The sequence below is a fragment of the Mauremys mutica genome, chromosome 23 (genome assembly GCF_020497125.1).
Source record: "Mauremys mutica isolate MM-2020 ecotype Southern chromosome 23, ASM2049712v1, whole genome shotgun sequence".
Taxonomy (NCBI): domain Eukaryota; kingdom Metazoa; phylum Chordata; order Testudines; family Geoemydidae; genus Mauremys; species Mauremys mutica.
Window position 1 is genome coordinate 10,800,340 of NC_059094.1, and position 124,979 is coordinate 10,925,318.

The following is a 124,979-nucleotide window of genomic DNA, read 5'->3' on the forward strand; positions in this document are numbered from 1 at the left end:
GGTTGGGGTTTAAGACACAGCCAGTTCGATGGCGTTCATCCTTTCGTTCTTATTCTGCATGTGCATTGGGGTGCTTATAGCAAGAGATTCTCTAGGGAGATTCCTCGCCCGTTCTGCGTTCGGGACCCTAGAACCCAGAGAGGCTGGAAAAGGCTTTCATGGCTCTTTTTTTTCCTCCTGGCCTGAGCAGTGCCACGTAGAGACAAGGTGCAGGCTTACCTAATGTAAACCAGGCTGGGTCTCAATCCCCAAATCTTGTGCAGAAGGACCGAATAAAGCTTTGGGTGAAAACGTGTTCTAAACATCGTAGGTGCTTTATTTTCCAAAGAATAAGAGAAGAGAAATACCAACTTATCCGCAAATCACCATGGGGCTCAGGCTGGTTGGGTCAGTTCTCAAGCTCTAAACACCTTCCACGGGGGCCAGACCCTTGAGATATCAGCTGCTCCCTCTGCAATTCATATGGCCAGACTTTGCATGGAGGCCTCCTGAAAATCTGACCCCAACGGTGGAGGCCGAGCCCTGCTGAAAACTGGCTAATGGAGATGGTAAAATACCAGCTTGGGGTTCTCAAAAGGGCCTTCGCTGCAATAGCTTGGCCTTCAGCCAGAGTACAGCTCGACTCAGAGGGAATTACTTTTCTGCATGGGCCGTCTTTAAGAAAGTAACACTGCATTTCTGTAGCAACCCCCCACCCTAGGATCTCAGAGCCCTTTATGTATTATATTGAGCTGTGAGATGGGCCAATATTCTCACCTGCATTTTACAGCAGGGGGGAAACTGAGGCAGAGAGGGGGGCAGCAGATCAGTGGGAAAAGAGGCCAGAAGTCCTGACTCCCAGCTCATCTTTCTTAGAGCAGGACAAGCAGGGGGTTAGGTAGGTAGAGCGCTCATTGGTCCCTCCAAGGAAATGAAGGAGCTGTGTAGGGGGGTGTGCTCTCCTGCTTTAGCCCCTGGGGGATCCCGCCTGCAGGACTAGCGCCTGGACAGGAGACTGAATTGCAGGCTGCAGTACCACAGCAGCACGCGAGATCCCAGCTAATGGCAAGTTCCCCATTTACTAGCCGCACAGAAGGGCTGTTCAGTCAGTAGGTCCCTGGGGAAGGTTCCCTGTAGCATCAGTAGAGCCCCGAGAGAGAGGCTGCCTACTGGGGCCGTATTTTCATGTCCACGTATTTGTAAGAGTAGTGGTGCCCCTTCCCGGTGGACCAGTTGATCCCGTTGGCATAGGAGCTGTGTTCACCTTTGAGGTACAGCCCGTTGAGGTTGGAGGAGTGGCACTGCCCATACCACCAGCCGCCTTTGTAGAGGACGGCACAGCTGCCCCCAAAGGTGTCGTGGTCTTTGTCCCACGTGGAGAACCCCAGCCGGTTGTGGCCTGAGAGAGAATCTCCTGCAAAGGGAAGAAGGGAAATTCACACAGGGCTTGGCCTGCGGCATCTTCATTCCATGCCAAACTCCCGGCCTTCGTGTGAGGGCAAAGGCTTTCCCCAGCTGGAGTCGTAACAAAGAGCCTTGCCTCTAGGTCACCGGTTCAAATCCCGCCCGTCTCTTTGCATATTATTATTCATTCATAGGCAGTATCACGTATGGGGCCCCGATTTCCACCTTGCACAGTCATTCACACTTGTGCAAAGACTCACACCGGTCTGATCCGGCAGTGGTTTGGTGTAAACACTGACCCGAGGTGCAGGGACAACGGAGAATAAGGCCCGAGTCCTGTAGTCCTCCCCCTGGTGTGAAATGAGTTTGGTGGGTCACAGGAGACAGGCGGTGCCCATACCCCACTGGAGCCCCCAGCCCCACTCACACCCTGGCTGGAACTAGCACCGGCCCAATAACATTTACTAGATGAATTTTGCTACGTTTTCCAGATAGTCACCTAGAAATTCCCCTTCCTCCCCCAGTTCTAGTTGGAAACTCTCAGCAGAGAAGCCAAGGCCTGAGCGGCCTGTGGACACTGGGCTGCCTTCCCACCCCTAGGGCTGGTCCCTCCAGGTCTGGGCTGAGGCACTGTGGACATGCAGTGGGGAGGGGGGCTGCTCCTGCAGACCCCGTCCCAGCTAGACCTGGTGTGTGGACACGCAGGGGCTCCGGTGGGGGCAGGCTGGGGCTCTTCACTGGTGCTAACAGAGTCACAATGGAGGGCTGAGGAATCCTAGCCCTGCCTCCCCACCTCGCACAGCTGGTATTTTATCCTTGGGAATCACAGTGGTGGCTTTCCTATGTGATAACCCCCCAGCAGCCTATCCCCACTTGAGGCGTCTCCCCCAGCCAGGTGGGGAAGGTGCTGGGCCCACCAGGTATCCCTGTGATTGAGAAATCCAGTCGGTAGCTTCCAAACTCTTAGGGGGTGTCTGCACGGCAGCTGGGTGCTGAGATTCCCGGCACAGGTAGAGGCACGCTGGCTTTGCTCGAGGTCGCACACTAGAAGTAGCCGTGTGGCCACGGCAGCCCAGCCAGTGGCTCAGGCCACATGCCGAGTATGTACCCCGGTGGGGCGGCATCCGGAGGCCAGCTCCAGCAGCTGCGGCCACACGGCGGTTTTTAGCGCGCGAGCTTGAGCGGAGTTGGCGTCTGTACATCCTCCCGAGCCGGGATTCGCAGCTGCAGTGTGGGCGTTACCCGCCGTGGCCCTGAGAAACCGACGCTGCGCCCTCGACTTCGTCCAGTTTCGCCAACGGTCATGGAGGCGAGGGGAAGGGAGGGCACGGACAGGATCCAGCGACAGTGGTTCCCCCACCCAGCTTTGCTAATGGGAGCCTGACCTGCAGGGACCCTCCTCCTCTTCCTCCAGGGCTGGGCTCCCCCAGCCAGCCCTGCAAATGCACCTCAGGCCTGTAGCAGCCCCTTCTGCCCGACAGCTGTTACTGCTCCTCTCCCACGGTCTGGTGGGGCGGCTGCGATTGCTTTTTCTGTGACTTGCTCGGTTACCCTTGTCCCTAATGCTCTGACATTGTGTCTTGGGACGACTGCAGGCTCGAGGACAGATCCTCAGCAGGCCTTACTCCAGTCTTACGCCAGGGAAAGGCTTCCCCTTGGTGACTAGCTAGCCTCATGCAACTCAGCCTTCCCCGTCTGAAGAGCTGGGCTCCGCCACCAGAGAGGCCACTGGTCTGAGGGCCTCAACCCTGCATTAGAGGTTAAAGTCGCTAGCGCGAGCTGAGATGCTGTGGCACAGCTGCCAGGCTCTGCTCAGGTAATAGCAAAGGGGGTGCCGCCAGCTGGCCCCCGCTCACCTTGCAGCGGCAGGCAGGCCCAAGTGGAAATCGCTCAGTAACTCACCCATGGTGCCATCCAAGTAGGAGCCCAAGGCGAGCGTGTAGTTTTCCCTTTCGCTCAGCATCTTGAAGCTGCTGTACTTGGCAAACGTGCTGGACTCATTGAAGTCCCTGGCCTCAATCCGCAGCTGGTAGGTCCCTGATGTCAAAAGGAGAGCAAGGCATCAAAGTCCCAGCATTGCTGGAGAGAGCGGCCATGGCCCCAGTCCAAGGCAGGAGCTAGAATCACCATGGGAAGATGCAGTCCCCCTGCAGGTTAGGGGCAGCCTGGGGACACAAGGATGGGAAACCCCGGAGGAGGTGGAGGTGGGAGTACAGGAGGGGCTAGGGGCCGTGATGCCATGGTGGGGAACCAAGCCCAGGAAGCACCCGTGTCTGAAAAGGCTCCGGATTTTCATGATCACACCAGCTCTGAGCCAGCTCCTTTTGGAGCTCACTAGCTACCACCGAGCTCTGTTTGGGGTTAACCCTTTCTAGGAACCCTCCCCAGCATGCTTTGCGGCCAGCTGGCCCTTTAAACTCAGGGGCAGACAAGCCGTTCCAGCCTGGACTTCTCTCCTTTCCAGAGGGGGATTTGGTAGCGGCCTGTCCCAGGAGGAGGGGGTGCTCAGAAGGGTACGTGCTGTGTTTGCACTTACAGCCAAGCTGAACTGGCTGCATGGGCAGCAGCGAGCAAGTTGCTGCGTTGGTTTCAAAGCTGATCAGGAAAAGTCAGTGTTAACTCCCCGGGCCAGATCCCTGCTATGCTGGTGTAGATCTGGGGTTGCTCTGCTAAAGTCAGTGATTTTACGCCTCAGTCTGGCCTTCCCCTGCTGCTCCCTTCTCAGCTGGGTGGCGAGAAGTCTCCTTACCGGTGCTGGTGAGAAGGTGGATGTTGTGGTTGCCCAGCCAGAACTCCGATGCTTGGTTCCCAAACCCTCTCTTGTAGGCCTCCCAGCCCCGATAGAAATCCACCGAGCCGTCCTGGCGCCGCTGGAACACCTGGAAGGCAAGGGGCAGGTGACGCCCAAACTCAGCAAGCCCTGGGGAGCTGGGCAGGACCCAATCCTGCTGCTGAAGCTGCAGGGGAGTCTCCCAGTGAGTCCAATGTCCACCCTTCAGAGGATCTCAGCGAACAGCCATCTCCCCACTGAAGGGTCTTACGTGGTGCCTACCGCCAAGGGGCACCAGCTGGGACTGGCCCCTAGACTTCCCTCACTACAGACACGGGGCTCCATGGCTTGAGGCAAAGGACTAGCACCCAGCGGCTCTTATAGCATCGTTAACAACCAGCGTTTCAAAGCACTGAGTAGCTGGGAGGGGGGCAGGGAGCTCACCCTTGCTCTGGGGGAAAGGAGACTAATGAGCTCTCCTGGGCTTGTTCAGCCCTTAATGAGGCGCATCTGTAAGGTTTGCTCTGCCTGGAGGAGGCGGGTGGGAGCTTAGAAAGGGAAAACAGGGCCCTGGAAGGGGTGGTGACCAGGGCGAAGGCTGCTATGCCCCCGAGAGTGCTGACCATGCAGACAGATCAGCCAAGCGGGAGGCAGGCTCTGGCCTCGCTGCCCCTGTAGTTGCATGAACCAGCTGTCAAACGAGGTGCCCCAAGCTGGAGTGAGACCTTAACTGAAGACAGCTGATAAGGCCCAAAGGGGCTGGCTGCAGAAAGACTGCTGGAAAGACAGGCCATCTCTCTGCTCTCTGATCCCCTTCCCTGGCAAGGGAAAGAGGGAGACAAGGCTCCCCCCCCCCACCTTGTTTGTTCTGTCTGGAGAGCCCGTTGTGCACTGCAAACAGCGGGAGGATGTTATAAAGAACATGGCCTGGGCTCTGGTGGGAACTCTGGGGAGTCTCAGCCCCCCCACCAGCCAAGGCGCTGAGCAATTTGGCAAGACTGGCTACCTGGTGCCTACATGAGAGACGAGCTCTTCTGAAAATCTGGCCTGAACTCCCCTAACCGGGACCTGCAGCAGAGTCTTCAACCTGGTATGTGGACTGGCCACAGACCCACTCTGTGCAATGGGGGGGTGGGGTGGTAACACCAAGTAGGTGGAGGCATGTGTGGGGAGGTGTATTTCCTCCTGCATCCCCTGCTCCCTGCCCTGCTTGAGGGCTAGAAGGACTCACCAGCCAGCCCCCGCCATCCGTTTCCATGTCACAGAAGACGGTCAGCGTTCTCCCCGGTTCGGGCCGGATGGTGTACCAGCCGCTCAGCCCCTCACCCTGCTCCAGCAGCTCCTTGCAGTTCCTGGCACCTGCCCCTCGGGAGAAACACCAGCTGGGTGAGTTCGTTATGGCCAAGGCAGTTAGCAATGTCCGATCCAACACAGGGGTTGGGATGGGGGTGGGGGTCTCAGAGCACCAGCCACTCTGTCTTGGATGACCTGGGGAGCTGGGCAGGACCCAATCCTGCCGCTGGAGCTGTGGGGGGATCTCCCAGTGAGTCCTTCAGATCATCTCAGTGAACAGCAAACAGCTGCCCTTCCACTGAGGGGTCTTATGTGGTGCCTGTGGGAAGAATGACTGACATTGGCTTTCACAGCCATCTGCTGGCTGACTGATAAACACACCCCGGTCAGGGACTTTCAGTGCTGGGCAACTGATTTTTCTGTTCACTGACTGAAAATGGAAACATGTCAGAAACTTTTTGGCAAATCGAAAAGTCCAAGAAATGTTCGGTTTGGGTTGAACAGAAGGTTTGTTTGGATTTGATGCTGCGTTGTTGAGGCCGTGTTGGTCCCGTGTTTAGAGTTGGACCATTTTGAAACGTTTGGCTGTTCTGAGTAAAACGAAAGGAAATCTGGAAACAGAAACGGCCGTGTGAACCGAAAAATCCGAGCGTTCCTTTAGAAAGAGTCAAAATGACATGGGGGGGGGCTGGTTTTTGGTTTTGACTGAAACAATTTGGCAAAAGCAACAACAATTCTGGGAACACTTGGTGTCCCCGAAGCTGCATTTTTCATAGAAAAGGCAGTCGCCCGGCTGTAACTCAGAGCTAATCCCTGGCCGTGAGGGGCTGGGATATACAGTAGCTGGGACGGTTCTCTCCAGCTGGACTAAATAAACACCTGAGGGTGAAATCAGAACTGCAGGTGGTGAGGGTGGGGTGAGGAATGATAGCTGCTGCCTGGCTGTTTCATGCTGGAGCTGATGGTAGATGCATTTGAGGGGCCTTAACTGGGGTTTAATGGTGCTCTGGGTCTCTGATGCTAGAGAAAAGAAGGAAAATGGTCTTAGCTGGGGCAGCTGTGTTTGGTGGGGCCTTGGGACGTTGTTTGGGGGAGGCCGGACTCTCACTTGGTTGGTGGCTTCACTTCATGCTATTAAATTGCAGCTAATGGAGTTACTCCCTTAGCTGGGGTGGTAGCAGCCTGTGCTTTTGGTGTGGGAGGTCTCGGGTTCGATCCCTGTGGATGGCCTGTGGCATCTGTGTGTTCGCAGCCGTGTTGGTGCGCGAGGGTAGGGTTTGAGGCTGAGGGAAGGCGTGTACCTTGCTGCTGAGAGCTGGCAGAACTGCTGGCTTCTCCTGAGGGAAGAGAGAGACAGCCATTGGTGAGATGGGTGCACCCGGCAGCTGGCCAGTGAGGGGAGGGCAGAGGTTGCTGCATGCTCTGGAGAAGGGTGGCTCTCAAATGTCACCTTGGAGGGGTGAAAGGGCCTTGCAGGGGGTGCTAACAGCCGTGGGGACCTCGGGTGAGGCCAGGCTTTCACCCCCAGCTGTTAGTCCTTCTCCCCATGTAGGGTAGTGACAACGTCTCTTCTCCAGAGCAGAGGCGGGGAAGGTGACTAGCCCTGGGAATGCAGCACTTAGACCTGTTTGCAGGCAAGAGTCTAGATGTGTCAAGAGAGTCAGCAGGGTGCAGCCAGGAGACAGAGCGGTGAGGCCTCCCGAGGGGCCCGATCCTGCATCCCGTCCTCCCCTCACAGAGTCCCATTGAAGTTACCTTTGTCTCCTTTGGGTCCAGCCTTCCCCATTGCCCCAGGGGAGCCCTTCTCGCCTGGAGAAAGAGAGCAGAGGCATGGACCTGGTTCCCTTTATTGTGCCTTTAGCGCTACCTATAACAGCCTACAAGAGCCAGGCGATGCGGCCGGGGAGCTGGGGGTGAGGAGCAGACTGGATGGGGATTTCTAAGGGGACACGGAGCCTTTTCCTTCTAGGTCCTGGGTTCAAATCCAGCCCTGGCAGGTACCATTTATTGGCTCGGGTGAAATGAATGAGCAGCTCAGTCCAATTCCCGGTGGACGGAGGTATCCGTGCTAGAAAAAATACCAGCTAGTCTCTGTGTTCGTGGTTCACTCGCTCACGGAAGGGATATTGTGTCAGCGCTTTAGTGGCAGAGACGACCAGCCAAGATCTGCTGGGCACAGGCTCCTCGCCAGCTCTGACATTTCTGCTGCACATTATCCTACCACTGCCTCTCTGGTCCAGGCACAGTGTAGGCTCTTGGGGGCAGGGACAGCCCCCAGCCCCCTCCTGCTCTGACCTATTCTAATACACATGATCCATGTTAATAGTAACACAAGCCTGAGAGCGCAGACCGCCCTGCAGAACTCAAACCTGGATTCGGCAAACCTGTCTGAAACTTTCCTGCCCACGCCGAAATATAACCCCAATCTAAAAGCTGCTTTCCTTGGCCAGGCCTGCTGGGCTCCTCAGTCCAGCCGCTCAGCCTCCCCGGTGTGTGTCCCTGAGGAGCTCTCTGTTCTGGCGCAGAGCGCTAGGGCTGTGAGCTTCCTCAAAGCAGTGTCCTGCTGACTTCCCATGAGGTGGTGATCTGCTCTCCATTCTCCTCCTTGGCACCCTGCTCCCCAGCCTCTCTGAGCTCGTGCCCTGCCTGTCTGGTGAGTTAGTGCCAAGCATTCACACGGAGTCTGCCCGTCCCTTTGTCTGTCTGTCTGGCCTGCTTTATATTGAGGCTGTGATTGCCGAGTTCTGACAGCGTCCTCTCACCTGGAGGCCCTTGAGGGCCTGGATCTCCTTTAGCGCCAGGCAGGCCGTTTGTCCCCGGCATGCCTGGCATTCCCGGGATCCCTGGCTGGCCCTGGAAAAAGATCTTCTTGTCCGCTCCGCACTGGGAAAATTCCTTCAGCTCTGAAAGAGGCAGAGAAGCAGGCTGGAGTGAGGAGAGCAGGCACGCAGTGTGGTGGTGTCCTGAAGGTAGCGATAACAGCACAGCATGGGGCCAGGAAGGGACCAGGGGAAAGGCTTTGGGGGGTGGGGGGGATGCTGAAACTGCAGGATCACATTGAGCCACTGGATGTAACCTGGGCTGGTACCCAGCAGACCTGGGCGCGTAGGCGAGTATCTTACAGGGAACTCCCCTCTTGTCTCTCTCCATAATGGAAGCGCTGTAGCCCGCTGCCCGTCCGTATCTGGTACCGCAGCCCTGCGACCTCCCATGCACGAGGAGGACGTGACACTGGGATTTGGCAGGAAGCATGAAGAGCCAAACTGAACTGTCAGGGCTGGGGAGTCTGCCCAGGTCTCTGCCCTCATTGGCTCAGGGACGTAGTTGGCCATGGCGACTGGAAGGAAGCAGCTTGGTCAGGAGGCCAAGGGTGAGATTCGCCCCCCTCCCCCACCCAGTAAGACTAGAATTAAACATCCCCCGACCGGAGGGTCAAAAAGCACTTGGCAAATGTGGATAAATTAAACCTGAACCCCCAGCGTGCAGATTGGGGAAACTGAGGCACACGGCGGCTAAGTGCCTGGCACCAGATGACACAGCAAACCGGCGGTGCAGCCAGGAATCAATCCTAGTTCTTCTGACTCCCACCCTGTGCTTTCACCCCTAGATATCACCCGGCTCATCTGATATGGACAGTGATATTGAGAAGCGGGGGTGGGGTTGGGTGACAGTCTGCCCATGTTAAATGTTAGGAAGTTTAAAGTAATAATTAAAGCCTGTACTGGGGGAGGGGAGAGAGCTGGAGCTGGCTGGAAAGTGGGGATGGGCTCATCACAGCACCTCTGGCTATTTTCTGAGCCCCCAAAGACGTTCTAGGCACCTCTCCAACCAAGTAATGAGACGTTCCCTGCCCCAGTGGGTTCCCAAGCAATATTTAACAGTATAGAACAGGCCAAGGTCCTAACCAGACTAAGAGGGAGTGAGTGTGTGTGTGGTGGCGGGGGAGGGGGGAGTGAGAAGCAGGACAAACATGGCTGGGTTGCTGTCACCTGGTGACATGATCAATGTATCTGTGCTCCTTGAATCCGTGGGGCGGTGGGGATGGGCAAGTGTTGAGGAGAAGGGAGACAGGCCGAGGAGGATGAGGCTGGTGTCTGACTTCAGGGAGAGACGTATCATTAGCCACATTTGGCAGATGGGGAAACTGAGGCACGGAATGATTCAGTGACTTGTCCAGGGCCACACAGAGAGTTGGAGGCTAGAGCTGGAATGGTCCTGATGCCCTGCTTCATCCTCTGCCTGTCAGACCACAGTGACCACAACTGATACTTTCTTAGGGTGACCAGATGTCCCGATTTTATAGGGACAGTCCCGATTTTGGGGCCTTTTTCTTATATAGGCTCCTATTACCCCCCACCCCATCCCGATTTTTCACACTTGCTGTCTGGTCACCCTGTACTTTCTAGACAGGACACTTAACCTCTGGGTTCACTCCTCGGTTCCTTGCTATCAAGTGCAAAACGTCCCCCACACATCGCTCCAAGGAATTACTTCCTGGGCAGCGTCTCTGCGCTCCCCAGGCAGAGCCCATCCCCCCAGGTAGGGTGACCAGATGTCCTGATTTTATAGGGACAGGCCCAATTTTGGGGTCTTTTTTATTATATAGGCTCCTGTTACCCCCCCACCCCCATCCCGATTTTTCACATTTGCTGTCTGGTCACCCTATCTCCGGGTTTCCTAGCTTCTCGGCACCAGCAATAGGGAACCCAGCCCACGGGGTTACCTGAGAGCCTGACATGGAGGTGAGCCCTGCTAAACCCAGCCATGCATGAACCTCTGCTCCAGCTAAGGTTGGGATTGCTTCAGTCAGCTCCCCCGCCCGCCCCCACCACTGGGGCTGTGGGTGTCTCTCCCCACCTTCCCCCACCCATGGGGCTGCAGGTGTCTCCTCCTGCTTCCCCCACCCATGGGGCTCCCCACCTCCTTACCATTATTCTGATCCAAACCCCTCTCGGGTCTGGTCCTTTCTATGGACTCCAAGGGGCTTTGCCTCCCCTTTCAGGGCAGGGGAGCTCCTCAGAGATGCGGCTGCCCCGACAATGTCCCGCTGCGGCTCCTCCTCAGAGCCTGCTCCCTGCCGGAGCCCATGAGCGTTGGACTGAGTGTGGTCCCCAGTTTGTAGAACAAAACCCCACAAAGGGATCCCCAAGGGTGCTGAGTACCCCCTGCCCCCACTGACGTCAATGGGAGCCGCGGGCTCTCAGCTCTGCCCTGGATTCAGCACCCCAGCTACTCACGTGCACAGCAGCCGGACTCTGTCTCCTGGGCAAAGCCTGCCCTGGGGCCCGGGGCAGCCGTCAGGAATGCCAGGGCGAGGAGAAGGCCCATGCAAGACTTCATCTTGTCCCCACGCCGTTACCCCTCGGGATGCCTCTGTGATCCGGGACTGCTCGGCCCTTATATACGCAGCTGCCTTTCCTGGCTAGGAGACCGTAGGACAGCCAACCCCCTGTGTTGCGTAAGGCCTGTTCTGCCCAGGGGCCAGCCTTTCTCAATGAGCCTGTGGCGCAAGAGTTGGGCTCAGCGGTTCCTGATAGCTACGGATAAGGCTTACTTCCTGGAGCCAAACGCATGCCCACGGGCGGGCGGTATGTGATATCTCGCTATCAGTGAGCCTCTGTTTGCGCTTTCGGCCCAGCTAAATCCCCTCTGCTGTTTCAGGCAGCTGGAGGGTTCTTCTGAACTTCCTGTCCTGAGCTATTAATGTGGCGCTGATCATGCTGTTGAGCGGCTGCTGCACTCCACCCCAGAGGTGGCTGCATTCTGGTGGTTGGTAAGTTCGTTCCTGTTTGAAAGGCAGCCTGGCTCGCAGGAATGAGGTCAGGACTGGGTGCCCCAGAGCACCTGAATGCTAATCTTGGCTCTGCCACTGACTCACTCAGAGGCCTTGGGCATCCCTCTTTCCCCATCTGCGAAATGGGCAACACCTGCTTTCCTGCCTCCCTCCCTCTCAAGGCTGCTGTGAAAAGGACGGTTCACCGGGGGGTGTTAGTATTACATTTCTAACATGTTAGGACAGCATCTGTCTAACATCTGGAACTTGTAAAGAACCTTTCACTACAGCCTTGGCCTTGGCAAACCACATAGACAGGCGTCCCTTCACGCAGCCCATGCAGCCACTTCTGGGGTGGAACGTGGTGGCTGTTTAACAGTGCAGAACAATCTACAGTGCAGTTTAGGACAGGAAGTAAAGGAAATCTCATGTCCAACTGACATGCCAAGGAATATTTTAGGGGAGCAAACTGGAAATGGGTCAGAACACCAGGCTTAACGCCCCTACCCCTGCAGAAAGTGCCATGGGACATGGAATTACCACGTAGATCCAGGACCCCAGGTGACTGGCTCAGCACCAAGGCAAAGGGAAGAGCAGCAACCACAACACCACTAACCCCACCCCGCTTGCAGCACCTGGGTTTCCTTGAAGTCTGGTCAAGCACTGACACAGCCTGGAGTGTGCTAGGAGCTGTACTCTCAGCCGAGCTCCCAGCCTGACAGGATGTGGCTTCGGGTTCACACCTCTCCAGTGATGGCGGCGGGAGCGTAAGGAGCCCTTCAGCTTCGGGGATCATTCCCCTCCCTGCGGAGTTCTGCTGCGCTGGGGGCTTCGGGGGGTTATTGATGCTGCACCAGGACTGAGCTTCCAGAACAGAGGGAGGCGGGAGGAGGAGCTGCCGGGGAGGAAATGGCACCAGCCAGTTGGTGGGGAATCAGGGGGGGCGGGGGGGTTGCCTTAGCTCACAGTGTGGAGGGGTCTTTAGCTGCCCTCTGGCACAACCGAGGCAGCCCCATCTGGGGCCGGAGGGGAGCAGGCTTTCATCTTGCTCTTGGTCCCAGCAGCGTAAATCATGAGCCCGCTCCATTAAAGTCCCTGGAGTGACACCGGTGCAAAGCCCATGCAAGGGGGATCAGAATCAGGCCCACGTCAGCAGCCTCCTTCCAAGGTTCCGGTGCCGTCCCCTTCCTCGAGGTGTCAGTGCCGGCAGGAGAAGCTTGTCTAGGAGCCATGGGTAGTGCTGCCCTTCTCCCCAGGGCTCACCTGCTGCAGAGGCGAACGGTCAACTGTGCCCGTTCGCTTTCGTTCCAGGAAAAGCGACAGTGACTCGAGGGCGCCTGCTCACAAGCAGCCTCTCCGAAGAAAATGAAAGAGCATCTCAGAGCGGCTTCTGGCCCGGGAAAAGCATCACCGCCTCCGACGTGGATCAAAATCCCCCTGCTGCCCCTTCACGCCCTGCCGGAGGGTCTGAAACAAAACCAGAGTAGGCAGCTGGCTCCCACTGCAGCTACTTCTCCTCCAAGCCAGCACAGTATCTATTGCTCCAGCCAGAGAGCCCCACTGGGAACATTAACCAAGCTTGAGAAATCTCATCTGCTGTAAGCTCCAATTTACAGATGGGTAAACTGAGGCCTGGGGTGCTGATGTGGTTTATGCAGAGTCCTGGCATGCGTCAGTGGCAGAGGTGGGAGTAGATGCCCAAGCTTCTGCCCCATTACCACTGTACAACAGCTGTCACTGGTGCTAAGCTGTGACCTGCCCACGGATGCGCTGGGAAAACCCTGTGCACTCCCCACTTCCTCCTTCTAGGTGCCTCCTGCTGTTTTTGTTCTCATTTTACTCCATTGATATGATTGCAACACCCCTGTACAGCCAGGCTGGGGCGGATCCCTGACTGTCTGTTCCCACTGAACAAACACTGAATTTCTCTGTTTTTCCAAGAGCAGTGGCAACTGGCCCACAGCCTGGCTGCCTTTTGTTTTGCTCACCTGTGCATGCACCAGCCTTGACATCCGTCAGGGCATTTTGGGGACTGGGGGGGACTCTGGGGCGGACTCCTCGGTGCAGCTCACTGGTTTTCTCGCTCCCGTCGCAGAACGTGACAGCCTGTGCTCTCGCTGTTCCTTTGTTACTGGAAATAGGTCAGCAATGCTGCCAGGCAAAGTAGGGCCGGGGCAAAGTTCAGGTGCTGGGCGCAAACAGAAATCTGTAAAAGCAGCAGAGTCCTGTGGCACCTTAGAGACTAACAGACGTATTGGAGCATGAGCTTTCGTGGGTGAATACCCACTTCGTCGGAAATCTGTGTGTCCTGAGCCAGGTCAGGCCGGTGGAGACTGGAAGGGGAATTGGTTTAGGGGAGCTGTATGCAAAGTTCTGGTCAGCCCCAGCTGAGGTATAAGCCAGCCACTGGTGGGCTGAGGTTTGGCTGAGGTTCATCACACCAGTGGAGTAGTTTTGGTAGAACCGGAATGTTCTTGTGATGTTTATTCGGTTGCTCCTTGAGTGGATAACTGGTGGGCTGTCCTCCAGGTGAACCCAGGCTGTACCTGCTCTGCCACTGTGTACCTGGGAGTGTTGCTCTTTGCCTGGCTAATGTTGCAGACACCTGATCCCGCCCCCAGCCCTCTCCTTCAGCCCCAGCCCAGGAAGTCCTCTTAACTCTGGGAAGTTTCCTTGAACCCGAAATCACAGGCCGTGTCTGATCAGGCCCCCACTGGCCATTTCACCCCTGGATGCAGGTGTCCCTCCAGACAGTGTCCAAGGGGTTCCCTGGAGGGAAGGACACCCCTGAGTGAGGCAGTGCCTATACCCAGGGGGTGATGGCAGGCCCACCCCACCCAAGGCAGAACAGGTTGTTAGCACAATTAACCTGATAGGCGGCAACAGGGTCTAGGAGCAAGCAGGCATAGGGTCCGGCCCCGGCACAATGGGCTGGCCCAGGGTCCCCCACCAGGCTGTCTGGAGTGGCGTGAGGACAGCTGAGCCAGGGGGACTTTGGTACCCTGGAAGGGGAGGACGATAGTGGCCCGGCCAGAGGGCTGAACCACAAAGAGGGGGCACCCTGAGTTCTGGGGGTGGGGGGCACGCTGCGAAGAAGGGGGTGGCAGACTGGAGTGGAGCTAATCCCCCGATGCGGCCACAAGGAGGTGAGTGACCCCTGTGGCACAGGGACAGAACCTCAGTGGGGATAAACTGGCACAGCTCCGCTGCTGGCCCTGGAGCAATCCTGACTCACGCCAGCCCGGGGCATGCAGCTGTTCGGACTCTCCACTGACCTAGAGCGACCCCTCCCCACTGAGTGAGTCTGGCTGGTAGCAGGAGCCGGGCTGGATGAGCCATGGGCGAGGGCAGCAGTGGGTCGAGGAGCCCTGCGCTGCCAGGCCTTTCCCCTCACCCCTCCCATGGAGAGGCCCCCGCAGGGTTGTAGGAACGCTGGGTTTGAGAGGTGCCACGTGCCCTGCCTTGCGACTGCCCCCAGCAGGAGGGGTGCCCTGCTCCGCTCCCTGGGGCAGCGTCGGGCAGCAGCGAGGGCAAGGCCCGGCCAAACCCTGCTTCCCCCAGCTCCCCCACCCGCCCCCCAAACACACAGACACGGCAAACTTCTCCCCTAGAGTTTATTGTCCTGGCGCTCTCCCTGCATCCAGCAGCCTTCTGCTGCGCAGTGTAGCAGAGACGCCAGCTGTGCTGGCATCTATCCCCGTCGCCCAGCAGCGGCCATGCTTAGCTCTCCCTCTGCCCCCAGCGTCTGTGGCTCGCCCTCCCGCCACTCACCGCTTGACACGCTATAAGCACGGCGACGGCGGCAGGTGTCCGTGATGCGTAGAGACACATCAGCACGGCCCCCGCCTTGCGGAGCGACTGTTCCGAGGTGGTGTGAGGTGCAGGGGGCCCCTCAGCTTGGAGACCACCCAGCCTCTCACAGGGCCTTGAGGGAACCAGCTGAAGCTATGTGGGTATTAAAGCAACACGCCAGGAGCGACCTGCCCCAGCCAGAGAGTTGCTGTCAGGCCTCCAATGGGTTCAGGTAGCTGGAGTTCAGCCAGAGGCAGCTGAGTGGGTCTCTCTCCCCAGGGCTGGCTGGTCTCTCGGGCAAGGCTGGGGGAACAGGCCCTGCACGCAGCGTCCGCGCTCAGGCCAGGACCGGGTACGTTGCTGCCGTCGTCACCCCGCAGTTGTTGTCCCGCATGGACATGAGGATGTAGCCGGCGTTACCCCAGTAGGTGGACCAGGAGTTTTTGATGAGCCAGTAGCTCTCCCCTTGCAGGACTCCGTAGCCCACGGCCAGCACCGCGTGGTCCAGCTCTGTGCTCTTGTTTCCTAGGAGAAAGGAGAGGAGATTTAGCCTCCCTCTGTTGGGAGGTGAGAGACAGGGCTGTGGGGTCCCGCCCGCAGGAGGCCAGCAGGCCATGCCCTGTGCAGAGGAACCACCCTACATGTCTTCCTATATTCATCGTGTAACTGCCTTTTAGGAGTTAGTGTAGAGGGGAATGAATAAGAGGGGGGGCTATAAAAAGGGGTGTGAGATAATGAGTGGCAGGGAAGGTCAGTGTCACCCAGGAACAAGGGGCTGCCCAATGAATTAAGAAAGGAAACATTTTAAAACATGCTTTTTAATGCAATGCCTAATTAGCCTGCGGAACTCATTGCCACAGGATATCCCGGAGGCCAGGAGTTTAGCAAGAGTTCGCAGATTGGACGTAGAGAAGGAACAGCCGCAGTTAGGTGAGGCAGGATAAAAGAGAAGAGTTATGAATCCTCCTGCTCTAGGGCAGTAGGCAGTCATGCTCTGTATGGGGGTAGGGTAAAAGCTCCCCCCATGGGTAGGCTGTTCCATGAGGAGTTTCTTGCTCCTCCCTCTGAAGCAGCTGGGGGAGGTGGGGGTGGGACTGTAGCCTTTATTTTTATTGGAAGTTAGTTTTAGTGATGTTATGTTGCACCCTCGAGGACCTGGCCCTGGCGGCTCCAGCCTCAAGTTCAGCAGAGTTACCTCTGTTAGATCTGGAGCTCACAGGAACACATGGAGGCCAAGGGAAATAACACAATCACAATCACAAGGCTGTGTGATGTTATGATTAATTAACAGGATCCTAGATGAGCTGCACCACGGGTCTGATCAAGGTGTGGCAGGAATCAATGCAGCTGTTTCTGCCCGCAGGGAACCTGGCTTTGTCCAATTCGAGACCAGCAAAGTCCTCCCCCAGCAGAGCCCCCGGCGCTCCCCCAGACTCACCGCAGGCAGGTTCATAGTAGACGCCGTTGGCATAGAAGGCAAAGGACTTGGGGGAGGCGTCGATGTTCACAGCCACCGGGCCGTGCTTGTAGAGCGCCGCTTTCAGGGCGGTGACGTTCCCGGGGTCTACGTTGATGTAGCCAGCGACCTTGGCTATGAGCTCAGACTGGTTGTAGTGGCAGTACCCATTCTGGAGGGGAAAGACCGGGGCGAGAACTGGGTGACAAGGCTACTGCAGCCAAATCCAGAGCCCTGCCCTTCAGCCAGACGCCTGCATGGCACCATCTGGCTACCATGGCAGAGCAGACAAGGCAGGCGCTGGCCCACCCAGTCTGTTAACGATCCCCCTGGCTAAGGAGGAAGTTCCACTGGTCCTGCTGGAGAAACACTAAACCCAAATCTCCTCCATCCTGTGTCAGGGGTTTGGGTCTACAGGCCCCCTCCAGCCACCGCCGGGGTTAGGCTGAGTCAGTGACCGCACACAGCCATCATCTCCTCGAGTTCAATGGAGCGGCTCACGCGGGAGAAGTCCCGCTCCTGCACGAGGGGCTGCAGGGGGGGAGCGCCTGCCTCGCTGCTCTCCTGTCTGGTACCGACGCAGCCCCCGGCGCTGTGACATCTCAGCCAGCCTGGGACGCAGGGCAGGGCTGAGTCCATTTTACGGCCGCAGAGCTGAGGCAGGGAAGGAGGGCGGCGGTTCTGCTTTCCGGAGGTGCTCAGAACCCCCATCTGCACTGGATGGCAGGGGGCTCTGCAGCTGCTTAGCACCAGGGCCGGATTTACACCTTACGCACCCCTAGGCACAGCATCTTCAGCGCCCCCACTGCCTACAGCTCCCCTGTGTGTTGCCCCCAGTTGCCCCTAGGCACGGGCCTACTGCGCCTATGGGAAATCCGGCCCTGTTCAGTCTGGCCTGGGGCAAGCTGCCTAGGGTCACAGAGGGAGCCTGATTTAACCACAAGGCCGTCTTGCCTCTGGCAGTGTCTGAAGTGGCCCGTGCATGCCCCAGATAGGGTACGAAGCACCCTCAACCCCCATGGAGACAGCAGGCACGAGGGTGCCCAGCGCCCCGAAGGCCTTCCCAGAATCTCCCCCCGAACGGCTCCGGGCTTTCCTCCGACGCCGGCCCAGCGCTCACCTGGCCCATGTACGGCCCGTAGGACTCGGTGCTGGCGATGCCGCCGTGCTTCTTGATCCACTCGTACGCCTGCCACTCCTCGCCGCCGTCGCAGGCGTGGTTCCCGAAGCCCCACGAGCAGTCGATCAGGACTTGCTGGGACAGCGGGGTCAGCACTCCGGTCTGGGGGGCAGCCAGGAGAAAGTCAGGGTCCCGGATGAGAGATGCAGAGTCCCAGTAATGCACAAAGCCCAGAGGAGAGGGGGGTTGGGGCTCCTCCACCCCCAGCTCACAGAGGGGTTAGTTGTCTCCCTCCTCCAGCCAAAAGCACCAAAGGTTCCCTGTGGGCACTGCCTCCACCCAGGGCCTGCGCACGGGGGGGTGTCGCTGGAGTGTGCCCGTCTGCCCACTGTCCCATTCAAGGATGATTCCCACCCCCCCAATTGCTTCCTCTCCCCAGTAAGGGGTGGCCTCCGCTTCCCAGGCATGTTGTGTCTAGCAGGACCAGACACACCATGCTCCACATCTCGTAGCTGCTCTTGGTCAGGCGCCAGAGGTCACCCATGGCACGGAGCAAGGCCATGTTCCCCTTCAGGGCTCCGACCTTAACTGCCAGGCCCGTGCGGCTCGGCCGGGGGGGCGGATTCTCCACCCCAGCAGCCCAGAGGCTCCAGACTAGTGGCAGGAGCCTGAGAAGTGGGTGTGGGCTCCGATGCCCCAGCCTGCCTCGGAGACGCTGCACTGCTCCCTCCCTGGACACGCAAGGCAGCTGGGCTCTCACCTTGAGGAACAGGGCGCCCTCCATCGCCCCGGTGGTAGCAAAGCTCCAGCAGGAGCCGCACACGGCCTGGTCCTTCACTGGGGTCACAGCGCCTGGGGAGGGAGGGGTTACAGGGCAGGAGGGTTTGCGGTGAGGTCATTTGGGGTTTTTAACGTCTCCCACATTCTTCCATGGGAAAGTGGCCATTTTACAGAAAAGTTCCTTTTCGCGGAGAGTAACGGAGCGCACTTTGGCCCTTTGTGGGGCTTGAACCTGGGACCCTCAGAGCTTAAAACAGCCACCACTGCTGCCTGAGCGAAAAGACCTGCTCCATTAGGTGGAGGCCGCGTGAGACTCAAACCCCTTCTACGGCCCAGTCACTAGAGAGAGACAGAGGCCCATGCCCCTAGTCTGGGTTTCGCTAGCTCTGGTCAGGAGGAGGTAGGAAACCCTACGGCCCGGCTGCTAGAGAAGGACAGAGGCCCATGCCCTTAGTCTGGGTTTCGCTAGCTCTGGTCAGGAGGAGGCAGGGAACCCTACGGCCCAGTCGCTAGAGAGGGACATAGGCCCATGCCCCTAGTCTGGGTTTCGCTAGCTCTGGTCAGGAGGAGGCAGGGAACCCTACGGCCCAGTCGCTAGAGAGGGACATAGGCCCATGCCCTTAGTCTGGGTTTCACTAGCTCTGGTCAGGAGGAGGCAGGGAACCCTACGGCCCAGTCGCTAGAGAGAGACAGAGGCCCATGCCCGTAGTCTGGGTTTCGCTAGCTCTGGTCAGGAGGAGGCAGGAAACCCTATGGCCCGGCCGCTAGAGAGGGACAGAGGCCCATGCCCCTAGTCTGGGTTTCGCTAGCTCTGGTCAGGAGGAGGCAGGGAACCCTACGGCCCAGTCGCTAGAGAGGGACAGAGGCCCATGCCCTTAGTTTGGGTTATGCTAGCTCTGGTCAGGAGGAGGCAGGGAACCCTACGGCCCAGTCGCTAGAGAGGGACATAGGCCCATGCCCCTAGTCTGGGTTTCGCTAGCTCTGGTCAGGAGGAGGCAGGGAACCCTATGGCCCAGTCACTAGAGAGAGACAGAGGCCCATGCCCTTAGTCTGGGTTTCGCTAGCTCTGGTCAGGAGGAGGCAGGGAACCCTATGGCCCGGCCGCTAGAGAGGGACAGAGGCCTGTGCCCTTAGTTTGGGTTATGCTAGCTCTGGTCAGGAGGAGGCAGGGAACTCTCAGTGCATCAGAGCTAGTTTTCTCTGGGACCTGTTTCCCTTCTTAGCCTGTCCTATGCAGCGGCTCCAGACGAGCCCCTGGGCAGCGCTTGGCCTCCCTGCTGCACCATTGGCAGGTTACAATGAGAGGCAGAGCCTGGCCTGTCTCGCTCACCGTACAGCCTCCAGTCCAGGCTCTCCGGAAGGACGAGGCTCTTGTATCCCTCGGACGGGAACGGCTGCCCGTTGTTGGGGGCCCCGCTCTTTAGCCGCCCCCGCAGCACGGCCATCTCCTCCGGGGTGCGGTCGGCCAGGTGGTTCAGCACCAGTTTGTAGGGCAGGTTGGCCCGATTCTTGGAGTGGACGTACCTGGGAGGGGACGGATGATGTGAAGAGAGCGGGAGCCGGGCAGCAGCACTGGCTTGTGGCCACCCTCCCTGCAGCCAGTAACCCCCAAAAACCAAACAATCATCACCAGCATGGGAGGCTCCTAGCCATGCCAGGGCGCATGGGAGAAGCAATCCCAGAAGAAGCCACCTCCTCCTCCCACCTGCTGAGGGTAGCTGATTGGAGACCCCTAGTCTGGAGCCCGGAGAAGCTCAGCCCTGTAACGAGAGGGAAGGGCCTGGGACAGTATCTGGGTCAGGCTCCATGGGCCGTGATGCAGACCCTCTAAGATGCTCTTGGGGGTGGGGCGGGGGAAATGTCATGCAAGAGACTCAGCCTGCATCACTTCTAGCGGTCTGGGGAATTCCCTCAGCTTGGGGCTGCTCCACGTGGGGTGGGAGAGGCCAGCGGTTTGCAGCCCAACTTTCCAGTCCCAACCCCTGGATTTTTTTGGGGTGCCCAGCTGGAGACACTTGGGGCCGGATTTTCAGCATGGGCCGAGAGTCCCGAACTCTCGAGCTGTACACCCAAAGAACAGCAACCAAAAATCACAGTCACACTGTGTCCTGGGTTCGTTCCAGGCATACGACATGAGGGCATGTCAAGAGAGTACCCCAGCGCAGCCCCACACAGGCCGGGCAGGAGTCTCTTCCATGGTTATTAGAAGACATTTCTATCAAGCAACCAGTTTTTTGCTTCATTGAGAAACATTCTTTGAGATGTTTAAACAAACCCTCTTGTTCCTCCTTTCCATTCCCAGATAGCCCCGTACCTCATGTTGTGGATGAAGGTGCGTTTCCTGTGTTCCATCTCCTTCTCGGTGCTGTATGTTTTCCCGAACTTCTCCTTGTAGTGGTGGAACAGCCGGTGATGGACTCTGTCTGTTTCTCTAATTCTCCCGACAAATTCCTGCATTGGGTTGGCCAGGATCTGGTGCTCCGGCCCTGCGCCAGGCCAGTGCTCGCATTTTAGACCTAGAAAGGACAGAGGCAGAAGCAACTGTCATGGACAAGTTTGTGGCAGGCACAGATTATCCCTGGAGCAGACTGGCAGGGCAAAGGTTATCAAGAGCAGGATTGACTGTATCTGATCATAGAATCATAGAATATCAGGGTTGGAAAGGACCTCAGGAGGTCATCTAGTCCAACCCCCTGCTCAAAGCAGGACCAACACCAACTAAATCATCTCAGCCAGGGCTTTGTCAAGCCGGGCCTTAAAAACCTCTAAGGATGGAGATTCCATCACCTCCCTAGGTGACCCATCCCAGTGCTTCACCACCCTCCTAGTGAAAAAGTTTTTCCTATTATCCAACCTAGACCTCCCCCACTGCAACTTGAGACCATTGCTCCTTGTTCTGTCATCTGCTACCACTGAGAACAGTCTAGATCCATCCTCTTTGGAACCCCCTTTCAGGTAGTTGAAAGCAGCTATCAAATCCCCCCTCATTCTTCTCTTCTGCAGACTAAACAATCCCAGTTCCCTCAGCCTCTCCTCGTAAGTCATGTGCCCCAGCCCCCTAATCATTTTCGTTGCCCTCCGCTGGACTCTCTCTCTCTGTCAATCATAAATCAAGCTGCATCTTCACAAATTCACTTCTTGCTGCAGTATAAAGTTGTGGTTGGCCTATAGGTAGAGAGGCGGCCAGATTGTGCTGGTACATGGCTGTTAATCTGGAGTAATTCCCTTCGAGTTGGGGGAGGGGAGGGTTACATCAGTGTTCACCAACCCCTTTGCCTGGTGTTTGCCTGCGGTGTGGCCAGGTATTGCTGAAGCGCATGCATGGTATGGAGGGGATGGGCGGTGTCTCACCTGGATCTACGGTCCCATGCCGCAGTGATGGGTGCGGTGGCGGAAGCCCAGGGCAGCAGTGCACTTACCGTGTGGGAGGCTGAAGACCTCGGCCGGGTAGCTGCGGGTGAAGTTGCTGTAGTCGATCTCGTACTTGTCGTAGTGGGAGCCCAGCAGGCTGTTGAAGCCCCGCATCTCGTAGTGGACGGGCACGGGGCCGTCGGCGGAGCTGGCCACCCACAGGGTGTAGACGTTCTTCTTCCGGCCCCAGTAGGACACGCTCTGCAGCACGGTGCAGAGCTGCCCTTTGTAGGACTCCTCCCGCACGGGCTGGGGAGGCAGCGGGCGTTAGGGGCAATGTTTCTGGATGAGGCGGGCCAGCTAACTGCCGGAGCAAGAGAGATCCTCCGCGGTGCACACGCCAGGCGCTGCCCACGGCGTCCTGGCCAGCAGCTGTGCACGCTCTGAGCCGCAGGACGGAGGCTCCCTGTGCCGCAGTCAGGGCCAAGCTCGCACCTCGGGGCTGGAAGTCTAGACGCGGGCCAGTCCTCCCCTCTTGGGGGGATATTCTCCCCGGGGGCGCACAAAGGGGGAAGTCCCCATCCCCCTTCAGCTGATTACCCCTGGCCCGTGCTCAGGGTGTACGGGGGGATGGGGGCAGGCTTCCCCGGACCCCTTTCCACTTGTGCACCCGTGGGAGGGACAGTTTGACCCACAGCCAGCCCTGGCGCAAGCTCCGCCGGCTTGAGTGGCGATGCACCGTGCTCAGGGCAGGGCTGGATTTGGCCCTGTGCTTGTCACATCGCTGGCAGGGGAAGGGGTGTGCTGGCGCTATTACCCATCATGCACTAGTCTGCCGCCGAGCCCCATGACGCGTGTGCCAATGGCCCTGTGCTATGGAGCAGGGTGAGGTAGCTAAAGGGTCTCCTGGTGTGTGTGTGTGTGGGGGGGAAGAGCCCATTCGCCGAGCAGGATGCCTGGCATCCGGGGCCCTTCTTTGGCAGGTCCCGTGAGACACGGGCTCACCTCGAAGCCGTCCAGGCGGGGGAAGACGCTCTGGGGGCTGATGAGATCCCCGGCCGTGCCGTTGACCCGGAAGCACTTCCGAACATTCGCCTGGGTTTCTGTGGTTTCTGGGGTCACCTTGAAACTGGCGCCGAATGGCTGCAGAGCGCCAAGCTGGTACGTGATCACTTGGCCTGCAGGGACGCACCCAGGGCAAGCAGTTACCACCGAGGGCTACAAGAGCGCTGCGGGCGCTCCCGCCCTCCCTGAGGGCAAGGGGACGCGTAACAGAGGCAAGCGTCACTCTGTGCTGAGCGACGGGCGTTGGGGAGACGCGGGCCGTGCCGGGGGCTAGGGGTAGCCTCCTATGCCCCGGCACTCACTGCAGTGGGGCTCCCCCGAGCTGCTAAGTAGGAGTAAATGGGGTGCTCACGGGGGCTCCCCTCCTGCTCAGCACTCGTTCGCCAGTGGCGCTGCCCTGGTGTGCTGCTGGCAGGCGTGGAGAGGAGAAGCCGGCTTGCTGGACAGGGGAGGGGGGCCAGCTTAGTTGCAGCAGCTGTGACCTGAAGCCATGAACCGCCTTTGAGCAAAGAATCACGGAATAAACTAGAGCTGTGGGCCTAATCCCGAGCGCCCTGGCTTGGATTTCCCGCTCTGACACCCCCCGGCTTCACTGGGGGGCTGCCTGTGTCAGGACCTCAGCTCTGGTACCATGCTGGGGCCAGATCCAAAGCTCCTCGCTCGCTGCACCCCGGAGCAAGCACTAGAAGCTCAGTTTATCGGCACCACAGAACTTAAACTGCTCGCGTCTTAGCCGGCGGGTCCCTGGCCCAGGTGCTGCCTCTCCAGGCGGGCTGAGACAGAGACCCGTCCGCAGCACTAGCTGCACTCAGAGGAGAGAGCCCGGCCGTGCAGCCAGACATGGGGAATCCATTCACTGTGCGTAAGGGGGAAAGGACGCTGCCTCCCTGGACCGCTGCCCCAACGGCATCCAGGTGACCTACCGTGGTAATACTGGATGCGGCTCTGGCCTCCGCTCAGGTTGTACCAGGCTTCGAAGGGCTCCTTGATTTCAGCATAGGGCAGGCTGATAACCCCTGCAGGACACAAGGTGACAGGAGCCAGGTTAGCCTGTCCCATAGAGACCGAGGGACCAGGTCGTATCTCTAGTTAATCGCTTTAGCGATGGTGTGCCAGCCTCGCCCATGCAGTCAGACAGCGCTCCCCAGCTGCAGGGCCAATGCAGGGACAGCTAAGAGCAACCCACCTGCTGATTTTAAACACAGGAGCCTAATCCTGAGCCCCGGCTCACCCTGTACCCAGGCAAACTCTCCCTGAAGGTATAAAAGCCAAGTAAGGGGTTGGCCCAATGTTCTCTAACCTGGTTTCGTGGTTCAGCATTTGCACAGCAAATCATTAAGGGCTGCGAATTCACGACAGAGGTTGCAGGGGATGGGGCAGCACAGAGGTAAATTTCAGTCCCCAGAGACATCCCTTCTCGTGAGAGCTTGTCGGGAGGGGGCCCAGGGCCCTGGCCCAGCTAGGAGGAGGTTGTAAGTTCGTCTCAATAGGGGTCCTGTCCAAACCACCCCCGAGGCGAAAAAGCTCATTTTGCCAGGGTCCAAAAGGGGCTAGAGGTGGGGACGGGGGAATCTAAGGTTGTTTCAAGATGTCGTTGAACAAGATTATATGCACCTCCTTCCTAGTGCACTGAGAAATGGGAGTGGAAGGCTCCTCCCTCGGCCCCCAAAGAGCTGTGCTGCAGTGCATAATGTCAGCAGTCCTGGAAACCAAGCTGATGAGAACAGTGGGGAGGGAACACACCAGCCCTCTCCTGCCTTTGCGGCACGTGAGCCTGCAGCTCTGAGTGTGCAGGGTGATATCTCTCTCGGCTTCTACAGAATTACTTTCCTCCCTTCTCTTTGGAATTGTACACGGGAGTGTGGCATTCAAACACCGACCGTGGCCGGACCCCTGTAAATAGAGGAGGTGCAACCGTCTTTCAAAATATACAGCTGGAACGAACCTGGACAACAGTATTCTAACAGGGCCTTGAAGCTGCACTCCTTTGCATTGTGTGACTGGGGGAGGGGGCGGTCTGATTTGAATCCGAGACCCAGCTTTGGTGGCTGGAACACATCCCGGACCTGGAGGGGACTGATTTCTCAAGCCAGATATGTCTGACCTCTCAAGAGAAGAGCTAACCCCCTCCCCACCCAACCCTTGCACCCAGACGCCAGGCTAAGCTTGACTGGGAGCCGAGCCCCACTTCTGCCCTGCCAAAGTACTTTGGGCCACATTTTCAAAGGTATTTAGGTGCCCACAGCTGCAGATAAGCACCTAACCAGCTCCCATTGCTTTCCAGGGGGAGTTAGGTACCCAACCTAAGGCAGCCCCTATCTGCATTAAATACCTGTGCAGATCTGTCCCTGGGTGATTCTACAGCACCTTCCAGCCAGGATCTCCAAGCACTTTGCAAATGCTGATTAAGCCTCAGAACTCCCATCCTTAAGACACCACCTCCCTGGGACAGCCCCCAGCCCCCATTACATGCTCCCGGAGCATTACCTGTAACGTGATAGACATCTCCGAATTTGGGGACTGGCTGCAGGTTGCCCTCGGCTCCTGGAAGAGAAGGGTCATCTTATTCCCCTTCCTGGCAGCCACGTCATTCCCCACCTAGACCAGCCCAGGGAAGCTGAAAGGACGTGAAGCCTGCACAGCTTTACGGGGGCCATGCACCGTGTCTATCCCAGCCTGGTGCAAGGGGCAGTCCAGCTGGCAGGGAGTTAGACAGCTGAGTGGCTCATCACCTGGGGTGACCCATTAACAAGCTCTTGACTCTCTGACAATCCCAAACTGGGGATGTGACCTCCTGAAACGATTCCCAGATGCCTGGGGTTCACACGCAGGCTGGAACAAGGTTTATAGTGGGGGTGCTGAAGGCAGAAGCCAGGGATTTGGGGGGGTGCTAGAGTTGTGTAGGGGCGCTCCCTCCCCCAGACTCCCTCCCCCCAAAGCAGCGCAGGGGCTAGACCCCAGAATTAACGACTCTACACATCATGCCATGCCTGCTGGTCCCACTCCCCCAGACCAAGGCCGAGGGCCCAATGGGACCGGTCCCGGTGATCACACGCACCCGCCAGTCCCAGAGAGTCCAGCGAGTGTCTGGGGTGGAGGCTACCTTGGTGGATAGCGGCTGCTTCATGTCAGCACTCACTGTCCCAGCAAGCAATTGTACCTACCGTGGACGGGAATATCCCTGCCCAGGCCAGAACGAGGGAGGCCCCAGAGGCTCCCTGGATTTTCAGTTTCTACCCCCTGCTCCCTTCCGCTCCCCCCCTTTCTGCCGGGGAAAACTCCCACCACACCCCGAGTGCCACTGGCCCCAGGGCAGGCCATGGCAGAACTTGGTGGGCCTGGCTATAAAGGGGGATTCTGTACAGAGGCTGCTGGAGGCAGACAGTCCCCACGGGACTCACAGCCGCTAGCTGCCAGCCTGACAGTCGGACGCAGCCCCCACGCTGCCTCCCTCAGCCGGGGCCTGGCCTCTGGAGTCACGGAAAAGACTGCAAGCACCGTGAACAATGCAATATTCACCACCTCCCCGCTTTCTTGGACCAAGCGCCCCAGGGTTAGGCTAGATAGCCCAGTACCACACTCACGGTGCCTTTTCAGTAGCCTCCAATGTACAGGGTGGGGCGGGATTAGCAGGGAAATAAACTCACCTGAGCAACAGCTCCACCGCAGGAGAATCAGCATCCACCCGAAGATCGCCATGGGTGCAGCACACGCAGCCAGGGATCCCTCGCTCCCGCTTTGCGAGCCAAACCTCCCAGAAGCCCCCTAAAAAAGAGGCTGGATGTAAATCACCGGGACTCTGTCAACCAATGGGAAAAGTCGGCCCTGCCCCGTGGGTGGGTTAGAGAAATGCTCCTGAATTCAAGAATCGAGAAGGGGCAGGGCCTGGTCCTTTCTTTGCACCCAGCCTATTGGCTGCTGCAGGTCCAGGGTTGGAAGCAGCGGCTCAGCACGTGCCCATGGATAGACAATCACTGTAGGACAGATCAAGGCCGAAAGAAGCCGTCCCTGGGCTGGGGACTGGTGTGTGTGGGGATTGACGACTCGAAGACCTTGGAAACACCCATTCGCGGGGACGAACAGCTCTAGAAGTTGGCCGTGCTTGAGTCTCTGCAAGCGGCGCCGCACATGCTGGATCTCACCGTGCAGATCTCACTTGCCCGGTGTTTCAGTACTACAGGGATGGGCGTCTGTCACGGAGTCACGGGGCGATGCTCCGGAACGACGCCCTACGAAGCCAGGCAGGACTCTGGGGGAGCCTCCTCTCTGGGAGCAGACTGTCTCCAGGGCAAGAAGCTTACGCAGCTTCCACCTTCCTGGGTCTGACCTTGGAGCATTCAGCATCCTCTGCCCCTCCATGCGCTTCCCACAGCGAGTCCGCCCAGGCAGGGTCCTGGGGAAGCCAGTGGGCCCTGCACCCCAACTCTGCAGTTGTGACTCTCAGCCAGCCAGTGAAAAAGAAGGTTTATTAGATGCCAGGAACACAGTCCAAAACAGAGCTTGTAGGTACAGAGATCAGGACCCCTTAGTCGGGTCCATCTTGGGGCCAGGGAGGCCAGAGCCCCATCTGGCCCCCACTCCATTTCCCCAGCCAGCTCCAAACTGAAACTCTCCAGCCCCTCCTCTGGTCTTTGTCTCTTTCCCGGGCCAGGAGGTCACCTAAGCTCTTTGTGCTCCAACACCTTCAGTTGGCACCTTTGTAGGAGAGCGGCCCAGGCCATCAGTTGCCAGGAGACAGGGCGTCAGTCATTCTCTGTGCGGACAGCGTCACACGGGCCCTCTAGGACTCCGTGACAATCACACACCCTTATCCCACCACCTAGATACTTAGGAACTGCATAGGGGAAACTGAGGCACCCACACAGTATTCAGAGAAAACATTAAGAACTTTCCCACTTGGTCACAGTGTCGGAGACAAATAGATTGTGCTGTCACCCCAGGCTATTGCTCCTTCAAGACCCCCAACTCATTTATCTCTTCCACACAATTTGTTTCCATCGGCTGTTGGAACCAGCAGTCGAGGAGAACGCGATTTGTCCTTCTGCAGCCTGGCTGTACCCATCTCTCTAGGCATTAAGAGCAGACATTTTGGGGATATCAGTTGGGGTGAGGGGGCTAACTTGAGACACTGTAGGTTTTCTGAGGTGCTGGGCATCTGAAGTCAACTTGGGGACACCCAAAATTGGTGGCCCCCTTTGGCAATTTGTCTCCGTGCTGTATGTGGGGTCCAACATAGGATGCTAAGAATCTCTGTAGAAGCATCCAGGCTGATCCCCACGCCCCATGAACCCTGATCTTGGAGAGATGCTGAACGCTTTGTGTCTGACTCATCCCTGAGCTTTCAGTCAGTGGCAACAGCTGGTCTAATTCTAATAAAGAATGCAGAAAAAGGAAAATGCTTAGTAACTAATTCTCAGGTAGCCTTCGCTCCCTCCACTTGCTACAGCTGGTTTCCATGCCAAGGCCACTGGCAAGCACTTTCTCTGCCAGCTGAATCAGTATGTTCCTCGGAACCCCAAACAAAGAAGATAAGAACTCTGCTCTTTCCGCCAGATCCTCCCGGCTCATGCTTATGCTCATAATTAATTCAGGCCAAATTCTGCTCTGTTTCCCAGGTGTAAAGCTGGTGTGATTCCGCTGAGGTCCATGGAGTTACTTGGGCTTTACAGCAGTGCGGGTGAAAGCGGAAATTTGAGCTGTTGATTTTAAGAGCACCCTCAGGAATTAATAGTGATATATTTGTATTGTGGGAGCATCTGGCCATCAGCCAAGGACCCGGCCCCATTGTGCTAGGCCCTGTAAAGACAGTTCATTTCCCAAAGAACTTAGGATCTAAGTTCAAGGCAAGAGACAACTAGCCGAGAGGGGGAATAGACACCCAGATTCTCCAGTAACTGATTTGATGCCATGAAGCCTCTCACACCAGCCACAGGACGGACACGGGATCTGAGTCCAGGTCACCTTGTCTCTGGCAGCCAGGAAGCTGCAGGGACTCTTTGCATTAGCACATGCAGGTTATTTCCCCTGAAGGTGTTTGTCAGGGCTGCTCAAGAGGACAGGCGCCGATGGAGTCAGGCTCTTCCGTTCGTTAATTGGAAGGGCTAAAATATCTGCTGAGCCTCATAGCAATAAACCCTCAGAGCATTTCCGGCGAAGTCCTACGCTAGCGGCGTATCACCAGGAACCGCTCTGTGCAAAGTCAAGGGCACGAGGAAGAGCAGGAGCTGCCCCCGGCAGTGGTGCTTGGGGATCGCAAGGCAAGAGACTGACGCAGGGGAGAACGGGGCCGAAGGTGAAGCCGGCCTCGCTGAAAGGCAGCCCCTATCTGTGCAACTGTCACGGGTTGTTGCTATTGCAGCAGCCAGCGGGGGATTCTGTAGTCACAACACCATTGCCAGAGTCCAGTGTCGGACGGTCAAGAGGAACAATGGGAATATAGGCCAGAGGTTGGAGTCTTCTTCCACATGGTGTGTTAATGAGCCTCAGCAAAATTCATTCTGGATTGTTTTTTCCACTCACAGCTCCTAGAAATCAGAGAAAGAAAAGACATTTTAGGTCCCCAGGAAACCCTCTGGCCCAGGCCTCTTCCTAAAAGTTTAATTTCTAGCACGTTATTCTGTCTAGTTTGAAAAGTTTTGCTGCCCAAAGATTTCCCAGAAGTTCCCATCGGACTGAGGGGGCAGTGAGGGGAGCTGAACTGAGGGAGGGAGAGGGTAGTTGAACTCGGGGAGGGGGAAATAGGGGCTGAAATGGGAGGGGAGGGGCTGGGCAGATTTGGGGGCGGGGAATGGGCTGAACAGATGGGGAACTGGGGGATAGATTGAGGTGGAGGTTGGGGACAGGATTAATTGCTGGGCAGGGAGTGGGCAGATTTGGGGCTGAGAGCTCCTGCAGTGGAGGCTGAAATTCCCTTCCCTGGTAAGTTTAGCAACACTAATTGTCCTCAGGGAAAACTGGAACCACCAACCCCCCCACAATATCATCTTTAAAAATCTCATGCTCGTTTGGGCCAATGTCATGATTTTTGATCCCGGGAGCTTAGCACTAGCGAAGCAGGTGGGTTCCCAGAGCTCCACCCCCAGCTGTCCCTGCCAGCCTGGGCTGAAAGCCCCTCCAGCCTGGGTGAGAGGCTCTTCGCTGCGGATGGAAGGGGGGATGAGGCAACCCCGGGAGCAGAGTCCGGGCTAACTCTCGAGCCTAAGTCCAGTTTTCAAAAGTCACCCAGGAGCCCGGAGTCCCACTGAGGGTCAATCAGAGGTAGGCTCCTAAGTCACCCTGGAACATGACACTCTGGCTCCTCATTCCCCTGGGTGCAATTCTCTGGGCACTGGATCCGCCCCTCCCTGGTGGCTCCAGGCAGCAATTTGCTCAGCGGTCCAGCCCGTGGGGCGATTCCACCAGACAGGGCCGGGTGGCATATGACCCAGAATGATTTGTTTCCCTTACAGGCGTCTACTGTCAGGACAGGGCAGAGACATTCCCAGCCGGCCCCTTTTCTGGATGGAGCAGCTCCTTTCCAGCATGGTGGGTTCAGTGCAGGACACTTGAATCACCTTAGAGAAGGTGCAACACACACACACTCTCTCTCCAGAAGGGGGCAGTGCCCCCCCATTTTTGCCCTGTTGTCTAAGAGAGAAATGGGGTCCGGTGGTTAGAGCAGGGGAGCACTCGTGGGTCAGAACCTCTAGGTGTTTTTGTCAGGTTCCTGGCTACTGGCAGGCTCTCGAACCCGTTGCCTCTGCTGAAGAAGTGCTGGGAGCAAAGCATCTGACCCTTCCGAGTCATACTGTAAAGAAGCAGGCAAGAGGGTAATCAGATTGATGGGACTCTAAGCGTCTAAGCCCTGCTCCAATGTTTCCCCCAGCCCCACACGTGGCGTCTGAGTCCCTCTGGGCATTCCCAGGTCTTCTGCAGGGTCTCTAAGTAACATTAGCTGCTCCCCTTAGTTTCCCATGAGACCTCATTCCCCGGGGCCAGGCAAACACACAGCCTGGGAGGCACTCAGCATCCTGGGGCCTGCTCCAGCCTTGGCAGCCAGGCTTCGGGTTCCTGAGATTGCTGCTCCTCTGGGGTCCCGGCAGGGTTAAATGACTCCAGATTCCTCCCGTCTTCACAGCTCATCCACATGGGGATCCTCTCATAGGACAGGAACCAGGACCTCTCTTCACCTGCTCCGTGGGGCCCAGGTGCCCACATCCTGCCTCCTAGTATGACTGAAATGGCACATGGAACCCAGAGCAAACCTCGCACCAGGCTGGGGACACCAAACTGTGAATATCCCCGTCCCGGCAGGACCATGGCGTGGCGCTGAGATGCCGGCTGGATAGATACAGGGATGGATGCGGCTCTGGCCAATCCCAGCCCTCGGTGAGGTGAGCTTGGTGAGCTCTGTGTCTACACACAGCTCGTCTGGTAGTTGGAACAGGGGGGCTGCAGCTAGCATTTGTGGGTTTTCTTTCTGGCTCTGGGATGGGCATAAGGTGTAAAAGTTAGAGCAGGGGGGTCTGGGAGTCAGGACTCCTGGGTTGAAATTTGCTTGAAAAATTGTCAGTTGGCTCTAGGAAATATTATTATCCCAGAGGATGGGCAGTTTTAGCACCATCCAGCTGGGATCTCAAAGCATCTGAGCTTCTAAACCTCCCCAGGGGAGAGGAGGGTTCCTGTCCCCCAGCGCGGATGGAGAAAAGAGGCAGAACAAGAGAGAATGGGGGAGTCGTAACTCCCAGCTTCCCCCCGCTCCACCCCACTCCCCTCTCTGAGCTGTGATAGAACCCAGGAGTCCTGACTCCCAGCACCCCCACTCTAACCCATTAGACTTCCCCCCTCCTGGAAATGGGCATGAAACTCAGGAATCCTGACTCCCAGTCATTCTAACCATTGAACCTTATTGCCATCTAAACAGCAAGTACGTTGCTGTTAAAAGCCCGGAAGTTTCTATCATGGTTCCCTTTCCTCTCCTGAGCCACCAGCCACTCACAGTGCTGAGGCTATTGCCACAGATATAGACGAATATGATTACTTGTTATCTGCCTGAACGGCACTGTCCCGCTGGTTAGTGTCAGCGGTGGGATCAGACCACATTCCCAACTGCTAACCCAGACCCAGGGCCCAGGTAAGAACCACTCGTCTTTATTTGGGGGCAAAAACCATGTCTGGGGACAATGATTCTTTGATTCTCTAAATCACCAGAAGTAGGTGAAATGGTGCTAAGTTATTGTTCGTGCAGCTCCGACTGAGATCAGGGCCCCATTGTGCCAGTCCCTGCCCCATCTGAGACCAGGGCCCTGTTTTGCCAGGCTCTGACCAGACACACAGTGAGAGACGGTCCCTACCCTAAAGAGCTTAAAATCGAAGTAGACATAAGGGGAAACTGAGGCACAGAGCGGGGACACAATGTGCCCACTCTCTAGGGCAGATCCAGGAGCCGTGAATCCCAGTGCAGTGTTTTAGCCACGGGCCCACGCTGTCTCATAGTAACTTGTGCTAGCAGTGATAAGACACTGCGGGATTCCCAAACACAGCGTGAGACAGCCTCTGCCCAAAAGAATCCCAGTGTAAATGATGGGTATGGGGACTGAAAACTGCAGGGGAATAGCTTTCTGAGCAGGTAACCAGCTGGCGCGCCCCACCCCTGAGCTGGCTGCTGTTCTCTACTGATTGAAATGATCAACCAATAGGAAGTTGTCAAGTGATAGGAGGTCCTATAGGATAGATTCAGAACATGTTTGATTAAATGACTGTGTAGAGAGGGAGCATGGTGTTTTAATTAGAGCAGAGGGATCTGGGAGTCAGGACTCCTGGGTTCTTTTCCTTGTTCTAGGAGAGGGGTGGGGGTCAGGAGACAGGACCCTTGGGATCTACCCTTGTCTGTAGGAGCAGGGAATCAGGACTCCTGGGTTCTATTCATGGATTTGGGAGGGGAAATTTATTTTCAGACATACCGTGGCCATCAGAGCCTTGCTGGCTAGTTCCCCATTGCCCTGAAATGATGTGCTCAGAATGGTGTGATTACACCAGATATTGGCTCACTGGCTGTAATCTGGGTGTGGACGGAAATAGAGACAGAGAAGAGACCCAGATAAACAATCTGGTTATGGGTGCAAAAGGAGCTGAAGACGGTTCCTTGTTCCTTATCCGTGGTACCAGCTCTTTTTTCGTGGTACCAGCTCCTTATTCGTGGCTCCCAGTTCCTTAGTCACAGGCCCAAACGATTTACAAATGCAGCCGCGTAAGAGAACATTTCTGGACATTTCATCAAACCATATGATTGAATGAGATAAAAATGTAAATGACTCATTACTGCATTATTTACGAATGCCATACTCAAGTGAAGCGCTGGGTTTCTGTGGCTTGTCTGTGACAGAATAAAGCGCGAGTCACCCCAAATGAGACATTCCCGCGGCCATCAGGCTCTTCCGGGCCTTAGGGGGCAGAGAGTGGGATGGGGGCTCAGGGGGGGCGCGATTTCCACTCACAGTCTGTGTTTGTCCCAATGTGGCACTAGGGGGAGGGGAGTGGGGACAGGAGCTCGGGATGGGGTCCTCCCCTTGCAGGCAGAGTGGCCCCAATGCCCCAGCATGGCGCTAGGGGGCGCTGTGCTGAAGCGAGCAGGGCAGGGGGCTCAGTAGGGGGTGCTCTCCCCTTATGGGTGGTACTTGGCTGGTTCGATGAGGACACTGCCCCCTTGTGGCTGTCATACCCCGGTGGCTCTTTCCCAAGGAGTCAGGATGTCCCTAGAGTCCCAGTTACATCCCAATGTGGTTAATTCCCTTCCGCCTCCCTAAATCCGCTGGCAATGTCAGCTCCACATAGGATCCTTCCTCTGGTTCTGCCCTGAAACTGCCATCCATGTTGCTATAAGCTGTCAAGCAACCGGCATGCCCCGCCCCAGAGGTGGCTGCATTTCATCCGTGAGGGCATAACCATGCACAAGTGGCCTGCAAAGCATGCTGGGATGGAAATGCAACCGCTCCTTGCTCTGTCAGGCAAGTCCGCTGAGCTGTGTTCCCTTCCTGGCTTAGAAAATGCTTTACAAAGGGTCCTAGGCGTAGAATACCTGGCCCTGATTCCGGCTAGAGAAGATGCAGCAGATCCTGTGGCCAGATGCCGATGGAAATGCAGGGACCAGATGCGCTTCCCCAGAGAGATGATTCATGGGATTAATTCCTGGCCCTTTTTCCCACTCCCAGACCCGATGGAAACTCTCTTCTGGAAGAAAATGGCCTCTCTTCTGTTGCCTGCCTTTTGCCTTTTGAGCGGTGAGTATTCGCACACACGTGCACGCACACACCTGCCATCCCCAGAGCACCTCAGAGCCGGTCTTCACTGCAAAACGAAAGGCGTGTTCTTAACGGGGCTGCGCTAAGTCGGGTTAAAATAGCAGCCGCTCGGGTTAGCAGCTCCAGTGAAAGCCGCTAGGTCAACCTGGACTTGAACTCGAGTTAAAACCCGAGCGGCTGTGTCCGCACTGCTCTTTTAGCCCCAGTTAAGATCACCCCTCTTGTTATTGCAGAGTTATTCTGGACTAGCCTCGCCCGCACGGAGCGTCCGCACTGCAGAGCGCTACCCGTGCCAGATCTGTGTTGCTGCACCCACAATGGTGTGATGCTAGCCCAGGAGCTGAGATGGGTTTATGGAGGTGTCACGGAATCCCCGGGCAATGCTCTGGACCTGCTCCCCACAAAGCCAGTCAGGACTTTGGGGAGCCTCCTCTCCCTTGGAGCAGACTGTCTGCAGGGCAAGAAGCTCACATGGCTTCCACCTTCCTGGGTCTGACCTCGGAGCATTCAGCATCCTCTGCCCCTCAGTGCGCTTCCCACAGCGAGTCCGCCCAGGTGGGGTCCTGGGGGAGCCACAGGGTCCTGCACCCCCACTTCACTGTCAGACATGACTCTTAGCCAGCCAGTAAAACAGAGGTTTATTAGATGACAGGAACATGGTCTAAAACAGAGCTTGTAGGTACAGAGAACAGGACCCCTCAGCCAGGTCCATCCTGGGGGGCAGCGAGCCAGACACCCACGTCTGCACTTCACTCCTCGTCCCCAGCCAGCTCCAGACTGAAACCCCCTCCAGCCCCTCCTCCTCTGGGCTTTGTTCCTTTCCCGGGCCAGGAGGTCACCTGATTCCTTTGTTCTCCGACACCTTTAGCTATCTCCTTGCTGGGGGAAGGGCCCCGGCCATTAGTTGCCAGGAGACAGAGTGTCGGCCATTTATGTGCACTGGCCCTTTGCTCTGCAACACTCTCACCCCCTAGAGACTTAAGACATGCATAGGGGAAACTGAGGCACCCACATAGTATTCAGAGGAAACATTAAGAACATTCCCACTTCGTCACAGGGGGGTATCCCTAAGCCCCTCGTTTTCTGGGTATATTTGGTTTGAAATCGCCTGGGAGTGTTTATTCCTAAATTTAAATAATGGGTGAAAACTGGTGAAAAATTGAAAAGGGCAGTCAGGAGGTGGGGGGCGGGGATGCTCGGTACTGACGGGGGTGGGAGCTGGGGTGGGAGTTACTCATGATGTAGCAGTTGGACAGCTGCCAGCCTGTCTCGCTCCCCCATGTGCAGAGGAAGGGGATGGGGGGGCTGCGTTGAAGGGTCCTGACAGGGGAAGCAGACAGGGCTCTGTGGTGAGGGGCTGCGCTGAAGGCGCCAGCAGGGGATGCGTCCTCTCCTGACTCTGTCGGCCCTTCAGCGTGGCCCCAGCTACTTCCTCAGCAAAAAATTCCCTGGTCCCCAAAAAGCCAAAATTTGGGCGAAAATCAGTAGAACCCGAATTGTGGCTTTTTTCAAAACCATGGGAGTTTTAGGAAAATCCGCAAATGCTGATAACAAAGGGCTCTGAGTGTAACCCAACCCATCTTGGGTTGGCACAACTCCTCTTCCTCATTCCTGGTAGGGCCCATGCGTTTAAGCACATGCCTGACATTAAGCACCCGAGTAACCTCAGTGGGATTTCCGTAGGATTATGTGATTAAAAACCTGCTCTTCCTTAAGAGCCTCGCTGCACTCTAGGTAGCTGATTGCAATGCGCTCTAGTCTGGAAAGGTTCCCTGTCTCCTAGCCTCTTTGGCTGGGTTTGGGGAGGGAAATGTCTGATGCCGAGAAATCAGCTGAGCGTTGTTTTACAGGAGCCGGGTGTACAGCCGGATGGGCAGTCCCTGATTTTGGCAACGTCTACCACGTCTCAGGTGAGCGGGCCGGGTACTCTGTGGTTGGGGTCTGTATCGCAGCCTGCTCTCCCTCCGGCAGACGGCTGTGGTGTGTGCACCTCATGGTGACGCCTCGACAGCGCTGCCCTGGCCTCTGGTAGGAAACACTCAGGATAATCCCGAGCCCTAATCTGGCATCTCTGATCCAGGGACTGTAAGGTGCTGCACTTGCTGAATTAAACTGCTCAGCTGCTCTGGTAAGTAGGGAGCCAGGCTTGTCCCCACTTAGCAGATGGGGAAATTAAGCCCCAGAGGTGATGGTTTGTATAGCACCAGAAATGTTCGGGCCCCACGGCTTGGAGCCCAACAGGCCTTAATGTTACCCAGAGAGATTGAAAACACCCCTTATAAACACAGCTAGTGTCCTCCAGCAATCTCCCCTCCCCCCAGATCCGTCAGCACTCCCTGGCCAAAGGGAATGTTTTCGACCATCACTGTCGTACTTAACAGAGACCAGCGGGTCACCTCTTAGCACTGAAACTCTTCTTCAGCCATAGTGGGAGGACGGGTCTTGTGCTTAATGCCCTGGGCCGGGACTCGGGAGTCATGGGTTCAATCGTGGCTCTTCCTGTGTGACCTTGGGCAAGTCGCTGTGTCGCTCTGTGCCTCAGTTTCCCAATCTGTGAAACAGGGATGATGGTACTTTCCAGGGGGGTTGTGAGGATGAATCCATTGCTGTTTTTAGTTGAGATTCTACGGGACAGGGGCCATGTCAATATCTAGATAGAATCAGATCCTTTCCCACCATTCTCAGACAAAGACAGACAGCATATGGGAAGGGAAAGGACGCAGGAGAACCTCATCCCTAGTCAGCAAGTTAACAAACCAACCCTCTGCCGGCTCTGAGTCCCCAACTCCTCCACCGCAGGGCAGGGACTGTCTTAATGAGTCTGTCACCCCCACGTGACCATCAGCCTAAGCGATAGCTACAGGTAGGGTGACCAGATGTCCCGATATTTGGGGCTTTGTCTTATATAGGCGCCTATTACCCCACACCCCCGTCCTGATTTTTCACACTTGCTGTCTGGTCACCCTAGCTACAGGTGATGGCAGGACTGGCCTGTCTAGCTAGCTCCTCACACCCATCATCAGACCTCAAAGTGCTTTACAAAGGAGAATCAGGATCATTATCCCCATCTGACAGATGGGGAAACTGAGGCACAGAGGGGGCATGATTTGCCCAAGGTCACCCATCAGGCCAGTGGCACAGCCGGGAATAGAAGCCAGGTCTCCTGAGTCCCACTCCCGTGCTTAAGCCATTAGGCCATGCTGCCTCCCCGTTAGAGGGAGGCAATTACTGGGAAGTTCATTTAAAACACTTCCCGGGAATGGGAACGTACCCGGCGCTGTTCAGTACGCCCGGTCTAGGCTCCTGGGTGAGACTGGCACTCCAGGGGGTATTGCCCAGTGTGATAAACTCAGGACAAACAGCTGCAAGGGAGGGGTAGGAATCAGTCCCAGAGGGTTAAAAGGCCCCTCCTCCCTATCAACTGGGAGGTAACTACAGGTCGATCAGGTTCATCTGAGAAAGGGTTACCCAGGTAGCACTTAGAATCAGCTGAGGGGGAGCTACCTGAGGTTAATTAGGATCAGCTGATTCCAACTTAGGGCTGCCTGAGACCTTTTTAAACCCCTCCCTGGGAGGAAGGAGGGGGGGGGGGAGCAGAGAGAGAGAGAAGGAGCCCTGCTGCCAGGAGTGTTGGAGCAGTAAGACAGCGAGCCTCACCAGGAGGAGAGGCAGTGCTCTCTCCCACAAGGGAGTAAAAAGACTCTAAACAGGACTGGTGGAGATGCGGGGAGCAGACTTCCCCGGTGTCCCGAGGGGGACCATATTACCCAAGCCTGTCTCACCAGGGCTAAAAGCAGCAGAGGCTGGGGAGACTGAGAAGGTGCCTTGCCACACCAGGCGCGAGGCCACACGCCCGGTGTCGTGTTAAGAGCAAAAGTACAATCAGTGCAGAGAATGGGAAGGAACAGGGGGGAGAGATTCGGAAAAGCAGCCCCGTAAGCCGCTGGAGCCTCTAGGAGACCAGAGGCTGGTTGTGTGGTTTGCACAGTCCGAGGCACAGCTGGGCCCTGCTTGCTGGCTCCTTGTTCCAAAAGAGCCAGAAAAGGGGCTTTATCTCGACCTTAGCCCAGACCGCGGCAAACCGGCTAGACAAACGTAGCTGCAGCGACGGCCTCCCCTCCTGCATTCGTTCCCCTTTCACCGTCCCGGCCTATCCCCCGGGACTGAGTGCGCAGCTCCCGCTAAGCACGGCTGAGGGGCCGGGGAGCTGGCCAGGGCGTCTCTAGGAGCACGCTGCGCTGCAGCAGAAGGTGTCGTTCCCAGCTCAGGCAGATGTACACCTGCTAGCTGTGGGCGAGGTAGCACCCTAAAAATAGCCGTGTAGCCATAGCGACGTGGACGGTGGCTCGGGCGAGCTGCCTCGCGTACCTAGGATCCTGCTGACCACACACCCGATCGAAGCTGGCGTGTGTACACGTCCTCTAAGCCAGCTGGGGGATGAATTAGCCCCCCGTGCAAGTTAGAGCAGCCCTGTGGCTGCTGTGACTTTCATCAGCTAGAGCTGTCTCCCATCCACCAGAAATCAGCGAGTGCGGCATGCTCTACCCCCATTCTCGCCCTGCGCCCAACCAGCCCTGTGCCTGAATGGGGGGCGGGTCAGCCAGGAGGGGCTGCCAGGCCAGGGTTCCCCCTCACCCAGGGAATCCTCAGCTCCTCCTTGGGGGGCAGCTTTCGGGTCCCTTTGCACCACTCTGGCTCTGGATCACTCATTAAATTAACATTGTAGCTGGCCTGAGTAAAACTTCCCCCTTGTCCGTTCTCTGTGATGCAGGCAAAAATTGGCCAGAGTCCGAACAGGGTCACTGACACAACCCGGCCTCTGGAGAGCTCAAGGAGGGAATCTCCACCAAGGATCTTCCTGGCCAGAGGCTCTGGGATGGGAGGGAGCGGCAGTGCCGCGGAGAGTGAAGTGGCTTCGCCTAATTTCCTCTCCGTTAGGCCAGGCTGCTCGGTGGCTGCTTTCGCTGTGGTGTTACAAAGCATTTTCCGAGGGGGACGCACGGAGCTGTCTGGGTCTCGAGCCGTAGCTCAGGGCACAGGGAGCAGCTGGGCGCACAAATCTGCGTCTCTGGGAGCTCTCGCTGACGCAGGCCGGACTCCTCTGGGTGTGAAATGGCGCAGAATGGGAATTCTGACCTGGGTTAACTTCCATTACGGGGAGCTGGCCCCGGTACCCTGGGTGTGCCCAGAGCCCGGCACCGCATATGGCTTGAATCGGGCACGTCTGAGCCCATCCTGTATCTGTACGATGAGTCCACACTAGAGACTGGGCCTCGTCCAGACTCGGGCTAACCCAGCTCCTGTTCTGGCGGCCTGCAGGGGTTATCGACATGCCGTTCGCTGAAATCCAGGAGCCCTTTGAAGCCTGGTACAACCTGACAGGAGGGAAGAGCCGGATCCAGTACTACCACGGTAGGCGTGCTGGGCACCTGGTGTCTCTCTGCTCCTCACCAGGTGGCAGGGCCAGGTCCCACCATTGGGGCCAAATTCATAGGTGACGTATTGAATGCTGCAAATGAGCCCCAGGAACCCCCCCGCCCCCAGCCTGAGGTGCCCCTGCATCCCAATCCACGAACAAGGGGAGCAACTTGCTGGACTTGGGGCCTGATCCGGAGCCCAGCGGGAGCCCGTCCGTTTACTTCGCTGCGCTTTGGGTCGGAGGAGCCTCGGAGCAGTGGGGGAAGGAATGGGCTAGCGGAGAGGGGCCCTGCTTGGTGTTCCCTTGGCTCCTCTGTCTCCTGGCCCCCTCGGGGGGTGAGCAGGAGTCCCCCCCCATGCAGAGGGCCGAGTGCAAGGGGGGGGTGCATGCTCCACCTCTGCAAATGGGCGTGAGCTGGAGCGGGTGCAAGGCACGCTAGGTGCTACAGGGCTGTAAGTTGCTCCATGTGGGTCAGTCGCAGGGGCACCAGACCGGGGGGGGGGGAGCACGGGGCCATGCCCCTCCCCCTTTTTACTGGCCATAAGGGGGAGGTGGGGGGGGAAGAGGTGGTACAGGAATGGGGCCTCAGAAGGAGAATGGGCGGTGCGGGGGTGGGGCCTTGGAGGGTGGTGGGGGGTCAGGGCCATGGTTCAGACGCCTATGCCCCCCCCACACTTTTAGAGCACTTCTGCTGCTCCCAGTCAGTCATCGCCCCTCCTAACTCTCCCGTCTTGCTGCAGAGCAGGGGTAGCCGGGGGGAGGCGCTAGGTCCGCTCCCTGGCAGGGAAACACCCAGCTCTCCATGGCCTGGTGCTCAGCCCTCGCTAGGCCATCGCGTTCCCTCGGCTGTTTGGCCTGACGTGGCCGGGTGCCGGCTACGGACTGGCTGCAGGGAGTTCAGTGTCACACCAGCTCCGAGGGCTGCTCTCCCACCTCCCTGGGATCTGCCCCAGGTGGGTCTGAAAAGCTACGGACAGTGACGCTTCTCCGCTTGAGAGTTAGACCTTCGGTCCCGTTCCCCCTTCTCAGCCTGCCCAGGGAGCGGCTGAGACCCCGGCGGTTTCTCCCCTTCCCTCGCCTGAGGCTGGGCCCACGAAATGTCTTGCCCTTCCCGCATCTCTTCCCTGCCTCCTAGGGCAAGTGGTCACCTTCCAGTACGGGGCAGAGCGGCCGTTTGGTGCCCTCTACAAGATCACCCCAGAGACCACGGAGCTGGAGCTGAATGTCCGGAAGTGCTTCCGGATCAGCGGCCGCCCTGGGAAGCGCGTCTATCCACAGAGCATCTTCCCCAGGCTGGACGCCTTCAAGGTGAGGCCTGGCGAAAGGCAGGAGGAAACGCCAGGAGGTCAGGTCTTTGGTTCACAGCGAACGGATGCCTTTGGCCTGGGTGGCTTGCTGGTTTAGCTGGGCACTCCCTACCCTGCCAAGGCATCTTGTAGGAAATGGAGTCTCCCCACAGCCCGCTAGACCCGGGTAAGTCTGAACGAGGAGCCCAGCCACCCCCCATATGCGCTCCTCTCCTGTGTCCATTTCCTGGGGCAGGGGACAAGCCTGGATCTGGTCACTCCAGCGCTCCCAGTATCCTTTGCCGTGGTCCTGCCTGGAGGGAGAGGCGTGGAGGGGCTGACGCCTGGCATTCCCCTAGCGCACCTGGGTGGAAAGCAGCTTCTCAGTTGCTGCTGCCGCTCCTTTAGGGAATGCATGGCCCCGAACCGCGGGCAGGGGGGAGAGACTGAACCGCAGTCCCCCAAGCGCCGCAGCGGCTGGTGAAATAAAATTCCACCCACGCTAGCCACTCTCTGGAGGGTCGGTTCCGCCTGGCCTGGAAGCCGAGGGCACAGCGGGCAGTGCATTTGCAACGTCCCTCCCACAAATGGGCAGGGCTGGCAGCTCCCTGTTGGCGCCAGGGCTAGAACTGCTGCAGGTCGGGAGGTGCATTGGCAGAGCCGTGCACCGTGCCCGGTTGCAGCCAGAGTTCAGTACGTCAGGCGCCCAGCACTGAAGCCTTTCAAAAAGCATAAAGCTGGAGTTTTGGGGAATAAATACGGGGACATTTAAGAAATGCGTTTTCTGAAAGAAAATAAACAGGCTACAGCTTGGGGAGCTGGGAGCCTTTTCCAGTGACTGGGGGCAGTTATCATAACATTGTCCAAGGATTGTGGCTTTATACACAGCTATATACAAACAAGTATCTGGACATTTACTGCAAGAGGTGCTGCTGTTTGGAAGCACACCGTTTTTTCACTTGCGGCTCCGGGAAACTGAGGCAGGTCCTGAAATCGTCCTGCACATTCAGTTTTCATTTCTGAAATAGGAACAAATGTGAGCTTTGGTTTGCGCTGCCTTCAGAGCTGGGCGGCTGGAGAGCTGCAGCTGCGGTACCCACCCTCCCCCACCAGCTCTCCCTCTCCCCAGCAGTGTCCTCTAGCTGGGAACTTGAAACGTGGGAACCCTAGCAAAGGATCTAAAGGCGATCGCAGTATTTTGTGTGATCTCGCGACCCCCCCCTACAATAGCCTTGTGACCCTCTTTGGGGTCAGGACCCCCAGTTTGAGAAACGCGACTCTAATGTCACCTCCCCTTGGTGCCTCCCCAGCCCGTGCGGGAGGAGTCCTACAAAGGGCAGCTCTGCACCGTGTGGCAGAACGTGTCCTACTGGGGCCAGAAGAAGAACGTTTACACCCTGTGGGTGGCCAGCTCCGCCGACGGCCCCGTGCCCGTCCACTACGAGATGCGGGGCTTCAACAGCCTGCTGGGCTCCCACTACGACAAGTACGAGATCGACTACAGCAACTTCACCCACAGCTACCCGGCCGGGGTCTTGGACCTCCCAAGCGGTGAGTGGCAGTTCCCCCTCCGTGCTGGGGAAATGCTTAGCTGTCCCTGGAGCTCCTGAGCCTGAGCAGGGAGGTACGTGACCCGAGTCCGGTGGGGACCCAGTGCTGGGATCTCCGAGCCAGGAGGCTGCCAGACGAAGCCACAAAACATGGGCAGGAGCTGAGGTGGGAACGAGAGCCCACTCGCGTCACTCCTGCAGGCCAAGGGAAACCATCGCAGTGCAGTGAGTCCGTCAGGAGTGGCCAAGTATCCACGCGATCCTGCTGGCTGCTGCTAAATCTCCGCGTGTTTGCATTGATCCGAGACGTGGAAACATACGGCTGGTTAATCCTTTCACGGCATGTGCCCCAGCAGATCCAGCCCCCCAGAGGAGCCATTCAGCCCAACACTTCCCCATGCAGCTATGCCCTGCCAGCTGGGTGGGAGCAGGGAGGGCCCCTGGTCCGGGGCTGTGTCCATTTACCCCAGAGATCAGATGAGTCCCACTAGAACGATGGTGTCACTCTGGATTTGTGCCGGTCTGGCCCTGGGTGTTGGGGCAAGAGCGGATGGAGGTTTCCTGTTAAGCAGGAATGTGGCCCAGGCAGTGCTCAGATAAAGGCAGGGGGATCCGGATTCACACCCACGAGCAGTAATCTTCACACTGGCATGTCCAGGAGCCCTGGTACAGAGGGGGCCCGGTGCCTTGTTGACCCCCTGCAGATGCGTTGGCTGAACCGGTCCTCACGGCCCAAAGCTGGCACGCTGCGGCGCTTCTCTGGTGGCGCTCGTTCTGGGCAGGGAACGAAGGGTTTGTTTCAGGCTGACGTGCGGCGCTCCATGCATTCTTGGCCCGGAGCTGCACCTGTAAAGCAGCCGCTGGCTCAAATATGCCGCTACTCTCATTCCCAGCTCTGACAGGCACGTGTTTCGCCCAGCTGCCAATGTCCTAGCCCTGCCACGAAGGCTCTGGTGGGCAGGCCCGTGCTGTGCCAGTCCCAGGGGATACAGCCTGGCTAGCAAAAACTACAGCAGGAAACGGGGCAGGGCTCCCTCACCCATGTGCTTGGGAGCCTTCATTCCCTTCCAAAGTGTGCTAGCAGGGTAGGGTCCTCGCCTTCATCAGACACCAGTGCATGGCGTTGGGGGAGCCGTGTTTCTTGGGGATGGATCCTGGGGTGTGGCATGAAGCTATGGGGCCTGGTGAAGACGCAGCTGGGTTGTGGGATCTGAGATATTGCAAGCAGGGGGTGGTACAGAGACTGGGGATTGCTAGTGGGTGTCTGTGAGCAATGGCTTTCTGGCATGTGCCGTAACCTTCGGCTCTGTCCTAGGCATGGAGTGCGAGTTTCCTCCGGGAGACGGAGTGGAGCATCGTATCCTCGCCAACCCCATGTGGGATTTCGTGGGCAGGCAGGCGGATCGAGGCCGTCAGCTGTTCCATCACTACCGGCGGGAGTACAGGAAGGAGTACGGCAGCGAGAAGGAGCTGGAGCGCAGGGCACAAACCTTCATTCACAACATGAGGTGCGGGAGTTCGGATGTCGGGGCGAGGCGGTCGGGCTCCTGGACTGCTGGGCTGGTTTTCAGGGAGGGGGCGGGGAATGGTGGGGGTGGGGAATGCGTCATCCCGGATTAGCCTCGTTCCTCTGACCCGGCCTGGATGTGCCAAAGAGTCAGGCCAGCCCTGAGCGACACGGGATGAATTTGATCCTGGCCCCTTCCCATAATGTCAGTGTTGGGCCGATGCCAGCGCGTGAAACCTCGTCTTGCTCCCGGCCCTTGATGGGTTAGAAGACGACTCTCCGGGACTCCACCCCTCTGCCCTGCGTCGCTTCTTCTGAGAACTCACAGAGAACTGAGAAGGCCAGAGACAGCTGGGCCCCCCGTGCTCCCCCTCCTAACTAGAATGGAGGCTCCCCCCGTTCACCCTTCTGGCAGTGTAAATGGGGCGGAAATGCGAATCAGGCCCTGAGTCTCCAGCCATCAACCAGCTGTTGGCTTCGTAGGGAGCGGGGAGGAGATGCATGTCCTGGGAGATGACTGCTCTGTGCTCCGGCTGTCACTCGACCTAACACCAAACTGCGGTTATTTGAGTGCATGTGTGTGAGGGGCTGCTGCAGGGCTTGCCCGGCTCGACCAGGGCTGCCCACCAGCCAGAGTTGCCCGGCTCCCTCTCTTCACATCATCCGTCCCCTCCCAGGTACGTCCACTCCAAGAATCGGGCCAACCTGCCCTACAAGCTGGCGCTGAACCACCTGGCCGACCGCACCCCGGAGGAGATGGCCGTGCTGCGGGGGCGGCTGCAGGACCAAACTCCCCACAACGGGCAGCCGTTCCCACTGGCACCGTACGCTGGCATCATCCTGCCCGAGAACCTGGACTGGAGGCTGAACGGTGAGGAAGGCCACCTGCCTCAGCATTGTGCACACATCCCCGGGGCTGCTTCACTCCCCGGCTGGCTGCAAAGTCCTTGTTCTCCCGCAGTCCCCAGGCAATGCTGAAATGCAGCCCGTAGGCCTGCCAGAGCCTGGGGCGGTTCCCTGCTTCATACCCACCTTTCAGCTGCCATCCTGTTAGCTGGGGCCTGAATGGGAGAGGGGGACTGTCCCCTTTAAAGGGCTAGGGGTCAGTCGGGCCCTGTTCTGGGGCGTGTCCCTCTAGGGTTTGTGGGACCCCTTGGGTGGATGAAGCCCTAGGGAAAGGCCGAGGCAGGTGCTGGAGGAGAGGAAGATGGTCCCAGGGGATAGTCTGTCTCCTTACGGGCCCAGGACCCGGAGCCTTGGAGGGAAGGAGGGACATGGGCAGGGCTTCCCTCTCACAGCCGGATGAGCCTGGGGAAGGAAGGCAGGATATCTGCTGCCTCCTCTGTCTCCCAGCGGGAGAGACACCAGCTTGGGGAAGCAGGGCTGCCTGCCTGCTTGCTGACCTCTCCCCGCCCAGGGAGGCGGAGGGCTAAGCCAGTGGCTCTCAAACTTTGGTACTGGTGACCCCTCCCACACAGCAAGCCTCCGAGTGCCACCCCCCCTTGGAAATGAAAAACACTTTTTATATATTTAACCCCATTATAAATGCTGGCTGCAAAGCAGGGTTCGGGGGTGGGGAGGCTGACAGCTCGTGACCCTCCACTAAATAACCTCACGACCCCCTGAGAGGTCACGACCCCCAGGTTGAGAACCCCCAGGCTAAGCGAAGAGGGGCCCAGCTAGGAGACGCTGCTGTAGGCTGCAACTGGCTTGAACCAGCCCAGCCCCAGAGAGGAGGACGGGGGAGAAGAGGGGTGGGGGCTTGTAGGGCTCCTGAGGGCAGTAAATCAGAGCCCACGAAGGGGGGAGCCAGTGCTCAGCGCTCGGCTCCGGGAGCCAGTTGATGCAGAGAGGAGCTGAGGGCAGGGTGCCCGCAGGGCCATCCCAGCTGGGGGCTGCTCTGGAGATGGCGACCCTGGTGCAGGGCTCCTCCTGGAACAAGTTGTTCTCCTGTAACTTGGCTGAGAAATAGGAGGGCGAATTCCCAGGTCAGCGCGGTGGGGAGCAGAGACAGGCTGGGGGGCCCTTTCAGTCCATTCCCATGACGGCGTCAGGCTAACCAGCGCTGGCTGGGCCGGGGAGAGACGGCCTGAATTTGGAGAGGAAGCCCCTGGGGCGGGTTGCTTTAATTCACACCCTCCTGCTAGCTGCCTTTCCTGCTGTGCCCCCCTCCCTGCCAGCCGCTTGGCATGTAGGTTACCAGCATAGGCTGTTGGATGCCACAGCACGTGGGTCAGTGTCTGACTGGCAGGGTGTACATGGGTGTGGGGGGGGGGCGGGTAGGGGTATGGCTCCCCACCAGCTGGGGTGTAGACATAACCCCGTGCTGGCAAAGCATAGCTAGCAGTGTCGCGGCAGAAGGCACTAGCCACCCCGGTCGGATCCCGTCTGAGACCCTAGGTACGTTCTTGGGTGGCTGGCACCTCCTGCCGCTTGTCCTCCCGCGCCGGCGCTGCTGGTTTAGCAGGTTAGCTGGATCCAAGCTAGCGAGGGTGTGTCTCCTGGAGGTGGAAATGACCCCCCCCCAGCCCCAGCGTTGATGTATCCCGAGCCGTCACTCCCTCACCGAGGGGGCCGGAAGGTGTAATCGACGCCAGCTGAGACTCCTCTCTGACTTTGGCCTCCCACTAGAATAACCCCCGACTCCAGCAGGACGAGTGATAGCTTGGTACCAGGAGCGTGCTGGAAACTGGACTCCTCCTTCATGCTCTTGACCCACCGAGTCGCGTGTGTGGGCCTCTGCTCTCCCGCGAGATGGCCCAAAAGTTTGCCGTTTTCCCTTCATGCTGCCTTTCTTCAGGGTATCGAGGCACCTGGGGGGCTGGGGGAGAAGGACGAGGGAAAAGGGGGGTGAAGAACGGCCATCTCGTGGTAAAGAGGCCACCTGGCTGGTAACTCCAGGTGTTCAGGGGCCAGGGAGATCAGAGAGCTGAAACGTGGAAGATCTGAGTTCTCTACTGCACGGGGCTCATTTCTTATTCTCTCCCCCAGGCGCAGTGACCCCAGTGAAGGACCAGGCCCTGTGCGGCTCCTGCTGGAGCTTTGCGGCTGCGGGAGGATTAGAAGGTGCCCTGTTCCTCAAGGTAACAGCCCGGCTGCCTCGTCGCACCGGCAGCTTGTACGAGCAGGGATCACACCACAGGGTGGAGCAGCCGAGACATCCCCCATTGTGGGTCTTTCAACTCTCAGATGTATTGTGGTAACCCCGAGATGCCGCAGCTGAGATCACGGCCCCGTTGTGCTGGGAGCTGTACGCACACATAGTCAGAGACAGCTTACGCTCTGCAGAGACAAGGCAGAGGGTAGGAGAAGGTTAGTATCGCTGTCCCCCTGGAACAGGTGGGGAAGTGGAGTACAGAGAGATGAAGTGACTTCCAGGGCCACGCAACGAGCCAGGCATCAAACCCAGACCCCCCGTGAGCCCAGCCAGTGCCTTCACCACAAGACGCGGCCTCCCTCCCCTTTGCCGAAAGCCTCCAGAGCAGATTAGTCTCAGTTACTGACTGGAGAGTCCCTGCTCTCAGCCCCACGGCTGTAACTCTGCCTGGCGTCCTGCCCCAGGTGCTCCCCAGCTCGTGCAGTTCTGGCTGGCCGGATGCTGCTCACCTGAGACACGGCTCCCGCGGTCCATGTGACCCAGCCCAGGGATGGAGGGAGAGCGTGGAAGGGGGGATGTAGTATCTCCCTGGACGTGGTCTGGGTGATGTGAGTGATGTGTCAGCCTTTACGTAAAGGGGACGGTGAAGTTAACGTTTGAGTTCTCTGTGCCCGACCCTGCCCTCCTCTCCTCCCCAGACCGGAGAGCTGACCCCCCTGTCTCAGCAAGCCCTGATCGACTGCTCCTGGGGCTTCGGGAACCACGGCTGCGACGGCGGCCTCCCTTGGCGGGCCTTTAAATGGGTCGGGAAGCACGGCGGCATCCCGAGCGCCGAGGCCTACGGGCCGTACAGGGGCCAGGTGAGTTGGGCTGCTCTTCTAGGCACCTGCTAGGGAAGCCGCGGAGAGAACGTGTTCGACCTGCTTGGGCCGCGTGGGGGTGCGACGCAGAGAGCCCCGGGGAAGTGCCGCCGGCAGCCGAACTGCGGACTCCCTTGGCGAAGGGCTGGGGCTGCTGATGTGAGAGCTTGGTGCAGGGCCCAGCAAAGATGGAAGTGGCCTGGGATGGGATCCTGGGAGCAGCGTGTCTATTGTGCAGCTGGTGAGTCTTAGGCATGGTCCTGGCTCCTCCCCGGACATCAGATAATGGATATTGTGAGCTTCCATTCGCCAGCCTCTAGTGCTCTGATGCGGCCAGACGGGGCGAAATCCATCCCTCCATGCACCGTGCAGGGCCCTGGCATGAGATGAGTCTCCAGCATACCCTAGAGATGTTAGCGGGGTCAGGCAGAGGTTCACACCTTTGGGCGGATACCAGAGCCCAGGCTAGGCACTGGGATAGCAGACAATGAGGCCAGTCAACATCTAGCTAGAACGGACTCCTGGTGGCTGAATTTCCTGCTGCTCCTTGTGGATCCTGCACCACTGAAGCCAACGGGAGATTTATCATTGATTTCAGTGAGGTCAGGATGTGGTCCAGAACTGGCGGTCTGAATTCTGAAGGTATCTGTGGAGTGGATGGGCCACCCAGTGCTGGGGCTGCAGGAGGAGAGGGGGGCTGCAGGGCCAGTCTTGCTAACGTTCCAGGTACCCCAGTCCGTCGTGATGCAACCTACTAACTATGTTCTCCTACCTCTGATCCTTGACATTATAACCAATTTTATTCAATGCGCGGGGGCTTCAATTTTACATGGAAGGTGCTCCGATACCACAGCGATGGGCAGTGGTATAAAACCCTTTGAGGAACGGATAGACAGGCAATTGCTTCTGAAGATCCTGAAATCTCCCCTCGCTGCAGAATTCTCGTCCCGGTTAGAGAAATCTCAGATCCAAGCAAACCTACCTGCTCCACTCAGCTCTGAGTCCCACGAGTGTTTCTTCTCCATGGTTCCCATTTAGTGCTGTAACCCTCGGCACAGCCCCTCTGCAACGCCTGGCCCCCGAGGGGTTTCCGTTAAATGATGAGAGGGGACTTGTAAGGCTCCGGAAGGCTAGAACCCAGCTCTGCAGAGTGCCAGGGAACTGGTGCGGCTCTCAGCAGCATTGCAGTGAATAAACCCTGGGAGAACAAGCACACAGGAAGTGCCGTGCGCGCAGACCCGATGGCAGCACCCACCGTCAGTTCTGATTGGTCCACGTGCCCTATTTAAGCATGGAGGGCGTTCCAGGAAGCTGCCCGTGCGGCTTGGCAGCACGTGGCTTATTGCCACCACAGGCCCTGCTCTGGTCCCTGATTTCGATGTAACGCCAACGGACCCTGGTCATCGGCGGGTGGGATCGAACCTGGGGCCTCTGGAGCTTAGTGCATGAGCTAAAAGCCAAGAGGCTGTTAGCTAAGGCTGTCGAGCAGATTCATTTTCTCTCTCTCTCTGAGTGGTCTCGGTGCCACTACATGGGACAGAACACCCCACCCGGGAGGCGTGTGGTTACATGGGCCTTGGCTCTGCTCTTTGGCTCCAATTCCTGGCTTGGCTCCTGATCCTTATCTCCGCCTGCAATCCCCGCCTACACTCCTGCCTCTGGCTCTGACCTTCGCCTTGACTCCTGCTTTCTGCCTCTGGCTCTGACCCCTGGCTTGAGCCCTGACTCCCACCAAGCCTTCCTCCTGGTCCTACCGGCTAGGCCAGACCACCCATGTCCCAGCTATGCCAGAGCCCTTGTGGAGTGTCCCACTAATGGGCTGGCCCAGCTGCCAGAACTGCTGCTGGTTCTCCCTGGGCTGAGCAGGCAGGAGAGGGCTGAGGTTGCTGGCTGGCTGGGTCTGAGCTGGTGGCGTGTCACGGATCAGCTGGCATCCTCTGGCTCTCATCCAGGCTTGGCCGCAGTGAGGGGGTGGCTGGAGGTTGCTCTGTGAGCATTCTGGCTGGACGGAGACACTCCAACCCTACCGCTGTTAAACTCCCATGTCCCGCCTGCCTCCTAGAACGGATACTGCCACTACAACTCGTCTGAGCTCCTCGCCAACATCACGGGCTACGTCAATGTCCCGGCCGGTGACATCGTCGCCCTGAGAGCCGCCGTCTTCAAGAACGGTCCCGTGGCCGTCAGCATCGACGCCTCTGCCAAGTCGTTCGTATTTTACTCCAACGGCATCTACTACGAACCCCAGTGTGGTGAGTCCAGCCCTGCCAGCCGCGCGGCACTCCCGGTGGGACGAGGTTGCATGGCTAGCAGAGGAGGCTGTGTCCTGGTGATCCTTTGCCAGGGGCTTCTGGATCCCAGATTGCTCAGGAGACAGGGTGGCCGTGCACCCCTATGGGCCAGGGTTTCTCTGCTGGCTCCAGCACCATGTTGCTCTCTGTACTTGGGCACCCCCTCCCTCTCCCGGTGCCATTGGGAAAATCGTCAGGGGCCGTACGTGGCTGCCAGCCTGGGGGTGCTGGTTCCTACGGAGCCACCTCTGTGCATGGCAGGAAATTCCCCAGGATGAAGAGCGCCCAAGCAGCACAGACCTGGGCTGGCCCCCGATCACTTCCAGGGACTCCGGCTGAGATCCTAGAAACCCCTCACGGGGCTGGGCATCCCATTCTGGGGTGCGATCCAGCCCCGTGAGGGGTTGCGTCACCACCTGCCCTGCAACCGTGGGCGCCTCACAATGCTTTGGGGTGGTAGCTCCCAACCAGGGCTGCTGACAAACAGATTGAGTGTCCGTGTACGGCTGCAGCACTGGTCCAGCTACTCCGAGCCCGGCAGCCTGTCAGCAACGCTCCAGCCGCGCTCTGGCTTCCACCAGCCTGGGTTACTGCTCACGGGGTGACCCCAACACACTCCCAGTCCCAGGTTTTCCCCAAAACGTGTGTTCTGAGCTGCCCAGCCCTTTCCTGGACGGGTCAGCTATTACCAGTCCCCAAGGGGGTCAATATTCAACAATTTGCTACTTTCACCGGAGTTACCAAACGGTTTGGTTTAAACACAGCCCTGGATTAATTTAGTTTAAAAATAAAACACGTTTATTTAACTACAAAGAGGGAGGTTTTGAGTGAGCGCAAGGCTAAGGTATGAAAGTCAGACATGGTTAAGAGAGAAATAAAGCTAAAGCACTTTCTGGTAGCTCCATCTTCACCAGCGAGGCTCAGTTCAAGGTCAAATCCTCACGACGGGTTCCTAGCGACAACGCTCACCAAATTCTCAGGTCAGGAGCTCCCCCAAAGTCAAAGGGTCGGTTCCTTTGTCGTCTCAGATGTGTGTGAGAGAGGGAGAGATCCCTGGGGTGTTTTCGCCCCTCGTTTTTGCAATCCACTCACCCTCTGGAGTGGCTTCTTTTGAGGTTTCCCCCTCAAAGCCACGTTTATTCACACAGTGAAGAAGGTGACATGGGATCTGCTGGTGAAGGTGGCCCCTTCTCCCCTGTGCAGGCTGAAATGCAGCCTTGCTGTGTCTCCAGCCTCAGGACCCTGTTCACTACTTACGTGTAAATGGAGGTGAACCCACATTGCTTTGTTTAGGCTTGACATGCTTAACAACTCTTGCCTCGGCAGGGCTGTGGGGGGCTGAACGTACGCTCACATCCTGCAGGGGGGATTCATAACTTTACATAGAATGTTGCTGCATATTTTTCGCCGTGATGTTATTGGTCAGCAAGCTGTTAGTTTTCACATGAGACCTCACAAGGCATATTTGGTATAAAGACGATCACAACAGTGTGTCGGGGCGGGGGCGGGGAATACAGCGGTGCTTTCGGTCACGGTGGGCCCCTGCTTCCCTGGCCTGGCCCCCCAGGATTCCTGCCTCCTTTCTGCCCCCGATCTCGCACTTCCCCAACCCCCAACGACAGGTGTTGCCTTCTCAGGCTTGGAGAATCCCTGATAAGTGGAGCAATGCTCGGGGGGGTCTTCCAGTGCAATGCGCCAGCCCCCTGTGCTAAGAGCTCAGCAAGAGCTTTGCCCGGGCTCTGCCACCAGGTGGCGATCACAGTCCATCCTAGGTGCCCCAAATAACTTCCCGGGCAGACCTAGGCTAGCCGGGCGGCTGATACCGCCCCTCCCTCTTGGCATAGCCCCATGCAGAATAGACCTGACTGTACGACTCTCCAAGCTGCCTGCGGGAGGGCATTTGAGTCACACCGGGGAGGAAGCTATGTCTCGGGAGAGTCCCAACCCACGGCAGCTGATGCAGGAACGATTCAGTGGGGTGCTCTGGGCTGGGTTAGGCAGGAGGTCAGACTAGATGGGTGCAATGGTCTCTACGGGCCTTAGTACCCATGGATCTGCTCCCACGGGGAGTCCTCGATCGCGATCACTCCAGGGCTGCTGTGGCTGAGGCTGTTTCTCTGCATGAGACTTGTCTTTTGGCCTCCTGGGAATGCAAGAGCCCAGATGCCAGGGCGGGGAGGCTAACTGCAGTGGGGTTAGAGCAGCATGAGAAACCCCTTTGCTAATCTCCTTTCCTCTCGGCCGTAGGGAATACCAGCAGCAGCTTGAACCACGCGGTGCTGGCCGTGGGCTACGGGGTCCTGCAAGGGGACGGCTATTGGCTCATCAAAAACTCCTGGTCCACCTACTGGGGTAACGACGGCTACATCCTCATGTCCACGCAGGACAACAACTGCGGGGTGGCGACCGCGGCAACGTACCCGGTCCTGGCGTGATCTCCTGGGTCAGAGGGAAGCGAGCTGGCTTCAGGCTGCTGGTCCTTAGCAGTCTGCCGGGCCTGCGTGTTATCTGTGCTTGCTTGTGCTCTGGATGGGACCGAGCTGGGCTGCTTTAGCGCCTGATGCTGCGTGGGCCTAGGTGTGACATTGCAGTCTATATCATTTTATAAAAATATGTTAATGAGGGCATATAATGTAACTAGAATATGCTTCATGCAGAAGGTCTCTTGTAAGGTGTCATTACAAAGCTTATAATCTACTGAGTGTGATCATCCTATTTGTATAAAGGTACCACTCTTGTATCTGAACCTAGAAATATGAACTATAACTCTGAGGGCCTCTTGTAACTATGCCAAGTGTGGGCCATTAATGGTGGTTTGGAATCTTGATGACTCCCATTAACCAGGGCCATTGTCTGCAGATGGGTGTGTTTTACCGGTAAGTCTTGTGTGTGCTGGCAAGTGGGCAATGAAATCTTGTCATGTGAATTTATGTCATGTGATCATGTCACCTGAACTGGAAACCATCTTTAACCTGGTGTCTTTCCATTGAGGAGGAGGGGGTGGGAACCCAGAGAGGGACAAAGGATTCCCGCCCCACGCAAGAGATATATAGAGGGGTGGAACAGAACAAAGGGGAGGAGCCATCATGAGGAATCCCCCAGCTACCACCTGAGCTGGCACAAGAGCTGTACCAGGGGAAAGAATTGTGCCCAGGCCTGGAAGGTTTCCAGTCTGAAGAAAAAACTTACTGAGGCATCTCTGAGGGTGAGATCTGTCTTCAGTTTGATTAGACATAGATTTGTGCATTTTATTTTATTTTGCTTGGTGACTTACTTTGTTCTGTCTGTTACTACTTGGAACCACTTAAATCCGACTTTCGGTATTCAATAAAATCAGTTTTTACTTATTAATTAACTCAGAGTCTGTATTAATACCTGGGGGAGCAAACAACCGTGCATCTCTCTCTAGCAGTGTTATAGAGGGTGAACAATTTATGCGTTTACCCTGCATAAGCTTTATACAGGGTAAAACGGATTTATTTGGGTTTAGACCCCACTGGGAGTTGGGCATCTGAGTGTTAAAGACAGGAACACTTCTGTGAGCTGCTTTCAGGTAAACCTGCAGCTTTGGGGCTAGTAATTCAGCCCCTGGGTCTGTGCTGGAGCAGACTGGCGTGGCTGGCTCAGCAAGACAGGGTGCTGGGGCCCCGAGCTGGCAGGGAAAGCAGGAGCAGTCTTGGCACATCGGGTGGCAGCTCCCAAGGGTGTTTCTGAGATCCAACCCATCACACTAGTAACTTGCTCATTCATGCTGAGTGCCCTGAAAAATCCCAGGGAAGCCAAATGGGAGCTGCGGGCAATGAGCAGCCCTCGGCAGGGTCAGCCCCCTCTCGCTGGGGCGGGTTGCAGCCCAGCCCAGGGCGTGCTGCAATACGAGGTGTGACTGCAAGCCCAGGTAGTCAGACCCGAGCGAAGTTGGATCTAGCTAGACGCAGTCTCGGCGAGCCTTGATCTAGCGAGATCAAAGCTGGCTCGAGTAACGCCGCCAGTGTCGCCACGCTGAGTGCCGGGGGCCAGCCTCCCGAGGGCCCTCCCTGGGTACCGACTCCAGCAGCCAGCCTGTGCTGCCGCCCACGCGGCTGCTGTTACTCAAGCTGGCTTTGATCTAGCTCAATCAAAGCTAGCTGGGCTCTGCCTACAGGTGTGGCAAGCTCCCCTCCTGGTTGCAGCACCCACATGCAAAGAGCCCTTTGTGGATCTTTGAGATGCTTTAGGTACGGAGCATTCCTGGCACCGAAGAAGTCAGACCAGCTGCTGTGGGCGGGGGGAGCCCCAGCTCCGGCTGGGAACTGAAAGGAGGGGTTCTCTGTATGGGGCTCTGGCCCCTCTTCCCCTGCCTCCCTGTAGTTGGCTACCAGGCTGGTGAATTACAGTAACTAGGGCAACTCCCAGGCCTGCAGCTGGCAAAGAGAAACAGCTGATGCGACTGATTCTGGTCCTGTCAATAAACTCGCTGGTAAAGGCACAAAGTATTCTGGCTGTTGGAGGGTTGTGCGTTTGCTGGGCTCCCCCAACAATGGAGTGGGGTGGGGAACCCAGCTAGGCCGGTGTGGTCACAAGGGAAAGCATAAATGACCCCTCTTGTAAGCCAGGCCACCTGGATTCCCCCAGCTGCAGGCTCCCCTCCGTGCTGTGTGACTCTGCTCCTGAGCCTCCACTCTTGCGTAAAAGAGAGAAGGATCACGCCAGCCCTCGTGGTTGTGAAGAAAACCGTAGATGCAAACAGAGTGTAACAGCTGCATCGTCGTCTTCCTGAGTCTGCAGGGAGCCTGAAATGAGAGTTCTGTTGTGTGAGAACTGCCCTGTTCTTCTCAGTTAGTTGTTAACTCTGAACCCTAGTGATGTCCCTTTAAACATCAGCATTGTTATTTCTCTCCCTGCTGATCATCCAAGCCGAAGAGTCCAGCTAATGTGCCTTACCCCTTGATCCCAAACTGTCCCCCTGCATCTCCCCGGGGGCCAGAAATCTCCAACTGCTCCAGACCCAGATGCCAAAACCTCCGGCTTCCTCCGTGATGAACCAGAGGTTGCCCAGCGGGGTCCTGCTCTTTGTGTCTGAGGGGAGGGTCAGCACTGACGTGGGGCTGCGTCCTGTCAGGGTGCACACGCTGCTGCCAGAAAAGACAGTGCAGCCTCCAGAGCTAGGAAGCCTCCTTCTTCCAGCAGTGCAGGGGCTGGATGGGGGGACCAGAGACTGGGAATCCAGGTGCAGTGGCCCTGAACTGTGACATGCTGCAGTGACTCGGAGAAGGGAATGACCCGCATCCAGCCCTGCAGTGGGCTGAGTGGACCCTGACGGTCTCCCAGCCGAGCACTGGCTCAGCCAGCTGCTGCTGAGCATGCAGGATGCGATGGGGCACAACACACGGGCTTGCCAGCCCGGTGCGCCCCTGCCCTTTCTGTGGGACCTGGGAGTTCGGCTGCTTTCCACATCCTCAGCTCTGCAGCCTCTGAGCCTCTTGTTTTCTTCTGAGTTAGGGCCCCCTGCAGCCACCCCTTTCCCCCGTGGGCCCTGGCTAGCTGCCCTTGTGCCGGCCAGCGAGTTTCACGGTCTCTCTCCGCACGGTTTCCCCAGGCAGCCTCCCAGCGGGCAGGCAGAGCTGTGAGCCCCGTCTAGAGAACGGCTTTGGGATCCCCCGTCCTGCAGCAGCGTCACGTCCTAGGCGAGGTCAGTTCTGGTTCTTCTAGGAATCCCTCACTGGGCACGGCGCCCTCGGCTATTGGGAGGCAGGGGGCTAGGGGACGATGTTCTAGATACACGGGGAGGAGTGCACCTAGCTCCCAGTCCTGGGGGTGACTAGCAGGAATGCAAAGCTCTCAGCCCGGCACCTACCCAGCACGGACCACAAACCCCAGGAGCATTGTTGCCCAGCTCCTGAGTTCCCCACGGAGGTGACCCTGGCCAGGGGAAGCCACTTCCAGAAGTCCTGCCGTCCTGCTCACATCCCGTGGCCGGCCACCGCTCCAGCGGGCTGGCTCTGACCCAGCGCGCCCACAGGTCGCGCTCGTCGCTGGCACGGCAATGGCAAAGACCCGGTGCCTGCTCTGTCTGTTACTTAGCGACCCTCTGTCGCCATGGTAGTACCGGAGCTGCTGGGCTGGAGGCAGCGCACAGGCCTGGGCTGGTCTAACCTGGGCTTCTTGCTCTGATGGGCTCCTGCGAGCCTCTGTCGCAGCTCCGGTAACGGGAATGCTGCAGCTGCCCGTTGTGACCCCTCCCTCCCCGCAGCCGCGCAGAACTGGGCTGCAGAGTCCCGGCCGGGAGGCGAGCAACGCACCAGGCCAACGGCTGTGTGCAGCCCACGCACTCGCCCGCTGCTGCAGCCCCGCCACGCCCATCGCTGCTTTGGAGGAATCTGAAGGCGTGTCCCCTGCCCGCTGGGGCCCGCACAATGGGCTGGGTGCAGCCACCTCCTCCCAGCAGTGTCCTGGTCCTTAGGCAAACGCCCCCGGCCAGGTTCCCCTGCAGACGCGGGGCAACGCTAGCTCTTAGCGTGCCCGAGCAGCAACCTCGCGGCTAGGTCTGCACCGCAGAGCGAACCCAGGCAATCCTCGCTCACGTGGACTCCTCGTGGGTCAGCCTGGGCCAGGGAGCGCGGCCACGCAGCGCGCGTGCGAGCCGCTGAGGTGTCGTGCTAACACGAGCTGTAGCTACACCCCCGGAGGGTGGGTTCTCGTGCGCGGACAGGACTCGAGTTAGGGGCAACACCCGCGTGCACGGCAGCGGAGAGGAGCCCTAGGAGTCTGGTCAGCTTCTCGGGGGCTGTTTGCAGGCCTAGCGAGGCTTGGCGGGCCCACCATGCTGGATCAGCCTCTAGGCCAGGATTCGGTCTCTGGCAGGGGCCAGCCCCTCAGAGGCGGGTGTAAGAAGAACCTGCCCCCCCGCAGTAGGTCTCTCCCTGACCTCGATCACCTAGAAGCCGGCTCCAAGGTTTTGTTCCCCTTCCGCTGTCAGCGTTGGGACCGTCACATTGTCCCACATCTGCCCTCCGCAGGGTGCCTGTTCTCTTGCCTCTCCCAGCTGCCTGGCAGCAGCCCCATGTTCTCCTAGGACACCCCCCCCCCGCTAAGCCTTGGAGGGATGAAGCCGGTTTGCCAGGCCGAAGGCCACAGCTGGGTCTGCTCCCCCAGCCCAGGCTGGAGAGGCCTCGATGGAGCCGCCCCGGGATGGGAGCTCAGTTCCAGGGAAAGGGGCAGCTGCTCCCCAGTCTAAAGAGCTGCCCCGCCTCCCGCTGCCTCCTCTCTCCGCGGGGGAAAGGCTCCGTTCAAAGCCTAGAGGAGGGAAGCCCACAGCAGGCTGGTAGGGCTGGGCCCCATATGAATGGGTGGCACTTGGAGACTCCCCACCGTGGCTTGGCGCAGGGAGAGGCACCCATGCTGCCCAGCCCTGAGCTCCACCTGAGCCTGGCAGGGAGGGGTCTGGGCAGAAGGTCTGAGCTCACTGGCTGGCTGGCCCCAGGGAGGAAACGAAGATCAGCTGCTCACTGGAGTCAGCTGCCCCTGGCCTGGCCGTTCTCAGAGCAAGTGGGGTTCCAGCACTGGCAGGAAGCCATCCCAGAGCAGTGAGGACCCCTGCATGCCCCCGGGGGCCACACCAGCACCAGGAGAGTAGCCGCACTACAGGGGAGCCCAGCTGGGTGCCAAGAGCCACCGCTGCCAGGTACTGAGGGAGAAGGAGGTTTGCTTTGGGGGTGAAGAGGAATATGACCCACCTGATGGCTATGGGGAGGGGCCGGGGCAGCGTGCATGGGGCGTCCTGCCCCCGATGGCCGTGGTCAGGAGCGCGCACAGAGCAGCGTGAAGCCGAACCGTGCACTTTAATTCCCACACCTGGTTTAAAAGAGAGGCAGGACTTTCCCAGGGACTTTATTGCCAGCAACTGCGTGAGCAACATCCTCTGAGTCCCCGTGGGCTTCTTTGGGCTGCTCGGTAGCCAGGCTGCCGTCCTAGGGGCACCGTACAGGCAGCCCCCTTTTTCACACCTCTCCCCCTCCCCAAATTGCCATCCCCCCCTTGATTGCTATGGTACGTTCCCACCATCCTCCCCCTGAGCGGCTGCTTCCTTTCCCCCCGGGGGCTTAGTGCCGCGAGGTTCCGAGGAACCGATTTGCCCCCGGCGAGGGCCGAGGCAGGGGGACCGTCTGCATTCGGTTCTCCAGTGGGTGTCTCCGCTAGGATGAAATCCACGCCGGCCTGCAGAACAACAGCCCGGGCCTGGGGAGCCTTGTGGGTGAGGCGAGGATGGCGTAGGTGAGCCCTGTTTTGGCGCCGGGGGTCACTCCAGGATGGGGTAGGTGGCGTCCGTGGCCACCCCGCAGTTGTTGTCTTTCATGGACATGAGGATGTAGCCGTTGTTACCCCAGTAGGTGGACCAGGAGTTCTTCACCAGCCAGTACAGCTCCCCTTGGAGCACGCCGTAGCCGACAGCCAAGACCGCGTGGTCCAAGTCACTTCTCTGGTTACCTAGAGGGGCCAAAATAAATATGTAACCGACGGCGCTGCACCGCTAGCCAGCTCGTTAGTGATAGAGCCAGGGCCTCGCGTCTCAGCCACACGTCTCAGAGCACGTTGCAGCAGTGGATAAGTGTTGTTATCCCCCCAGGTAAACTGAGGCACCGGGTTTACATAACTAGCCCCAAATCACCTAGCAAATGCACAGCAGAGCTGGGACTAGAAACCAGGAGTCCTGGCTCCCCGTCCAGTGCCCTGTCTTCTACCCTGCCCTGCCGTTCGTGCTCCTCGTTAGCCGTTTCTGACCGTAGAGTCAACGGCAGGATCCTGAGCAGTGGCTCCAAGCTTCACAGATGCCGCTCTGCAGCCTGGTAAGCAGGCAGCAAATCCGCTGGGTTTCATTCCAGATGCTCCTTTCGGAGACTGAACCTGTAACCCTCCCAGCCAGCTTGTGGCTCTGGTGAAGCCCTGCCGTGTGGCAATATCATCCTCCTCTGAGCCAGGCATACCTCCAATTTAGTTTCCTTTCATCAAAGCCATCGGGCCTCCCCCCCGCCCCAAGGGAAACCCCCACATCTTGCTGAACTGGCTGGTTTGTCTGGTCTGAATGTACACAGCTGGGAAAGGAGACGCGGCTGCCCCCTAGCATCAGATCCCCTACAATGCACTGGTCAAGCCGCAGGGGCTCCAGATTGTCAGGGGAGTCATCGTGTGGTAGCGTCCCAGCATTGCCGGACCTGGCCACCAGCAGCCAACTGCCCAGGGCCATCCCAGGAGCCGATCGGCCGGGCCCGGCCGCACTCACCGCACTTGGGTTCATAGTAGACGCCGTTGGAGTAGAAGGAGAAGGACCGCCGGGAGGCGTCGATGCTGACGGCCACGGGGCCGTTCTTGTAGATGGCAGCTTTCAGGGCCGTGATGTTACCCGAGGTGACGTTGACGTAGCCTTTCATTTTGCCCACCATCTCGGACTTGTTGTAGTGGCACAAGCCGTTCTGTGACACAGACGAAGGAGATGACAGCCGCTCTCCTCCACCCCTGCACGCGCGAGCCAGGCCGGCGGCCCCAGGAGCGGGGGAGCCATCGGCGTCTCTGGCTGCTGGTGTGTCCAGTCTATGCTTTAATGCCCCTATTTCCTTTCTGTGACCCCAATCAGCACTGTGCTCCAGTGCCTTCCCCTAACACCCCCATAGGCAGGGGAGTCTCACCCCCATTGCACAGCCAGGGAGAAAGTGACTTTCCAGGTCTTCCAAGTCCCAGGCTAATGCTTTACCAGGGCCATGCAGCTGTAACTGGGGCCAGCAAGGGCGTGTTATCAGCAGTCCCAGTGGCTGCTTCCCATGTGGCTGCTACACCCTGGTCACTGACTCTGAGCGAGGTCGCTGGAGCGGCCCCATGGGATAGGGCCCAAAAGCCTCTAGAGGTCTCGGCCCTGCTGGAGGCAGAAGCTCCCTCTTCGTGGCAACCTGCTTTTGGCTCACAGCCCTGGAACACACCGGGGAGGCTGAGCGGGACCAGAGCTCCCGTGCCAATGGAGCCGCTCACCTGGCCTTTGTACAAGCCATAGGAATCGGTGCTGGCGATGCCGCCGTGCTTCTTGATCCACTCGTACGCGCTCCACTCCTCGCCGCCGTCGCAGCCGTAGTTCCCGAAGCCCCAGGAGCAGTCGATCAGGACTTGCTGGGACAGCGGGGTCATCACTCCGGTCTGGGGAGGGAGGAAACCCAGGTCCTCAGCTGCAAAGCCACAGCCAGGCGGCTGGCTCAGGAGCAACGAGCCTCGAGGGGGGTGTTCCCAGCTCTGCCATCCCCACCTCCAGCCAGTGTTGAGCGACGGCTGGGCCTACGCCGGGGGGGTCACCACAACATCCCTGGATCCTCCTAATTCCGCACAAAGACCATTCCCACCCCTCCAGCTGCTGGAGCGTCCCCAATCCCCTCCCCACCCTTGTTCCGGGGCAGGGCTCTGGTAGCTGCAGCGCGGCTCCTGCGCTCCCAAGCCGAGCCCTGGTGTGGCCGCGCCGTCCCGCTGGGGAGCGGGCGGGGCTGCCCGTGACACGTAGGCAGGCAGCTCGTGGCCTCAGCAGAGCAGGCAATCGCCTCGTCGGGAGGCGGGCGGGCTCTCACCTTGAGGAACAGGGCCCCCTCCATCGCCCCGGTGGTAGCAAAGCTCCAGCAGGAGCCGCACACGGCCTGGTCCTTCACTGGGGTCACGGCGCCTGGGGAGGGAGGGAACGAGGGAGGGGTCAGGGACTGAGACATATTGGCCAGGTGCCTCCAGGAATCTCCATCTGGGGAGCTCTAATCCACCCGGTTCCCTCTCTGCCTGGCTCCCTCCCTCGCTGCCCAAGAGCTACCAACGTTCCCCTGTGATGCAGGGCGTAGAATGCTGGAGACGGGAGTTTTAGGTTCTTGGGTCTGGTGCTTCCCTGGCCTGGGTGCTGGCAGAGCCCTCCTCTCCCGCCAGGGATCTCCACGCACTAACTAGCAGCCATGAATTAGGTCTCGCACAGCCCTGTGTGGCAGGGAAGTATCACCAGCAGGGACGGCTCCAGGCACCAGCGCAGCAAGTGCGTGCCTGGGGCGGCAAGCCGGGGGTGGGGCAGATGCCCATCGCCATGAGGGCAGCAGTCAGGCAGCCTTCAGCGGCGTTTCTGCGGGAGGTCCACCGGTCCCATGGCTTCGGCGGCAATTCGGCGACGGGTACACCGAATCCGCGTTACCAGCGGACCTCCCGCAGGCATGCCGCCGAATCCGCGTTACCAGCGGACCTCCCGCAGGCATGCCACCGAATCCGCGTTACCAGCGGACCTCCCGCAGGCAAGCCGCCGAATCCGCGTTACCAGCGGACCTCCCGCAGGCATGCCACCGAATCCGCGTTACCAGCGGACCTCCCGCAGGCAAGCCGCTGAATCCGCGTTACCAGCGGACCTCCCGCAGGCAAGCCACCGAAAGCCACCTGACTGCCGTGCTTGGGGCAGCAAAATACATAGAGCCGCCCCTGATCACCAGCTCCACTTTAAGATGGGGAAACTGAGGCAGAGCCTTGGTGACTTGCCCATGGTCACATGGGGAGTCTGTGATAGGAGCAGAAGCCTTGTCACTTGTTGCCTAGGTGAACCTCAGCCCCCCGCTCCCCCCGCTCATTAAGGGTCTAGGATTGGCATTTAAGTCTCTCATGCTTTATGAGAGACTTAAATATGAGTCGACAGTGTGCCCTTGTTGCCAAGAAGGCTAACGGCATTTGGGGCTGTATAAGTAGGGGCATTGCCAGCAGATCGAGGGACGTGATCATTCCCCTCTATTCGACATTGGTGAGGCCTCATCTGGAGTACTGTGTCCAGTTTTGGGCCCCACACCACAAGAAGGATGTGGAAAAATTGGAAAGAGTCCAGCGGAGGGCCACAAAAATGATTAGGGGGCTGGAGCACATGACTTATGAGGAGAGGCTGAGGGAACTGGGATTGTTTAGTCTGCAGAAGAGAAGAGTGAGGGGGGATTTGATAGCTGCTTTCAACTACCTGAAAGGGGGTTCCAAAGAGGATGGATCTAGTCTGTTTTCAGTGGTGGCAGATGACAGAACAAGGAGCAATGGTCTCAAGTTGCAGTCGGGGAGGTCTAGGTTGGATATTAGGAAACACTATTTCACTAGGAGGGTGGTGAAGCACTGGAATGGGTTCCCTAGGGAGGTGGTGGAATCTCCATCCATAGAGGTTCTTAACGTCCGGCTTGACAAAGCCCTGGCTGGGATGATTTAGCTGGGGATTGATCCTGCTTTGAGCAGGGGGTTGGACTAGATACCTCCTGAGGTCCCTTCCAACCCTGATAGTCTATGATTCTATGAATGGATCACAGGGTCACCCCCAGTTTATTCAGCTAATGGGTCTGCAGCTTCTGGATGGCAGCACTGCTGCAGTAAGACCAGCTTTGGCATCATTCGTTCCCCATTCATCCCTCCCGGAGGCATTCAGTCTGGTGCCAGCCCTGGGCCAGCCTGCTTGTCTCTCCCGGGGTCCCTGTGCCCATGGGGTGGGGAAAGGGAGACAGGAAGAAATGATTCGCCTGGACGGAGCTTTCTGCCCAGCAGCAGCCCTGTAAGCACCCGCTCACCGTACAGCCTCCAGTCCAGGATCTCGGGCAGGATGAGGCCAGCGTACAGCTCTGACGGAAACGGCTGCCCGTTGTTGGGGGCCCCGCTCTTTAGCCGGCCCCGCAGCACGGCCATCTCCTCCGGGGTGCGGTCGGCCAGGTGGTTCAGCGCCAGCTTGTAGGACAGGTTGGCCCGATTCTTGGAGTGGACAAACCTGGGAGGGGACGGATGATGTGACAAGAGGGGGAGCTGGGCAGCTCTGGCTTCTGGGCGCTGCTCTGCCCACCGGGCACTGAGAGCTCCTGCCGCCGCTCTACAGGCCTGGCGAAGGAATCCCTCCCCACTGGGCGCACCCGCAGCGTCCTCCCCTGCGCAGCAAGCCGATTAACCCTTAGAGTGCTGGCGCAGCCAGGCGGCTTCGGGGATGCCCGGTGCACGCAGGCTGTGACCCAGGAGGGCTCTGTGTGTTGGGGACGGAGGAACCAAGTGATGCCAGCCTGAAAGGAAGTCAACAGACCAGCTCCCGCTTGCAGCGCAAACACACCCCAGGGGGGGCTGAGATTGCAGCTCCTGGCGGCAGACCCAAGGGAGCGCTGCTGGAGCCAGATCAAAGCTAGTCGCAGCGTGGCCGCAGCAGCACGGGCGGTGACCCGCGCTGGCCTCCAGGCCGCAGCCCCGCGAGGACGCTGGGCACGCACTCGAGCGGCCAGCGCGTCTCACCACCCTGCTGGACGCTGCTGGAGCTAGCTTTGAGCTAGCCGGAGGAGAGCTTAGCTTGGGGATGTCCCTGCGAGCTGCAGTCACGCCCCCTGCCTGCAGGGGAGACGTGCCCCCAGGCCCCGCGGGGGAGAAGCCTTGGACTCCATTCTCCAGCCAAGGCAGAGTCACCTCCCAGCTCCCTGGGGGAACCCTCCGGCCTCCCTGACCCGGCAGAGATGCCGTTTCCTTCAGCGCACGATGCACCAGCTCTCTCCTCCTCCGTGACCCCGGAGCCCCCGGGCTGCCCCGTACCTCATGTTGTGGGTGAAGGTGTGCTGCCTGTGCTCCATCTCCCGCTCGCCGTCGTAGCTCTTCCCGAACGTCTGCCGGTAGTGGTGGAACACCTGGTGGGACCGGTCCTCCTGCTGCCCCACAAAGTCCTGCATGGGGTTGGCCAGGATCCAGCGCTCTGCTCCCAACCCGGGGAGCTCCCCACAGGACTTGGTTCCTAGGGCACAAGCACAGGCAGCCGTCACCCCAAGACTCCCCCCGCCCGGTCAGGTGCAACCTGTACAAGAGGCTTCAGTGATTGCCCTGATGCCTGCCGGGGCGGGTGGACCGAAGCTCTCCCAGCTGCCCAAGCTGCATGGGGCTTTGCCTCTCTGCACGGCGCTTTCCCCATGGACCGCTCCTCACTCCCTTCGAAAACGCAGCTCAGCAGGGCTGGCTCAGACGAGGCTGCAGGCCCCCACCCCTCACCAGTGCTAGTGCCACGTTCACTGCTCAGGGCCCAGTGGGGAGCAGGCAACCAGAGCTCCACAGGGATAATTAGATCCTCACCTCGCCCCAGGGAGCTGGGAGATCCCCTCTCTCTAGCCCGACTTTCCCAGCAGGCAGCCTCCTTCTTCTGCCTGCAGATTCCCGTCACAGCCACATGCTGGTTCGGCCTCTCATGGGCCTGCCCGACCTCCCATTCTCTGCCCGGGGCAGGGGGCAATTTGCCCCGGGCCCCACAGGGGCCCCGCGAGCCCTGGCCCGGCGGTGGTCTGGGTCTTCAGCAGCATTTCGGCGGCAGGGGGCCCTTCGGCGCTGCCGAAGACGCGGAGCGACTGAAGGCCTCCCCCGCTGCTGAAATGCTGCCGAAGACCCGGACTGCTGGGTTGGATGCAAAGAGAAACATTGGCATGGACACTCGGCAGGGGATCTTGGCCCTTCCAGATGCCAGGAGCCATGCTATGCCAGCAGGGCTTCCACAGAACCAGGCTACCTCGCAGAGAGGCCTGCATCAGCTGCGAACCTTATCACCCGAGCTGACTTAGCTGCTGGGACCCCAGCCAGCCACCGGTGGAAACATCTGAGAGCGGGCAGCAGCCCCCAGCCCGATATTGTCTCTGACATTTCTACAGCCCACGTGACTAAACCGCCCTTGCTCAATGTTTGTCTGGAGCCGGAGATGGGCGAGGGGGTTGGTCTCCCTGCTCTGGCCCTGAGTGCCTCTGTCGAAATAGTTTCACTGCTGCTTCTGGGCACCTCCTGAATCTGACATCAGTCTCTCCCAGGGCAACAGGACGTAGGGGGCCGCCCACCACTTCCTCTCCGCCCCGGGCTTCTTGAGGTCAATTCCCGACTCTGCCACCGATGACCTGGGGCAGGCCACATCCCCTCACTGTGCCTCGGTTCCTAATCCTCCACTCGGATCCCTTCCTCCCCCTTTGTCTATGTGCCCGTCAGGGCCGGGCGGGTGCCTGCACACGTCTCGGTGCAGCCCCTAGCGTGAAGGGACCCTGCTCCCAGTTGAGCACCGTACAGAGAAGAGGCTTGTCTCGGGCCGGGATAAATGCTGGCCCAGGGATAGAGAGGGCCCCCCAGGCCCGTCTTACTGTTGGTGGGGAGGTCGAAGACAGAGGCCGGGTAGCTGTGGGTGAAGTCGCTGTAGTCGATCTCGTACTTGTCGTAGTGGGAGCCCAGCACGCTGTTGTAACCCCGCATCTCGTAGTGGACGGGGGACCAGCCGCAGCTGGTGTTGGTCACCCACAGGGTGTAGATGTTCTTCTTCTTGCCCCAGTCGGACACGTCCTGCCACACGCCGCAGTACTGCCCTTTGAAGTACTCCTCCCGCAGGAACTGGGGAGGCAATGGAGGGGAGCCGCAGTTAGACCCGGAGGCTGTGTCCAGCGCTCTGCTGGTGGCACTGACCCACGCTGCCCACGGCCCCTCTTTCCCGCCCCGAGGCAGCTGGTGCGAATCCAGCCCCAGGCCTTGCCTTAAGGGGTGCTGCCCGGCGCACGGAGGTTGTGGGGCTAGGCACCAGCTGCAGACCCAGGCTTGTCTCTTCTTCTTGCCCCGTCCCCGGAGAGGGAAGTTTAATTAGGCTCTTGGGGGCAGGGATTGTCTCTTGTTTGGTGTCTGTCCAGCGCCTAGCGCAGCTGGGGCCTGGTCCGTGATTGGAGCTCCTGGGTCAGCTGGTACCATCCTACATAATAAATAATTTCTCTAGGGCACCCAGAGCACTTTCTGCACCCGCATCCTTCAGTCATGGAGCTAAAAACTCCTCAGCCACCACCAGAAAAGTCCTTCTGGCTTCCAAGATCCCCAGGGCGACCCCTCCCCCATCCTCCCTTCCAACCCAGTCCTCCCTTGTCTACCTCTGGCTATGCCCTCCGCAAGCTGCCTCCTCCCTTCTCATGGGCTCGGCAGCCACCTCCCATGTCCCCTCTGCTGCTGGCTAGCAGCGCCAATTGCATGTTCTTCAGACTGCGTGTTGATGGGCCTGCCTCTAAGTGAAGCTCTAGTCTTGAGTGATGCAAAGGCCAACATTGGGGGGTACCCTGTCCCCTGGCTCTCCGTGTTCCCCTGGCAAATTCAGACCATTTGCAATCCAGACGATTTCTTACTGCCAACCCTGGGATCTGAGAGTCAAGCTGAGTCCTTTCCTTCTGCGGCATCAGCCCAATCATAAGGATCCTGCCCCCAGTGATAGCTGGGTGACCCCCTGGGGATTGCACAGGCAGAACCTGGAATTTAGTTAGTAATACTGTCGATGCACGAGACAGAACAGAATCCGGCTCCTTCTCCTAGAGCTGGGCTGGCTCTGCAGAACTCGCGGGCCGTGAAAGTGGCTTTGGGTCATTCAACGTGGCCTCTGAATATATACAGTGAGCAGCTGTGTTATTGGCCCTGGGATTCCTGAAGCACCCAGTGGCTCCAGTCAAGCTTCAGGGCCCCCCCGCGCGCATCACAAGGAGACGGGCCTCGCTTGAAAGAACTCCCAGTCCGAATACAGGTACAGAGAAGGGCTACTAGGATGATCCGAGGAATGGGTCATGTCTTATGAAAGGAGACTCAGAGAGCTTGGCTTGTTTAGCCTAACCAAAGGAAGGCTGAGGGGAAATATGATTGTTCTCTATAAATATATCAGAGGGATAAATACCAGGGAGGGAGAGGAATGATTTAAGCTCAGTACCAATGTGGACACAAGAACAAATGGATATAAACTGGACACTAGGAAGTTTAGACTTGAAATTAGACGAAGGTTTCTAACCATCAGGGGAGTGAAGTTCTGGAACAGCCTCCCCCAGGGGAGCAGTGGGGGCAAAAGACATATCTGGCTTCAAGACTAAGCTTGATAGGTTTATGGAGGGGATGATGGGATAGCCTAATTGTGGCAATTAATTGATCTTTGATTATTAGCGGGTAAATATGCCCAGTGATCTGTGATGGGATTCCTGGGCGTATGGGGAAAACTCATGGATATACTGCTCTCTGGGGAACGGGGCTATGAAAAGATTCAAGGATCTGGGATCTGAGTTACTACAGAGAATTCTTTCCTGGGTGCTGGCTGGTGAGTCTTGCCCACATGCTCAGGGTTTAACTGATCACCTTATTTGGGGTCAGGAAGGAATTTTCCTCCAGGGCAGATTGGCAGAGACCCTGGAGGTTTTTCGCCTTCCTCTGCAGCATGGGGCACAGGTCACCTGCTGGAGGATTCTCTGCACCTTGAGGTCTTCAAACCACAATTTGAGGACTTCAGTAACTCAGACATAGGTTAGGGGTTTATTACAGGAGTGGGTGGGTGAGATTCTGTGGCCTGCGTTGTGCAGGAGGTCAGACTAGATGATCATAATGGTCCCTTCTGACCTTAAAGTCTATGAGTCTATGAGTACGAGCTTGAATCTTTTCATAGCTCCGTTCCCCAGAGAGCTGTGTTAAGCATGTAGCAGTATATCCATGAGTTTTCCCCATACGCCCAGGCCTTTTAAACAGCCATTGCCAAATTATCAACCGGGAGAAGCAGATTTCAGTTTTCATTCAGAGTCCAGGATGCGTGAAAGCAACTTTGCCCGACGCCCACAGTGGGGATCTCTCAGTAGCAGGCAGCTGAGTCACCACACAGGCTCGCCCAAGCTGCCACCTCGTTGCAGTAAGGACTAGTTGCAACAAATCTCCCAGGGTTGGGAAGGTAGAAGAGATTCTCGGCCAGCACTGGTGCCTCCTTCCCAGGCTCATCTCCCTCTGCAGGGTCTGGCTGGCCAGGCAAACCCCCTGCTCGGATTGGGGCCGTCCATTTCTGACACTGCTAGCAACCACACTGGGCTCCTTGGCTTGTTGTGCTATTTTTGTGTTGCTTAGACACAGGGCTTCCCCAGAGGGCATGGAACTGGTTCTGCCGGCTCTTATGCTCGGCTCTCAGCAGGGGATGGAGAGGAGTGGGCAGAGTGGAAAACATGCCACCAATCTCTACCTGGAATTTCCCCAGGGAAATTTCTCTACCTAGAATGTCCCCAGGGATATTTGGCTAGGGTTAGAGCAGTCCCGAGGCTGCTCTAAACTGCTCCAAGTATTAGGAGAGAGAGTTGGGGAGCTGTAACAGTGCATCTTCCCGGCTGCACCCCACAGCGGGGACCTGGGAAGCTGCACAAGGTGTGTGCATGAACCTTCACCGGCCAGGAGAGGCCAGGAAGAACACAGAAAGACACAGGGACTCAAGCAAGGAGACAGAGACTTGGCATTTACCGATAAGCTATTGAACAACTGTCTGCGGCTTCCCACGTTCCTGTAAGGAGGAGGCCTGCAGGGCATGGGCAGGCCAACTGTCAGGTGCTGTCTACAATGCCACACGGACTGGAGAGCGGAATGGGGCTAACGGTTCTCCCAGCTACTGTGAACCCAATCGCTGCTCTGACCCGGCCAAGCTGCTGTCAGTCTGGGTCTGAGTCATTGCCCCTGGCCCAGTGCCTGGTGTCCTGCGCTCCTCCCCCGTCCCGCCCAGCTCCCCGGCGGAAGGGACTCACCTTGAAGCCATGTGTGTGGGGAAAGACGCTCTGTGGCTTGACGAGCTTCTCTTTCGTGCCATTGAGCCGGAAGCACTTCACGACGTTCACCTCCGTTTCAGTAGTTTCCGGCGTAATCTTGTAGCTGGTACCGTACGGCTTCACCGATCCCAGCTGGTAAGTTATCACCTGCCCTGCAAGGTAGGAAGGGAAAATAGAGTCAGCCAGTTTCTACGCAGGGCTGCTCTTAAGCGCTGTCCACCCTCCTCCCACAGAGCACCGACTGAGGGGGTGGGATCCTGCTTCCCCTCCAGGTTAGGAGATGCCACGCTGCCCTGAGTCACGGGCATGGTCGTTGGGTCTGGGAGAGCCAGGCACGGCATGCAGGTGACAATAGGAAACGTCACTCGAGGACCCTGCACTTCCACTCTATCATCCTCAGTACGTGACATCCACATTGCTGTCCAAATCCACCCAGTCGTCCAAGCAGAGGCAACCCCTGCCTGACCGATAGCAGGACCGAGCTGTCCATCTGCAACAGTTCAGCCTCGACTTCTTCGCCAACGGCCGCAACTCCTGCGCTAACCCAGCCAGCCCCTTGCACGAGCAGGACATGGTGTCACCCCAGACTTGGCACGTGACAAGTTCTGCTCATAGGCACATCCTGCTCTACAGACCCACAGGAGACTCTCTCTAGTCCTCCTCCCGCAAGTACCCTGGCAGCTTACCGTGGTAGTACTGGATCCGGCTCTTTCCTCCGCTCAGGTTGTACCAGGCTTCGAAGGGCTCCTCGATTTCGGCGTACGGCAGGCTGATGACTCCTGCAGCACACGAGGGACAGGTTAGTCAGTGTCTTTTGCTTGGCGTCGGGGGACAACAAGGGCACAGGTGTAGTTAGCGGAGATTCCCCGGGAGAACGCACACTTCCAGCCGGCCCCTTTAGCCGACACGGGTGACGAGGGGGAGCCTGTCGCACTGATGTACAGCTCGAAAGCACAGGCGTGGGCACCTGCCTTTGGTGCTCTCCGGATGAGGCGCCTGGAGGGAGCTTAGCAGAAAGTGCTGGGCTCTGGAAGGTGCAGAGCTGTTCTCGCATGTGGTTGAGAATTGCCATAAATCAGCGCAAGCCTCCGACCGGCTGTCCCCACTGCCCTAAGCCAGTGGTCTCCAAACTGTCGGGTGCACCCGCCTGGGGGGTGCGCGGAGGAATGTTCAGGGGGCATGTGGCAGGGCCTGAGAGCACCAGGCCACCCAGCCCCATTCTGCCCCCAGACCAGTTTCAATGCCAGCCACAACTCCGTTCCGCCCCCAGCCCAGCTCTTCCCTCTCCATCTCTAGCCCCAGCTCCCCACCCCCCCAGTTCTGCCCCCAACTCCACCTTCAGCCCCCGCTGCTCTGCTGAGGAAGCCTTGGCTGTGCAGTAATGGGGGGGAGCGGACAGATTCCATTACTGGGGAGGGAGGGCGCAACAGGAAACGTTTGGGCACCACTGCCCTAGGCTATGGTGGGTGGATTTGCCAGCTCACCCAGGGGAAGCTCCTACGCTCCAAACGCGTTCGGTATATGGCTACGCTTTGAGCTGGGGGAGAAATCCTCGGGCTAGCTCTGACCTCGGGCGCTGAAGCCAGAGCACAGCCGCAGCAGGGGCGAGTGTGCAGCTCTGGGGAGGTGCCCGCTTCCGTCGGGTTTATTTCTGGGAATCTGGGAAGGAGACTAGGGGGCTCTGCTCTGGGGCTGAGCATTTCCTCACAGCCCTGGAGCCGGCTCTCACCCCCTGGGGTTCAGAGTCAGCCCTGGGCTAAGCTGTCTATGGAGCTGAGCTCATTCCTGCCAGCTGGTTCCTAGGGGCTCTGTTGGCCACACAAGTTCCTCCATGCCCAGCACAACACAGAATCCTGGGCATGGATTACGCAAAGACTGAGCCTTGAACCCAGGCTAAGCGGCCATTAGAGAGGCTCCCCCAGCGCTGCCAGCTCACACCCTTGGTTTCTTGGGCTTGTAATTGCTGTGAGAATGTATCCGGAGCAAGCGCTCTGTGCGAGGCTCGCGCCGGGGCCGGGGGTGCACGGCACGCGTGTCGAAAGGCCAGGCTCTGTCGTTGGAGGGATAAGCATAGGAAGCTAGACAGTAAAGTGGAGCTTTGTTGTTGAGGAGGGTTTGTGCAGGCAACCGGTGGCCCGCGCAGCCGGGTTGCCACAAGCCGCGCCGTTGTTTCATCCTGGGAGAAAGCCGCAGACTCTCCTCAGAGGCCCGGTCTCAGGACATTCTTCTGCACTGAGTCTAGAACAATCATGATCATTCTTTGGTTCGGCGGTAGCACACCCACAGTGTACTGGGCGCCGGCCCCACAGAGCCAGGAAAACACAGTTCCTGCCCCAGGACCTTCCAGTCTGAGGAGAGCAGCCAAACTGGAAGCCTGCAGGAGAGGAACGCGGGCCCAGATCCGCAGACGTAGTTAGGTTCCTGCTGTCCATTGGAAGTTCAGAGCGTAAATACCTCTGAGGATGCGGCCCCCAGCGCTCCGGAGCCCGGCTGGGTGCCAAGCTCTGGTTGCTAGGGGAGCTGGGAGTTGATGGAGTTACTGGGTCGAGCTCTCCTTTGGTTATTGTTTTTTTTTTCTGGGAAGGGCAGATCAGATCCAAGGCCTCAATTAACCTCATCAGCAATTAGCCCGCCACAGCTTTGCACAACTGCACCGGGCACACCCATGGCTCTGTCGGGTTGGGCAGAGGCTGAGGTGCTTCTCGGGTGGCAGCCGACCTGGGCTACCGGACACACACACACACACACACACACACACACACACACACACACACACACACACACACACACACACACACACACACACACGTGTTGCTGCCCATCCGGCCCTGAGGTGTACAGAGAGAATGTTACCTTTGACATGGTAGATATCTCCAAATTCAGGGATGTTGCTTAAAGGTTTGCAGCGTTTTCCTGAAAGAAAAGAAAGACAGAGGTACGGAGCCGTCCCTGGCCTGCTAACCTAGCCGCCATGTTCCCCCTGTTGGAGGGCTCCGGTTACACCCGAGCGCCAGTTTCAGACCTGGGGCAGGTGGGTGCAATGCCAGGGACTTCAGTGGAGTTGCACCTGTTTACAACAGCTCTTAGCTCTAGAAATGGCTGCCGGGGTTTGCATGGGGCACTCACTCCAGCGAGGGCGGGTACGATCGAGATGGCCCTGGGCCGTGTCCTGTAGTGGTGGGAGCAACCTGAAATCGAGGCACTGAGATGCAACGGTGAGGTACATAACTGAGCCGTGTGCGCTGCATGGGTATCCGCACGCAGTCTCCCAAAGCCTGGGACGCCAGGTTGGGTACCTGGGGGGGATGTCCCCAGAACCCTACACCTGGCGCTTGCCCCCTGCACGCTCGCCCTCTCCCAGGAACAGGTGACTGCTGCCAGGTCTGCCACCGCCTCGCTGCAGCTGGGAACCGCTCGCGCCCGCCGGCGGTGTGCAGCTCGCACGTCCTGGCGGGAGGCCCTGTCAGTCACACGAGGTGAGACGGGACCGCCGGGGTCAGCCAGACGGCTACCCAGCCTCCTTTGGAAAACCTCCAGCGAAGGCACTTCCACAACCGCCCAAGGCGTCGGTTCCGCTGGCCTTGCACTTAATCCAAACCTGCTCTGCTGTAGTTTGAACCTGTCGCCTCTTGTCCTGCCCCCTGTGGCAAGAGAGAACAACTTTCCTCCATCGATTTTCATGGCGGCCTTTACGCTCCTCTTCTCCAAACTAAACAGGCCCCGTTCCTTCAGCCTTTGCTCAGCTGCCTTATTCCATCCCTTCCATCAGCTTCCTCGCTTGCCTCTGGATCCTCGCCAGCTTCTCTCCATACTGCTTGGCCGATCAAAAAAGATTTGGCCAAGATTTCCCCAGGGGAGTGCCTGATGCCAGGCTCCTACATGCATACTGAGGCACCTACGTAAATGGGTTTGGGTCTCAAAAGTGACGAGTGCCCACCAGTTCCCACTGGCCACGCTGGGCTAGGGTGGCCAGACAGCAAGTGTGACAAATCGGGACAGGGGATGGGGACTATTAGGAGCCTAGGTAAGAAAAAGCTCCAAAAATCAGGACTGTCCCTATAAAATCAGGACATCTGGTCACCCTGCGCTGGGCGGTACCAGGTTGCATTGGGGGGCTGGCAAGGCGTGGTCCCGTGGGCTAAGCCGTTGCCCTGTGAGTTGCACAGGTCAGGATTTGACCCTCACAGTTTCAGACACATCGTATGCTTCCCCTCCTTTACCCCAGGGGACGTGGGCGTGCAGGCAGGATCTCTGCTCCCCAACAATGTGGCTGGGGTTTAGTCATCAGCCGCAGGCTAAAAAGCCAACACGCCCTGTGTTTTAAGGAACTCGTCTTTCCCCTCATGTCAGCATCTTCCTTGGAGGGGGACAGGTCTTTAAATTGGAGGGGTAACCGCAGCCTGTCTGGAAGCACCGCTCCCCATTTGCAGAGCACGCCATGGTGCCCTCTGCGCCCTCCACCCTTTGGTCCCCCAAAGGGGGCTGGGGGGCCGAGAGGAAAGGCAGCTGGCATGTGGCACGGAGACGGTGGCCCATGGCCCTCTGTGCTTCTGGGTAAGAGCAGTGCCTAGGGGCTAGCACAGGGGTCGGCGACCTTTCAGAAGTGCTGTGCCGAGTCTTCCTTTATTCACTCTAAGGTTTCGCGTGCCGGTCATACATTTTAACGTTTTTAGAAGGGCTCTTTCTATAAGTCTATAATATAGAACTAAACTGTTGTTGTATGTAAAGTAAATCAGGTTTTTAAAATGTTTAAGAAGCTTCATTTAAAATTACATTAAAATGCAGAGCCCCCCGGACCGGTGGCCAGGACCTGGGCAGTGTGAGTGCCACTGAAAATCAGCTCGCGTGCCACCTTCCGCACCCGTGCCATAGGTTGCCTACCCCTGGGCTAGCACATCACACAGGACGCAGGTCTCTGCTAGAGAGTGCAAAGCCCGAAGGAGGAAAATGCCTTTTCCCTGACGCCCCTCCCTGGCGGTGATGCTGGGCAGGGGGGGTAGCAGGTGGCTCTGTGCCACTTTTGCCAGTTTCAGGCCAGTTCTGCACAAAGGACTTGGCCGGGGTCGGGGCCGCTGCACACCCGAGAGAGTCCCAGATCGGAGCGCCGAGGGAGCGCCAGCGTCGCCGCAGCTAATGCCAGGCTGAAGCACAGCGTCAGGGGAAGCTGCTGCTGGGCTGCAGAGCACGTGCTGCCCGGAAGAGAGGTGCCAGCTCACGCCCAGAGAGAGCCCGGCCACCCAGGTTTGCTTTTAGGTTCTAAAAGCGAGACTCTTGGGTTCCCCCTGGAACATTTCACGGCGGTCCCCGCTCCCACGCCTAACTCAGCCCCCTCTGCCCCTACACAGCTGCCCCCCGCCTGAATGGTCCCCCTCCTCCAGCGCCGCTGCATGGGGCATAAGGCTGAGGACTATCCAGGCGGTCGCTTGCAGGAGCCAGTGGCCCCGCGTGAGAACTCACCATCCGGTCCAGCTTGTCTGGCCACATTTCACTGGGCAGAGCCAAGCGTCCCAGCTACTCTGCCCCATCGAGCTGGGGATCTCCAAGCGCTTCACAGACACGTGTGAGCAGCGCCGCACACCCTGGCGTGGAAGATGGGTCTCTCCTGGGGAAACTGAGCTCCAGGAAGGGGAAGTGACTTCCCAAAGGTCACGGAGGAAGCCTCAGTCTCAGTCCTATGCCCTAAGCACAGCCCCATCCTCCCTCCCAAGGAGGCGGAGGAGAGGCACTCAGGTTCCCCTGCTCCCATCACCTGTCGCCCTCCATCTGCTCCCACTTGTTCATCCCTCGGGGCTGCAGCAGCTCCACTCTCCCCAGCTCCGGCTCCGCCGGTTGCAGAGACAGACTCACCTGCCACCGAGCTCCACAGTGCGAAGAGCAGAGCCCACTGGAGCGCCCCCATCCTCGCAGCTCCCTGCTCCACCTGCCCTGGGCTGCAGCCGTCTGAGCAGCAGCTCCTAGCACCCCCTTGACACGGTGCAGGCAAGACCAGGAACTCGGGGAGCCAATGGCCACAGCCAGGCCCTGCCCAGAGGAGGGGAAGGAGCCTGAGCGTGTCTTTGCAAACAGCTCATTTGCTGGTGCCTCTAGTGCTGGGAAGGGTGGATTGGGCAAAAGAGGGAGGAGTGGGGAGATGAAATGAAAGGGCGAGAGCGGCTCCTGGCTCAGGCAGGGAGAAGAGCAGAGGAACGAGCGCTCAGCGCTGCAAGGGGCAGTGGGTGCAAGGGTGGGAGGGTGAGTCAGAGCAGGGGTGGCAGGGCCAGGCCTGGTGGTGGGGCAGCCCTGCTACAGACAGGCCTGGCAACGCTTTTGCAGGATTTAACTTGCTCACTCGGCTTAGCGGCCGCGTTGTGAGCGGGGGAGCGGGGCTGCAGGTCAGGCCTGAGGGGCGTTGGCAGAGCTGTGTGGGCCCAGGACTGGAATAGCAGGGGGCTGAGGAGCAGGAGCGAGGGGCGGGAGGAAGCCAAGGAGGCTGTGAATCAAGAGCAAAATTCCCAGTGTCTCCTGCAGCCCCGTGAAGCCTTTCCTGCCTCTGAGCTGAGCCAGGCGTCGCTTACAGCAGGCTCATTTCGGCACGGGGGCCGGTCGGCTCCAGAGCCAGCCAGCCCGGCCCCTAGAGCCTGGGTCAGACTGACTCACACCTGGGCCCTTCAAGCTGCTTTTTCAGCCAGCCTAGATCTGTCACAAAGGTCTTCTCCCCCTCCCGCCCCCCGCCCCGGTCAGAATTTCACCTGCCACGTCAGGTGTTCAAGCCCCTCTCTGGGGTCTGGGTGAAGGTGACACGACTCATGCTGGGGGGTGACTTTAATGCAAAGTAAAACTAGTTGAGACCTTAGATGATTAATGTGGCCCCTAAAGGCAACGGGGCTGGCCCAGAACAAGGTCCCTCCCCCCCCCCCCCCAAGGCAAGACCAGGCAGGCTATGGAAGGGTCCCAGGGGGCTGCACCGTGTGCCAAGGAGACCGGGAGAGAGCAGAGCACTCAGCAGAGACGGTAGCTCCCCCTTCTGAGCCTGCAACAAGGCACTTGTCCTCCCTGCGTGTGAAGGGCCTAGGCTGCCTGCTCTGGGAACGCAGCCCCCAGAAGACCAGCCGGTGGGACTCTTAGGGGCCAGGGAGAACCTGTGACTGAGGAATCAGGCAGGACTATCGAGTCGGACTCTGTGCGGGAGAGACCAGAGATGGACGCTCCAGAGACTGGCAAAGGGGAAAGAGCAGAGGCCCAGGGGAGCCTGGTGGCCTGGGCAGGACCCAGACCCGCAGGGGGCCGGAGTGGGGAGAGGCATCACAGCCCTGAGATCAGGGTGATGGGTGTGTCCCGTGAAAGGGCCAGAAAGGACGAAAAAGACCTAACGCTGCTTTGTGTTAATAGACCAGGAGGGCGCCTGGCAGCTGCGTGGGGTCTGCATGACGGTCGCCAACTGGCTTCACAAATGAGCTGCTCCCTCCCCAAGGCTGGGGGCCGGGACGGCAGGAGTCACTGCAGCTGGAAGTAAAGAACCAGGCTCGCCTCCTCTAGGGCTGGGGCACGCACGACATGCACTGGCCCGGGGCTCACATTCCTGTGCCCAGCCCGAGGGAAACTGAGGCACAGTAGCACATCCAGACCCAGAGGGGAGAACGGCCAGTTGCTCTCTTCTGATTGGGTGGACACAGCAATTCCTCCAGTGATGTCAGAATGTCAGCCAACCGCTGCTGTCTCTGGGCGTGGGAGTGCGGGCCGTCCCTCCTTGGCCCTGTCCCACCTTGGCAGTGCCGACTGGGTCCCATCTCCCCAGCAGCTCATGGCGTCTGAAGGTAGCCGTGCCCCTTGGTGAACGTGCCAGCTTCTGTCTGGGTCTGAGTCGGGACCCCTGCAACACCCCCCCTGCAGCACCCACATCCCCACATCCACCTGGGAGCAGCCATATCCCCCGCTGCCCTGTGGAACGGCCGAGTGAGCCCTCGCTGGGCGTGCCAGGCCGGCTGTGAGTGACCCCGCGAAGCTGAATGCTGCTGGCCACCACGTGTCACGCCCAATAGGTCCCGTGGTTCCCTGCTGAACTCCCAAAGACCTTTCAGTCCCTTAAACCCAGCTGCCGCGCACCACAGGTCCCACGGCTCTGGTGCCAGAACTCCGCTGGGAGGCGGTGAGTGCAACAGCAATCTTGCCTTGTGTCTCCTCGCTGACACGCCAGCCCTGACCTAGACTGCAGCCCCTGGACACTCCGGTGCAGGGTGAGCGTTACCACAGCTGAGGCAGCTGATGCTGAATGAGGAAGCCGGGCCAGCTCAGCCCTGGCTGTCATGCAAGTGCCTGAGGTGGAAATGCAGCCCCCTCTCCGCAGTCTTGTGCAGAGCAGCCCGTGGTGACTGGGTCACTGATAAGATGTTGCAAGTGATTAGTTGGGTTCCGGCTCGATGCATGCTTCCCCACCCCCCACCCTAGCCAGGCAGTCCTCCCAGTGGTCCTCCGTGGCTCACTGAGCGGTGCTGCTCCCGGACGGCAGCCAGACAGGGTTTATTCCCAAGGCCGAAGAGCCGGAATCCCTCCGGAGCTCAGCAGGAGCCTGGCGAGGCCAGCGCGAAGGGCTCTGCTGACTGCAGTGGCACCTTTTCAGCTCAGACGCTTCCCGCGCCCTTCACGAATCCGCTTAGCGCCTGCTGGGGGCGCTGGTCAGTGCTGACGGGGACAGGAGAGTAGCACCTTGCTGGGTCGTCCTTGGGGTGCTGCCACGCAAGCCCAGCCTGTCTCGGTTCAGGCGATGCGACAGCTGCAGGTGCAGGCACGTGGCTCTTCCCAGGACATGCTGCAGCCACAAAGGGGGACGTCTCACAGCCGCGTCCCCTGGCTTGGGTTAAAGCTAATCCTGGCCTAACACAGGGCCTCAGAACTGCGCTGGGGAGGGGGTGATGCCACTGGGGACTAACTCAGCGTAGGGACTCGTCTCGGACAAAGGGCTGGGATCAGCTGGGCTCTCCGATCCCACCGCCCCCACCAGCATGGGACCCCCTTCCTGCAGCCAGCATTGCTCCCTGCCACCCACAAGTGTGGGGCCTGATTCGCCGCTGCCCGCACGCTGTGGAGCCTCCGGTGCCTGTGCACAGGAGGAGCAAAGCACCACGCCGGGGGAGAGCGCGTGGTGAGCTCTGCCTTGGGAGCCTTTGGCACTTACTTGGAAATGCCGGCACAGAGGGCAGGGCGGGGAAGGCTCAGGGCCCTGGGCATCCCAGCACCCAAATGCTTTCCACAGTGCAACCTATGAGGTTTCCAGCCCGGCGGGATCTCCCAGCTCCTGCAGCAGAGCCGCTCCCACAGTGCCCTGCGCTGCCGTCGGGAGGTTTGGGAGGCAGCCGCGGAGTGTGGGATGGAGTTAGGAGAACTGGCTGACCCAGTGCACCTGCAAGGCCGGTGGGGTCTCATCCCCACTGGGTGTGGTGGACAGCACCAGTCTGACCCAGAGCAGAGCGAAATCCTGGCTGCCTGTTGTTGCAACCCGCTTGTGCGAGGCCTGGAGCAGCTGTGTGAGGAGCCAAGCCATCGCACAGCTGCAGGCTCAAGGCCTAACCTTCTGCAAGACTTGTTCACCCAGCGTGGCCAGCACCTGAGCGTGTAGATAACCATGCCCTTGTGTGAGGGGGGCGAATGACCGCCCCCTTCCCCCACCTCCCCATGGCTTCCCTGCCACAGCAGATCGCAGGCTGCCTGCAAGTGGATGTTGCAATGCACCCCAGCTGTTAACTCACTTGCAACACAAGCTCCTTCCTGTGTGAATGAAGGTCCAGCCCCTTCCTGTTGTGTGACATGAAGCAGAAGGGATCTCTCCTGTGTGACCCACTGCGGAGCACCAGGCCTGCTAAAACGTCGCCAGCCGCTGAACATGGGGGCTACATTGAGGCCGGTCCTGCTTTGCCATCCATTCCACCGAGGCTCACGGGGCCGCTGCTGAGCAAAGAGATTCAGTGCACCGCCTGGCATCGGTGGCACCTTGGTCTCTCCCACTAGGGGTACATGGGTGGAATGAAGTGGCCCGTGCTGCTATCCGAGAGCTCGTACCAGATGATCTCATGGGTTCTTCTAGCCACTCTAGTGAGTGTCCATCTTACGTTTATTCCCAGGCCTTCCAATCCCAACGGGCTTTCTAAATCCGGGCCAAGGTTTTTAACCCCCGAGGCTTAACTCAGGCTCCTTGTTCCCTGTCGAGGCCCCTGGGTAAGTGGTCTGATTTGCAAAGGTGCTGAGCACCCTGCAGCTCCTACCGCCGTCAACTGGCGCTTCAGGGCATGCAGCATTTGGGGGTTTGCTAAAGCACCCAGGGGAATCAGGCACCTCCAAGATTTTCAACCTTGACTAACTTCAGGGGCCTCAGCTTCTGGGCTCCCAGCTGGACACCCTCTCCAGGGGGCTGATTTTTCAGACGGCGCTTTCTGAAAATCCAGGTCCTTTTACAGTGACTCAGGGTGGGACCCAAAAATTCAGGCACCCCCCACCCCCAAATCACTAGTCACGTCTGAAATGCTCGACCTCAGGGTCCTTTGCAAATCCCAGCCCCTTGGTATACGCTGACGCAGCACCACTGCGATGCAGCCACCTCGGGGGTGGAGAGCGGCAGCCGGGCACAACAAGGGACAGGACACAGAGGTAGGGGGCCAGATACACAGGAAGTAGAACAGGGAGGCGAATGCAGAAGCTGATGATCCATAAATGCTGTCTGAGCGTGAACCTTAAGCTACCCCGATAGGCAGGAGAGCTACGGGACGGTCTCAGAATCCCTCACCGTGAGCTCGTGAGGCATCAGCAGCACTGAGCCTCTTTGCCATACAGGTCTTTAAAACACACCCCTAAAAATAACCACCAGGCGTGCAAAAAATAGCACCTGATTCGTGCTGAAAATACCCCGGCGCCTTGTGCTCTGGTCCCAGAGGCTGGATCGTCTCTGCAGGCAGGGAGACAGCGGCCAGAATCGGGCTGGGGGCGGGGACGCAGATAGCGCTGGTCGCTCGCTGGAGCTATTTTGAAGCTGGAAATGTGGTAAGTGCTAGCAGCATTCTCAGGCTGATCAGCAGCAGGTTCCTCTCCCCAACTCGCCCGAAAACAGAATCAGGGACTTGGTTTGTTCACACTGCAGGAAACGTCTGTTTTGCAATGATTGCCCTTCATGCCCCCCCATTCCCTCCCCGTGGCCTCAGGGGGCTGGGCAGGGGGGCCTGGGCTGGGGTGGGCAGCCCCTGCTTGTTGGCTCCGTCATGTCACAAGGCCTAAGCCCTCTCCTGCACAGCTCAAGGCTCCCAGCCTGGCCCAGCTGCCAATCTTCCTGGGTTTCCATGCCGACTCCATGGTTCCCAGGCCCCCGGGGGGTATTTTTAAAGGGAGTTTAGCACATCTGGAAGGGACCAGCTGGACCGAGCAGCTTTGCCCATGTTGTCCTGCCAGTGGGTCTCCGCCCTGCCCTGGAGGTGCCGCCTCTAGGGATAAACAGAGAGTTTGGTCTCTGGGCCCCGTTCAGTCCCTGGCCTCTTGGCTCTGGCTGCCAGCTGGGAGGGCTCGTCTAGTAGAACTGATTTGAGATCTCTGACTTGCTCCGGAGGCCTAGTCCTGAGTCCTCCCTGCCTCTCCCGACTCAGCACTTTCTGACGTGCCCTTTTCCGAGGGCAGCTTTGCACATCTCCTCCTCCGAAGTCTCCGTGCTCCCGGTCCACTTGCAGGCTCCTTTTCGAAGCCCAGCTCCGTCCGCACGCCAGACCGTGCCCTGCTGGGTAGCAGAGCGCTGGGCCGTGCCCTGATCCCCCTGCTGCCCCTCTGCTCTGGCTGACGCTCTCGGGCTGAGCCCTGTTATTCTCCAGCTTCGGGGGTGTTTCCCCATGGACCGAACCGGCACAGCTCCTGCACCTGAGAACATGGGCTGACATCGGGAGCATGGTGCTGGCCAAACAATGCACCTCACTGACCCCCATTACCCCACTGCATTCGGATTATTCTCCCAGTGCGTCCACAGCCAGTCAGTTCCGTTACCCATCCGCGTGTGGGTAAGAGGAGGCGTAAGGGAGTCTAACTCACCCGTCACCCCATAGTGTTCCTGGGCTGTGCCAGTCATCCCCTCCCCATACAGTCTACAGGGGGTTGGGCGTCGTTTTGCCTCTGCTACAGTCGGAGTTTAAAAAATCTCTCCGGGGCGAGGTGCTGTGTCGCAGGGTGGTCGGGTGATTCCCGACTGCCTGGGTTGCAAAGGGCTTTGGGATCCTTTGTTATGAATGCTGAGTTAGGAGCGATTGTCATCAGTAATTATTGGTAGCCATCAAGAGGCAACAGCTGAATTCAGGAGAAAGGATGGCCCAGTGGTTAGTACTTTTTGCCTGGGACTGTAGCGACCTGGGTTCAGTTCCCAGCTTTGCTACTGACCTTGGGTAAGTCACTTAGTTGCTCCATGCCTCAGTTTCCCTAGTTGTGACCTGAGGATACTAGCACACAAGGGTGTAGTGAAGCTGAATATATTTAAGCATCTGAGGTACCCCCATTGCTGCAGTATTAGGGAGCAGATAAGGACCTAATATAGATCAGAGTGCTAGGTGCTATATGTACCTATAGTAAGCACCCCTGCTCCAAACCGCTGACAATCTAAATAGGCCAGACAGACAAAAAGCAGAAGGGGAAACTGAGGCATGGAGAGAAGTGACTTGCCCAAGGTCACTCAGCTAGTCAGTAGCAGGGAATAGGACTCAGGTGTCCTGACACCCAGTGCACTGGGGTCATACTGCCTCTGATTCTCTTGTAACTCAGGGGTGGCTCCCTTAAAGCCAGCAGGGGTCAGACAGGTGTCTCCACTCTGTCTCCCCCATTGATTCTATTAGTGAATGAAACAAACAGCCCCCAGCTGGGACAGGAGAGGAGCATCCTCTGTGACTGCCCCTGGCCTTCCAGGCGCTCCTGGTGCAGGCAGGTGAGGGCACCTGCTCAGAGTTCACCTTTCTCCAAGGTGGGCAGTGTTCATCTGCGAGATCAAAGCCCCCCCAGCTGTCAGCAGAGCCCAGAGTTATTTCCAAGAGGAAGCCTGGTGAGTCCGGCTGTGGGGTCACGCACCAGCCACCTCTTTCAGTTACCCATCCCAGACAAGCGTTTCGAATCTCACCCTGCTGCAGGGCTGCCAGGGGAAAGCCCCCCTTTCCCTGAACCCCCTTTTCCCCGAAAGAGCCCCTTCCAGAGTTTTCCCTGGACTGTCCCGCAAGGCACTGTGAGTTTGGAGCAACCCGAGGGAAGGGGCAGCCCCTGGGGCTGGGTGGGACAGCTGCCCCTTTCCTGGCTCTGCAGTTCACAATGGAGCCGGGCTGCCTTCGAGTTACCACAGCTCCAAGCGCTGTGACCGCCTGCCTGGAATTTCACACGGGCCCAGGCCATGGGGCAATGCTGCAGAGAGGGGACCTCATGGGCTCGACCCACGGCCCCCTGCCACGGAGCACCTGCAGAAAAACAGGGAGGGGGAGAAGTGGAGCAAAAGGCAGGCGGGAGCTATGTACAGAGACCCTCTCCATACACATCCCTGGGGCGTTGTTTCTTACTGCTTAGAGCGTAAGCCCCGGGGGTAGGGCCCTTCTTTCTGAGCGGTGTTTTGTGCAGCGCCTGGTGAAATGGGGTCTTGGTTCATGACGGGAATGCCTAGGAGCTACCGTAATGCATCTAGTAGCAATAAAAATGTACAGCGCCTGGCACAATGGGGGCCTGGTCCATGACTGGAGCTCCTAAGCATTACAGCGATAACGTTCCCAAAGAGTCCCTGCCCCAAACAGCTGCCAATCTCATAGACAAGACAGAGAAAGAGCAAGAAGGGAAACTGAGGCACAGAAGAGGGATGTGACTTGCCCAAGGTCACGCAGCTAGTCAATGGCAGAGCAGGGAATAGGACCCGGGTGTCCTGACACCCAGTGCAGTGGGGGGGTCACACCTGCCTCTGATGGTTTTCTAATGGCCTGATTCTCCCTGCAACTCAAGAGTGGCTCCCCTAAAGCCAGCAGGGTCTCCCCTCTGAGTCTGGCATTGGGCTTTAAGACCCTTTTGATAGACGGGGGGCTGTTGAGGGAGCCACTGGAGAGCTGCATTCCTTATTTTGGAGGCTGGGATTGCTAACGTTGGGGTCCCTGGGGGCGTGTCTATGTTGGGGGGTGTCGGCAGGTCTAAGATTGGGGCTTCCTGGATGGGAGCTGTTTGCTGCAGTGAAGCTCAGGGCTCCAGTCTTAGTGTTTTCACTGGTTTTCTCCAGCATCCAGGTGTCAGCCCTGTGGGAGACAGAGCTGGGCCTGGTAAATGCCTGGCCGGGAAACTGCCAGGTTGAATCTCGGTGCTGTGGGGAGCGCTGGTGGGAATTCGGCAGGTGGTGCCCTTCCCTCCGGGCAGGTACTGAACTGTCCAGGGGCTGCTGTGCAAAAAAAGTGGGGGGGCACTTGCACGCATCAACCACCCCGAGGCACTTCCTGCAGAGGTGCGAAGCTGGTCAGAGCTGAGGTTGGGTAACCACCTGCTTTCCCACTGCTGTCTTGGCTAAGGAAATCCTTTTGCACTTCCCCTCCAGAGATAACCATCGCCTGGCTGCTCACACAGAACGGCTGCATTCCTCCCCCAGAGGTGGCTGCAGCGCAGAGATGGGCGACGGCTTCCTTCAGAGGCCGCCTACAAAAAGGTTTGAGATTCTTCTGGAGGAAAGATGCGATACTGATGTGTGATGGTTTTATTGTGCAACGAAGGTCGTTTTCCATGCCCTCTCTGAGTATCACCCCACCCCCACTGTGCCGAAAACCCACCCAAGATGCTGCGTCCTGTAAGTCCCCTTAAACAGTGAGTAAGCTTTGCACAGCCTCTCTCCGGGGCAGGGGAAGGAGAGAATTTCATCCTCCATTCAGTTTTGAATCAGTTCCCTTCCCCCCCCACCTCCCATATTTATTTGGGGGAAAGATACCCCATTTCCAGAGGGGGAGGGGAAGAATTGCATTAGTGCTTAGGAGTGGTCCACACTGGTTGTTATGGACTTTGGGTTGTGTCATAAATGTAGGGGGAAGGGGGATTTCAGTCCAGCTTCTGTCATGAGCACCAAGGCCCAGATTTCGGTAGAAGCTAGGAGCCTAAATACCTTTGAGCATCTGGAGCTAAACTCATTAAAGCCAACCTGTCATAAATATAGGGGGAAGGGTAGCAACCTTTATGTATGCAGTAGCATAAAATCCCACCGCTAACACCATATCAGGGTTCTTCCCCACCCACCCAGCCACTCTGTACCAGTACAGACACCAAGGAGGGATTTTATGCTACTCCTCCATTTGCTGAAAATCTCCAACACTTTTGATTTTGATTCAACCTGAAACTTTTTTTTTTTAAAGTCTTTTGGAATCGCAAGTGAACCGAGAGCTCTGTTATTCACCCAGCTCTCTACAGGACGGGCACCGCACCTGGGCAAGCTCCCGCCAGGTGCAGCCCCTGACTCTTGCACCTCAAAACTGCACCAGCGGCACATCCTCTAGCAACAAGTGGAGGGGGCACGTTGCTCTTTCAGCCCGTACTCTCACCAGGGGTCAAGCCGGGTGGGTTGGGCACGGAATCGGGACTCATGGGGGTCCCTGACCTGCTCAGCAATCTTAGCGGAGTCACTTCGCCTCTCAGCCACTAACTAGCTGGCGTTAGGAAGGACCCCGTGAGCCGGTTATTTCACAGTTGCTCATTGTGGGGTTTCTTGCAGCTCCTAGTAGAGACAAGCGACTGGGCTACAGAGTTGGATCCTACCTAACGCCCATTGAAATCAGTGGGATTTTTGAACGCATTTGAAATCAATGGGAGTTAGAGGCCTGAATCCCTTCGAGGAGCCGCCTAGGTGCCCAGAGGTCGCATTAACAGGTGGTACTAGGCCAGGGGTAGGCAACCTATGGCACGTGTGCCGAAGGTGGCACACGAGCTGATTTTCAGTGGCACTCACACTGCCCGGGTCCTGGCTACCGATCCGGGGGGGCTCTGCGTTTTAATTTAATTTTAAATGAAGCTGCTTAAACATTTTAAAAACCTTCTTTACTTGACATACAACAATAGTTGGGTTATAGATTATAGACTTCTAGAAAGAGACCTTCTAAAAACATTAAAACCGTGTGACTGGCACGCGACACTTTAAATGAGAGTGAATGGAGGAAGCCTCGCACAGCACTGCTGCCAGGCTGCCGACCCCTGGACTAGGATTTCCTCAGCCCCCCTCCTCCTGATTCATTTTTTGATATAGCCACACCCTGGCCTGGTTTGATTGGCAGGCGCTCCCCCCGCCCCCACCGGCTGCGGCCAATGCCCCGAGCTGGGTCGCCCCAATCCCCTTCTCCCGCAGCAGATCCCGAGCGGGCCGGGGCTGCGGGACCCTAGCGCTGCAGGGCAGGGCCCGGGGAGATGTGGGCTCGGTAGCGCTGCACTCTCCCCCGGCGCTGCGGGACTGATTGGGGTGGGGGCTGCTCTCTCCACCCCGCGCTCCCGGATTGGCAGGACCCCAGGCCGCGGCAATCAATGACTGGGTGGGACCGAGCGGCGGGGTCTCTGCCACCAGCTGATGGGGATTTGCTGGGACGTGTGAGCGCCCCGCGCCGCTCTCCGGGGCTCCCGCTCGCACAATGAAACCTTGCTAAGGGGGGGGGGGCAGACGGGGGCCGGCTGAGGGCTGGGCGCCAGTGAGAAGAACCGAAGCGACAGGGAAACACGCAGGCACCCACCGGCGCGCTGTGCCCTGCCCGCCGCCAGCTCAGCCCCGTGCCCGCAGGCTGGAGCCGCGCAAGGTGAGGGGCGCGCTGGGGGCGCTGGGGAGGGGTGCGGGGCCGGGGGGAGGGGGCGCTAGGGCCGAGGGGGCGGGGGCGCCGGGGAGGGGGTGCAGGGCCGGGGGGCGGGGGCGCCGGGGAGGGGTGCAAGGCCGAGGGGGCGCCGGGGAGGGGTGCAGGGCCGGGGGGCGCGGCGGGGGAGGGGGTGCAGGGCCGAGGGGGCGCCGGGGAGGGGTGCAGGGCCGAGGGGGCGGCGTGTGTTTGAATCCGGCCAGCTGGGGAAGGGGGTCGCTCTGGTTCCCCGCACACGGCGTGTGAGTGGGGGGGGGGGGTCTGTCTGACGCCCCCTCTGCCGGGCATCCCGCTCCGGGAGCTGCGGCGCGATGGGGGGCGGATGGGGGGGGGGAGGGATGAGGATCGCCATGGGTGGGGCTGGTGTCTCCGCCTTCTCCAGGGGGCTGCCGCCCCTCTGCCCGAGGCTCCCCTCTCGCTGGGGGCTGCGGGGAAGGAAGGCAGGCAGGCGACCTCCTTGCAAGCCAGGGGAGGGGCTCCCCGGGTGAAACAAGCGAGGCTCGCTTCATTCCTGTCCCCCCGTGTAAATCCGGCGTAACCCCCCCCCGCCCCCCGGCGTGGTTGGCCCAGAGGGGAGCGAAGCCCCCGCTCCGCTTTGCTGGGCATTAAGCGGCAGCAGCCACAGAAGCGTGTTGCACAAGCAAACGGGCTTGTTTTCCTGCCTGCTCTGTCCCCGGGGGGGGGGGGGTGGCTGAAGAGGGTGTCACTGTCCTGCCAGCCATTATTCGGGTGGCAGCCTGTTATTTCAGGCTGGGCAGGGGCTGGGGACACCTCTTTAGTCCTCGCAGTTCAGATGATTTTGCCCTGGGGGGGGGCTGTATCTCTTCCCCCCTCCCCCCAGGAAAATGCTTGCATGGGGACCCTCCAGTCCCCAGCCACTGAGACGCCTGGTCCTGTGCATCACTGTCCCCTGGCCGAGTGGGTGGGGTGGGGTTGGGATTAGCTCTGGGAGCCGCATCCCAAGGGCCCCCACTGGGGATGCCGACTCCGTGTCTGGGAAAGGGGCCTTCAGCCCAGTCTCTGGTCCCCTTTTTTCGGAGTTTATTTCTCTGTGCTAACTCCTGGCCGTGGCTCAGCTGGGAGCAGGAACTTGCAGCTTCCTGTCTAAGCCCCCCCCTGCCCCCCCGCCTGGGGGGAAGGGGTCTCGCTTCCCCTCCCCGCTCCGGGCCGGGTTCTGGATTGTATTTGTGTGTCCCCCCTGCTCCCCTAGCCCGATTTCCTCCTCCTTCGCAGCCCCTCAGATCCGGGAATTGCTCTTCTTCCAGCGGAAATCCTGCTTTTCCCAGCCAGCAGGCGAGAGCTAGGGATGGGGGGGGGGGTGGCAAGAGGTTACCATGGCTACCCCTGTAATGTGCTTTTCCTTTAGGCCGTTACTAATAGTGCACTTCCTCTTTCTTGTGGGAAGGGTGTGCGCCTGTGGATTAGTCTGTGTCACGGGCTGCGTTTGATGGGCCCAGCTCAGATGCTCAGAGCAAAGGGCAGAAGTTGGCAGGGGCTCCGGGGCTGACCTTTGGCGGCCAAGGTTGGTCCCTTTTGCGGCTGCTCTGGTCATACGCTGGCGTACGTCCGGTCAGACCCCCGGGGGAGGGCTGTGGTCCTGGGGATGAAAGGCCGGACGCCACCCTGCACTTGTCCCTCCTAGTGGGCTCGTGGCGACTCGAGGTTGCAGCACAGGGAACGGTTGTTGGCAGCATCCAGGATGGAAGGAGGCCTTCAGCCCCTCGGTTACACGAGGGTAACCCCATTGACTCCGCTGGAGTCACCCTGTTTACACTGCAGCCGCTCCCTGCCTGTTTAGGGGCAGGTGCAGCAGCAGGGTGAGCTTCTGGCTGCCTGGCCTGAGCCGAATGCCCTCCAGGAGCGCCGAGGGGGATGTCCCCGTGACCCCTTTGCTCCTTGGCTTCTCTGCTCAGGCTGCGAGCAAAAGCTGCAGGTGATGCCAGGCCAAGGGTGGGACCTGCCACCTTCTTTCCTACAGAGGTCACGGCACAGCTGTCGGGTGGTGACAGCCGGCTGGGTTGGAGAGGAACAGCCTGAGGCCAGGGCTGGGATGGCAAATCCTGGCCGTGGGGAGCCCCTCTGCCTATTAGTAAAGCTCTAACTTATTTCCACTCCTCTTTCCCGGGTTTCACCCACGCCTTTCGCTGGACCCGTTGCTCATTCGGTTTGCTGCTGTTTTGAATGAACTCCCGCCTTGCTCAAAAATCCTTATCCCTGTTCCGCCTGGCATCTTCCCCTTCCCCACGCCCACAACAGAGTGTCTGTGGACTAATAGATGGGTGGCTAGCACTTCCCTGCTGACTGGAACAGGCCGGCAGAGTCTGCTTGAAACCTCCCACGCCGGTAGCAGGTGTCCTTCTGGCTGATGAAGGGCAGAGTGGGTAGTGGAGACTCACCGGAGCAGATTCCTCATTCCTGCCTGCAGATCTAAAGGGGGATGGTAGCACGTGGGGGCTCCATCTGAGACTGAGCCCCCTTCGTGTCAGATGCACAGAGACAGACGCCAGAGAGCTCGCCGTCTAAACAGGCCAAGAGTGGAAGAAAGGTAACATCTTCCCATTTTACAGATCAGGTGCTGAGGCCCAGAGCGATTCCCTCACTTAGTCAGGATCACGCATGAAGTCCTTGGTGGAGCAGGGAACTTGCCCTAGATCTCCTGCATCCCAATCCAGTCCCTATCTCATGTCCAAGGGGTTCTCTACAGAGATGATCCAGGGTGTGGGCTGAGCACTCTGGAGGGAGGAACTCCAGGAGCAACCAAGTGGAGGGTGAAGGTTTAAGTGGAACTTTGTTACCTTGCTGATAATTTCTTTTTGTTGTTGCTTTTGCTGTAAGGTCTTAGGACCCTGTCAGGGATCAGGGTCCTGATGTGCTAGGCAGTTGCAAACAAGTAAGAAAAAAGACAGTCCCTGCCCCAGAGAGCTCACAATCTAGGATTTAGTGAATATGCAACAGGTGACTAACTAGAGGGTGGAAGGACAAGCTAACAACAAAGGCGGGTGCATGAATCATGGTGGTCACACAGATCGATCCCCAGGGAAGGGGTAATTGTGAAACTCTGATATTCTGAGCATGGTGCAAGAATCTAGATAGAACAGAATCACACATTGACTTGGACCAGAGTGGGAAAAACACCTTCTGAGAGCAGGGAGCTCCGAGCGCTTTATGGACCTTCAGTGATGGAGCCATGCAGGCCCCTCTGGGAGCGGGGTGTGCAGGGATTATTGAATCCATTTCATGAGAGGTGGGGAACAAGTCTCTGAAGTTGAATGATTTGCCTAAAGTCACCCAGTGAGCTGCTGTTGGAGATCGGAGCAGAACCCAGGAGTCCTGACTCCCCGTCTCCTGCCCTAACCACTAGGCCTGCCCCCATCTCAAGGAAGGGATTGCTTCCTTCTACGTAAAGGCCTCTGTCCTGCACCTCGTCCTCAGCCACAGCCCCTCTGGACTTTGGAGTGAGTTTAGCCTGGACTGGGTGCTCAGGGCCAGGTGTGGTGTGAGTTCCTGAGGGCAGTGAGGTGATGGGAAGCCCAGCAATTCTCCTGCCTTAAAGGAGCAGTGGGCTTTAGCGAGACCATGGCTTCCTTCCCATTTCGGGGAAACCATCGGCTTCCTTAGACACGTCCCAAACACGGCCACCCCAGACTTCGGGGTGGTCCGGATTCAAACTCTGCTCTCTCCGATCTGCTAAAACTAAGAATCCATTCCCAAGCCGGGATGGTGCGATTGCTTTGGGTCAGTCGGGGGGCAGGCTGGAGGGTTAGGCAGCAGGAAAAGCATTTGTGGGCTCTGCTGAGCTGCGGTGTGTCGCACGAGTGCGCTGTATTTATACGGGGGAGGGGAGAGCGGAAGTAGCTGTGTGCACACAACTTGCTGAGCGCAAGGCTGGGTCCTAGGCTTCTACCATGCAGTTTAGCTGGGACGGGGTAAGAAAGCCTGGGCTGGCCTGTAAAACTCCCTGCGTGGTGTGTTTCTCTGAGTTTATTTCTGAAGCGTTGATTCTCTCTCCCCCCCCCCCCGACTTGATGTTTTGGGGACAGTTTCCCCCTTCTTTTCCTCACGGGTAAATGCTGAGTCCCGCCCACCTGTAGATCTGAACTCGGAGCTCGTGCCAGTAGCCTGCTCCCAGCCCCGAGGCTCGTGCCGAGGGGGGTCTTTAGGAATGAGGCCGTGACAGATTGTCCCTGCACGCACCGGCAGGGAATGTTGTACATGTGTGACTGGCCTCCCGCAGTGCGCACCTAGATACTTCCCTACAGCAAGACAGGCTCGGAAGGAGCGTTCGTTTCTGTGCAGCGACCCTGTGGTTCAATCGCTGGCCGGGACTGAACCTGGGACGTCTGAACCACACTCTGCTACATTAACACCCGCGCTTAACCGCAGGGCCTGACATAACGCCGCAGTGCAGTGACGGTAACGTGCAGCCATCCCTGGTGTGCCACGTTCATGGACCTCGCCAGGCCATTTAGGAGCAAGGGGGAAGTGGGAGGCAGGGAGTGACTCCAGCTTGTCTTCTCCCTGTTCCTAGCACACACACAGGAAAGGACTTGGTCTGGTCTCCAGCCTGCTGCTCCCTTGGTTTCGGGATGGATGTATCTACCCTTGCAGCCTGAGCCACTGGCCAGATCTATATGCTGGAATCGTCTGGGGCACCAGCCTCTCATGTGCTGACCACACAGGGCGCTGCCGGTCCATTTCCCTCGCTAACTATTTAACATAACACACACTCTCCATGTGGCTGCGTCCACCCACCCAGACACTGTTGAATGTGTCCTGAACGTGGCACTGGAGAAACGGGTCCTTGAAGCCAGGAAGGAAACCCTAATGGCTATTCCCAAAGCCCCATCATATTCCCTGGCTGCCCTGGAAAGGGGAGGGTAACAGGGTGATGGGTTCTGTTCCTGGCTCCACCGCTGGTCACCATGTGACCTCAGCCAAGTCATCTATTTGCCATGCCTTGTTTTCCCCAGGGGGCTAGTGATCCCACCCGCCTCTCGCTCCGTTCAGCCCTTGAGGCTGGATGTCGCAAGGTAATTTACCCTTTTAAAAGTCTGGGCCGTGGAGATCCACGGCTGGGCCGGGGGGCGGTAGGGAGCCTGGTGGGCTCTGAGTTGAGCAGTGACGCAGCCCGGATGTGACTGCGTGAGGCGAGGCAGGCGTGGGATGTGTGGGGTGATAAGGCTGTCATGGGGCTGTTTGTTGGGGGAGGGGGGGTGCTCTGGACATTGGGTAATGTGTGTGCAGCATGTTGATTTCAGCCTGTGGGTTTTATTGCATGAGCTTTCTCCCCTGCCCTGCCCTGCGGTGGTGCTCACATACCTGGGGGCACCAGCCGCCCATCCAGATCCAAACGCTGCAGGCCGTGCGGGGAGCAGCCTGTGGGGGAGGGGAGTCCTGCCAGCATATCTCCCCCCCCGTCCCCCCAAGCGTGGCACAATCCCTCCTGCTCTTGCGTTGACTCTTGGTGGCGTTGCGCTGGTGTGACTGAGGGGAGCGTTTGGCCCTATCCGCCCTGGTAGCGTGAGGCCTGGGCTGATGCCAGCTGGACTCCAGCCCCCAGACGACCTGGGCCGCCAAACTGATGCGCTTTGGGTGCGGCGATTCTCAGTGCGTGGTTTCCCTCTGTGGTTCCCCCCCCCCCCATATCCCCTTCCCTACCCCTGCTCCACTTTGTGCAGGGAGCCCCCTAGCTACTCAGCCCGCTGAACTCCTGGGGGTGCAGGGCGGGGCTCTCCTGCTGGTTGCCCCATCTCCACTGTCAGCTCCTGCCTCCCCGTGGCTGGCCGAGAGGTAGCAGGGGGGCTCTGTCCCCAGGGGTCTGGGGCAGATGGGCCTTGAGTGTCGGCTTCTGTGGCTGGAAAACAAAGACGAACCAGCCCGGGGGGGAGGTGCACCCCAGAGCCCTCTTGGCGCCTCGAGAGTCACTCCCCCCCCAGTGCTACATGGAAGGGCTTTCTGGCCCAGGAGGGCTGGATCTCAACTTAGCCCCGCGTCCAGCCCTCCACCCGCAACACGAGCTGTGATCTCTCCTTAAGCACCTCTCTTCTCTCCACCCCCCTTCAGAGCTCGGCTCTCAAGGCAGCCCTGGGATTCCCCTCTTCGGGCGGCTCTGAAGCCCTCCCTCCCCCACCCCCTTACTGGTTCCCACCCAGCTTCCTCCAGGAGCTGGACCGGAATGGCGTGGCTTCCTCTCTGCCCCATGGTGCTGCAGCGCCTGTGCCTGCCCTTCCCCCCCCCCCCCCCCGCACTGCGCCACGGACCCACTTTCACTCTGTGCCTCTTCTCACTGGGAGGTGACTGGTCCCTCGCCCACAACCCCCCACCCCACAAGCATCTCCTCTTGAGCCAGCCGTGGAATCAGCTCAGTCCTGTCTACCCTGGCCCTTGCGCCGTTTCTGGTCGCCCTGGGTCACCCATCCTCGTGGCTGGGCGGAGGGGAATGCACTAGTGTCCCTGTGCGCCCCTGCCCCAGAGAGGGGGGGCCTGTCTCCGTACCCAGAGGCACAGCTCACAGGCCAAAACCTTCCCACCCCACATCTGCTCCGGCTCCCAGGCAGCTCTCCTGTTGTGGAGCAAGGAGTGCTCTTCACACAGACTCGCTGGGCTCCCCCCGCCTCCACTGCGTCCCTCCCTCCCACCTCACCCCTTGCTGGGTAAGCCAGCAGGATCGCCAGCGTGTCACTGAGGGCTAGCCCTGGCCTGCTGCGGCCTCGGGCAGCACAGTGCATTCTGGGGCCGTGCCGCCTGGCGTGACGTGCTGGGCAACTGGGGCTGTGCGCTGCGGCTGAGGATCCGATGGGATGTTCCATACGGGGCAAGAATGGTGCATTACGGATGGAGGGGGAAGCCTGGTGCTCTTCAGTGCCCCCCATTCTAACCCTCTCCTTATACCCTTCCTGCGCCCAAGTAGCCCTGGAATAGTCCCTGCCCTGAAGTCATGGGGCACTGGGGGAAGCATCTCCTTGAATTATTGTCCTGCTGCTTCCCCCCAAGAGAATGGAGTTTGGTGAGTATTTTGCACGGAGGAGACAAAACTCAGCCGTCAGCTTCTGGGAAACTCGGCACCCGGCACCCCCCCTTTCTCACAGCGCTACGCTCTCGACTTCGCACTCAGCTCACAGAGCCAGGGTGCAACTGTGGGAGGTGAGACCTGCTGGAGTTGTGACAGCTCCCCGCCCGGCCAGCTCTCTGCGGAGCAGGCTGCCTGCGTGCACAGATTGCAGCCTGAGCTGCCATCTCCGCTCAGGATGCTGGAGCGGTTCCCGAGAGCTGCCTCGCTGGCTGGCCGCGCACCTGTCTGAGAGCTCAGCCAGCTCCTTCCTCCTGCCCTGGAAGCAGAGCTGCAAGCCAGCCAGCCCCCTTCATCCTCCAGCAGGAAATGAGCTGCTTCACCCACCCTACAACCACCGCCGTCACGTGTGGGTAAGTGTCACTGGTCAGCATTCAAGCGCTGGAAGGCAAGTCTTGCAGGGAGCCCGCAGATTCCTGTCTGAGAAGGAGACAAAGATCTTAAACGCGTCCCATTTTAAAAAGGTCACGTGCCTGGGGCCGTGCACAGAAATACCCAGCGTCTGCCTGCAAAGACGCAGTTAGCTTCCGAACCAGAGTAAGCGCTTTGGAGCAGGGACCATCTCTTTGCTCGGTGTTTGTACAGCACCTAGCACAACGGGGGGTCCGGTCCATGACTGGGGCTTCTAGGCATTACCGTAAGCATGGATAAATAACACTATTTACATGTGCAAATGCCAGATTTGCTTGCACAGTTTCACACGGCCTCTGACCGTCTGCAAATCGTGACCCCAGAACAGAACTCTCAAAGCATTAATTCATGCTCACAGCACTCCAAAGCATCATTAACCCAGCAGGTGGGGAAACTGAGGCAAGGATTTGCGGTAACCTGTCTAGTGTCACCTAGCAAGTCAGTGTCAGAGCTGGGATTAGAATCCGGTAGTACCCAGTCCACTGGTGTCAATTTGGAGCCACTCCACTGACTTTTGGTGACATCACGCTGTGCCTAGACCAACATCACTGAGAAAAGTATTTGTTCTAGTGATTCCAGGGGTGTGAGCTGGGGGCTGGGAATCAGGACTCCTGGGTTCTTGTCCTAATTCTGCAACTCATTTGAGGAAGTCACTTATGCCAAGTTGTTTTGACAGTGTCTGTGGGTGCCCTGGTTGTTTGTGGGTTCCCAACTTTCGGTTGTAAGTTTTTGGAGTCAGCAGCATGTCAAGGTCTAAAAGTCACTGCTAGATCCTCTCTTAAAGAGACACTGTGTCAGGAAGTTTAGGTTCACGCATCTGTTAAGGCTTTTTGTTTCTTGCTTGTATGTTACCTTTGTTATGTTAGGAATGTCGTGTGTGACCAGCCCTGCTGTAATGGACACCCTGGCGGTTTCAGAGGCGAGTTCTCCTACCTTAATTGAAGGAAGGGGGAATGATGAGTCTTTAACAAAGATGTGCTTTTTGCCAAGTGTGTGTTGGGCGTTGGAATTAAATGGATACTCTAACCTTATCTTGTAGTGATGAAAACCCAAGTCCAATGCATGAGAACTGGAAAAGGAAACTGACTAGAAATTGACTATAAAGAAAACTGAAAGTGACTAGGCTATTTTCACTGGGGGGGTGGGTGTCATTATTGGTAATGTAGCAGCTGAAATGTGAGGTTTTTAAAATCTATATTACACTGTTAGCCTACCAGTGCCCTCTTTTGAAATTACAGAGAGGCAATGTCCTTATTTCCTCTCCACACCGTGTGGCTACGCTGAAACATAAAGATAGTGCTGTTCATCTCAGAACATGCCTTGAACTACACAGAATATTCAGCATCCATACCATTCAGCCATCTCTGGGGTGAAGGACAGCTGCTAAACATTGCGTGGTAATAAGTGGAGAAGAAATTGAATTCAGGACACCAGGATTTTAAAATCCATGCAGGGCAGACAAGACGTCTATTTTTGATAGCTGCTTTCCACTACCTGAAAGGGGGTTCCAAAGAGGATGGATCTAGACTGTTTTCAGTGGTGGCAGATGACAGAACAAGGAGTAATGGTCTCAAGTTGCAGTGGGGGAGGTCAAGGTTGGATATTAGGAAAAACTATGTCACTAGGAGGGTGGTGAAGCACTGGAATGGGTTCCCTAGGGAGGTGGTGGAATCTCCTTCCTTAGAGGTTTTTAAGGCCCGGCTTGACAAAGCCCTGGCTGGGATGATTTAGTTGCGGTTGGTCCTGCTTTGAGCAGAGGGTTGGACTAGATACCTCCTGAGGTCCCTTCCAACCCTGATCTTCTATGATTCTATGAAAAGACCGCCCCTTGCAATGTGTGGAACTCAAGTTATCTACCCTATAAGGAGGAAGGGCTGAGTTTACCCTGCTGCAGTTTGAAGCTGTATTCCAAGAAGTGGCTTGAGGATGGAACACAACCGGGTGTGTTGTGGGCAGCGCACTGCATAGTGGGTGTGTGGGCGGGGTCTCTTCCCCAGTGATCAGCGCTCTTCTCTGATTGAACCGTAGCTGTTTAATTCCCCTGTGCTCTGCCTTTTTGCTGCAGGGCTCAGGACAGCTTTTCCCAAGGAATAAAATAATCAAAGCGAAGAGAACAGTGGGACTGGGCTGGGGATGGACTACGCAGGGCTTTTCATGCCGGCCTGACTGGTTCAAGGCCAGCAGTGGCGCTAGGTGGCGGTGGTGATGTGGCAGGTGCGTCTCAGCGCAGGTCCCTGGACGAATGGCCAATGTACGTGCTACAAAAGCTGCCGGTGCAGGTGGCCGGCTCAGCCCCGAGGCCGAGAGCGGGATGGGCTGGAGGGTGAATGCTCTGCTCTCACCCCTACGGGCTGGTCCTCTAGGTCATGTTGGCAAAGGCTTGTGCCGATTGAGCCAGCACAGGGGCTGCCTTCTCACCGTGGGGCTCTAGCTTCCACTGGAGTGAGACCCGCTGACTCCTCTCTCACATGCCACTGAGCAGTTACCCAGCAGTGTCAGCTTATAGCGACGGCTGAACTGGATTTCAATCCGCGGCCTTGAGCTGGAAGGCTCTGCCTCCCGTCCCTTGAGCCGTCGCCCTTGGGATGCGGAGGAAGGCAAAGCACCAGCCTTGTCCTCGTTGGCCTGGAAGCACCTGGCTTGCTGCGCGTGGGGAGAGCTGGGTGCATGAGGATTAGTCACAGCCCTGGGCTGCCTCTTTGTGGCTACTGCAGCCCGTTCACCCCCTAGGCTGAGCAGCCCTTCCCCGGCCATTGTGCGAGGCAGTGCCCGTGACATACTGTGGCTATGCAGCCTCCGCCGGGGCCAGCAGGCCTGCTGGGATCTCTCAAAGGGGAGTACGGTGTGTGTGTGTCGGGGGGGCGTGCGAGTCAGGCCCTCTTCCCGTCATGGCTGCAGCGCGAACAATAGACTCCGGTGCCGGCTATTTCAAGCCTTCTGGTGCTTTCGCTAGGATTCCAATTACCGTTACCTTAATTACTGGGCAAGCCCAGCCGCTGGCAGTGGGATTAGCAGCGTGTGGAGGGGCCGTGACGGCAGGATGTGCTGTCAGCCACAGCGCTCGGCAGAGCCGGAGTCCGAGGACTGATTTCTGCCTCTCTGCGGGGTGTCCTCTCCTATGGCACGGCAGGACTGGAGCGCGGCAGCCTCTGTGCATAGCAATCCCCATCCCTCGGCGTGGTGCCACAGGCCAGCAGGGCCCTCCCTTCTCCTCTCCTCGCAGCGGGGGCTGGGGGAAGACGATCTAATTTACCTTCCAGCCAGTGTGTATCGCTTTCAAAGCGGGAGGTGAGATTTCCTTGCCTGGCCCGTGAATGCGTCCGAAAGCTTCGTGACCTAGAGCAGAGATGGATGGGCCGGGAGCCGGGGGCTGCTTAGCAAGAACCGGGCCCAGCTGATGTGCAAGAGCCCAGTAGGGCTCCACCAGGCTCAGAAACTCCTGCTATTTCCTAGGTATCAGAACCTGAAATCACCCTGAGCCCAGGCAGGAAAAGAAGCCTTGATGGGCTATTTACCAGTCACACGGAGATGCTTTCACCAGCGTCCTGCTCCAGATCCTCTGGCCCAGAAAGGTGAGAGAGCAACTGGGCAGAGCTTGCTCCAGGCCAATGTGCAGGAAACTCCCCGGTCAGCTCCCAGTCCTGGCACCCTGAGGCTAATGGCGTGATCCTTGCAATGCGTGTGGCGTAGGGGGTACGGCTCTGTCAGTGTAAGGAGCAGCGTGGGTAGGGTGGCTGACCCGAGGCCCTGAGCAGCGGGGCAGGGGGCGCGAGCACAGCTGGTAAGGGGGCAGTCGGGATTTAAAGGGAAAGATGTGAACGAGCGGGATCGGCCGCAGAGAAAGCCGCAAAGGTGGCTTCAAAGGGGGCACCGTCTGCATCGGCGCACAGACGAGCTGCAGCTGACCCGCTTGTTGCGGTTGCTCTTAGCAGCTCTCGAGCTAAATGGTGTTGGGCTGGGAGGTCTCCGAGTGGAACCCAAGGTCATCTAGGAAGCGTTGGTGACTCAGCCCACAGCACGCTCCCCTCCTCCCCCCCCGGCCTCTCCTGGACCAGTGCCCGCGTAGGATGCTCTTCTGCCCTTACAAGTCAGGGTCTTACCAATCGGATCTAAACAAAGGTACTAGATGTTGGGAAAAGCTCCTGGCCCATTCCCCACAGAGGGGCACTAGTCCTGGCCCCATAGGGGCAGCGGTAACACCCCGAGTTCCCAAGTGGGGAAATAATTCTACCCTTTCCCGCCGTCGGGTGAGGAACAGGATGGTGGAGGTGGCTCCCCTAGGAAGGGCTGCAGCTCACCTGCTGGGCAGCAAAGCCCTGTAGGAACCGGGGCCTCCAGGGAACCCATCACGTGCGTGACACAGAGCAGAGTCTGCCCCGCGGCCTGCAAAGCCCTCTTGGGTCCGCCCGGCTGTATAACGACCGGTCCCTGTTGTCTATGTTATTTCATCCCATAGTTCTGCCCTGGAATAGGGCTGTCACTTGGATCCTGTGGTAGTGGGCACCTTAGAAACGCCAGAGCTAGGTACTGTGGGCTGCACGGCGCTAAAGATGGTGCGGGTGGGGGGTGGGTTATGATCTGTCTGACAGTAACAGCTCACGCCCCAGCTGAGATCAGGGCCCGCTGTGCTGGGTGGACACGCTGGGGACATCTGCAGTGGAGCTGGAGGTGGAATTTCCAGCTCACGTAACCCCACTAGCCTGCGGCAACAGGAGTAACGGGTCGGGCTAGCAGCCCGAGTAGGTCCTCAGAGTTTCAGACAGGACTGTACTAGGCCTGCTGCGGCTGCGCTGCTATTTTTAGCGCCCTGGTTCGTTCAGCGCTAGCCGGGGGTATCATGTCTGTGGGAGCTGGTGCGGCTGCCTCCGGCTCCCGTGCGGACACAGCCGTAGCAAGAGGGAGACTCTCTCCCCTGAAGAGTTTGGTGCCTGCACTGCAATAAAAGGCCCACGGCGTTCGGACGATCCCCGCGGGCTAGGTGCGGGGGGGTCCGGGGCTGGCGTGACAGGCAGCCGTCTGCAGCGGGCACGGAGCCACAGGCGCAGGTTTCATCCCTGCCCCGTGACCGGAGCCGGCTGCGTGAGGAGAGGATGCTGATGGGGGGGGCGCAGTGGGGAGGTCTAGCTCTGGCTGCGCTCGTGTGGTGGGGGAGGGTTTGGGGGGGCTGTGGCGGGCGAGGGAAAGGGCGGGGGGGCTGTGGCGGGCGAGGCCGGGGGCACTGGAGCTGCTGCTTGCAACGCCCTGTCCTAGCTCAGGTAGCTCGGAGGGATGCTCCACGCAAGGATTTCTTACACCCGGTTTTCCCCACCCCAACCACAGCTGGTTTCTTGTTCCTCTTCTCAGCCTTTCCGCCTCACTGCCCCTGACAGGTGGGGAGACCAGGTTCCCCTCCCCAGCTCAGCTGCCGGAACTGAACGCTGGGGGGGTGGGGGGATCCAGCCGGCTTGCCCCAGAGGGGCCCTCCCCAACAATGGGTGCTCCTGTGCAGTGGGTCTGGCACCAGGCCAGCCCGGCGCTGGCACAGCTGGGGGCGGGCGCATGAGGACAGACGGCATCTTCCCAGCTCAATAGCGGCCCTTGTGCGGCTCCTGGGACCGGCTCCCTCTTACGTATTCATGGCGGGCTGGGTGAGGGTGCCACCTTAGCAGCGGGGACTTTCACCACCTGTGGGCAGGGTGCACAGGGCAGTGGTGGGGCACAGGGTGGGCAGGGGGCACAGGTCTTTCCCCCAGCGCAGGATGGGCCTTTACTCGACCAATTCCCTGCATCTTAGACAAGACACTATGGACCGGGGTGGGGGGCTCTCTCTTCCCTCTCCTGCCCCCCCTGCCCCCAGCTTTCTGCCTCTGTAATTGCTGCATCTGAGAAGAGCTTGCTGGGGAGCTGCCTGGTCTCTCTTGCCTCCCCCACAAAAAAGTAAATCCCCCTCCACCCCCCAGCTGCTGCCATGGAGAAGTGGGGTAATATACAGAGGAGGGAATGAACCCCCCCCATCTTATTTGGGAGCCGGCTGGAAAGCATGAGGCTAAAGGGGCAGAGATGCTGAGGCTCGCGTCCCCTGTACCGAGAGACCCTCTCTGCATGGGGTGCAGCAGCTAGGGGCTCCTTTTGTCCCTAATCCAGGGTAGCATCGAGCCTGGGATTACTTGGGTGGCAGGTTCAGGGGTAACTCGTCCTTCCTCCTTGCAGGGCGGGTTCACAGTGCTCGGTGTGAGCCATTGGGAACCCAGGCCCCATCTGCTAAAGACCCCTGGCCCTTCTCAGTAGGGGCTTGGCGTGGTGCCCTTGACTTGAACTCTCCCTCCCGGCAGTGCTGGACGGTGGGCAGGTGGCTGCCATCCTCCACACAGAAGGGGCTGCATTTCAGTGGGCCTGTCAGTGTTTTCTCTGCAAAGCCGTTCTGGGTTCCTGGGGCAATACAGACGTGTCATGTCTCACTGCTGTTCACGGCATAGTGGATCAGGCATCGGACTGGGACTCGGGAGGCCTGGGTTCCCTTCCCAGCTCTGACATGGCACTGCTGCGTCCCCTTGGACAAGTCACAACCCTGCTGTGTGCCTCAGTTTCCCCTCTCTCACCCCTTGTCTGTCTAGATCATAAGCTCTTGAGGGCAGGGACTGTCTCTTAATCTGTGTAGCGGGGCCCTGATCTCAGGTGGCGTCTCCAGGCACTCCTGTAATACAGCTAATAGTAACGCTCTGGAGGGCAAGGTGCTGGGATAGTGGAGAGTCGTGCCCCATGCGTTGCTGTTGGCCACCTTCTCGCTGTGCCTCTGGGCTCACTTCCGGCGCCCTCTTGGTGAGGCAGCGGCTCCTCCCAGCCCAGATCCAGCCCGGGTAGTTTTGCACAGGCTGAGACGCAGTACAAGGGAGGCCTTTGACCACTATAATAATGGAGAGGGGAAGTGTCCGTGCTGCAGAGTGCTGGGGGGAGGGAAGTCTCCTGTAGACGGGGCCAGAAGAGTTCAGCCCAACCTGTGAGGGGGCCCTTTCTCCCAGGAAGCAGCCCCAGCCCCTCTGCAGGCAGCGATGCAGAGAGCGTTCTGAGGGGGAAGAAAGGGGAAAAAATTTCAGCATCTCCCTTCCTGCTTCACCTGCCCGGGAACAGCCCTGTGCGAGGCGCAGGCTCCCCATAACCCCGGCTGCAGGTTCAGTATCTCGCAGCGTCAGGCCGATTAGCCGCGCCTCCCCTTCCTCTTCCATTCTGAGAACAGGCGCTGGGCAGCTTGCCGCACCGGCCGTGCAGAAGTGGGAGCCGGAATAAACCGGCGGTTAGTTCTGGGGGGGCTTCCCGACGCCGCTGCACCACGGGGCCAGGGAAAGCGCCTGCCTCGGCTGAGTGACCTGAGCAAGGGGCTAGCTGTGAGCACAGCCACAGGGTGAGTCCCGTCGGGTCAGCTGTGTTGGTTTAGCTCCCTCCACCCCCACAAGGGATGTTCCCTGTGCTTGGGGGGATGGGCCCCCTTCATTTTCACCAGTGAGGGGTGTCTGAATTCCCCCAGATCTCGAAGGCCGAAATGGAGCCCTGGGATCATGGAGTCTGATCCAACCCAGCGCAGCCAGGCCTCAGCTGACGTAACACGAGCCGGAGGACTGCCCTGAATGGACTCCTGCTCGAAATGAGAGCAGGTCTTTTAGACAAACGTCCCATCCTGGTTTAAAAATGGCTGGCGAGGGCGAACCCACCCTTGGAAAGCCGGGCCAGGGGCTAGATACCCACACTGTTAAAACACACACGCCTTATTTCCCATCTGAACCTGGCTTCAGCTTCCAGCCCCTCTGTCTTTTCAGACCTTTGGCTGCAGACAGGAGAGCCCCTTATCAAATCTTTATTTCCCCTCCTCCTTAACCGTCTCTTTGTTAAGCAACGTTGCTTGAACTCCTTAAGGCGGTTGCTATAACGGTTCCTCCGGCTCTCCTCTGAACCCACTCCCATGGATCGTTTTTTGGATCCAGATCATTTGATTCAGGCCCACGTCCAGATTCCAGCCGTACCATGTTCCCCCTCAACGCTGCCTGTCCTAGCCGAGGAGGGCTGGATTGGACTCGGTTGAGAGATGCCCCGTACGACAGGCGGCCGTTGAAATGTTCTAGGCGTGGGGAATGGGTTGTGTCTAAATGTGGAGCTGGCTCTGGCCAAACCCCTATGTGGGGGATGGTGCTTTACATCCCCTGACGTGACGGCAAAGGCCACCCTCTTCTTGCCATGTCACGTCAGCTGAGGCCTGGCTGCGCTGGGTTGGGGGCACGTTCTCTGTTGGGAGCAGGGAGGCAGGAGCTTGAGCTTCAGAAGTTGGCCGGAGTAGGGAGAAGTCTGCTTCCCAGTCTGTGGGTGGGAAGATGGCCTAGTGGTTAGAGGTACAGCTTGGGGTTTGGGAGGACCTAGGTTCAAGTCCCTGATCCACCCCAGATTTCCTCAAGTCACTCAGTCTCTGCCATCAGTACGACCCCTCCCTCACAGGGGTGTCCTGAGGATAGAGGCTGCTCCTCCCTGCCCCAGAGACCGTGCCCCGGCCTGCTGCGCTATCTCCGAAACGCATGCCTAGAACGTACCCCAGCCTGCCTCCTGCTCCCTGGGCCTGTTCCTCCTCCCATGTGTCCAATCTCCTTCCCTTCCCCAGAGCTCGTGCCCTGGGCCTGCTCTCCCTTGGCGGTCCCTCCCCGGGGCCAGACCTGCTCCTTCCCTTCCTCTCGGGGCCGCTTGTGCTTCTCTTTCATCTCCCTCCCGCTCCCCAGTTCTGGCCTGGTCCCCCTCACTCGCCACTGTAGGGCCAGAGGCAGATTACCGAGCGGGGTGGGTTCCCTGCCTCCCTTTCCCCACGAGGCGGTTGGGCTGTGGTCTTCGGAAGCGAGATGATCTGTGAGAGGATCGGCAGGAGCCAGCCCGAGATCTGCTGGGCCGTGGGGGATTGCTGGCAGGGGTCAGCGGTGAGGCCTGACTCCACACGCACCCACCCCACGCTGCCTTTGAGAGCAGAGGACCCGGCCGGCTCAGGGCTGTGGTAACCTCGGGCTGATCCCCCATCACCGGCGAGAGGACTGCTCTGAAACTGTCCTGGAGCCTGCAGGCTGGCTGGTAACCCAGGCAGCCTGGATTTGTAGTGGGGTGTTGGGGCGAGGCCAGAATCTATGGCGGGGGGAGCACGTTATGGCCCCCGTCAGCCCAAAGCTCAGAGCCTGGAGAGTCCCCAGGGCTGGTCTGCGCTGCAGAGTGGGGTTGACGCCAGGCAGCTGACGCTGACCTAACTCTGCAGGGGTTTTCGCTTCCGCGGACGTAACTGCCCCTCTCCGCTGGCGTAACTTCACCTCCCCGTGCGGCGTAGTCGGTGGTGATGCCACTAGGGCGACGCGGTGTCAGTGTAGGCTGAGCGGGTGTGTCTATCGCCGGCCGCCCCTAGGAACGGACCGTGCGGAGCCAGCGGGTTGGCGTGAGCCGGGGAGGGGCCAGGGCTTAGGGGGAGACGCCTTGTGTTCAGGGGCAGGGGAGAAGCTTGAATTAGAGTCTGGGGAGTGTCAACTGCTCCTGCTTCCCCTCAGCCGCTGGCTTCTCAGCGGGGGGGGAGGGGCAAGGGGGCCGTGGTCCCATTGCTTTTGAAAGCTCTGCCCTCCCCCTTTTTTCCTGCCTTGGGGCGAGCGCCTAGGGTGTGGAGAGTGGTGGGTGGGGCCTCGGGAGGAGCCAAAGGAGGGCGGGGCCTTAGGCAGAACAGGAGTGACCCCCCCCCCACACACACACTTCTAGGGCGCTTCCGGCGCTCCTGCTTCCCAGGGGCAGCACTTGCGAGTGGACCACGTTGGGGCTGGGAGAGCAGTAATGTGAGGAAGGACTCGGGTGGGTTCCTGGCAGAGGGGAAGCAGCTCGCAGAGAGGCTTTCCGGCCGCAGGGGAGCGAGCGGCGTGGGAGGGCCCGCCTGGGAATCGGGGCGGGATCATCCTGGAATATGTTGCTGGCGTAGGTTGAGGTTGGGCGGAGTGCAAGGGGCTGGAATTGGGACCCAGCTGCAGGGGGTGGGGCGGCAGGAAGAGATTGCTTCACCCATCATGGAAATGCAGCCAGCTCTAGGGTGGAGCACGGCAGTTGTTTAACAACATGCAGCAATGCTGCGCAACAACTCAGGCCCGGAAACGAAAGTGAGAGTCAGACCCAGCAGCACTGAACGTCTGAGCTGGCGTTCCGCCAGGGCAGCCCCTGTCTGGTGAAAGGGGGCATGGGGTCATTTCCCACCATAGGCAGCAAGTGGGCCTGGGGCGGTGACTCTCATTTCGTGTTGCAATCCCTGATTTCCCCAGGGCACAGTCTGGGTTGCTCCCGGTTCCTTCCTGTAAGGCTGATTGGTGGTGACTTCTCTGTAGAGATCGGGAACACGCAAAGCGCATGAGGAGGAGCTGGGGAATGGAGAAGTGCACTCGCCATGTGAGTAGGGGAGAGCCACCACCGAGGTCACTGCCCCTTCCTGTGTCACTTCACCCGCCTTGGTGCAGTGATGCTAGGGATCCATCCGGCCCCTGGGAGCGGATCCTCGCCAGACAGCTGATGCGTGGTCCCAGGTGAGGAGATGGCTGGTTAATGCCCAAGAGTCCGAGATCTCAGCCTGGGGATGCCTCTGCCCTTCTTAGTTGGCTGTTGCTCCCTGTGAGGGATTCAGAGACGCCGATTTCAGTGAAGAGGGTGGCTGGGTGGGTCTGGGGCTTGGAATGGGCTATGAGGGACCCTTCGCCCTGGCATCGCCCAGCTGGGCTAGTTAGATCACCAAAGCCGAGGCTGTTTGGTGGCCGGGGTGCAGTGAGTTTGGTGGGACACGGCGCGGTTCTTCCTGTCGCCACCTGCTGCTCCCCCAGCGCTGGGCCGAGGGTTGTTTGGGCCGTCGCTCTCGGGTGAGACCTGGCCAGGCTGGAGCACGTTGGCAGGGCGGCCGGGGGAGAAGCTTGACCTGCTCGTGTTGCTGGTGGCTACTCTACTGGCCGTCATCCTGGGGAGCGAACTCAGGACCTGCAGTGCTAAGGCATGATGCCCATTTCAAGCATATTTAACGTTCGTAGCCTGCAAGTACCTGGTGGCCCCAAGCGAATCCCGGCCCTGTTGTGCTAGGCGCTGGACAGACAGAGAGGGCGAGAGAGGCTCTCCATGGGCAAGATGGGGGCAGGAGAAACAGAGGCACGGAGAGAGGAAGTGATGTGCCAAGGGCAGAGCTGGGAGCCGGAGCCCCACTCCCATGCCCTGGCCGCGAAGCCCCGCTGCTTGATGTACACGAAGCCTGTACCCTGTACTTAACACCCCATCATCCTCGCGCTTGGCTCCCATGCGGTACAATCAGCATCACCCGCCATCGCCAGGGCCCCCTTAATGCATTAGGAACACGGGCTGCCTCATTGCATCAAAACCCGTCCAGTGCGGCTTGGCTTGGGTGTCAGATTTGTTGTTACTATAATGACTGTAGACAAATAACGCCTCAGACTGGGGTGTAGCTCGGGGCGGGGGTGGGGGCGAAGACTCTGTTTTGCGGCCTCTGAGTTTGCATTTTGTGCGTGTGGAGTTTTTGTGGAGCAGGAGACAGGGTGTGGTCCGGGCCGACGAGGGGGCGGGGAGAGCCGGTACAAATTACCAGGGCCCGGCGGTCCGCAAGGGGGCCTGGCTTCCCCGGCTTCGTTGGCCCTGTTTAGGCGCTCCGCCCTTGCTGGGGGGCCCGAAAATGTTTTCACCGGGGCCCGAGGCCGCTCTCGGCGGCCCTGGGCGTGGATCCTGTGTATTTCAGCCCCTAAAGGGACCCTGCTCCCATAGACGGCACCTGGGGAAACGCCACCTCTCTCCGCTTCTCTCTTGTGGCTCTTTCAATCCACCCAGTGCTGCGGTTCTCGAGCTGTCCCTGTGCCACCTGCTGGATGCTGCAGACACATGGGCCACCAGCTAAAGAATCTGGTTGGCTGGCAGCCTGGGCAAGGCCAGCTTGTAAAGGGTTAAAGAGCCCTGGGGGGGCAGGGGGGCTCGGCTGGTCCTGACCCAAATAAAGGCTTCCCATCCCTCTGGGAGCTGCCGGGAAAGGCCTGGTGCGTCCTTGAGCTGGGGCCATTGTCTCTCGCTCCTTTTGTGCTCAGCCACCCTCCACAGAAAGTCATTTCACAGCCCAGTCGGCAGGAGATGGGGATGCAGGGAGACGGCCGTGTGGCTGGAATTCAGTCAGGACACCGAGGCAGATGGCTACTAACATGCTGGCTTGGGAGGAGTGTTGTGTCCCGACTGCTGAGTCTGGGGGGTGGGGGGAGGGCAGGACATTAGCCATGTCCCTGCTGCTGGGATGGGGGCACTGGGCTTGGGTCACAAGGTCTCCTGTAAGGTATCGTATACAAAGTGATAACACGTTGGTCCTGAAAGCACTGCGTGGTGTGTGTATGAAGAGTTATAAATATGATCTAGAAAATTGTGTTTGTGTTTGACAAGCACTGCATAACCCAGCCTGCCCTAGACAGAGGAATGTGTATTTGCTTGTCCAGCCAGCCTGGTCATCAGGCAGAGATCGTGAAGTTATATTTACATGCAAGGTAAATAAAGTCCTCAGGAGAGCAAGTGGGTGAGCAGGGACCACATAACAATCTCGGGGATGGAAGCTGCACCCCCAGGAAGTCTTGCTGCCTCTTGATGGAGGGTCAGTGACCTTAGGGAAGCAAAGGTGAGAGGAAGAGCCATGCATCTTTCAGGTGATCAAAGAAACCAGCCTTGGGATGCTGGAAGGGTGGATCCTGGCTGGAAGAACCAGTCACACCGGAGAAGCTGCTGTAAGTAAGGAAATATCTGGAACGAGAGCTGATGAAGTTTTAGTTTTTAGAAGTGTACTTTTTACTTTTGGTTGCTTGAAGCACTTTCTGTCTTTATTCCTTGTACTTGGTATCACTTGATCCTGTGTCCTGCTGTTAAATAAACTTGTTTTACTTTTACTATTCCGTGCCATGATGGAAAGGCAGAGCATGTTAACCTAAGGTGACCAGATGTTAAGGAGAAAATATCGGGACCGCTGCAGGGGGCGTGTGTAGGTTTTTCTATTTATTTTTTTATTTTTATTTTTACACTCACCCATCCAGGAGTTCAGCAATTCGGCGGAGAGCCAGTCGCGGACGGTCTTCGGTGATAAACCTTGCCGCCAAAGATAGACGCACCCGCCGGCAAAATACTGCCGAAGACCGTCCGTGACTAAAGGACTCTCTGCCAAATTGCCGCCAAAGATCAGGAAACAAAATATCGGGACAAATGGCATCCCAACCGTACTCTGGTCGGGACGTGGGACAAACTCCTCAAAACGGGACAGTCCCGATTTTATCGGGACGTCGGGTCACCCTATGTTAACTCCAGTTAACAAAGTATTGTCTCTTTAAAGGAGCAACACGCGTAATAACTTCTGGGATTGTTCGGGGGGGTGGGGGCTGGGTGTCTCCGGAGAACTCGGGAGTTGGGACTCGCCGTTTGTTACCAGGTTTGGATTGGCTGGGTCCTGGCGAGTTTGCTGGCAAGGCAGGCGAGCCGGCGTGGCGGAGGGGGTTGTCACACAGCTTAGCAATAGCAAAACTCTCCTTTGCTGAGGAGGTGACAGTAATTTACAATTCTGGGAACCCCAGCAGATCATCACAAAGGGATGCTGTGGGGTTGGTGTCCCCCTGTGTGTGCGTACGTGCGTGTATTTCTGTTGGCCTTTCCCCACTTCCTGCGAAGGTTTTAACCCCTTTTCCCCTTGGATACGCTTTATTCCACTTTGTACCTTTATTAAACATAAATTACCCCAGTGCCGCCAAGAGACACCCCCGCCTCCATACCCTCCCCAAACGCCGCTCTAAGGTGAGCGTTTCAATAGGGCTGAGGCTCCCAACTCTCCCAACCTAGGGGAGTTGGGTGCATCACACCCATTCGGTGCTTTTTGAAAATTCCACCCTCAGTCTCTACCCAGCGCCTGGCCCATGACAGCAGGACCAGCCTTTGATAGGGTGTCCCGGGGAGGCGCTCCTGCCCAGGAATGGCTTGCGGGGGGTTTGGGGGTCCGTCAGAGGGCAGGGCTGGCTCGGCTCTCTGCAGCACCACTCAGCTCAGGAGCAGCGTGTGCTTTATGGACGTGGCAAGGGAGGGTTCATAACGCCATTTCAGGGGCACAGTGGTTTACTCCCAGTCAGACACGAGGTTGGGAAAAGAACCCAGGAGTCCTGAGCGTCGGGCTCATCCACTAGACCTCACTCCCCTCCCAGAGCTGGGATTAGAACCCAGGGGAGGCCTGAGTCCCCACCCCCTTGCAGCCATGTGAGCCGAGCGGCAGGAGGGGGCGAGCGTAGCGGCCGGGGTAGATGGCGTTACTGTCCGAGGGCTAGGAATGAACGACCCACGTGAGCAAGGTTGGGCTGGTGAAGGGTGCGGAGTTAGGCCCTGCTCTGGGATGGCCTGTCATCAGCAGGATCACGCAGGTGGCTGTGGGGGGAGTTGTCCTAAGGGATCTCACCACCTCTCTCCATCTCTCTTGTGTCCTCCAGGTGTTGGGTCTCCTCGGGCAGGTGACATGGAGCAGCTGAACTGACCTGAGGAGCCATCCCAGTGAGTGTCAATGGAGTGGGGGGGGTGAGGGAGGGGTGGTCACATTAATGAGTCAATGGAAAGGTTTTGTGCCTTGGGAGTTGTTTCCCCCTCATGCAGAGCCTGGGCTTCCCTACCCGACTAAGGGGCAGAGCGAATGCAGAGCCCCTGTGAGAGGGAGAGCGCTGTGTGTTGCTCCCTGCGACGTTCTGCGTCTGCATGGAACCACCAAAGTCCAGACAGGCTGTAAAGGTACAGCCCCGCCGCCCCCCTGCAGCACAGCACACCGGACAGCCCCACGGCCGCCTCCGGCCCCTGCAGGAGGTGTTTATCATCCCCCTCTCTGGCTGGGGAGTTAGCTGGAGCCTGCTGCGGAGCGTCCCGGCGAGTGGGTCAATGGCTGAGAGGGCAGGAGCTGGCCAGCAAGGGCGGCTGCTGCAGCCCTGAGTCTGTGCGTGGGCAGGATTTATAGACTCATAGACTTTAAGGTCAGAAGGGACCATTATGATCATCTAGTCTGACCACCTGCACAACGCAGGCCACAGAATCTCACCCACCCACTCCTGTAACAAACCCCTGACCTATGTCTGAGTTATTGAAGTCCTCAAATTGTGGTTTGACGACCTCAAGCTGCAGAGAATCCTCCAGCAAGTGACCCGTGCCCCACGCTGCAGAGGAAGGTGAAAAACCTCCAGGGCCTCTGCCAATCTGCCCTGGAGGAAAATTCCTTCCCAACCCCAAATATGGCGATCAGCTAAACCCTGAGCATGTGGGCAAGACTCACCAGCCAGCACCCAGGAAAGAATTCTCTGTAGTAACTCAGATCCCACCCCATCTAACATCCCATCACAGGCCACTGGGCATATTTACCTGCTGATAATCAAAGATCAATTGCCAAATTAATTGCCACAATTAGGCTGTCCCATCATACCATCCCCTCCATAAACTTATCAAGCTTCGTCTTAAAGCCAGAGATGTCTTTTGCCCCCACTGCTCCCCTGGGGGAGGCTGTTCCAGAACTTCACTCCCCTGATGGTTAGAAACCTTCATCTAATTTCAAGTCTAAACTTCCTAGTGTCCAGTTTATATCCATTTGTTCTTGTGTCCACATTGGTACTGAGCTTAAATCATTCCTCTCCCTCCCTGGTAAAATCATTCCTCTCCCTCCCTGGTATTTATCCCTCTGATATATTTAGAAAGAGCCATCAGATCCCCCCTCAGCCTTCACAGTGGGTCTCTTCTCTCTCGCTGGCTTCAACGGGGCTTGGGATTTCCTCCTCCTCCTCCCCCCGCCCCCGACTCTCTCTGCCGTCCGTCCGTCTGACCCAGGGCTGCCCGTGGCAGGTGTCTGGGACGGCTCTGTCGCTCTGCATTAAGAGACGCCAGCCTGCGCGCCCCCTGCATCCACCAATCTCCTGCCGCCACCGGCCTCCACTGCCTGACTCTGCCTCCGGAGCTCCCTGAGCGCACACCGTGTAGCTGTGCTCTCGGAGAACAGAGACTGTTGGGGGGGGGCGGGGGTGGGGGGAGGCACAGCCATGTTCCCTCTTCTCTCTTCCCCCCCCCCCTCCCCGAAAGCAGGGAAAATAACAATCATGCCCCGAGCCAGACGGAGCCCTCCCCCCCACCGGGGATCCCTCCTGCCAGGTCCCCGTCAGCCATGCCATCGAGCCCTAGGACTGGCCACCCCATCTTAGGCCCAGTGCTCCTGCCCATGGGACCTGAGCTAGGGCAGGCCGCAGTGGGGCCCAGCGGCTGGGAGGTGGAGCCCACTCCAGCGTGCTTCACATTGAGTGAAACGCGGCCGGAGCAGGGAGGTCCTGGTCCCTCCTGGGTGTGTGGGCCTAAGGCGCTGGGCCCAGAGGACGATGCTACTTCAGCCGAGCTCGCTGCTGTGCCGCACGTGGGCTGGCTGTGACGTGACGCTCTACACGGAGCACCGGGCCCGGGGATGTGGAGAGGCTGGGGAGGGACTGGCCATGCCGGGTGCCAGGATGCCTGCTGCACACTATCGGGTACAGCCAGCGTGAGCGTCTGCTTCCCCTTCAGCGCCACCACAGCTGGACGCGGGAGAAGGGCGGGGTCCTGCTTCCTTTGAAGGTGAATGGCACAGCCCTTCCTGAGTTCTGCGGGGACACGACGGGCTTGTTCCGCAAGGCAGGGCGCCCCCAGGCAGGCAGCGTCTCTAGATCTGACCCTGTGTCATGCCCCTGCCCCGGGCATGCATTGCTACCCGCGTGGCACAGGGTGTCTCAGCCCAGCTCCTGCCTCTGAAGCTGCTTTCCGGCTGATCCGGCCAGCAGAGAACCCCACTGCAGAGTCCAGACCCCGCCCCGGGGTGGAACTGGGCCCATCTGTGCTAGGAGCCGGGCCTGCGCTAGCCACGCCGGGGAGACTTTCCAGAAACGTCCCCCACGTAGACAAGGCCTCGGTGCTGATCTCAGCCCAACCCGTGTGGTTAAAGCCGAGCAGGCCCTTGGCAGCCACCCAGCAGCAGAGGAGCCCCCGACTCGACGCAGGCTGGGAGCCGCAGCCTGACCACGGCTGCGCAGGGCTCTTCCTGCTTCCGTGGCTGCAGGGAAGGGCTCTCAGCTGAGCCTGCAGATGCTGCAGAAACCAAGTCGGTATCTGCGTCGTTCTAGCAATGCTCCTCGCTCCTGGCCTGCAGCCCCTGGGCGCCCTTCAGGCTCTGCCCCTGGGTCTCAGGCCTGGCCTGGCACAGTTCTCCTAATGCACCCACCGCCTCTCCTTCCCCCAGGCACGAGTCTGCCCACGCCTGACGTGCTGCTCCAGTGTGTCCATGCTCCTCACTCCTGCCCTATGCGGGAGGGAGCTGAACGCCTCCGGCTGGGGACCTGGGCCGGATCCGCAGCTGGTGCAAACTGCCGTCAGTGCTGAAACGCACCAGCCCGTCTCTGCCCTTCGCCTTCTCCAGGGCAAAGTCCCACAGAAGGGAGAGTGAATAGCAGGGGCCGGTGACAAGCTGGGAGCCGCTCGCCTTGAGCAGCAGGGATCTCACCAGCCTTCCTGGGACTCCACCAGGATCCCCCCACCTTGCTTTGCTACAGCTCCAGCAGGGCTGGCGGGGGGAGTGAATTTCTACCCACCCTGCCAGCCCCGTCACTAGAGAATCTGGGCACCAGCCATGATGTGTTTTCACACACCCCCATTAGCTCCAGCTTAATGGATTAAAGGCACCCAGCCTGGCCTCCCACAGCCCAGCTCCCTGCCCCTGCCGGCCGGACTCCTGTGCCCTCCCTAACCCCCTGGCAGCTGGGCACACCTCTGTCCCCCTCCTCCTCCAGCTTGACCCACTGACCTTATTGCCAGGCAACCAGCATGTGGCAGATGGCGAGAGAAGGAAGCGGAGTTTGACAGCTGGGGAGGAGGGCGAAGTCAGTGAGTGCCCCATATCTCCCCCCTCCCCCCCGCCCGTGGAGCTGTGTGGTCACACATGTGCCATCACACACAGCCAGACACGCACTCCCCGGCGGGAGAGGCACCCAGTTGCCTGCACGGGCAGCCATGTGCAAGGAAGAGGCGGGTGGGGCCCGAGTACATGGACCGTTGCTCTGATGCAGCGCAGCAGGAAGGTGGGGCTCTCTGGCTGGGTGCATCTGGCGGGGCAGGGGCAGGAAGGGTACATCGGTTCGCTTTGGCGGGGAGCAGTGGGGTGGGCTGCTGGGGGGATGGACCCACCGGGCTGCTGGCCAGCGCAGGAGGAGGGAGCAGTCAGGTTCCCCGGGCTGGGAGGATCATTGTTCCGCTCTGTGTGATGGGTCCGTTCCAGTCCAGCAGCGCACAGGAGTCGCTGATGGGCAGCGGTGCACGGTCCGTGGCGTGTGCTAGCAGAGTTCCCGGAGGAAGGGCAGGGTCTTTTCGACCCGCGTCTGACCCCGTGCGCTCTCCTCTCCCTGCAGGCTTTGCCCAGAATGGGCTGTGTGTATTGCAAGGAGAAGGGGTCGAATAAAGGCCAGACAGAGAACGGCGATGGCACGACCAGCTTGGCATCGAAATCCCGCTACGGCCCCGACCCGACCCAGCAGAATCCCGCCAGCAGCTTCACCCACATCCCCGACTTTAACAACTTCCACAGCACACCCGTCAGCAGCGCCGGCGCCCCCTTCATGGGCCCCAGCCTCTATCCCAACAGCACCTTGAACATGCGTGGAGGGGGGATCACAGGTCAGTCTCCATGGTGCCCCTGCAGTGGGGCTCTAGTGGATGGAGCACTGGGCTGGGAGTCAGGAGACCTGGGTTCTATTCCCTGGCCTGCTGGGTGACCTGGGCCAATCACTTCCGTGCCTCAGTTTCCCCGCTCACCCTGCATCTATCAGACTGTGCAGGGCCTGGCGCGACTTGACCTCAAGCCATGACTGTAATACACAGAGTGATGGTGGCAGCTGGCAGCAGATTCCTCACTGCCCTGTCTCTGTGTCTCGCAGGCGGGGGGGTGACCCTTTTCATTGCCTTGTACGATTACGAAGCCCGGACGGAGGATGACCTGACGTTCCTGAAGGGGGAGAAATTCCACATTATCAACAATACGTGAGTGTCCCATTCAAGGCAGGGCCCCTCCCCTCCAGGAACGCTCTCTCTCACCCCCGCCACGAAGTGCAAACGCCCCCGGGTCTGATGCTGCCTGGGGCTCCCCGCCCCACGCGGCCCTGCTCCGAGAGCAGCTTGGCTGGGGGATTTCACAGCCCATTGGCATTTGCACCACAAGTCCATCCAACCAGCTAAGCCGAGTTAAACCCACTGGGGACCGGGCGGGGGGCCTGAGCCTGTTGCTTGCTGCGGAAGACCTTGCTCCCAGGTCTAAGCTGGCTGGCCCTGGTGGGGCAGGCTGGGAGCAGCTGAGGCGTGGCTCCTCCTCTGACACTAATGTCGGATGCCACGTGCCGTGGGAGCGGGACAGAGGGGCTCAGCGGGGTCTCCAAGACGGGCTGCGTGCCTGCCTTCGCGGGGGACGGGGCTTCCTCGCAGACTCTCACGCCGTCTCTTTTGGTTCCACAGCGAGGGCGACTGGTGGGAGGCGAGGTCCCTGAGCACAGGGGCCACGGGCTACGTCCCCAGCAACTACGTGGCCCCGGTGGACTCCATCCAGGCGGAAGAGTGAGTAGGGCAACCCTGGGCTGACTGGGGAACCCGCTTGACCGCTGGCGGGGGGCGGAGGAGGAAGCCAGTGACCCAGGGACGTCCAAGAGATGCTCCATCCCCCACAGCACCCTTGGGGCAATACAGACCCCTAGCCAATCCCTCCCCGGCCCCCAACACACACACAGGATCTGTACCAAGGCACCCCAGCTCTAGGAGTCGCCTCTCATTATCAAACCAGCTGGGGGACACAGTGGTAACCTGCTTCCAGCAGTGCCTGATGCTTCAGGAGGTGAAATCTCCCAGGATGCACCTCGCCGGCAGGTGGGAGGGGTATTTCCTTCCTGACCCCTGTAACATCAACTGATGCCCTGGAGCATGAGAGTGGATTACTCCTAACTTAGCCTAGATAAATATTCCTGTAGTACCTTCTGCTCCCAGATCCCCAAGTGCATTGCACCCATTACTAAATTCATCCCCACAGCCCTGCTGGGAGGTAGGTAAGGTTTATTATCCCCAGTTTGCAGAAGGGAAAATTGAGGCAGAGAGAAGATAAAAGGCTTCCATCCTGTGATTGGGCACCTGAACTCCTATTTAACAGCAGGGACCAACATTGAAAAAATGTGGCCTCAGCAACTTGCCCAAGGTCACTCTGAGGGGCGGAGCCAGGAATAGAACCCAGGAGTCCTGACTCCCTGATTTTTGTTTTAAGTCTCAAACATACTGCCCCACCCACTACCTCCTGTGCCTGCGTGTACATCAGCTGCCCAGCTACCATATTCTGACGTATATTTCAATTGCACCTAGAGGCCCCAGCTGAGATTAAGACCCCGCTGTGCAGGGCGCTGTATGTATCGAAGTAAGAGAGCGCCCCGCCCCAGAGAAGCTGCAGTCTAACTAGAGAGACAAAGGCTGGGAGAACAGATGCTGCATTCTCCCCATTTTACAGATGGGAGACTGAGGCTCCGGGAGAGTCAGTGATCTTCCCAAGTGCTCTCAGGAAGCCAGGAGCCGACCCAGGCCCTGTGTCTTCGTTTGAGAGTCCAAAATCCTTCCCTCCCCTTTCTGGATCCCCGCGGCAGGCGGGGTGTAGGTGAGCCGTGGCTGCCAGGTGCCCCTGGCATGTTACTAACCCTCCCTCTCCTTGCCCTCCACGCCAGGTGGTACTTTGGGAAGATGGGGCGAAAGGACGCTGAGAGGCAGCTGCTGTGCCAGGGCAACCCCCAAGGGACCTTCCTCATCCGGGAGAGCGAGACCACCAAAGGTAGCGGCCGCACCCCTCAGCATCCCGGGGGGGGGTGTGTGTGTCTGGGAGAGGCAGCAGGGGCCAGGATCCTTCCCCACATCTGCCTCCACACCGGCAGCCAGCCAGCTCCAATAACGGGTGTGACAGTGGGGGGGGGGGGGGGGATATGATTCCCAGCACGCAGCAGCGACCCAGGCCTGCAGCAGAGATTCCTCTCTCCCCCCCCGCGGCCCCGCGTGCCTGGGGAATAGCCCCCATCTGAATCCCCCGTGGCTCTCCCATACAGCAGCACAGTGCCCCCTGCTGGTGTCCACTCGCTGCTCCCACCAGGCACCCTGCCTGTGTCTGTCTCCGGCCCCATCCCTTTGCTGTCGCTCCCCAGGTGCCTATTCCCTGTCCATCCGGGACTGGGACGAGACCAAGGGCGACCACGTGAAGCACTATAAGATCCGGAAGCTGGATAACGGGGGCTATTACATCACCACGCGGGCCCAGTTCGACACCATCCAGGAGCTGGTCCAGCATTACAGAGGTAAGGGAGGGGGGGCGAGCCAGGGATGGCACTGGAGGGAGCGTGGCGTGGAGAGATGGGTTCGGTCCTGGAGCCCACAGGGCCTAGGGGGGTTGAGGGCGGCAGTTGTGGCGTTGGCCTGTGCAGACCCAAGTAGGGACGTGGGTGAGCTGGCGGGTGCCTGCTGCGCGTCTTGGAGATGCCGTTGGCCTTTCTGCCCCCTGCCCTGAAATCCACTGGCCGTGGCCTTCACGAGACGCCTTCGCCCCAGCCCGAGAGCAGCCCCCAAATCGGAGCCAGAGGGAATCCCAGCCTGTGGCAGCCGCAGAAGCAGGGGCTTTGGCTCGGAGCGGGGAGGGGATGCTCCTGAGCTGCCCCAGAGCGGGGGCTCCGGGAGATGTCTCCTTCCTGCGCGGGATGAGCCCTTCGGGAACCTGTGCCCGGGTTGATGGGCCTCTGCTAATTCCTTGTGCTGCAAACGAAACTCGCCCCGGCTGGAGCTGCTGAGTTCAGGCTCACCACAGCCCCTCTCCTCCCACCGTGCCTCCCTCCTCATCTAGCAGCACCCCCCGCCCTCTGGCATCCTATGCCAGCCAGAGCTGCCGAGGGGGGGCTCCTTTGGTCGCTGCCCTCCCCCCACCCCAACACTGATCACAGATGCCAGCCCGTGGGAGCAATGCACGGACCGAGGGGGTCAGACCAGTGAGGGGTCCCCAGCAACCGCACGCTGGCTGGGAGACGGCCGAGCTCCGCAGTCACCGTTCGGTGCTGGCCGACGTGCCAGGTCCAGCTCGGCTGGGAAACTCGGGGCCGGGCCGCCCAGGGAGTCAGGCCGGGCTCAGACTGGGGCAGCACAAGCTTAGCAGGCCCCACTGGTGGGTAGAACAGAGCTCTGGCGGGCTCCTCCCCAAGACTCGCACTCAGCTGAACTCCCGCGCGATCCTCCCGATTGCAAAGCCCGGGCGTGATTCCTTAGGGGATCCCCTGCAACGAGCCCCCCACCTGCCGCTGCTTCTCCTGCAGCACAGGCCTGCTGCCCTGTGAGCAGGGCCCCGGCGTGACCCCCCCGTGTGGGGCAGGTGAGAGGCGTGGCTGTCCTGCCCCCCGGGGCTGGCAGGGATGTGTTTTCTCTCTCCCTGCCCTTGAGCGCCTCGTCTCTCCGTCTGTGCTCTCATCTCTTTCTCTCTTTCTCCTCGCTCCCTCCTTCCCTCGGCTCTGTCCGCAAGAGCGAGCTGCGGGCCTGTGCTGCCGCCTGGCCGTGCCGTGCCACAAGGGGATGCCCAAGCTGGCAGACCTGTCTGTCAAAACCAAAGACGTGTGGGAGATCCCGCGAGAGTCGCTGCAGCTGATCAAGAAGCTGGGCAATGGGCAGTTTGGGGAAGTGTGGATGGGTAGGACTCTCCCGGCGAGCGGCGGGGGCTGAGCCAGGAGGGGAGGGGAGAACCCCAGGCCTGCAACCAGCCAGGGCGAGGGGAGGCACACCGAAGACTGGATCCATCCAGGGCATCCCAGGAAGAGACAGGGCTGCTTGTTGGCGTGAGACTTCATGAGCCATCTGCAGGGTCTCCTGGTTAGCAATCTCGGCAGGACTGACTGACAGCCCTGGGGACTGAAGTCCCTTCTCACCACTCGGGCTGGGCTGGCCAGGCCAGGGCGTGGGGGCACCACTTCTTTGCTGTGGATGCGTGGGGGGCTTCCCTCCCCAGACTCTCTCCAGCACGAGCGTCTCGCTCGCGCACACGGGAATGGGCTCAAGGAAACATGCTGCTGAAAGCCATCAGGGGAGTTACCCTTGGATCCAGCCTAGTGCCACCCCTCCCCTGCTGGTGGGGAGCACCTGATCGCCTGCTCTGGGTTGCTCTCTGCTGGTTTTAGGGCCCGGGACAGCGAATCTGTGGAGGGAGGGAACAAATCAATCAATTAATCCAGACTCAGCCTGGCCTCCAAGCCGGCTGCATGGCACTGCCATTTGCTCCTGGTTCTGCCCCACTCAGCAGCCAGACCTGGCAGCCAGTAACTCCTCTCTGTGCACCTGTCCGGAAGGCGGGTCCGGGCAGCCACAACTGATCCGTCGTCTTGGGGAGGTGGGGGCTGCAGGGCAGATCCAGGCCGGACCTGTGTACCCACAGGGAGACCCTGCCCTGGCAGGACAAACCCACCCCTGCTATGATCCTACACGTTGCATCCCGGGAACGCAGGTGAACAGCGCCAGCTGGTGGACAAGTCAGCCGGCGCCAAGGCAGGCGATCAGTCAGAGCCTGGGCTCCCCTCCTCCGCCTCTCAGCCCTTGTGCATGTGCATGCCGAATTCATCCCATTCTCCACTCCCCCCTTCCTCTCTCCCGCCTCCTCCCCGTCATCCCATCCCCTGCAGAGTTCAATGACGGTCTGTGCCATCTACTAACCCGGGTATGCCCCAATATGAAGCCCCAGACTATGAGCCTGTCTAAAGACGCCTGGGAAATAACACGGGAGTCCGTAAGCTTGGACAAGAAGCTTGGCATGGGCTGTTTTGGAGACGTCTGGATGGGTAAGGCGGGCACCTTGCAGCGGGAGGACGGGGCCGGGGCCAGAGGCTGGTTATTGCAGGGCTGGGAGAGGCCGGGGGCGGGGGGGGGTGTGATTCCATCTGGTCCCCACCAGACCCACAGGTTCTGATTAGCCACAGTGGGGCAGGACTGAGGGTCTCTGCCCATCAGATGTGGGGCGGGGGTCTCGGGGAAGCCTCTCTGAAGTTTTCCAGCCCATATGGGAGTGGGGGAAGGGAATTCACCCCATTCCAAGTGGGGCGCCTACACTGGGGGGAGGCTCTGGGGGGGACTTTCAGACCCCCGTCCCTGAAATGGGGTGAGACATGGGCACCCACTGCCTGCCCACTGCCTGCCCACATCCCTTGCCCATCCCATGTTGGGGGGGAGGGGGGGCGCTGACCTGGGGATCTCTGCAGGGAAGGGGTGCGAGTGACTCAGGGTTTGCTACGTACCCTGGGAGTGACGAGGGTTTCTCTGCTGGGCTCTTCATCCTGGAGGCATCCCCCCCCCCCTCCCTGAACTGGCACTGACCGACCCCCGCCTGCATTGCCGTTGCCGGGCGGGGCGGGCGCGCCGTGACGCTGTCCCCCTTCCCGCTGGCTCCAGGCACGTGGAACGGCACCACCAAGGTGGCAGTGAAGACGCTGAAGCCGGGCACCATGTCCCCGGAGGCCTTCCTGGAGGAGGCCCAGATCATGAAGCTGCTCCGGCACGACAAACTGGTGCAGCTCTACGCCGTGGTGTCGGAGGAGCCCATCTACATCGTCACCGAGTTCATGAGCCAGGGTGAGAGCGTGGGGGGCAGCGGCAGCTTGGCTTCCTACCCCAGCTGTGTCCGCACCAGGGCAAGGGACTTGGCGAACACAGCGACTTCGAGCCGGGGGTGGGGGGCAGGGCTGGAGGCTCCCGTCCTGATGCTCCCTCTCCCCTCCCGCAGGGAGCTTGCTGGATTTCCTGAAGGACGGGGATGGCCGGTTCCTGAAGCTGCCCCAGCTGGTGGACATGGCAGCCCAGGTACCGGGGGATGGGTCCCGGTGGGGGCGGGAAGCGGGAATCGCCAGGGCCGGAGATCCAACATCTGGCCAGGTCTCGTCTGGGAGGGGGCTCCTTGCAACCTGCCCAGCCCAGCCGCCTCCTGAGTGGGGAGGGGCTGGGACTAACCCCCAGGAGGTGAGGGGGGGTCTGCATCCCAGCCAGGCTGGGAGGGGGGGGCTTTCCCAGGGCACCGGCGTTCTCACCACGCGCTCCCCGCCCGCAGATCTCGGCCGGCATGGCCTACATCGAGCGGATGAACTACATCCACCGGGACTTGCGTGCCGCCAACATCCTGGTGGGCGACAACCTGGTGTGTAAGATCGCGGACTTCGGCCTGGCCCGCCTCATTGAGGACAACGAGTACACGGCGCGCCAAGGTGGGCCTGGCTGCGGGGGGGGGGGGGGGCAGGGCTCTCGGGCTGTGCCCAGGGCTGGGAGTGGTTGGGTTCCCCTCTGCCCCAGATGGACCGTGGGGCAGTGATCTCCCCAACCCCATCCTCCCGCAGCACCCACGTGCCAACGCTGGGGGAGGCGAAGGGGCCACGGATCCCCCGCTGGTGTCGGACCTGAGGAGCCCTGCGCCCTAGCTGGTGGCGGGCATCCTGCCCCTGCGGGGGTCTCATCCCCTGCCCCCACCCCATCTCATCCACCTCGCCTCCCCGCAGGTGCCAAGTTCCCCATCAAGTGGACGGCCCCGGAGGCTGCTCTCTATGGGAGGTTCACTATCAAGTCGGACGTGTGGTCCTTCGGCATCCTCCTGACTGAGCTCGTCACCAAGGGCCGCGTGCCCTACCCAGGTACGGCTGTCTGGCGCCAAGAGGCTTTGCCCCGCTGGCTCTGCCCCTTCCTGCTGGGGTTGTTCGTTAGTGGGGGCTGTGGGGACTTGTGCTGGTCCAGGGGAGGGAGCAGGGTCTAGTGGTTAGAGCAGCAGTCTAGGCGTTGGGTCTATTCCCAACTGGGAGGGGAGTGGTGGTTAGTGGGGTCTATGACTGGCTCTGCCACTGGCCTGTGGGGTGACCCTGGGCAACTCACAGCCCCACTCTGTGCCTCAGTTTCCCCATCTGTAAAATGGGGATAATGCTGCTGACTCTGTTGGGGAAGTGCCCGGAGAGCTACTGATGAGAAGCGCTGTAAAGGAACCAGGCAGCATTATTAGCAGTTAGAGCAGTGGGGCCTGCCGGTCAGGACTCCTGGGTTCTCTTCCCATCACTGACACTACTGATGTGCCCACTTCCCTCATGCCTCAGCAGGGTGGGGCTATACCACGTCCCTCCCTTCCCTAGGAAATCCCCATCACTAATGCCCACAAAGTGCCTCCTAGCAGCAGCCCCGACTCAGCCGCTGTCCTTGTTGCTCAGGCATGAATAACCGGGAGGTGCTGGAGCAGGTGGAGCGGGGGTACCGCATGCAGTGCCCCGGCAGCTGCCCCCCCTCCCTGCACGAGTTGATGGTGCAGTGCTGGAAGAAGGAGCCCGAGGAGCGCCCCACTTTCGAATACCTCCAGTCCTTCCTGGAAGACTATTTCACTGCCACAGAGCCTCAGTACCAGCCGGGGGACAACCAGTGAGCCCCTCTCTCCGAGCCAGCCGGCCGTGCCCAGGGGCCCTTCCCTGCAGCGGCTGCACCGGGCCAGGACTTCCCAGGTGGCACTGGGCCAGGACTCGCCGTGCCAGCCGGCCGCGCCCAGGCGGCACCAGGCCGGGACTTCCCTCTTTGTACAGTCTGGGCCAGACCCTTTATTTTACCGTCCCCTTTTGGGGGTTTTGTTACTTTCCTGCCGTCTGCGCTCCCCTCACTCTGCCCTGGGGGGGTGGGGGGTGCTTTGCACAAATGCCTCCTATTCTAATGAGGATCCCAGCCCAGGGCCATGGACGGGGGGGGGCTGAGTGAGGCTGCTCTGTAGCCCCCCCCTGTTGGTCCTCCATGGAGAAATCCCCCCCCGCCCTTTTGCAGCTGCCTTCAACACCTAGCTCTTAATGCGAGAGGAGCAATGAGGCCGTGCTGCCCGCAGGGGCCAGAGGCCAGCCCAGCCTGCAGACATTGGGAGCGTCCCTCCAAGCTCAAGGGGCCCAATGTGGGTGCCCTGGGTTTCGGAGGTGGCAGTGGCTGGGCCCGCTGTGCCTCAGTGGCCTTGGAGGGGGCTGGACCAGGGCCATTTCCCCCCCCCCCCCCCAACTGGATTGCAGCAGCTTTGGAGTGTGTCCGTCGGGTCATTCCGTCCTCGGGCTGACGGCTGCGCCCGGTCTCCGGCCCCCCGACTCTTGGGCGTCAGCCTTGTGTTTGTCCCTCTGGCCAGCTGCTGGTGGCGCCAACTCCAGGAGGGGGGCACCATCTGCCACAAGTGCCTGGGGCGGAGGAGGGGGTCTTTGCTTCCCATGGCCTGGGCACCCCGCAGCACCCCCATACTGAGTCAAAGACCTTGCTGAAGCTTGGCCGGAGGCTGGGAGAGGGGATGTGTGGAAGGTAGCCAATCCCCCCGCCCCTCGCAGCCCAGGCAGGTGCCCTTACCCCTGGGGGGTGGGGACAGGTTGGTGGGGGCCTTTCCGTCTCTAGGAGCCCCCATCTCACTCGGGAGCTGGGGAGGCTGTTGCCCAGCCTGTGCCACCACGGCGAGCCCCTCGCTGCCAGTCCTAACGTGCTGTGGGGGCAGAAGCCCATTGCCGGCCGCTCCCCCAGGGAGCCCTCGAGCCTCCTTGGGTAGCATTACAAAGCCTGGGGGTCAGGAAGTGTCTCCGGGTGGGGGCAGCACCCCACCCCCAGCTCATCTAATCATCTCCTGTGGCAGGGACTAGCACGACCCCCCCCCCCCCGCTTGGCCAGGGGCACACTCCGGGCTCTTGGGGTGCCTGGATGTGGGGCCACCATGGCGCGGCCCCGTCCTGTGCGTCTGCCCAGGGGTCCCATGGGGCAGCTGGCTAGCACAGGGGAAGGACGGGGCGGAGGGGTGACCCAGCTGCCGATTTCTTTGCTGAGAAGCTTGGCCCTTTGCTTGTTCCCCGGCAGTCCCTAGCGGACAGATGGAAGCCGAGCCCCATGTCTTCTCTGCCCTAGCACAGCGAGGGGGCAGGGGGGGCTAGATGCTCCCATCTCCATTCCCCACATGTGGGCCCCAGTTGAGCAGTGCTGCCCTGAGGCCTTCTGCCCTGGCGATTGCACCAGCAGGGGGCGCTCCCCTCCCGCCCGCGCGCCCCCAGGGCCTTGCACCCTTTTGTATGTGACTTTCTGCCAAGCTGTTCGTTTATTTATAAGACTTTAACAAACCCCTTTGCCCTCCTCCCGGGGAGGGGGGGGTCCCAGTGCTCCCTGGGGCTCAGGGAGCTGGCTGGGAAGCTGGGGGGAGGGGGAATATTCTATGTTTTTCCTCTCCCTCCCAGCTTGTAATTCTTGCTTTTGTTTCTTTTCCTTAGCCAGAACCAAATTGTTAAAGCCATAGACTGCTGCCCAGGGGAGGAGAGCAGGCAGTGCCAAATGCTTCTTAAACTGGGGGGAACAACCCCAAGGCTGGGCTGGGGGGGTCCCCGATTTAGCCTTGTGGGGGGCAGATGTGTGGTGTCCCCCCCCTAGGAATCCCAGGCCCTGTTCCCACCAGAAGGCACTCAGGGGCAGGGAGGTCATTTCCCCCCCCCCCCCCCCCCGGCGAGCCCAGCCCCTGCATCTCATGCTAAGGGTGGAGCGAGGCTCCACTCTGGACCAGCCTCAGTGGAGGGGTGGGGGGACAGGAGCAGAATGTGAATGCGATTGGCGCGGGGGAAAGTGCCACCCACTCAGCCTGAGTCTCAGAGAGGCCAAGCTCCGGCAGCCCCCCCTTGAGCCAGGGCTGCGTCCAGGCTGTGGAGCCCCTCTGAGCCAGGCACCGTGGTACTGGAGCCCTCTTTATTCCAGGGCGTAATTTATAACCATTAACTTTAATTCTCCTTTGACGACATCCAGTGGAGGGGTCTGACCTGGCTCCTGCAGCCAGCCGAGGGGGGCTCGCTCCCTGCCGCTGCGGGCTCTGGTCCTTGACTGGGAGATGGACACAGGGCCACGGGCCAGCCTTTGGCCCGTCCGCCCAGCTACAGCACAGAGCGTTCGAGGCCGCGCCTGCCTGGGGGAGTCCTGCCGAGGCTCCCTGCCCATGCTGCCATGGTTTTTTTTAAATCGATCTGTAAATAAAGAGAAATAAACCTTTCTAACAAGCGGGGCATGGTGTGGTTCCCTGGGGGCCCTGTGGGGTTTGGAGCGGGGAGCTCTGAGCCCGTGGGGTTAAAGGACTGGGCTGTCGGCTCTAGGGACTCAGGGTTAAGTCTGAGATTAAAATAGGTTGCGTTTCAGGAGAGGGATTTTGGCCTAAACCAGCCCCCCCGCCCCAGGGAGGCTCTAGGCTGGAAGAGGGAGGAGAGCTGGGGGTCCTGGTTGAGCTGGGGAGGGAAGCCCGGGGCTGCTGGCTGGCAGGCCCCATGGACGTTGACAGAAGCACCACGCAGGTGCAGACCCAGCTGGAATTGCAGAGGCTGGGTGTGTGGCAATGCGGGTCTGAACTCCTCCCCCTCTGCCACGGGCTCCCCGTCCCCTTGCCCAAGGCTGGAGCAGCAGGCCTGTTCCCCTGCGGTAAGGGAGCAACTTGCAGGAGGCTCTGCGCCCAGAACGGCACAATTCGCTGCACTGGTGAGAGGGAAACTGGGAGCGAAGTGGTCCCAGCTCCCGGCCTTGCCCCCTCCTAGCCGTGGCTCCCCCCACCAACTCCTCCGCTGTGCTCTGGCACCGGTTGCAATTGCTGCCTGGCAGCTGGTGACGCAGAGGAGCAGGCCCTAAAGCTCCTCTCGCCTCCCCCCAACTGCCAGGGTGTTAAAATCCTCCCTAAAAACCATCTGCAGAGAGGCCATTTGGTGCAGAGCCGCTTCCCAGGGAGCCGAGATTAACACCAGTCCTGGCTGGAGAGAGAGCTGGGCTTTGCTGCTGGGGAGGGCCGGTTCTCAGGCTAGAATACAAATGGCTAGAGCCCCAGGTGAGAGCGCCGGGGGCTGGCGAAGGGAAAAGCCGGCCCCGTGCAAACAGCTGGGCCACGTGGCTCCTAGCAGGCCCAAATGTGGCAGAGCGTGTTCCATGCAGTCGGCTAACACCCCCGGAGCCACACGCCTGCCCAATGACGCATGCAGAGGCACTGTCAGGCAGGCTGGTTAGCCGCTCTACCAGGGCTCCCGTGCTCCCAGCCAGAACCCTCCACCTGCCCCGCTGCCCCTCTGAGCCCAGGGCTTTGCGTTCGCCCCAGGGGGAGATTTGGGGGGGAAATCGGTCTTGCACCAGCGGCGTTGCCGGCCCTTGCTGCAGGCGCTGGCTTCCGAGGGCCCCAGCTCCTGCCGTCAGGCGAAGGGGCGAGACACTCAGCTGCTTGCTTTATTATTATTTTTTTAATAAGTTCTAGCCCTCCAGACTTTGGCAAAAATCTTTAACTCTCGCCCCTGGAACGGCTCAAACACCAGAGAGAAACTAAAGAGACCCCCCATTTACTGTTGGTTAATGGCACGCGGGTTAACCTTAGGCCCTGCTTGGCTGCGCCGTCACCCTCTGCACAGTGGACACGGAGACCGAGAGCCAGCGGCCTCCCTTCGGGCAGGAGTCGAGCCTGCAGCAGAGAGCGGCCCCTGTGCAACGCACGCTCGTGTGTGTTTGTGCCAGTGGGGGGAGAGTTGTGGAAGGCTACAGCCCCCCCCCACCTGTATGGCAGGAGGCTCCCCCTAGTGGCCCTACTCAGATTTGCACCATAAAAGCTATTTTTTTTAGCTGCCTGCTGGCACAGAGCAGCTGCTCGGTATCTTTGCTATGGAAGGAAGGGAGGAAGTTCTAATCCTTGGAATTGCACAGCCCTCTTGTCGGGGGAGCTGTGCAGGCCCAGGGCTGAGCAAACAAGGCCCCCTATAAATAACTCTCCTTGCGACCGCGGGGCCTCAGGCGGGGTCTGGCATTCAAAAGCACCCCTGGAAACGGCGGGTTTCTCAGAGACAGGGCTCAGGGGCAGCGAATTCGACAGCCATGGGGTCATCCTCAACACGGGCAGCTGCTCTGAGCTGTCAGGCTGGGATGTCTAATAGACAGGATCTCAGCTAGCCACAGCATGGATTGATCCCTCCGTTGCCTTCCTCTCTCCGGCTACCTGCTGTACGCCCTTCCCAGCAGCTCTCTGCCACGGTCCTTACCCCGTTACGCCTCCGCCTACCCACTGGTTCCCTGTCCCCCCAGGAGGAGGGTCATGGAGGCAAAACGCAGCAGGAAGCTGCTGCCTCTCCTCGCGGCGCAGGGCGGGGAGGGACACGACTGTGCTGGGCTAGGAAACTGACGCAGAGCGGGCCCGAAGGAAGCTCTGAAGAGCCAGCGGGTGTCAAGGGAAGCGCTAACGAATGCTGGTGCTTAGCAGTGACACCAGATTCAGGCCCTGATCCTGCCCCCGGGCCCAGGGCAGGGCTCGGGCCCAGCCTGTACGCTCGCTCTGGAATCCCTGGCCCTGCTTAGACGGGGAGTCGAGGTGGGATGGTCGCTGGCCACTGCAGACCCAGCCCCGGCCTTACCACGGGCTCCGCCGGCTCCCCCAAGGGCTCTAAGGGGATCGCCTGGCAATGAGTTAACACCCGTCTCGTCCACACTAGGCTTCGCAGCCCTGGTTACTGCCACACGCTGACACCACGTCTTAAGCCTTCTCTGGACACGGCCTGTGGGCTCAGTGCTTCCTGCCGTGGTCTCGTTAGATTAATTCCCGATCTGCCTGCGCGGTCACAAGCTGGGGGGGACCAGCGCCCGCACCACCCGGAAACAGCTGCTCGCTGCCAGGGCATCCCGCAGGCTCTGCGCTGCTCCTCTCCGGGGGTGAGTCAGCCTGTGGGTCTGGGCAGGGCAGGGCAGGGGGAGCAGGCCTGGGGCGTGTCCGCTGAGGTGAGGGGGGGGGGGGTGTCTGGTAACCAGGCCTGGTGGGGAGGATTGAAAAGGCTGAGACGCGACACCTTCAATGGGGTGGCAGCATTTGTTACCGTTCAGTGAAGGGGCCCCAGGTCCCCCGGCTTGAGGCTGGAGGGGAAAGGGTCACCCTGCTGTGCACCAGGCCTGGCTGCAGGGCGGTGCAGGGCCCAGCTGTGGC

At 59.2% G+C, this 124,979-nt stretch overlaps 5 protein-coding genes across 11 annotated transcripts; 2 read left to right on the plus strand and 3 right to left on the minus strand.

The window, feature by feature from the left end:
* Positions 1-295: 295 nt before the first annotated feature.
* LOC123355447 (veficolin-1-like) lies at positions 296-10,857 on the minus strand. Of its 4 annotated transcripts, none has more exons than XM_044997934.1 (8): positions 10,684-10,856; positions 8,209-8,349; positions 7,202-7,255; positions 6,748-6,783; positions 5,385-5,518; positions 4,133-4,262; positions 3,286-3,420; positions 296-1,393 (listed from the first exon to the last, which is right to left on the minus strand). In XM_044997934.1, the coding sequence occupies exons 1-8, from the start codon at positions 10,784-10,786 to the stop codon at positions 1,146-1,148; spliced, it is 981 nt and encodes a 326-aa protein (XP_044853869.1). In that variant the 5' UTR covers positions 10,787-10,856; the 3' UTR covers positions 296-1,145. The 4 variants fall into 4 exon arrangements, with proteins under 4 accessions (XP_044853869.1, XP_044853870.1, XP_044853871.1 ...); XM_044997935.1 differs by having other exon boundaries at positions 5,385-5,512; positions 10,684-10,853; XM_044997936.1 differs by lacking the exon at positions 6,748-6,783 and having other exon boundaries at positions 10,684-10,857.
* Positions 10,858-14,827: 3,970 nt separating this feature from the next.
* Positions 14,828-26,554, minus strand: LOC123355526 (digestive cysteine proteinase 2-like). Its single transcript, XM_044998096.1, has 11 exons — positions 26,431-26,554; positions 25,271-25,327; positions 23,707-23,799; positions 22,724-22,896; positions 21,787-22,027; positions 20,682-20,883; positions 19,698-19,891; positions 18,348-18,439; positions 17,588-17,749; positions 16,450-16,639; positions 14,828-15,536 (listed from the first exon to the last, which is right to left on the minus strand). The coding sequence occupies exons 1-11, from the start codon at positions 26,480-26,482 to the stop codon at positions 15,349-15,351; spliced, it is 1,644 nt and encodes a 547-aa protein (XP_044854031.1). The 5' UTR covers positions 26,483-26,554; the 3' UTR covers positions 14,828-15,348.
* Positions 26,555-33,990: 7,436 nt separating this feature from the next.
* LOC123355528 (digestive cysteine proteinase 1-like) lies at positions 33,991-52,817 on the plus strand. Of its 2 annotated transcripts, none has more exons than XM_044998099.1 (11): positions 33,991-34,041; positions 35,913-35,972; positions 39,382-39,474; positions 40,617-40,789; positions 42,078-42,318; positions 43,633-43,825; positions 44,502-44,695; positions 46,816-46,907; positions 47,620-47,781; positions 49,844-50,033; positions 52,320-52,817. In XM_044998099.1, the coding sequence occupies exons 1-11, from the start codon at positions 34,002-34,004 to the stop codon at positions 52,505-52,507; spliced, it is 1,626 nt and encodes a 541-aa protein (XP_044854034.1). In that variant the 5' UTR covers positions 33,991-34,001; the 3' UTR covers positions 52,508-52,817. The 2 variants fall into 2 exon arrangements, with proteins under 2 accessions (XP_044854034.1, XP_044854035.1); XM_044998100.1 differs by lacking the exon at positions 33,991-34,041 and adding an exon at positions 35,681-35,796.
* A 5,106-nt stretch (positions 52,818-57,923) lies between these two features.
* On the minus strand, positions 57,924-74,605 carry LOC123355527 (digestive cysteine proteinase 2-like). Its single transcript, XM_044998097.1, has 11 exons — positions 74,471-74,605; positions 71,477-71,536; positions 69,310-69,402; positions 68,603-68,775; positions 65,192-65,435; positions 63,624-63,819; positions 62,633-62,826; positions 60,650-60,741; positions 60,069-60,230; positions 59,329-59,518; positions 57,924-58,535 (listed from the first exon to the last, which is right to left on the minus strand). Exons 1-11 carry the CDS (start codon positions 74,520-74,522, stop codon positions 58,348-58,350), a joined length of 1,644 nt encoding a protein of 547 aa, XP_044854032.1. The 5' UTR covers positions 74,523-74,605; the 3' UTR covers positions 57,924-58,347.
* Positions 74,606-84,923: 10,318 nt separating this feature from the next.
* FGR (FGR proto-oncogene, Src family tyrosine kinase) lies at positions 84,924-122,054 on the plus strand. 3 transcript variants are annotated; one of them, XM_044997757.1, is made up of 13 exons: positions 84,924-85,383; positions 107,413-107,473; positions 111,373-111,637; positions 111,898-112,000; positions 112,469-112,567; positions 113,710-113,813; positions 114,178-114,327; positions 115,533-115,697; positions 117,443-117,622; positions 117,774-117,850; positions 118,095-118,248; positions 118,537-118,668; positions 119,230-122,054. In XM_044997757.1, exons 3-13 carry the CDS (start codon positions 111,385-111,387, stop codon positions 119,436-119,438), a joined length of 1,626 nt encoding a protein of 541 aa, XP_044853692.1. In that variant the 5' UTR covers positions 84,924-85,383; positions 107,413-107,473; positions 111,373-111,384; the 3' UTR covers positions 119,439-122,054. The 3 variants fall into 3 exon arrangements, with proteins under 3 accessions (XP_044853692.1, XP_044853694.1, XP_044853693.1); XM_044997759.1 differs by lacking the exon at positions 115,533-115,697 and adding an exon at positions 116,680-116,835 and having other exon boundaries at positions 84,927-85,383; XM_044997758.1 differs by lacking the exon at positions 84,924-85,383 and adding an exon at positions 96,424-96,486.
* Positions 122,055-124,979: the final 2,925 nt, after the last annotated feature.

Bases quoted from the DNA above. Each gene is read 5' to 3' on its own strand.
- FGR (XM_044997757.1), top strand. From the start codon at position 111,385: ATGGGCTGTGTGTATTGCAAGGAGAAGGGGTCGAATAAAGGCCAGACA. The intron at 115,698-117,442 runs GTAGGACTCTCC...CGCTGGCTCCAG, and splicing joins GTTTGGGGAAGTGTGGATGG to GCACGTGGAACGGCACCACC. The intron at 117,623-117,773 runs GTGAGAGCGTGG...CCCCTCCCGCAG, and splicing joins CACCGAGTTCATGAGCCAGG to GGAGCTTGCTGGATTTCCTG.
- LOC123355528 (XM_044998099.1), top strand. From the start codon at position 34,002: ATGGCCTCTCTTCTGTTGCCTGCCTTTTGCCTTTTGAGCG. The intron at 46,908-47,619 runs GTAACAGCCCGG...TCTCCTCCCCAG, and splicing joins AAGGTGCCCTGTTCCTCAAG to ACCGGAGAGCTGACCCCCCT. The intron at 47,782-49,843 runs GTGAGTTGGGCT...CCTGCCTCCTAG, and splicing joins ACGGGCCGTACAGGGGCCAG to AACGGATACTGCCACTACAA.
- LOC123355527 (XM_044998097.1), bottom strand. From the start codon at position 74,522: ATGGGGGCGCTCCAGTGGGCTCTGCTCTTCGCACTGTGGAGCTCGGTG. The intron at 60,742-62,632 runs GTGAGCGGGTGC...CTCCCTCCCCAG, and splicing joins CCTGGACTGGAGGCTGTACG to GCGCCGTGACCCCAGTGAAG. The intron at 58,536-59,328 runs GTGAGTGCGGCC...TGGCCCCTCTAG, and splicing joins CTACTATGAACCCAAGTGCG to GTAACCAGAGAAGTGACTTG.
- LOC123355526 (XM_044998096.1), bottom strand. From the start codon at position 26,482: ATGGCGATCTTCGGGTGGATGCTGATTCTCCTGCGGTGGAGCTGTTGC. The intron at 25,328-26,430 runs GTGAGTTTATTT...CTTCTCTTCCAG, and splicing joins GCGGTGGAGCTGTTGCTCAG to GAGCCGAGGGCAACCTGCAG. The intron at 17,750-18,347 runs GTGAGAGCCCAG...GCTGCCCCCCAG, and splicing joins AGGGCGCCCTGTTCCTCAAG to ACCGGAGTGCTGACCCCGCT.
- LOC123355447 (XM_044997934.1), bottom strand. From the start codon at position 10,786: ATGAAGTCTTGCATGGGCCTTCTCCTCGCCCTGGCATTCCTGACGGCT. The intron at 6,784-7,201 runs GTAACTTCAATG...CTCTTCCCTCAG, and splicing joins TGGACCCAAAGGAGACAAAG to GAGAAGCCAGCAGTTCTGCC. The intron at 5,519-6,747 runs GTACACGCCTTC...GTTTCTCCCGAG, and splicing joins TGCCAGCTCTCAGCAGCAAG to GGGCAGGTGCCAGGAACTGC.